Source organism: Strix aluco, chromosome 16 (genome assembly GCF_031877795.1).
Source record: "Strix aluco isolate bStrAlu1 chromosome 16, bStrAlu1.hap1, whole genome shotgun sequence".
Lineage (NCBI taxonomy): Eukaryota > Metazoa > Chordata > Aves > Strigiformes > Strigidae > Strix > Strix aluco.
The window spans coordinates 8443507-8587014 of record NC_133946.1 but is presented as its reverse complement, the minus strand read 5'-3'; the positions used below and the strand labels follow the sequence as shown (position 1 = coordinate 8587014).

The 143508-nt window shown below is 39.6% G+C and overlaps 5 protein-coding genes and 1 long non-coding RNA gene across 12 annotated transcripts in view; 2 read left to right on the top strand and 4 right to left on the bottom strand.

The window, feature by feature from the left end:
• The window catches only part of LOC141930696 (uncharacterized), an 11134-nt gene extending 3346 nt beyond the window's left edge, over positions 1-7788 (bottom strand). Inside the window, exon 1 of the long non-coding RNA XR_012625381.1 lies at positions 7660-7788. This is a non-coding gene — a long non-coding RNA (uncharacterized LOC141930696). The remainder of the gene's footprint in view (positions 1-7659) is intronic.
• A 22651-nt stretch (positions 7789-30439) lies between these two features.
• On the bottom strand, positions 30440-62731 carry TPCN2 (two pore segment channel 2). Of its 3 annotated transcripts, none has more exons than XM_074842265.1 (25): positions 62586-62731; positions 60334-60398; positions 59033-59109; positions 58241-58418; positions 57441-57557; positions 55532-55638; positions 54992-55064; positions 51894-51993; positions 51524-51589; positions 51086-51150; positions 48022-48119; positions 47623-47704; positions 46160-46246; positions 44954-45073; positions 44609-44668; positions 44398-44526; positions 43660-43709; positions 41073-41172; positions 40036-40107; positions 37287-37360; positions 36822-36912; positions 36617-36699; positions 35440-35521; positions 33827-33939; positions 30440-33115 (listed from the first exon to the last, which is right to left on the bottom strand). In XM_074842265.1, exons 1-25 carry the CDS (start codon positions 62689-62691, stop codon positions 33037-33039), a joined length of 2274 nt encoding a protein of 757 aa, XP_074698366.1. In that variant the 5' UTR covers positions 62692-62731; the 3' UTR covers positions 30440-33036. The 3 variants fall into 3 exon arrangements, 2 of the variants coding, with proteins under 2 accessions (XP_074698366.1, XP_074698367.1); XM_074842266.1 differs by having other exon boundaries at positions 33827-33912; XR_012625416.1 differs by lacking the exons at positions 30440-33115; positions 33827-33939 and having other exon boundaries at positions 35469-35521; positions 35736-36699.
• A 2779-nt stretch (positions 62732-65510) lies between these two features.
• On the bottom strand, positions 65511-84897 carry NADSYN1 (NAD synthetase 1). Of its 3 annotated transcripts, XM_074842223.1 has the most exons (21): positions 84789-84897; positions 84511-84571; positions 83924-84040; positions 82995-83048; positions 82543-82632; positions 81579-81630; positions 80774-80862; positions 79194-79311; positions 77411-77542; positions 76538-76612; positions 76239-76363; positions 75969-76017; positions 75208-75310; positions 74356-74524; positions 73857-73992; positions 72356-72462; positions 71419-71550; positions 70744-70813; positions 69797-69925; positions 68904-69080; positions 65511-66039 (listed from the first exon to the last, which is right to left on the bottom strand). In XM_074842223.1, the coding sequence occupies exons 1-21, from the start codon at positions 84871-84873 to the stop codon at positions 65986-65988; spliced, it is 2124 nt and encodes a 707-aa protein (XP_074698324.1). In that variant the 5' UTR covers positions 84874-84897; the 3' UTR covers positions 65511-65985. The 3 variants fall into 3 exon arrangements, 2 of the variants coding, with proteins under 2 accessions (XP_074698324.1, XP_074698325.1); XR_012625405.1 differs by lacking the exon at positions 65511-66039 and having other exon boundaries at positions 68921-69080; positions 70715-70813; XM_074842224.1 differs by lacking the exons at positions 65511-66039; positions 68904-69080 and having other exon boundaries at positions 69819-69921; positions 70715-70813.
• Positions 84898-87072: 2175 nt separating this feature from the next.
• On the top strand, positions 87073-95736 carry DHCR7 (7-dehydrocholesterol reductase). 3 transcript variants are annotated; one of them, XM_074842339.1, is made up of 10 exons: positions 87073-87174; positions 87824-87907; positions 88647-88741; positions 89289-89392; positions 90295-90517; positions 91188-91278; positions 91938-92151; positions 92606-92810; positions 93708-93839; positions 94430-95736. In XM_074842339.1, the coding sequence occupies exons 4-10, from the start codon at positions 89295-89297 to the stop codon at positions 94892-94894; spliced, it is 1428 nt and encodes a 475-aa protein (XP_074698440.1). In that variant the 5' UTR covers positions 87073-87174; positions 87824-87907; positions 88647-88741; positions 89289-89294; the 3' UTR covers positions 94895-95736. The 3 variants fall into 3 exon arrangements, with proteins under 3 accessions (XP_074698440.1, XP_074698438.1, XP_074698441.1); XM_074842337.1 differs by lacking the exon at positions 88647-88741; XM_074842340.1 differs by lacking the exons at positions 87824-87907; positions 88647-88741 and having other exon boundaries at positions 87084-87174.
• A 12239-nt stretch (positions 95737-107975) lies between these two features.
• Positions 107976-124766, top strand: ZDHHC13 (zDHHC palmitoyltransferase 13). Its single transcript, XM_074841594.1, has 17 exons — positions 107976-108156; positions 108723-108865; positions 109250-109372; positions 109842-109919; positions 111152-111296; positions 112493-112557; positions 113142-113304; positions 114332-114457; positions 114783-114916; positions 115721-115823; positions 117706-117828; positions 118894-118956; positions 119317-119410; positions 120819-120902; positions 122242-122399; positions 123740-123837; positions 124559-124766. Exons 1-17 carry the CDS (start codon positions 108136-108138, stop codon positions 124692-124694), a joined length of 1857 nt encoding a protein of 618 aa, XP_074697695.1. The 5' UTR covers positions 107976-108135; the 3' UTR covers positions 124695-124766.
• A 905-nt stretch (positions 124767-125671) lies between these two features.
• CSRP3 (cysteine and glycine rich protein 3) lies at positions 125672-140900 on the bottom strand. The gene is made up of 6 exons (XM_074841595.1): positions 140751-140900; positions 134354-134485; positions 129783-129951; positions 128297-128432; positions 127509-127602; positions 125672-126370 (listed from the first exon to the last, which is right to left on the bottom strand). Exons 2-6 carry the CDS (start codon positions 134463-134465, stop codon positions 126291-126293), a joined length of 591 nt encoding a protein of 196 aa, XP_074697696.1. The 5' UTR covers positions 134466-134485; positions 140751-140900; the 3' UTR covers positions 125672-126290.
• Positions 140901-143508: the final 2608 nt, after the last annotated feature.

The following is a 143508-nucleotide window of genomic DNA, read 5'->3' as shown; positions in this document are numbered from 1 at the left end:
TTTTGAGAAAGGCTTCGCCTTGTTCTATTCACTTTCGTTCAGACTATTAGGACCATCCTTTGTAATTCAAAGCCAAAATATTCCCTTCCACTGTATCAGGTTATGTGTAAGTCTCAGGTACCATGAATTTTCTAACAAAAAAAAATTAAAAAAATTTTTTACAAAATTAGGATGTTCAAGGATGACATCAAGTTCTTGAGGAACACTTCAAAATCAACTGCTTTTTGTGCAGAGGACACTGGATAGATTACCCATGCCACTGCCCCCAAGCATGGTGAAGCACCACTATTTTATAAAATAGAAGACAATCACATCACAAAATAACCATGTCCAATAGCTTACTATTTTACAGAAAAAAAAATTGGCCAAACGCTGCTGTTACACTCGTAGCTGATAGGGGTCAGGGAACACAACCAGGATTTCCTCCAAAGGATATAGCCATCAAAACTGCAGGCAAAGTAACCCCATCAAGGCTCACATGACAGATGAGACTTACAAGTAGAGAGGAAGTGTAAGTGGGTGACAGCACAGGAGGTCTCCTTTCATCCCTTGTGCCAAGACCGCCAAACTACAAAATTCAGCTGCCACACTGGTCCCACATTGAGACCCTGGAAACAGCTAGTGGGAAAAAGTCACTAAGGAACAACAGGTAAAACCCAGGAACATGAAGGAAGGAAGTGAGAACAGGAACACAAAAGTAAATCAGAACTAGAATGGCTTATCTTAAAGCTGTTTGCCTAGGGCCTATCGAGATGATGTTGTATCCTCTTCAATCTTATGTTCCACCAAACTGACTGATCATAACAGCACCTTCAACAGCGAAGCTTCCCCTGACAAATGGTACAATCAGCCTATTTGTGGGACGATCTATACTTTTAAAGATCATATTTCTCCTTCTGTCCTTGTAGACAGACTACAGAAAAAGAGCCAATATTCAAGTCCTGTTTATTATTGTTCAATTTTGCTGAAGAGCACACTGAGACAGAAGAGCACTTCTGTGGCAAATACCAGCAAAATGTGAGCTATTTTCCCAAATCAAGCCTAAAATGTTTTTATAGGTCTGTTTACACAGCAACAAAACACATGCCACCTGGAAGTGTGTGTGGGAGCTGTTTAGGAAGAGCACACCAACAGAGCACTGCCAGGATGGCCAGAAAGCAAATATGACTGTAGGCTGCTGCAAATACACGGGACACAGGCATATTCCTAAGGCTGTCAGACTCAAATCATGAGCTCAGTGAAGAAGCAGTGCCACATGTTACCTACAGATGACCAGATGTACACAAGTAATACGGTCTAACAGCAATGTTCCTCTGCACATCCAATTGACTGTTGTCATTGTTTACTTCATGCATCTCTTTACAGGCTCAAACTGACCACCGATGCCAAAAGTGTAAGAATCCCTATCTTTGACCAAGCAAATGCTATACTGATGAGGAACTGAGGCAGAGAAAGTCTGAACAGAAATGAACTCAGATTTTCCCAGCAGCATCTATTTTACAACTGCTTCATAAAACTAATAGCAACAACATATCCTTAAAGTTCCTGTTTTACCCTTAAAGGAATACATCTACATGTACACACACACCTGGAACAGCTGAAACAGAGACTTAAAGGTGGGTGAAGCTGACGCAGAAAGAGAAATGGGTTTTCCAGTGCCAGCGATGGACTCAGCTTCAGAGACAAGGCTAAAATTGTGGTCCTCACCCAATGTTCAGACAAAAACTTTCCACGTTCCTTATAAACTAACACTCACTATTCTGAATAATTTATTTTTTTAAAGTAATCCCCAGCAAGCTCTACTTAAAAGCTAGTTGAGTCTCTTTGCAAAATGTGCTGTTTAACTGAGCTTTAATTACCCTCTCTGTCATCTACAATCCCAGGCCCAAACAGAGCACACAGGGAAATAAAACCTACAATGTTTTGCCAGAGGAGACAGGAGGAACTTTCACACTGTATCATAAGCAGCAACAGGCACAGATAAAGTTGTGCTTTCAGCTCCACAAGTATAAATCCTCAGGAACTCCATGTTGACGGAAACCTCACCCTAAAAGCTCCGTGGACTCTCCTCAACTCAGCTGGGACACTAAGAAAGCAAACTTTGATCCTTTTTTCTAAAAACCTGCTTCACAATTCCACATCTTTGATGTAAACCTTTTAAAAGACTGAGATGGCATCAAGTCAGGGACAGGATGGAGGGAAATGTGTTTCCGTCCGTGGGGGAACCATTAGGAGGAAGGTTAATAGCCCTGGGCATGCGATCAAATTAAGGCTCGTGCCAGTTTCCCCAGGGTTTCCCTTGCCATCACCAGCTTCCCCAGGCTGGGCAGCTCACCCTCATCTTCTTACCAAAGACAGCTCTTAAACAGAAGCACAACAGCCTGCTGGGGAGAAACAGAAAGATAATCACATAATTAACTTATATGGATAGAGTATGAAATCGGCAGAGGGAGGGAGCCTTTGAGGATCTTCACCTTTGGAGAGATACAAACTTGACGTACATTTGGCTTAAAAGATGGGGAGGGAGCAGGAATTTGGACCTTCCCAACATGTGGATTGCAGCGCTGAGGCAGCACTGAGTCTAAACAAGGCTGGAGTTAGCATTCAGAGCACACAGCCCAGCAGAGTATGGGAAAGGGATAGAGCAGCCCAAAGAGCTGGCGCCACTAACTGACGAGCAGAGCGCAAGTGATAAAGATTTACTGCGAGAGAGGAGGAAACAGTCCGCTGGCCCGATTAGAGCTGTGAATACCGAGTTGTTCAGGGAGGATTTTGCAGCTGACTGATCACAGGCTGTCGGAGCAGGCCTCGGACAACAGCTGCAAGGCTTGCTGGGCTGCAGAAACAAAGGGCGCCTAGCACGGTGCAAAGAAAGAGTTGACAGGTTGTTGTTAGCAGTGGCAAATGTGTGAGGTATGTCACTGTGTGTGAGACGGGGTGGGTTGGGTTGGTGGGGAAGAAGGAGGGCAAGAAGCACAGGCAGCACTTAGAAAAGGAGGGGGGCTCATGGGGGAGGGACCAGGGACACAGGCTTGGTCAAAGCATTTTCCTAAAATCAGGCCGGTGTTTGTAAGGAGGACAATCACAAGGTCTGTTTACTGCTGCCAAGATGAATTAGCCCATCGTCTCGTTTATAGGACGAATCCGGTGGCACAGACTATAAGGTGCATGGCATTAAAGGGACTAATTAGACGATTCCGGCAAATCTGAATTAAGACCCTTTCTTTCTTTGAGAGCTGGGAAGCATTTCTCAGGACTCTAGTCAGATGGTTTAGGTTTTGTCGGACTTTTCCTTTCCGTTCTGAGAAGGGCTATCTTGTGCAATTCCCTAACTCACAAGGGTCTGCTCTAAATTCTGCTCTGAGCTTCAAGAACAGTTGTTAGGAAGCTGCTGGCATTTACATCATATCTAAAAAGGTCCAAACCAAAATCCTGGATTCTGCAGGAATTCAGCTCCCAGTTCAGGGACAAACTTTGCAGCTGGTCCCTCCTGTTAGAGCAGGCTAAACCAGAAGCCCACATGTGAACCTATCTGAGCTAAGAGCCTACAGCTGAATTCTCACTCACACATACAAAACAATCTAGGTTTTTCAAAAGCTCATTTCTAATCTGATACCCACCCCCCCCTCCAAATACAGCGTCTGTAGCCAAATGCTTTTCCCAAGCAACTCTGCTTTCTGGAGCCATGGTTCACTAAGCTTGAGAGTGCTGGGTAGGAATGTATCAATGAAACTCCAGAGATGATCAAAGACAGTAGCTGGAGAACAGGAGAACTCACTTTCAGCTCCCCGTTTGGCAAGTTTAGGATTCAGTTCTTGAAATCTGGCAACATTTTACTCCGACTGTGACAAAAACAAAGTGTTACAAACACCTCCAAAGCAATGGTGCATGCTGTTTGCACACAACCACTATATTACAGTGGTCACTATTAAAATGTTTTACAAGCGGTTAAGGTTACCATGGTATTCACAGTATACTAAGAGAAGGGAATACCATGAAAATCACAAAAACATTCAGCACTGCAAGCTGCAAATATCAGATGTTTCATAGTAATTAGTGACACTTTGTAGAGTACAGGCTTCTGGCTTTTTTACATCTATATCTATTACTAACCAATGAATAGGAGACACTAAGAAATTGCAGTGGCCTTTATAGTAGCTGATCAATTATACAAACAAACCCTATTTTGATTTTTCTCTTCTAAATGGTCCCTGGGACCCAGTTATTCTAGTCCCAATGGGCAGCACTTGATACACTGTAAAGGGAATTCAGAACAAGAGGCATTTCAAGGCTTCTAACACAGCTCCATTCTCCCAAAATATAAAAAAAAATACCAGCGTGCAGAATACTCCATCTAGGGGCAGAAATGTAACCCAAAATTTCCTTAGCCTGTGCTTTGACATGTGTTAACCTCATTCTACCAGGACTGAGTGCATGAGAAATAATCAGACATTTCACAAAGCTTCCAAATAGTTCTTCCTAGTATGAGTCCATAGATTTTTACTTTTTATTATTTTAAATACAGAGCTTCCAGCTTGAGTTTCCGCTTAACAGTGATGAAGAACACAGGCACTACTTTTATATGTCTACTAGCAACTGGATTATACTTTAAACTACAAATATTATCTTAGGAACAATTTATAATCCATCATATCCATATGCTCAAAGTTTTCAGCTGAATAAGGTGGCCACTGAGCTCAACTGCAAAGACTAATGAAATGCCTGAAGGACTATTTAGGTAACTATATTTTTGGATATAATTAGGCTTCTCCTGAAGTCAAAGCAAGGTCTGAATTTGACTTTAGGGGGAACAAAAATGGCTTGTGGCAGAGGCATACTTCTGAATAAGAAATTCTCTCTGTAGCTGGATAGTTTGATATCATTTACGCTTAATATTAGTAATAGGATTTGTTCATAAAATGTATTTGAGAGCAACATATACAGTAGACAGAAGCAACAAATTCAGAGGCTCAGAAAAAAACTGAGAAGATAAAATAATGCCCATTAACAGTTTTTTGTCTTTAGGGAAAAAAATAATTACAGCAAGTATATCAAGCCTTTCCCTCTAATTATATGTTTTCTTTATACAAATAGCTTTCAGCTGACAACTTCACACTAATTTTCCTTAGTAAGCAATGGGTTACAGCTTGTCCATAACGTTACAGCTTTCCACAGCACTGTGTCTCGCTCTTTGTCTCTCTGGTACAGAGAGGCTGTCTCTGAGGCTGGTGTAACACTTTCAAAAGTAATCAGATTACTTCCTACATTTGCTCTCCTTAAACACCTACATTTGATCACCTCCATTCTTCCTGTTCAGTCTCTCAGCTGCAAACTTCATACTTCATAAACGCAAAGGTTAGAATTTTCTAGACACCGCTTTAATTTTTCAAATAGCAATCCAATTACTGAGCAAATTGGCACATGTGCCTAGTTACATAGTGACTTGGCACTGCCTCCACTCATTGCTGGCAGTGATGAATGTGTTCCCCCTTAGCCCTCCTCGTCTATCTGCTCCAGCCTCCGAGCCAACACCAGTGACCACATAAGGAGAGTGCCTGGCAGCTGCAAACCCGAGGTGCCAAGAGGCAGATTGTATTCTGTAGCAGCAGGATCTGGGGCTGTGACTGGCTTCCTGGCTAGTCTTTTGTAAGACCTTTTCCATGGCCTCTAGGTTGGCTCTAATGAAGCCTGTAGAAATGCCTGCAGGGAGCTGGTATAGAAGTGAGTTAAGTCAAAGGTTTAATTTAGTTTCTAAAGTGAAGTGAATGTATATTGGCCTTCTTTTTCCACCCTGCAATTATACTCCTGCCACATTTATGAGAAAATACAGTATTCAGTCAACAATAGGAGTGCATTCCTGGGTATGTCTGCACCGCACATTGGGGCAAAGATCCTCAAGCCAGCCTCAATTAACTTAGCTGCAGAACCAGAAGCAATATAGCTGTGTTTGCTCGGTGTGACACCCGAGCTAATTAACCATGTATGGCAGTAACAGAGCTTTACTGTTTCTGGCACTGAAGCTAGTATCCCTGTGTGGTAATCTACTACAGACATGCCAGCTCACTTGGAGGTAACCTGAGGGCTCCCTAGTCTGATGTTGCCTTGCACTGCAGAGATACATTTAGGAATACTCCAGGAACTGGTAGGAATTTGTTGATCTCTTTACATCATGTGAGAGTGGTGAGGCTACAGATGTGGTTACAGTAAATCTGGACTATTCCTCTTCCATCCCATTCACATTCTTTCATTACTCACAACATGACGGTTACAGAGCATCTTTAAGTAATGTGTTAAGCATCTTGAGCAACATCTGTCACATGTGCTGCTTTCTAAATTTCTCACTTCCTCCTCCAGGGGCAAAGAGATGGACAAAGATATTGTAAAGTATTTCTCAAACTTGCAATTTTTGTCTTTTTTTTTTTTTTTTTTTTTGTGGAAATTTGTGTCTTAGCCCATAAGTGGATTTCTTTGGACTATTTAGAAAGCCATTTTCAATTATTTCAATGCAGCAGATAAGAACTTTCTCACAACAGGATATTTTTTCCCCACCTGGATATTTTATGATCTCCAAGAAACTAACTTTCTTAAAATAAATAAGTACAGGTACCAGAGATCAAAGATGCACTATGAACCCTGTAATACAAACAGGCTTTGGTGAAGGTAAAAACGCAAACACAACTTGCCAGCTATTCCTCTTTTGGAATCCCACCTCAGGCATACCAAGAAGCTACTGGAGAGAATCAGAGTTATTTTTCCAGCAACTTTCTGATGCAGATGGTAGTCTGGAAAATATCCGAGTGGACTCTGAACTGCACACACTAGAATATTCCACTAAGTTTCCTTGCTTGGACTTTACTTGTGAGTATGGTTGTTTGTTACTGATGGAATTTTTCCTCTCCCTTTTCATTTAATTTTATTTTTTCTAAACCAGGTATGTTGACAGAGGTACCTAATGAGATCTTAAGAACGTTATCAGCTGAACTGCCTTTAGTGATGCTCATCTTGGCTGAAATCTGTAGGTAGATAGGAAGCCCAAGATCTTCTACTGACTTTCTAGATAACAAAGCGCAGTTGTAACTCCAAGAACTATCCTAAGGACCTGAGAACTTTATCTTCAACTCTAATCACCCCAGCTCTCAAGACTGACTTTTCACAAGGCAGCAAACACAATGATAAATTTTAACACATGTCACTCTCAGGCTATCCATCAGTACAAACACATACAACTGTGATGCAGCAATGTGGATTTTAAGTGTGATACCCGAGCGTGCCATTTCTCACCATGCTTTCTGCCTTTGCTGCAATTTTGCATGGGTTACTCGGAATCATTTTCAACAAACACTAAATTCTGCACAGACTGTACCGCTAATATATTTTATACAGTGATTTAAAACAATGGAGGCCTTTATGGACAATCTCATATCTAATAAACCTAATAATCTACTCCGTAAGAATGGGTCTTGTCCATCAGAGCCTAATGAACTGCTCTAGTGACTGCAGTGGCTTACAGACAGACACCTTCAGAAAAGCAAGCAACACATTTTGATTAGACTATGTTCAAGAAATCTCTAGGAATCCTTGGACTGATTCTAAGGCACCAGGAAAGGTAAAGTACATGCAGTATTGGTAGGCTTCATAACATTATCCAGGGGTTTGTACCTCTGTATTTCAGTGAAGTTCAAATGAAGAGTAAAAACCTCAGAGCTCTAGATGATGTGCAGCCCTACTGTTGTCTTCAATACCTTCTACAGGAGCAGGAAACCGAGGTAGAAACTGGGCTCGTACTCCTGGCTGCAGGCCTGTAGGACATAAGAAACAGTTAGTTACCCAGAAGGGCACATAAACATGTGCTTCACACTAGGCATGTGAATGCCCCAAATGCATAAAAGCTCACATGCCAAAGTTAGCAACACTGCTGTAGCCAAGCTGTGCTGAGAGTTAAGCATGCACTTAAGAGCTTTGCTGGATGGCAGCCATTTACAGATGTACAATCAGTACAGAGACATGTAGGCAGAGACTTCCTTTAATGGGTCCTCTGAATTCTCTTTTTGAAGATACATAATTGGTTATTTTGATTAACATATTTATAAACCCAAATACTCCTCTTCTGATTACAGCTCAGACGCTAGCACATATATCATTTTGCCTGGAGTCCCTTGTTTACCACACTTCTTAAAGATTCAAGGCCAGACAAACAATTCAAAATCAAATGCAAAAAGCAACTGGAAACTGATAATACAGAACTCTCCCGGTCCCTGTTCTCCTCTTGCTTTATCCTTGATTGTTTGCTTTGAAGATGCTGATAGGTGCTTGTCTGCATTTAATGATAACTATTAACAGCAGCTTGATGAATAAGAGAAGAGAAAGTGGAAGAAAAACAACAGAAAAGGCATTAAAGGCACTAAATTGTTCTTTCTGGGATGGGCATTAGACATATGCTCACTACTCCAGTCACAGGGTAATCAAAGCTGTCCTGTGCCACTGCCAAAAACTGTAACAGGTGCCAAAAGATTACAGCATTGGTTAAATCCACTCCTCAGGCACCAGCTCAGGGACTGACCCAAATCCCAGAAGCCAATGAACATCCTTCCCTAGACATCAATTGTTTTCAAATAGTTCCCCTCTTATTTCCAGTGTGATGCTGGGGGGGCATAAATAAATTCAACTGCCAGGACGCAATCCTCCGATTTCGCCACTGCAGGGCTGGACAGATGCCAAAGCCACGCACAGCCTCTCAAACACATTTGTAAGGTAATTAATATTTTATATTCACAACAATAGGAGATCTTCATTCACGAGGAACTATTAAGACAGTTTCTGGTTCCATTCTCCCCAGCACATTACAATGACAACTCCATGCCAGCAGCAGCCACATGGTCTAAAGGTGCCAAGCTGGCAAGGATACTCTCTCTCAGCATTTGGCATCTAACCCCTTGGCAAACCCCTCAGCAGTTGTGCTTGGCTGCTTTCGGATCCGTCATGTGGTTAGGCTGCTGATAGCATAGGAGGGTGCTGCGTCCTCTGGGCACCATTTCACTTTAACACCTGTCTGATTCAGAGGAATGCGCGCACATGGAGAGCAAGATTCCCGCACAAATCCTCCCAGAGACCCAGAGCACATGCTCCATTTGTTACTGAAAAGGGTCGTTTCCTCAGCCCCACAAGTGCTTCCCCCCCCTCCTTCTCTTCCCCTTCACATATCTGTATACAGCCCTTAGAGGGTCCTACATCCTGCCATGCGTTCCACATGTGTTGGAGGTTTGCTCTGTGAACCAGGAATACAAAACATAGCTTTTTTGTATATAATGAAATCTCATATTTTACTGTGCTCATATAAAGCCATTTCTTTGTGAATAAGACCTTTTTATTTGTGACATTTTAACGATCTACAAATGTTTAGTATAGATGAAAGGAAATGATTATTTCCAGGTCACCTTGCAGTAATACTTTTTGATAGGCACCATAATTCCAATTAAATTGAGTAATAAGGGAGGGAGAAAACCCTTCAAACATTTAAAGTGCCACTGAAGCAGAAATATTTTAAGAGGAAAACATAAAAACAAGCATACATCATTTACTACAAGCCACAAAATACCAGAAAGGGGCATAGATAAGAAAATCCAAAGCCCTATTTCCACTGGGGACTACTCAAAAAAATGTGACTCTGATGACATGCAGACTGTAAGAATATAACCCTGTGCTCCACAAACACCGTGCATCTTTGTTGGGAATGCAGTGACTTTTCATGTCAGAGGACTGGGTCTGACTTGGGCCACAAATTTAGTGAAATAGTCCCAAATCTGGTCGCTCAGACGTACTTGTCAAAATCACAACTGCCGTCCCACACTCGGCAGTGGGGTGCAGGGGTGCTGCGGCAGAGGTGCGGTAGGTGTGTAGGGAGCACACTGAGACTTGGCATAGCACCTCTCCAAATCTGTGCCTGTCCCAAGCCTGACAATCCACCTCACGTTTGCATGAACAACAGCCTGCACTGATTCATCCGGTACATTCTGACACTTTTGAGCGCGGTTATCTTTGGATCAGATACTCTCTAAAGCCTGTGAAATAAATGCAAGTCTTCAGCTGCTAAGCTCACGGTCACAAAATAACTGCTATCGCTCACTCTAGCGGGAAGGCTCAGTGTACCCATTTCACCCCAACTGGAATGTACAAATAAAAGCCAGGACTCCCATGTTCTACTTCAAGACATACCATTTGCCTGTCACGTTACTGCGATTTTTGTTTTGCATCAAGCTTATGGCCCACAGGCACCAGCCAAGGCCCCTCTGTGCCAGGCAAAGTACTAGCACAGAACATAAACCCTGCTCACCGCACGTAATTTTGTACCTGTCAGTATTCCTATGTTTAGTCATCTGAAGGTGTTTCTTTTTTAAATAAAGGTTTTTTTAAAAAAGCAAACAAAAATAAACAAATGACTACTGTTTTGAGATCCTCATACTAAACCAAGCTTAAACATGACATTGCAATCAGAAGATCACTGGGGCTACCCATGCACAAAATAATTTTCAAGTTACTTGATAGAAGACAGGATAAAGCCTTTACAGAATTACTCTTCTCATGCCCTACGCTAGCATCAGTTAAGCAACTTATTTTGAGGGAGCTGGCTTTGGTTTTGTTGGGGCTTTTTTTATTCTTGAACAGTTCTTCACTCTTCATTAGAAACAAAATGTTCTCTCCCCGCTCCTCTGAAACACATGCTTTCTTCAGAACACTAGGGCGACATACAGGATGGACACTGGGACCATGACAAATTTAAGATCCAGCATCTTGGAGGCTTTCCTGGCTACAAGCCAAATCTTTCTGGAATGGAAAAAGCTTTTTAATAAGGCATTTTCAGTAACAAATTCAGTATTTAACCCTTGGGAGGTAAGGAAATATCCCAAGTTAAAATTGTTATTCAGTTACATTTAAAAAAGTTATTTTAGATAATTTTTAGGAGTTTCTGTAATTACATTATTTTCCATTTCTTTTTCTCTGTGACCTGGGCAATTGATTTCATTGTGATTAAAGCACCTGGCCTTTGGAGCAAGGGAGATGAAAAATAAGTACCAAACAAACATATAAAACTCTCTAGCAACATTCCTGGAATAGTTTTTCTGTAAAGTACATGGCATGTTCAGAACACATGATTTTGTAGTACAGAGATTTTATTGGCTTCACTGCTCAGTGTGGTCATCTCAGATTCATGCCAAATAAACCTACCGCACCGTACTGTCATTTCTTTTCTGTCTCTGTTTACACATCTTCTCTTCTAAAAAGCAAGTTCCCAATTCCTGCACAAATTCACAAGCTGAATGCATATTCTATTACCTTCCCTTGAAGACGATAACCTAAGAACAGGGCACTGTATGTTACTCATGGCAGCTGAGGTGGGAAGAAGTACAGGGTTTCAGAGAAGCCAAAAAACAACAGCCAGGGAGGAGGATTTGCCTCTGACAGGTTCCTTGTCCCTCCTTTCTGCAGCAACCTGGTGTTCGGTATCAGGAGCAGACTTGTTCTCGCAGGGGTCTCAGCTGGACCGAGCCCTGGAATGAAGGCACCATACAGCATGGCTTATGTACGAGCTATGTGGAAGACCAAGGAAAGGAAAAAAAAATTTAATGTCAAAGTCAGAAAAGCCTCCAGTTTCAATTCCATATGCGTAAACCTTCTGCATGAATAGACCTTGCCAGATGTTTCCTTATCATAATACCTTCCCTTATTAACATGACTAAATAAATACAACTTACCCAAATCAAATCCCGACCATTTCCCCATTTTAAACTTAATGAATTTTCTCAGGTTTATGCACTTTTTCAGCATGCAATCTAAAGTCGAGAGCTTCTTCATGAGAATGTGCCTGACTGGGAAATTTATTTTTTTTAAAACAGTTATTGTGCCATGACACAAGGGTAGAACACTGTTTTAAAGGGCTGTTGACTCCAGACAATTTATATGCTAATTTCAGAAATGATTCCTCCCTCATTAAATAAGGAGCTAAGGAATGTTCCAAAGGTCTAGACAGACCACACCATTAACAGATTGGGTAAATCAACGCTAATACTGCCCACAGCGTATTACACCGTGTGAACTTTCTTCACTGCACACACTTTACTAACTTAAGTTCCACGTGGTTCCTCAGCTGACTGGCCAAAATATAAACTACACCAGCTCCCTAAAGCCTCCCTGTGCCCATCTTGACCTTGGACTTGCCTTTAATATTAAACTTGAGGAAAAAAGTGAATGGTCACACTTTTTTATTCAGGGTACATTTATAAATGGTTATAAAGGGTTAACAAATGATTAATAGATTATGAAAAATGTTGAAAAAATATGGAGAACTATGAACAATAAGGATAGCTGTTACACACCTAACACTAAATGATCAGCTGTTTAGGAAAGTACAATGCAGACCGATACATTCCAGCCCAAACTCCATCAGTGTAAAGGCTAAGTCTGGCAAACAATTCAAATATCTTCAAACTTGTTTGAGCACTGACAAATCCTCCAGTATTTATTATCAGTGTTCTGAGGCTATTACTGTTTTAAAGGACAAGTCAAATCTGGCTCCAAATTTAGACTTTGTACAAACAAGCTGTTATAAAGCCTTAGAATAACATAAAGATTTCCATTTTTTATTTTACTTCCAATAAAAATGATCTTTAAACAAATTCTCATATGGCATATGTAATCCTAACAATGCAGAACTGAAAAACTCAAAATGAAACAAGCATCACTAAGTCAAAAGAGAAGGATCATAAAATACTAAGATCAATTGAATTTTTAAAATTCCTTCTGGTTTTATATCTTAGCTTACTAGCTGCACTGCCAAAACAAGGCATTGATGCAAAGCATGATGCTGAGTCTAAGTGCTTAGCTGTCACAGAAAAACAAAGCAAAAAAAGTATCTCACTAGTGATGAAATTTTGGTTTTAGAAATTAACTCAAACCAGCATCTAGAGCATTTACAGCATGTTGTGCATTACTATGATGTGGCAAGTTCTTGCAATCTCACTTACTGGTAAACTCTAAGGTACTAAATATTATGAGGTACCTTCACATGACAAAAATGTAATTTCCTTTCAACTGAAGAGCTTCCGAGAGAATTTTTCTCTCTTTTTTCTTTTTTTTTTTTTTGTTTCTTCTTAACTGTCTGAGGATTATACCAAATGCAAGTAACTCACAGTCTTGTAATACCTTTCTTAACAGATAGTGTAACGTTTGGGGGACACAGAGTTGATTAAGCCAAAAGAGCACCGGGCATGCACCTCCTCTCATTGAACTCAATAGCTGAGCTTCCACTGAGTCCCAAGGAATTGGATTTGGTATTTTGTTTATAGTGTGGGAGCCAGCAAACGCTTCCCCCCTCATCACCACCCACCCCCCCCCCCCACTAATCAGTGCACTACAACTTAGTTATATCATAGGAGCTATCTCTCAGCAAACTACAATCAGTTACGAAATGCAGCCGTCCATAAACCAGTACAAGCAGGACCCCAAGACCTGAAACAGCTAATGTATCACACACAGCCAAGAACATGCTTTGCTATACATCAGACACCTCAGTCAAATGACTCCTGATAATGATCAATGATGGTAAATTGGCAGCTGGGCTACTGGAAAAATTCCAAACTTCACCTTCCAGCTACGGGAATGAGGAGAATATATGTGAATGTGAACTTTGGCAGGGAAAGGTACGTTGTTTCACTGCTGTGGGAAAAATGTTTAATGGTCAAATATTTCCTTAAAATAAGATTACAATGAAACATTAGAGATAGCATTATTAATGATAATCAACTTCCCTGGTTAAATGAAAAAAATAACTCCAAACTCATCTCCAATCTGCAGGAAGAAAATCTAGTGTTTCGTGCCCTTGTTTTTTTCTGAGCACTTCAGCAGCGATGCTTGCTGCAAAGAGAATAGGCCCTTGTGTGCTTTGGTTTTTGAAACTCAAGAAAGTTCCCAACTTACCTGTTCTTTTTCCCCATCAATGATCGAGGAGGAGATTAGTCAAAATTTTGAGGTTAGACTATAACACTTTTGAGATACTGAAAACAAGAACCCTTACACCCCAAATTTATTTCTGAATGGTGAATCTTGTCCAGGAAATAACATGCCTGTGAAGAGAGACACGGAATGTATACAGCTTTAAAAAGGATCTGGGGATCTCAGAAACCAAAATTATTGCTGAACTCCATAACATACAGAAAAACTGAGCTGGCCTTTGTGTCAAAACCATTGTCATAAAATATTCCATTGCCTTACACGAGGTCGGGACTTCCCCTCCAACCACAAGATATTCCAGCACTGACCATGCTATCATCGGGGCAGTAGCTCACCTTGCGCCCACAACACAGGAAACACTAAGTGTGTGCTATGGGAAGCCAGGTTCAAAAAAAAGTATGTTTCTTGGATATTCTGCCTTTCATGCTTTTCCAAGACAAAAATAAAAACCTAGTACGATGATGAGAATGTTGCTAAGTATTCATACAGATATGCTTCCTGAGAAACCACTAGTAAAGCACACGTGGACAGGTGTCTGCATGCATACATACATGTAAATCTATCTGTAAAAACCCCTCATGCTTCTCAACAGAAAGAAAAGTGGTTGCCAGTTAGAGATCACTCAGAGGCTCTGACTCAGCATTGCCCACCCAGTTTAGAGACTCCTTTCTCCCCTTCTCTCTCAATTTTTTTTACCTCAGCTTCATTCCATCATTCTTTACCTCCTGCGCAGGTCCACCCAGCTCCTTTCCTTCACCAATCCACTTAGTTTCCCCCACAAGATGACTCATCTCAAAAAGAAAAAAAAAACACTGAAATTAATATTATTTTATCATTACTTCTCTGTATGTTCCTTTCCTCATGCTGCCTTTTTAAGCCAGTTTCTTTAGGACAGGGATTATTTACTGCTCTGTGTACTAATACAACACAGCCCCAATCTTAACCAGCCTCTAGTTACTACCATAAGCAGCTGAGAATAAAAAGAAACTGCGCTTGCCCTAGGTAAATGCTCTCCAGAGTAATATCAATCCTACTGATCCATCTTTGCAAAAGAAACCCCAGGAAGCACAGAACATGCCAAACATTATAGAACCTAAATCACTAATTCTTTTGAAAAACATTTACTTCAATAAGTATTATACTATGAAATGTATTCACACTTTTATTCTAGGCATCTCGGAAATGTTAAATCATGGTGGCAAATTTGGTTTTGTTCAAATCTGGCTCATTTATCTTTTCAAGGTACTTGGGAGTAATTCATAACCGTTCACAGTCACTCCTTTCTCTTCATTGAGCTGCCTAAATACAATTCGGAAAATATTCAATTTCTAAAAATTGTCCTATGAGAGACCATATTTGAATATAGAAGAATTTCAAAAGACTTGGGAAGACACCCTGGAAACCATTTAAAAAACTGCTTCTGAACATGTTCAGCATCTAAATATTTTTACTGATAATTTTATAGCAACGATTTACTTAATTTTCTTAGTGGCAAATCACTTGGAAAATATGAAAAGCTAGGCTATAGGTATGCTGCCAGTCTGCTTTTAGGGTCAAAAAAACCCACAGTGACATTCTCTGCTATTTTCATAATACATCACATGTCTGACCAAAGGCCACTGAAACCAGTGGAAATCTTTCAGACTCTTCAGTGGACTTCAAATCAAGAAATAATTCCCTCTTCTGCAGAACAGCTCAAAAGCAATTTAACTGCAAATTCTGCAGAGTATTAGATGAATTTCAACCACCTTTAAGAAAGCAGGAACTCAGAATCCCAGCCTTCTAGTCAGGGTTATTGCAAGGACTAACCCATTCTGAGATGCCAGAAGGATCTGTTTTCTTTCCCATGAAGCTCAAGTTTCCACCTTTGGCTACGTTCTCAGAATACAAAGTCCTGTTTTTAACCCAACTAAGGAGGGCATGCAACAAGGAGAGTGGAAGAACTTGCCTGAGCGTGCACTGAGCAGCCAGTCAAGGCTGCTGTAGAGAGACATCAGTTTCAGATCAAGATGGACCATTACAGCCACCTTATCTAATCATCTCCCTCACACAGATGAGAAACTATCAGGCAGATCTAAAAAGCTTAAAGCTGCACATTCCAGAAAGGCATCCACTTGGCAGCTCTGAAGTAAAAGAATAATGCTTCAAAATGCCATACTGCTTGAAAAGGGACATCTGAAGTTTTTGCTGTGAACATTACTCAGATATGGAGAGGCTGTACCTCCTAGCTTAGTATGGTATGCAGCATACCTCATGCATTCAGAAAGCACAGAGTGTTTTAGATCTATGGTCAAAACCTGGCAGGAACAGTTCTTTCAGGAGGGGAGTTTGAGTAGTTTATCCGTGAATTTAAGATAAATTAAGTAGGTGATAAATCCTTCAGCCTTCTGCTGGTGAATTGAGGGAGAAGAAAGAGACAAAACGATGGAAACATTATTTTATGAATAATACATAATCATTCATTTCCTTTTATATAAAACCACATGAAATTCCAAAGGTCTGTGGTACACTGGAAAAGAGGCGTAAACCCCTGGTTTGTAACTGGGTCACCAATTCACCACTGAATGAGAGTAATGAGTCAGGACTTAAACAAGAACATTCAAATGCTGAAGAAGCAGCAGCACAGATGCTTCTTTGGGCATCTGTGATCAGAATTTATCTGAAATGTCCTAGACCATATTAAAGAAGAATTCATGGTATTTATGCAACCACATGGACTACTGACATGTGGAGATAACTGTACCACTACCTGTCAACATTATAGCTCTGACCCAGCGTAGATTAAGCAAATTACAGTTTTTACATTTCAATTTTCCCAGGAAATCACTTCCACCATGAGGACAGTACAGTTACTAGAACACCAAGGCACCTCAAACTGCCAGATACCACTAGCGCTCATCTGGTCATACATACACTGCTTTCCTCTCTACAGAGTTGTCACCTCAGAGTAACTGCATTTCACCTCAACGTGCCCCAAAAATACACGAATGCTTTGATGACTTCGATTGCCCTTCTTCAAAATCAAAGTACCTTCTTTCCTCTTTGTTTGCTCAGCAATTTGTGTAGAGTCTTTCCTAGTTATGCAATCTGAAGCTTTCTAGCTAAAACAAACTTTCACTACAATAGGCAAGTCACTGAGCCTAAAGATCACCATTCCAAACATGTGAGGTTTGGATGCACTTTTGTTGAATCCAAGGCAGATCCAAGGGAACCTTCAGGAATTCCTCCTAGCATTACTAGCAGATCTGACCTTTGGGTGCAGTCACTGAGTCTATAGGGACTCAACACACCAGTCAGTGCTTATCTTGCAGAACCTCATGCTATTTTGTTAACATGATGTTTTTATGTCTCCTGGAGATTTGCCCTAAGATAGCATCCTTTGCAACAGCCTGCAGAGGTACTCGTGCAATTATCAGCCTGTGAACTACCCTTTTCCACCCACTGGAAACAATCAAATATCTTTGACACAGGGAAGCTTCACTGGAAGGAAACGGTGGTTATCCTCTTAAAGTAACCCCTAGAGAAGACAAGAATGTCATTGCAAACTTGTGGGAAAAAAAGAAAGTTTTTGCCATTGTCAGCATGTAAAATAGTCACAGGACAATAGGCAGTGTGTTTTTTCTGCAATCAGGTTGACAAATCTCTGAATGTGAAGAAAATGAAAGCCAGAGGCAATTTGTTCCAAAAAACTATTAATTAAGTAAGGGTTACAAAGTTGGGATTTGGAGAACTGACTCCTCAAAGAGACAGAAGGAGCACACATAGTCTTGAAAAGGACATGAAACATTAGTACTAGAACAGCTATAATGGACTTCTAATGAATAGCCTTATAAGTTTTTCCAGTATCAGTCTCTTTCCTCAACCAGTGTCTTTGTCCAAGAGAAAATAAGAAAATTCCACTACATGTACTACAAACAAAAAATTGACAGCGCTCCCATTAGTCACCTTCATTTTTTACCACCAATTCCCCTAATCACCACAGGCTGACATAATCCCAAAGTGGCTTCAAATAAATTCTCTACAGTTGAAAAACTGTACAGTGTTGTTTCTACCATCATGTTCTCAGCAATGACTGCATTCCTAGTATGCTCTTTAGTGCCAGAGAGGTATGGTAAGAGTTTGTACACTTGACCTTCAGTACCATAATTCGTGTCTTTTCCAGTCTACACCTTAACATTCTGCAAAAGTTCTGCAAAAGCTAACACGAAGCATGGAAGCAAATAATGAAACACTGCATGAGGGGACATTTTCCCCCTGTACAGGCAAATACAAATAAGCACAGAGCTGCGTGGATGCAACAATTAACAAGGGAATTACTTAAGCTAATAAAAGAGAACATGGCAGGGGTAAACTGAATTCACTGCAGTTAAACCACTGCAGATACAACAAACAAGATCATCTAATGTAATAACCTCGTGACATCTGGTCCAAATACAAGGAATGAAGTCTTACTGCCATCACACCATCATTGCCATCTTTCCCCATTCTCTGTTTTGTGCAGAGCAGCTCCCTTGGCTGTAACATCTACTCCTAACTGCTCCCTAAGTGACATGGCAGCTTATGTTTCTCACAGGGAGAATGTCATGTCATTACTGACAGGGAGGTGCTCATTTTGACCTACCATATCAGTGCTGATGCTTCCAAGACTGCCCCAACTCTCTGTGTTACCCTGACAGTTGAGATCACCTGAAACATCTGCACTTGCTCTGATGCCCTGCCCTCTTGGCTTCCCAGACGCAGAGGCACAAACACACAGAGGTGGGGTTCCATCACAAAGGATCAAGTCTGGGTGCACTTGGTGAAGACTGAAATTGTGGAATTTGTTTCCTGCTTCAGGTTTTCCAGAGTTCACCTCCATGCCAGGTCTTCTTGCTTGGAATGGGTGAATAAAACTAAAGAAAACAACAACCAGACCTTCCCATAATGGAACAGATTTCCTTTCACAGATAGCTTCTTGCCTAAGCTTTTCAAGGCAGGGGCATCTGATGTCTTGGTCAACCAATGTGTTAACTTCTAATAGCTATCTCCAGCAGAAATACGTACAACCAAAACAGTAATATAATTGTAGAGACACCTTTCTTCAAAGAGTTCCCAACAGTCCTCAAAACAGGGTGTAAAAATAGGCTTTATTAAGCTCTGCAGGAGCCAAAGGCCCTTATTCCTTGAAGTGGCCATATACCACCAGTGAACAAGGGTTTAAGGCTCCTAGGGAGCTGGGATCCAGGAGATGCTGCCTCTTACTGGCACAAGAGAATAACTTTTGGAGATGGAAGAGCAAGCACTGAATTCTGAGCTCAGTGAGAGCTTGGAAACAGAGCAGCTCTTCTTCAGAGGCTATACCTTGTTTCTATGGGTAGTGGGCCTTGGCTTCAGCAGGGACTCCCAAATCCAGCCGAGTCCTGAACCAAACAGAAATCAGCGTAGCTGAGAAAAACTCAGCATTACCATGGCAAGATCTTGAGTCCAGCCTGTACAGATTTGGTAGCTCACATTCAGCTCAGTGCTCAGTAGGAGCTGTGAACCAGAAGTCACTCCATATTGCAAGGGTACGCAACTGTCAAGCCAGCCTGTCCATGACACCTGTAGGAAGTCCATGGGGGCCTCTTAGACTTCCTTCAGGTACCCTAAGTATGGATATTAGCCCCCAAACTGCTTATATGCTTATCTTCAAAATAAAATACAGCTCCGTAGCATAGCATTGCACACATTGTAGTTCAACCTGTACTTCTTGGAGGATTGCTTCCAGCATGAATTGTTAGTGGGACCTTCCAAACACAGCAGAAATTAAAATCTGATGGTGGAATACATCTCTACAGTTGCACATTTTTAATTTTCTTATTCCCAGGCAAAGTAGCAAAAGAAAGATGTTAAAGTTCTTTCCATCACCAAGTTCCCATTTTTACAGTGATACTGCCCATAAAGTATTAGATTGATAGTATTTCCACAGTGGTGACAGCAGAATGGGCAGTTAGAAGGTAAGATATTTACTTACAATAGCAGCACCTCACAAACAACTTAGCAAAAGCTAGCAAACAAAGTTGTAAGTTCATAAGGTGTATGATGAAAAGGAAACATGCATGTTTGTATGTGTGCATGCTACAGTCTGTGTCCTCCTTAAGGCCATAACACATTCCTTTGGATGAACTACATCAGGAGGTGTACAGCATCAGCCCTCTCCAGGGCTGACATTAAAGGAAAACACAAAACTAATAAAAACAAATACTTCATCTCTTCACTGATATGAACACATCCAAAACACACTTAGCTTCTAGTTCCAAAAAGAGGACAGTATCTTCAAAGTCCTTCAAGCACCATCCACATTACACAAAAAGACTTAATATTTACATTGTAGAATAACTACAGAGAGGTTAACTCCTTCCTAAAAGGAGAGTAAATACTAACTGTCCTGCTTCTCATACTTCCGTCACAAAGAGTCAGACACAACTAATAAAAATTAGCAGTTTTGGTGAAAGTGGATATTGCTGGCCACATTCACAGACCCACCAGATTCCATCCAGCAGAAGAGTAATTTAGAAGTATTACATGGCTTTATTCACACTGGCACCAAGCTATATATCAGGAACAAGCTTGAACTGTCAGGGATATGGGATCTAATTTGGTAGTTGCAGTAATCACATTAAAGCTCCTCACTATCACAGAGCTAAAACCTGCAGACATCACACAGAGACACGTTTTTTATGTATACATGTACATACATGTTTATACACAAACATATATATTTTTACACATATATATACACACACACATACAAACACACTTTGTGAGAGATATCTCCTGTCTCATACACAGAGCACATTCTCACCATAGATACCATTCTGAGATCTCACTTTGCTACCTGTATCAAAGTTACGCAGAACTACAGTTCTTTCTGCCTTTATTTTGTTGGTACCATGGTAAGTGGTAAATCCTCTGCTGCCACCCAATGACTTTTCCTGGTATTGCCCATTTCCTCAGACCTTTCCTCCCACTCCATAACTAACCAGGTTTAAAAAAAAAAAAAAAAAAAAAAAAAAAAAAGTTAAATTAAAGGCAGCACTTGGAGCTGAAGCACTTTGCATACCTGTGGTGCCTTGGCCTCTGTGGAACACAGGACATCGCCGCCTCGCTTCACCTGTATGCAAATGGCCTCAGTTCTTTTTATCATTCTGCCAACAGAAGCAAACCTTTATCTGAATTCCCAGTCACAAAACCATCATTGTGCTCTGGCAGTTAATTTTTACTGGTTTACAATGTACTTTCCTTTACACAAGAGATAATGCCAGCTAACCACAGCAAACCTTTCACACAGCTGTTATGCTTTATAGTTGATCAAAGCATTGATTTCGCAGTATTATGTCAATGCCAGACACGCCGATTCCCCTCACTGTTTTCACTCAGGGACTGTTCAGTTCCTTTCTTTGGTCTCTTTACAAAGCACAACTTGTTTTAGTCCTAACTACTACATCTAATTGAGGTTTAAGTGAAAAAGGGAAATGCCGTTACTTGTATCTTGAGATTCACTCCACCTATAATTATGTCTTCAAACATTTAAACACTTCAGCTTTCCTTGCAGTAAAAATATACATTTGTAGAATGATGATTTAAGGAAATACAAGAAACTAGCCAGTAAGTTTTTGTCAATATGTATTTGCAGACAAGAACAAGCTGCTTCGTTCTGAAGAATTTGACCAGACTGCTAAGGCAGCAACATGTGCATCTGCTTAGATTAGTATAACTGAACATTTGCAAGACCAGTTTATACAACGAATTACTTTAAAATGTGGTTTATGTTTTTGGTTATCAGCTGGAGATGGTATAAAAGACCCTGACTGCTCAATGGATGAATGCTCAGTTGAGAGCTTATTGTCACAGAGGAACCACAGTTATAGGTTTAAAGGGAGCCCAGCAGTGCTTGACTTATTTTCACGTATTTCATTATTATTCTTGTTTTGGAACATAAGATGTAGCAGGATGTCCCTGCCACCAGAACATACAGATCCTAGAATATACACTAAAAACCTAAAGAAAGGAAGAATTAACTTCTTTCCCAGGAACTGTCTACAAGAAAATTTGATCATTGTGTTAAAATTTAGAGGCCATTTTTGAAACGTTTTGTCCACTGCTGCTCTCTGGGATTCTCAAAGATCAGAGATTGTTTTGCAGCTCATTAGCAGTTAATGTTATTTAACTATATTTCGTTCAGATGGGACAATGAAACTGAATTTGGCAGTTTGTAAGAAGTTTCACTGTCTTACTCTTACATTTCATACTCCAAGCACAATGCAGAAGTGTTCCAGATACAAATATTTTGGTACAAACAGATGTGTATTCCTGATAATTCACTGCCTCAAAACATACCTTCTTACATTTTGCCATAAAAAAAAAAAACAAAACCCGATTGTATTCCAACCCCTTGATTCAGGCCCCAGCACTTAACTATGCTGAGAATGTTCCATTAACTGCATCCAGAAGTGCTGATCATACAGCCCAACCTGCATGGTCAGTCTAAAATGGGGTCTTGAACTCCCCCTGCTGGCTGAAATCACAACTAGAGAATTAAAAAAATCCTGTCATGTCCCCCCAAAAATGTAAAAAACTTTAAAAAATAAAATAAAAACAATCTTTATATTTTCTTTCAGGAATTTTTAATTGCCCTGGGTTTTTTAACATCTTCTTTCTCCCTGTTTCTCCATTTTCTGTAACAGTTAGGGTTGCAATTCAGCTTACAAATACACACCAAGTACAAACTCACAAAGGTAAGGCTTAGATGCTCTATACCTCTGTGCCCTCCAAATTCTATAATCTCACACCTCCTTTCACACCCTCCCAAAAAGCACTCTCTGACCCACAGCTGGCCTCTCCTCTCCACCTCACTAGAGGTGATGGACACCTTCAGTGCTGCTGCTTCCAGGAAAAAGTGTCCTGGGCTCCTGCCTCCTTTTCCCTGGGCAAGGAAAGAGGCAAGCCTGCCCCTCTGAGTGGCTGCCCTTGCCCCAAGGCTTTCCAGCATCCCAATGCATCCAGCGTCCTGCTACCCAAAGCCTACCAACCTCTGCAGGTTGGTGTGACAAAATGAGATTACAGCACCTGAACAGAAAATTCCTCATCTCCCCCTGGTTTACTGCTCCCATAAAGCACCGGTCTGTGATTGGGAATCTCTGCAAAAGAGTCATGCACAAACAATTTGCTTCTTAACCAGTGTCAACATATCAGAAAGAGCACAGTCACACAAGACAACTAACCAACGTAATGAGGGGACCTTTACAGGAAATGGTGGGAGAACTGCTGGAAAGAAACCCACCCTCATAGCACCAAATTAAGACATCTTTGCCCAGGACCAAGACTAACATTTTATGTCAAATTTAGTGAGAAGAATGGTCTACTAGAGGTAACCAAGTGGCAAATATAGGATTTGGGTTCAGTCCCCACTACTGAGAGAGATTCTTGTGCCCAAGGTCACTTTGCCTCAGTTCCTTCTCTGGAAAATGTTCTTTCCTTGTCTTCTTCCCTTCGTCTATTTTGGTTGCAAGATCTCTGCCCCAAGGAGCAGACAGACTCAGTGTCCCCCCAGTGCCTTCCATGATACATGATACATCACATAACTCAGCTTTTTAAAACTTATTCCAAAAGTATTTTTAGAACACTGTCTGACCCACCACGATTTTCCACAGTATTCATTTCTAAATCACAATTAGCCAGCTAAGATGATAGTACAGCTAGAAAGATGGCAGTGCTGTGACCATAACCCTGTAAAATGACTTGAAGCATACATGACAAAGCAGCTTGTGTGAGTTGGAGGGCTCCAGTCCCATTATCCCCACTGGTAAGCCCACCTCTGCAGTAAGGTACTTCCCAATTCAAATGGCAACATTTTAGACATATCATACTTGAGCCTGAACACCATCACAAGGAACTAGACAGACAATCAGATCTAATGATACAGTAGTCATCAAAGCAGGAGAAAGTATTTACCTCAATCATATAATGTAACAGTGGAGTCATCATCAAAGGCCATGGAAAAGCAGTGCCAAGGAAGGTCATGGGGCACCATAACATCCCTCGAGAGTCTCAAGGGCACAAGCCAGGGTAAATTTGCTGGGGGAGAAAGTAACTGTAGCAATGAAATAGCAGAGCTAGATCCTTGTAGATATTCTATCAAGAGTTTGTTCTGTAAAATGCTATGGTACAATGTTCTGTAAAACATTGGTTCTGTTTTCTGGTACGTCTGTTAGCGCACTAACACGCTGGTGGCCACAGAAAACATAGCTGTAACGTAATACAGTTGTCACAAATCTTGTGAAATTCCTTCTTACACAGTGAAACTGCCCTCCTCACAGTGGGATTCTTACATACATTGATGGGTCACAACCCTTTTTATCTGAACCACCATCTTATCTATATAGGATTTAATTCAACCCTTCCTCATTTAGTAAATGAGTTGTGGTCCTCCCCAAACGCCTGCTCATGAGTGTCTGGTGAAAAGCCAGGCAACACCTCTCTCTCTGCAAATCAGAAATCTCACGCGTGGAACTCTGGAGCAGAGCTGAATATAAGATGCTCCAGATCTAAATTTCACAGTTGTCACCTATATAATGTAGGTGAGTTTTAGAGAATTTAAGCCTGAACCTCAGCCTTCAGCCCACATTCACTTTCCAACATCTGCACAGTTAAGAAGTACAGGAGCCTGCTTTACAGATCTCCAGAGGACTGTATCAGGGTCACTCAGGAGACAAGAAGAGAATCAAGGACTTTGGAAAATGTCAGAGGCAAAAGCTTAATAGTTACTGTGGAGGGTCTCAATCAAGCAGATGTTTCAAACGTGTGCCTAATTTTAAAGCGCTGAGTTTGATGGCAGTAGATATTACAGTGGGCACCAACCCAAGACAGAGTTAAGGAGGAAAGGCTAGTGAACAAAACAGGAGGAAAAGCAGAGCATGAAACTCATTTTTTCATGTGCTCTATTAGTCTATGTAATCTACCCTAGAGGGGCCCCAGCAAGCAAGTTAGCTTCAGACCTCAATTACAACATGTGGGCAACTTTATTGCCCAACAAAAAATACATTAGACATTTATGATCTTGTTTTATTAAATTCTCCTACTTATGACAATCACTATTGGGTGTGTATGTGTGCAAGGTTAATATAAAAATCTATACTGTATTTGTATATTAACAAGACTAAAATCTCACCTGCGTGGCAGGTGTTGCTGTGGCCACACTCTTGGGTTATGGATTAACCAACTCCTATCAAAGACTGGGGTCTATCAAACAAATCTAAAGCAAGAAAGGCAGGTGCTTTTCCTGCTGATCTAGCTAAAGGCTCCGATTGAATTACGTCGGGAAAGAATAGCTTTGCTTTCTTCATGAAATCTGATTAGAGAAAGAGAGAGGTAACACCTTGCATAACACGGTAAAGCTTAAAGGACAATCTGCTCTTCTTATGGCCCCTTCTGCTGGCTACTTTGATCTAAGTTTTATTGTCTGAGTATAACACCTTCACCTTTGATTTTACAGAGAACATCTTTAGAGTAGTTTTTCTATACCAAGTAATTGTTCAAGTCTTTTCAGAAAACCCACCAATTATCCAGGATGCTGGAAACTAAACACTTGTAGTTTTGGTGAAATACAAGATTATTCTGACTGGTATTAAACAGGTAAGGGAAGACACGTTAAAGACTTAAGTTTTACTTTCTAAGATCATTAGTTAATAAAAAAGAGCACTGGCAACAGCTCAGCACATTATGTGTGGAACCAATTCATTCTTAAGCACAAGAAGGAGACCTAACATAATAAAATAACACAGGCTAGACTGGCTTTCCTGCTCACCTTGGTAGGATGCTCATTGTACAAGGTCATTGTTATACTACCACTACCTAGTTCAATGCTATAGTGTTACAGTTTTGTATCACACACAAAATGGTAATTCTTTTCTGGAAGCTAACAGAAACCAGTCTGATTTTAGCCAGAATCTTACACAATAACCCTAACTTTAAGCATAAAAATCAAAATCCCTTCTGGTCTTACCTGATGTAAGGCTGTGTAACATAATCCTTACAATTTGACTCAGTAATTTCTGCATCCAGTCCAGCAACCTGTGGTCATATTGGAGATTGTATTTCACATTACACAGACACACACACCTGCTATATGATAGAACCTTAAAAGATAGTCTTAAAAATGCACTTCCTTTTCTATTTTGACATGAATTTCCATTCTCTCAAATGCTGATGATCGTTGGTCAGCAAGATCATGCAGAGCAATAGGCCTCTTGGACAGTTTTCTAAATTCAATATGATGTTGCAAGTCCTCACCAAGTTGGACCGTTTACTCACCACAAAAAAAAAAATACATGCAGTAGAAAGGAAGATGAGGCTAAAGAAACACTCAGGCATTCTTGAAATGAGTTTCAGGTCTGACAGAAACAAAAGCTGGAGCTATCAAATAGCTGCTGTTTAAGATGGTCATCCTGTATTTTTGTACAGCTACAGTAGCACCTTAATTACTGGAGTCTACTTATGTTTACTCAACTTCCAGCACATGTGCCAGCCTCAAATCATTATAAATCAGATGGCAAATCAGTAATAGTCCTTCCTCCTCTTTTCATAAGGTGGGAAATAAGTAGAGTTAGAACCTTAGTGGTTCCAGGATTTTTTTCTGCAATTCTGAAACAAAGTAAACAAAAAAGTTACATACAAAAATAGGCAGTAGTGAAATTATAAACCAGTCGATGTTGAAACATCAATATCATCTTATAAACATACAACTGAAGTTGCAAAAAAAGAAAGCAGTATTGTCTGTTAGCAAAAGCAGTGAGCAGGGACTGCAAGTTTTATTCTTAACTCTCCCACAGATTTCAAGCTTGGCTGTGGGCAGATCACCAAATATCTCAGCTGATCATCTACAAAATAAGGATAGTAATATTTTCCTATCCCAGCAGGATGTTTTCAGGAAAGTACTTGGGAGGCACTCAAATAATGCAATGATGGGGGCCATGAAAGTATCTGTACAGAACAAAGACAACACCTGCTCAACTAGCTTAATGGAAAAAAGATGGCTGAGACTGTTGTAAGGAATTTCTAGCATTAAAGAAAAGGACAAGCTGCAATTGTCTTCAACTTACAGTTTGAAGTTTAAAAAAAAAAAAAACAGCATCAGTAAACCATTTTTTATACAATTACTGTGGAAAAATTCTAAGTATAGGACTAGATATGAGAATCAATGAAAATAAACTCCATAAAAGGCTGGAATTGTAAGTCAGAGAAAACATTTAAGTTTTCCCTTATAGTAGGTAACATGGGTAATTCATGACAAAACATCATTTTGCTACCTTTGGCAAACAAGTTCATACATGACGAGGGTAACTGTATACCACAATTTTCCTCCAGAATTGCAACAATTTTAATTAATGAAGACACTTTTACAAAACACACATACTAATTATGCCTTGTGACTCCATTTTATACACAGTCTTGAAGTTCTCATACTCTTTATTTGCTGTACACATCACTGTGTACTTACTATCTGAAGAATGCCATCATAGCCTTGAGGATTTTTCCTGAACATTTTCTCTCACTTTATGCTGGGGAAATAACAACTCTTCAAATATAGAAAAAGATTTAAGTACAGCATTCATAGCACCTGTCCCCTGGTAATAACTTTCAAATTCATCCACCAAACCAAGTTTGATAAAAGGGCTAAAGTGTCAAAGGTATAAGTGTCACACATTTTGGGACAACTGGTAAAAAGTAGAGCAGAGCGCCCAAATTAAGTGTTCTCACCAAGGCAAAGCTCAAGTTATCTGATCTGCTCAGCTTGCCAGTGAGCAAACACAAACTGGGAGAAAGGCTGCACATTCCTCCTCCTCCTGCCCAAAAAGGTAAGGGATGGAGAAATGAGAGTAAAGGGAGCCCAGCAGAGAAAACTGTGTGGGGAACTATGGGGAGATAGTGCAGGGACCAGGGAGTGGTTGTGGAGTATTAGCAACAGAGCACATGCAACTAAATTTCATCTTCTTGTTTATAATGGGAAGCTGAAGGAGCATATTTTTTTGCTATCTTTACTTGTAAAATACTTCCATGCTGTAAACATTTGTAAGCCATTAGGTAGAACCAACAGCACATGCTGTAACAACAAAAGTAAGACTTGTTAGAGCCGTAGGAATTCTTTCCAGTGAAACCACAGAGAGGTAGGCGGGACAGGATCTCAGGGACCAGCTGAGGCATCACCAAGCAGGGGCAGGTTCACAAACATCCAGACAAAGCTGTAGCAGGTGACTGTCAAACCCTTCCTAAAAGGGCACTCAAGTGAAGGGGGGTCTGTGACCTCCCAGAGTACATTGCTCAGATTTAGGAAGCATCCCTCGTATCTAGCAACTTTTTGCCAAAACCTAAGCTACAACTTGTGTAATCTCTGTGTGCTGATTGTAGGACATGAACAATTCAACTCTCAGCCATTTCAGTACTTGAATAGTGGTTAAAAAAATACTTGTCTGTCTCTTGTTTGCCTCAACAAATTATTTCCTTCAAAGTTCTTCCCAACTCACACCTTCCAAATTTCTTAAAACCTCTATTACTGTCCTGTAACAAATGCCTCCCCCCTCCTATTTATTTTAAAATGCAGGGCCCAATACAGGAATAGGGGGGCCTAAAGGAAAGTACTAATACAAATTACAGCAAAGCAATTTTCTTTTGATCTCTTTCAGATGCTGTTAGCTCATTCAATTTGTAGTACACTATAAGCCCTATATTTGTTTTCTAACACTCTTTACTCCCTGCTATGTACTTCTACATTTTGTGCTATTCAACTGTAACAGTCCATATTTATCCCTTAAATTTTACTTCAATAATTTCAGCAATTTTCTCTAGTTTATCAATGTCATTTTGAAACAGTGTCCTATGTAGTGAAGTGCTTAGAGTTGGAATAGAAATCAAATCTTATCCCTCCACCCCCAAATTATTTCTACCCAGAGTTCACATAACAAATGGCTCTGAATGTTTATGAATACTGCAGATTAAGTCAAAACCATTTGATTCGTGGAAAACTCCCATCAGTTGAATGGGCTTTTAATTACACAAAAATCTAGTGAAAGAAAAAAAAAAAAATCAAGAATACATCAACCTACATAAAAAAAACCAGGCAATTTTATTTTGTTTTCAATAAAAGCCCAAGACAGATGGAGTGCTGAAATGATTTCATCTGACTAAAGCACAATGTTAAACAAAAGCTGAAGCCATGGTAACACTACGTACTCCTCATAATATACTGGCAGGTGAAAAGATAAACCATCTAACAAGATAAGAGATGCCCTTACCTCACATTTCAGACATAACTAATCTATATCCTGCATCACTTTCCTATAGGCCCCATTTTTTCTTATAGCTTTGTATATCCCTGTATTTTTGTGCACATTAAAAAGTGTTGGAGGATGAAAAATGTGTCAAGAGATGTACAATATCAGCACAGCAGAGAGACCAAGAAAGCTCATCATTTATTCATATAAACCCTTGACACCCAAGACAGGATTCTTCCTTTGTTTGTAATTTCTACAGTTATGAGGTTATTCTACCTGCCCTATTTGCACCTCTGACCAATATAAGCTTTTTAAGTTTCTTCACAGTTAAATGTGCATGTGAGGTTTATCACTGTATTTCTATATTTCTATTGAAAGAATCAAGAGCACGTCAGTTGCCTCCATCCTCTCCCTCCATTCCTAAATCTTGAGGCAATATAAATTCATAGAAAATCAGGAAGGAAAAAAACCCCAACATCTGAGGAATCTCAAATTAGCCAACAGTCTGGCAATTAAGGCCCTCCAGAACTTTGAAAAATTTGAGCGTGATTTAAGGTGGCAAGATGATCTTCTATTTGCTTTGGCTTTCACATGCTTCACCCTAAGCATTCACAACAGCCATTGTCAGAGACAGCCACAAACTAAAGCCTTTAGCTTGATCCAGAACTGATTTTGTTCCATTATTAAAAAAACCCCAAACTTCTAAACCAGAAGCTGTTTCAAAAGAATGCCATGGACTCTGCTAAATTATGTGCAAAATCTGTCCCAGTTGAAATGCTTGGAGAATGCTTATTGCACTGATCTTTTTGGGAAAAAGGAGATGAAGGAATACCTAGTTTGTAGATGCAAAGATTGAAACGGAAATAGAAATCAAGCTGCTCAACACCTCAAGACTCAGTTCCAATGAAGTTTCACCTCAAAAATTAAGCATATCAAGTACCTACAGCTGACATTATGAGCTTCTAGAACTGGAGAATAACAGAGCGGCATACTTCAGGTCCTGCATTTTGAAACCAGGCAGTTGTGTCCCACTTGCATGTAACGTCTCCCATGGGCCCAGCCTTCAACTAGTAAAGATAATGGGAGCATAGATGCTGAGCACAACAGAAATCAGTAGCAGGAGGAAGGGCAAAAACAAACCACAAGAATCATTTCAACACCCCAATTATTTTCATGTTTTAAGAAGGAGAAGGAACTTTTTTTTAATAACGCAAACCTCAAATTTTACCCAGTTACATACATTCACTTTCATGATTTATACAATTATTGCATAAGACTTGTTGTCATTTACATCTTCCAGTACAAGTGACATTAGGTACCACAATTTTGTATTAAATGCTAGTTACACTTTCAGTCAATGACACAAATATGAAAAAAGAACCAGACTAAGACTATTCCCCTTCAGAAAGCCTTATTCACCTTTGCCCAGATGCAAAGATTGCATAATGGAGGCATTTGTGATGTTTATGATAATCCCACACATTTGTGTTGCTTTGGTAGATTGTAGTGGAATTTAATGGAAAAACACAAAAAACCCAGACAACCTTAAGAGACAAAATGGTAGACTGTAGTGGAATTTATTGGAAAAACACAAAAAACCCAGACAACCTTAAGAGACAAAAAAAAAAAAATTGAACTTGCAGGCTGATAAGAACCGGCACATCCTTTTTGGCAAGACAAAGCTACTTCAAGTATTCAGAAAAGTGGAAAACAAAAATAATTCTTTTTTCAGTAAAAATGTAAAATAGACTGTGTAGTCTCTGTTAATAAGTGCCACTAGATCAGTGGCAGTGATATCATCACGCTAGAAGGAGAAGAAGCCATCCTGACACAGCCATACTGAAAAAAATAAACTCAAATCTAGAAAGACTGTGTGCTGATGCCTTTATCTACTTGCCATGATGTGTGTTCTAAGTGTATGACTGAAAATAAGCATGGTAATGCCACTGAAACCAGTGCAAGTGAGTTACTGCGTGGATTATCCTGGAACAGAGACAAGAGACTGAACACAGACAAAAGCATGGCTTAAGAGGCAAGATAACAAAACTAAAGATTGCAGGAGTAGCTCAGTTAAGATTTGTTCTACACATATGCAACCTGCAGCACATATTTTGTTTCACAGCACAAGGAAAATATAAGCAGAAGATAAAGAAACAGACAATCACCATGCAACTTCTAAACAGTGAGACAAGGCAGAAATATGCTTTTGAGCTCAAATGCATCATCACCCCAGGTATTTTCCTCTCCCTTATGCGGGAAAGAAAGAAAAGACAAATGATGAAAAAAAGAGGAGGAAAAGTATACAGGATGACTGCTTAGCACTTTTGAAAAATGTTTTGGTATCTAAAAAAAGGATAAAATAACTTATCAATAGTAGCAGTGTTTTATGGCCAATTACCTTCCCCAAGCTTTTGTCAATATAGAGATGACCACAATAATGCCTATTTTGGTGACAAGTGTCTCAAGGACAAGGCAGAGCCCCAAAGGGCAGTTTCATTTTTACATATAAAATTAGTAGTTGGGATCGATTCTATTCTTTATAGTGATTTACCAGTTATGTGACACATTCAAACAAAACCACCTTTTTTAGAGGAATACTAAGGGATAATGAAAAGCACGTGGACATGGCTTACTGTTAATTCTCCTCTTCAGATTTGTGGACAAAGTTATTTACCCAAAAGTATTATGCAGGTGAAAGTGGTATACAGCATGTGGTCAGTAAGCCACAAAGGAATGTGATCTTGCAATACTGGTCGAGCACTTGCAATTCCCACAGACTTGAATGAAAATTTGAACTGTTAAGCACTTTGATTATCCTGTTCAACCTTTTTTTCCTCCCCCCCTCTCCTTTAAGTGGGAAAGTTGCAGTGATCCTGGTGCTACATTCCAGCCAAAGTTCATTCTCCTCAGCTTTTTCACAGAATACGATACAGTGTAGAAGAGTACTCGGAAGAAAGTAAAAGGAAGAGGTTCACTAAAAACCAACATGAGAATATTTACACTAAAGGAGAGATCAGTTTTACCACACTGAAAACCACGAGTGCAATTGCTCCATTCAAAGTTATAACTGCTCTCAAAGTTACCAGCATGATGCAACCAGCACGAACCCGAGGTCAAAATCCAAGAAACCAAGAGAGGGTGTGCGAAGTCGGGAGTCCCTGTTACTACGTTTAAATTGACTGTGTTCTGCTGTGATTAACTCCTGAACATTTGGTCAGATGTGCTGGTGTCACATTTCAATAAAAATAGTGTTTCAACTCTCACTACAAAAAGATTAAGGATTTTGTTCTGGTCCTGCCTAATCCATTCATGAATTACAGGGCACAGCCCTTGCCACGCTCGCCTACCAGAAAAGGAGGCCCCATTTTCTTGTGCTGAAAAAAGTAGCAGGCTTAGTGGTGACAAAGTTCATGTTTTAAAGTGCACTGTCTTTTTAAATTCACTTTCCCTTCTTAAAAAAAAGAAAATAAAACATTCTGATATCTTTTATAAAAATAACAGCTGCAATATTCCTCTAAAATTGCAACTTAAAATCAAGTCAAATTAGCAAGATTCAAATCTTTTTCAAAAAAAGATATGAACCAAAAATAAAAAACCTCTTTCTGCAGAGAATTGTCAAGCAAAATCTCACATACTGTCCTACAAGCCTCTGTCCCAACAGCACCTGACAGAAAATCCATTCAGTTTCTTCCAGCTGACAACCTCAAGAAAACAGAGGTCTAAATAAATCAGTCCTTCCCACCAGTCACCTACATAACTGCAGGTGTGGATGCTGGTGCAGTTTTTCCATCAACTCTTCTTCTGTAGGTTCTTCCAAAACATCTCTACAAAGAAAAAGCATGAATTGTTAGAGGCAGTAAAAGGAAGTTCTCAGCATTTGTTTTTGCAATGCACATACTGAGATGTAACGTGTGCTTGTTTCAAGAATGAAATGGAATTAAAGTTACAATAAGTTGATGCTCCCTAAAGATGCATCTACTTGCAAGTGATCCATCCTTTACAGATGCGTCATGGAAACCAGCAGCTGTTTTCCCATAAGAAGCAGGGAAGCAATTTCCTGCACACAGTACAATACAACTGAAGGTCAGTAGATTTGTTTTCCTGAAAAAACTCCCAAATGAGAACATGTTCCCAATGCTACTATTGAATATCCAATGTGCACCAGAAGTTCCACTTGTGCATGATCATCAAATATCAACTCACCACCCACAATTTCATAATAAGCCAAGAATGTGCATCACTTTGCTCATCTTCCCTTTTCTTCTCCCTCTCGGCACAGTTCCCCCCTCCACCCCCAACACCTCTTCTCCCACCATGCTGTGGGCAGAAAGCATATAAAGGTTAGGCTACCAAGTCAGCTTAAGGCAGGCCTAACTAGAGCACTTACTGAATTTTTTCAAACAGATGAAACAATTTCCTTCAGAGGGAGGAAATAGAAGACAAGCCTTTCACCCTCTCTCAGCCACCACACTTCCTTCATCTGTTTTACATGAACATAAAAAACTAGCCTGATTATCAAGCCCACTTCAACTCACCTGAACATTAGTTCAACTGTCTGCTGGTATTCAATATCTAAAAAGGCCTCTCGATGGCAGCGACGGTCCCACTTGTGAATGAAGTTCTGAAATGTAAGAGGAACAGGAGAAAACTAAAGGCTATTTCAGGTGACATCAGAAAACAGGTTATATCAGGTCAATATGTTTGTAGGTAAGGTGCAGGATGGGGGGGGGGGGGGGAGGTTTGCTTTTAACAGTGTCAGAGCAGTGATTTATTTAGGCATCAGCATATTTATTGGCTGCAGGTCACTACTTTATTCAAGCCTATTGTTTAGGAATGAAATAACCTTCTCACCACACACAAAGAACAGTAGAGCAGAAGACAGCCCTGCTGCCTTCCACTCCTAGCAAGGGCTGCCTCCCCAAGATAACCGTGTGAACTACCCACAAGAGTTCAACTGCTTTGAATTTTTTCCTCTTTAAAAACCCAACAATATATAAACATACTCCTAGACCAGGCATCACAACTTGAACTCAGCTTCTGGTTTTGTCATGTTCCCTTATCCATTTTTAATTACTCTGACACAATCGATACCTAAGGAGTAGACAGACAGCTCAGGCCAAAAAAGGGAGAAAAATAGTGACATCCCGCTCTCCTGCTACAGAATGCTGCATCTTGACTCTTACAGTAAACTTTGGCCACAGCCCTGCGGAAGTTAGCAGGTAGAAGGTTTCATAGGATTAGCCTCCAGCTAGAAGAGAAAGTCTTTTCTGAAATGCTCATGGGTTCAGCATGAGACTCATTCCTAAGTTTCTGCCTAAAAGTTTGCCATTCTGCCTAAAGTAGTAAATGTCAGCTCTAAATGCAGTCAACAACAAGAGCATCTCCAAAAGAAACTTTCATAAGTTTCAATATGGGGTGAAGTGCCCTCTACAGATACTCAATGTCTTCCACTACTTACAAGAGAAGTCTACAATGATTAACCTGGAATAGACAGCTACGATTAACATTCCTTTCACCATCAAAAATTCAAAAGGTATTTGGATTTGCAGAGAAGCATGCATACACGAGAAACCAGCAGAACTACATGTTCTTCACGGCATTGCTTAGGTACCTACATTTCCACAGCTTCTTTAAAAAACTCTAGAAGATGATCTCTTCAAAGGAAGTTACAGTTCTACTCTTCTAGTGTGGTACTGAATAACGGTAATAATTCAAATTGGGGTGGAAAGAACACAGGACAACCAAATAAAATAAAAATATAAACTTTAAAGTGTTAAATTCATTTGCTGACAAATCAAAAGGCAAAAAGCCTGCAGCTTGAATAACTAATGCTGAGTTAAATGCTAACTTACAAGAGACAAGCAATTTTGTAATAAAATATTTTTCATCTTTATGGACTGGCTATAATGACAAATGTACACACCCAGTGAAGGGCAACCAGATTTGTGACAAAGTTGTAAATAAAATATACAATTGTCTAGGAAAAAGAAAATGCTTCCTCAACATCTCAGGGGAAGGGAAGCAAGGAGGAAGATTAAGCACACACACAAAACCAACATGCTTTTCCCAAAACGTTGTGTTTTTTCATTTCCCCACACAAAATAGAACCTGTCTTCAGGATCTAATGCCAAATAAACACACTCCTTACCTCTAGAAGTAAAGCTACGAAGAGATTAACCCAGATGACAGAGGAGATCAACCACCAGGCTACAAAATAGATCTTTGCCCACCTGCAGGTCAGATGAACAGACAATAAGTAGAAGTAGGCAGTAAATAACTTCAGCCTGAAAGTGACCAAAAAGAGCCATGAAATCACATTTTTCCTTGAAATAGAATACTACTACATTATTACTGTAAAAAGAGGTCTAGAACAAAAAATTAAAATTAAAAAAAATCTTAGCCTTTCATTAAGTTAGCCAGACTCATTCCTCCCACTTAACATACCTAATGGAACCCTGAGGGGACAGAAAAGCAGCCTCGTAGAACTTCTACTGGGTCACAGCAAAAATCCATCTAGGCCAGTACCCTCTGAGAGCGGTCAAAAAGCAGAAGCACAGGAAAGAGTGCAAAACCATGGCAAAACACCCCGAAGTGCTCTCCTAGTCTCCAACCACTTGCAGTTCAGAGACTTCCTGAGCTAGAGGTAGGTTCCATTCATTGCAGATCCCAAGCGATTTCTCTTTCACAGTCTTCACCAGGCCACATTAAACATTTATCACAAAATAAGCCTGTAGAAGAGCATTCCACAACTTAACTACACACTGGGCTAACCAGCCAAGGATCACTGGAACAGCTCAACCCAGAGGCTATCCAGGTCATTCAAGCATTCCCATAAAGTAATTAAATACAAATAAAAGATATGTCCAAGGTTTTAAGTCTACAAAAAATTGTTCACACACAGGAAAAATACAGAAGTAGCCCAAAATTAATTACAGAAATTCACTAATATCTCATTTCTGTGAGATTGGGTCTATAGCAAGAGGCACCCACCCAACACATGTTGCAAGCCTGTTTATAATCCACTGAAGTCATTCACTCTTTTTTGGAACAAGATGACTACCAAGCCAGTTTGCCATCCCTTCTAAACATGATAAATGGATTTCATGGCATCCACCAAGCACTAGACCAACCATCAAGTTACACAAGTTAAAGAACAGCCATGAAGTATCAAGTTTATTTCTTATATACCTGAATTGACCCAAAGGAAGGGCAAGTGGCACCCTTCTTAGCAGATAGCAGAAACTGTGCTATGTGTATAATTCTTGTTCACTTACCTTGTACCCATGTTTATATGGGACTTTTTCAGTATTATTACTGCTACTTACGGACTTGAGTATCTTGAAAACGCTTCCAAAAAGACTTGCCAGTTGTTCACCACCATCACATCCCAGAGGGTCACCACTGCTGCCTGAATAACATGAGTAAACCAGAAGCTGAGTGGCTATATCACACAGTTAAGCTTCAGAAAATGAGGGGAAGAGGCAAGCAGAGAGGGAAAGAGGGATGGATTCCATCAATGGCCAGACTCACAGCAAAGTCATCAAAGTTGTTCGGCCAATATTCCAGCTGTTCGTAGGTCCCACACTGCAGAGTGCTGTTACCATACGTTGTATTGACAGCACTGTAAGAGAGTTACAGGCTAACGTGAGCACATCTTTCTATGTACTGTACCTTAAAAACAAGATTGTTCCGAGTGCCTTGTAGAAAGTTAAGTATCTCATATGGACAGAAAACAAGAGAAATAATTTTAAAAGTATTTAAGCTACAGCAGGGTGAAACTCCAAGCTACAGATAACCATTCCCGCATTTTCAATACAGCAAGTGGAAGAAGTAACAGATGAAAAAAGTCTGTGTGATTTAACATTAAAAGAAGGATGACTCCAAGAATAAGAAAGGAAAAAACCCCACAACCAACCACAAACAACTCAGAGGTACTGAGTTGCAGATGCTTTTGAAAAACAGATTCTTTATGAGCAGTGATGTTTAGAACATTACCTGATATTTCCCATGGGAACAACAGCACCTTTAAATAGCATTATGCCAGTTATAGCAAATGCATAGAAAACCACCTGAAAGGAATATAAGCAGTATTAGTTTTGAATATTTCTGCCACTGAATAAAAAAACACCACAATTAACATGGAATTCATATTAGTACCACAGTTAAAAGGAATTTGGTCAAGAACAATGCCTCGAGCTATTAAAGTGAAAATACTTCTCTATGTCTGTATTACTTAACTGTTTACTTTTAGTCTATTTGAACTTTCATTTGTTAAAATGCATTAAATCATTTTACTTTACGATCTAGTTTATTTTTTTGTGTCTCAGAATGCTGACATTTAACTATTAACACTACAGAATAGTGACTTAAAAAACAGAACCGATAAAACATCATTTATTTACAAGGAATAATCTAAGTATCTGGGGACCTTTCTGCTAGATTCACTGAAAATAAGCTTTCATTAAACTTAACTGAAGGACAAAACTAAGTCAATATTTTATATTACATCAGCAACTTCTTTAAAAATGTTGTATTAATCTAAAAATAAAGGTTTCAATAACACAGGATTTTGGAACTTCTGTCTTTTACTTGTAAAAGTGCAAATCTCTTTTTAAAGAGATACCTTTCACAGTCTTCAGCAGTTGCATACATGATTTTTGCAATTTTTATCCTGAAAAGATAGTTCTAGAAATAGCCTACAACTTCAATTCTCTGAGTAAAGAGCCATTCGTCCTGGGACAGCTTGAAATAAGCTGAGCCTTCAAATGAAAGTGTCCTTAGTCATATTTCTGTGCTTTGCTAAAAAACAGACACAAGAGGGAAATCTGGGAGGAGGAAAAGAGAAACTGCCCTGACCTATGAACCACAGCACTTCGAATACTACTGAAGCTGATATTCCACAGCCTGCCAGAAGATGGGGTACCTGGCTTGGCCATAATAAAGTTAATTTTATCCTCTGAAAAAGATACATTTAAAACACACATTGCCTGAGAAATTAGCTAATCTGTTACATTACTTTATCAGCGTGTGTTCCAAGCAAACATTAGGAAAGACATTTTGCATCAGCTAGTAATGGAGTCAGACTTCACTACAGTAGAAGCTCAGTGATAGCTTCCATGTAGCCTCAAGTAAAAGCAAATCAAATAAATGGAAGTGGCAAACACTGGGGCAGACTTGTCTCACAGCTGGTTCAAAACTACAGTTCACACCAGCATTAAGGACAATCAGCAGCAGACACTTAAACCACTTCATGAGCATTATGTCTTACATATACAGGTAGGAACACCAGATTGAAACACTAATTCATAATTCCCAAAAATAAAATCAAGCATATTACTACAGGCTCCTGCCATCTTAATAATGTGTTTAAGGAATGAAAAGAGCTTCCAGCAGAATGCTACAGCCCGGGTGCGGCCATGCCAGTAGCAACACAGCTTTGGGGTCCTAGTGTAAAGCACAAAACAGCTCACCCCAAAATTGCTGTCTCTGAGGGCTCTGACGTAGGGGCTCTGTCTGATCCAGCAGCAATGCCAATCACTGCCTCCCCCACCTATCCATGACACAACCCTACCAGCCTCCAACAGAGGTGACAAGCAAACGTCTGCTCCTTTAGCACGGCGGACTTACTTAACCAAGAACGAAAAAATTAGCAAAACTGCAGTCAGCCTTTAAATAGCTTAATACATTGAGTAATGAAAAGTTTTTCATTATACTAAACCCGTTCCTAGCATACGCAAGATTGGCATTTACACTCCTGAAATACTTTCATCTGCAAAGGCTAACTGCCCAATTCCTGCACTCCCAAAGTATTTTATTTGTGTTTCAAGAGTAGCTCCCGGTGGCCAGTGTGGCTTGTACAACACAACAAATTTGTTACCAACTTAGCTCTACCCAAACCAATATCTGTATTTCATATCACAACATGAACCTTTCCAGACTGCAACTTAAGGCCTCTCTCCTACAGATAAAAGCAGAGATTACTAATGACAAAAACAGATATTCTGCGTAAATTGCATGCTAAGTATATAGACTAGAACAACTTTTTAGACAATACCTAATACACAGCAAATCCTTGGCCTCTAACCATTCCCTCAAATTCACGTACCCTAAAGAAACCACAAACAACAAAAAACACTACCCAGGCACTTCTTTGCTTTACCAGGAAGACATCATTGCAAAGCTAGAAACTCCAGAGTTGGGAAATGGAGGATTTATGTAATGGACATCACGCATTGTGATCCATCCTTTAATCACATGTTTACAAAGTATACACTGCACACAGACACACCTAAAACAGGATGGCAGAGGCTCTTAAAAACCAAACAAACCAGCTCAAGACCTTCTCAACTGAAAACCATTTACAAGTTGTTTTGCTATTTAATTTAACATAAGCAAGCTAGGGTAAGGAAAACTAATCTGGTTTTCGCATCAGATGAATTTTTATTTGAAACTAGAGTATCCAGCCTAAGGCAAGCAGTCTGAGAAAGTTTCAAACACTCTTTTAAAGGCATTCCTTAAGGAAACTGGTAAATGAGTCACTGTCACTGTGTGCAGCCCATAACAAAACATTAGTTTCTTTTGGTTTTGCAAGACATGCCCTAAAGAAGCACTGGCTGATTAAAGGTGAAATGTTACTGTTCGTGGTGATTGTCAAAGAAAGAACCTTGTTTACTTGTTTGATGACATGCCCTTATTATACTGCTAACTACAAGAAAAGAAATTACAATCTTGCATCATGACTCACCACAAGGATTCCTGCAAAGGCTCTCAAGTTTTTTACCAGGTCCAGCAATGTAGTAACAACCAAAGCCATGAACTAAAACAAAGCAGAATCTTATATGCATGACATACATCACACTTCCAATCTGCATCAAATTATTTTACTAAAAGGACAAAGAAATACCAACCAGGAAAATAAGCTATACCTAAATTCATGACATCTTTCATACAGTGATATTTCCATGAGGTACTTAAAATGAACGAACAACGGTGTAGTTTTTTACATACACAGGCATTATGATAAGTTTTAAATACACACAGGTACTGTGACTTAAAGTACTATATGCTTAGTAAGACTAGAACAGGAAAAAGTCACAAGTCCCCCAAAGCTCCAGAGTGACAGCTTTGCATTTGATCCACATAGTTTCTAGTTTACACTTTCCACTGACATTATGACCTCTGATTACATCAGGTAGATATTTATGGTTTATTGAACTAAGATACAAGTCCTGCACCTGACACTAATTTGGGCTTAGCTTTCAAGCAAGTCTACATGCAGGATTATAACAAACAATCGAATAACTCCAAGTGATTTCAGATTCAAGTACAGGTATGCTGGTGAAAATACCCATACCCGAAAAGTGGAAAGAGGGATTCATCCCACATAACTGTTTGCATGACCAAAATGTCTGGCAGTGTCTAGTGAAAGCAAGTCTGTCACCTCCTGAGTACAAAGTCCTTCAAGGATATCATATCCACTCATTTAATTAAGACCGAAGCATTACACAAATTGCACCAGTGTTTCTGGATGCATTTGCCCACTTTAGAATACCAGCATCAGTTGCAATGACATCAATAGAACTTCCCTGTCACCTCGACAGAGAAAACCAGTTAAGGAGACAGTGAGTTTGTGAGGTGCTGTGCAATAGTCTGGACAGTTAGAGCTGAGCTATAATCCCTCTCAGGTGCAACAGGATTGCAATTTACACATTATTCTGAAATGCTTTAACAGAATTTACAATTTGACCAACAAAGAAATAAGAAGTGTGAAAGGATAAACACCTTCATATTAGGAATAATCCGCAGGAACCTGAACACAATTAACATGTTCACCAATCGCACCATATCCCACAGGGATAACAAGCCCATGAACTCAGGTCTCCTAGAAAAGATGAGAGAAAATAACAAATCAGAGAAACAGCCCATGACAGAAAGACAGTTAAATCTACTGGGCTGAAGGTAACTGTAAATTCTCCATAACTTTTGGCTAACATCCATGGCATATTAAAAAAACCTGGAGAGAAATAAAGAAGTTTTATTTCCTCATGTAAACACTCTTTATAACCTGTGACTGATAGAACATTGCAGCCAGTTTTGGAATCCCCAATACAGCAAAGGGACTGACTGCAGAAAGATGAGCAGAGGCCCAACAAGATGATCGGGGGCTGATGCACCTGCCCTACAAAGAGAAACTGCAAGAACTGGGCTTGTTCAGCTGGAAAGCACTGCTTCAGGAGGGTCTAGCAACAGCCTCCCAAGACTTTGGAAGTGGCCCTCAAGAGGACAGAGCAAGAGTTCAGTGGGCTTAGGAGGAGGGCAAGGGACAGTAGGTGTAAGCTCACACCAGATATAAGGAAGAACTGAAAAACTTGTCAGCCATGAGGACAGTAAGACAGAGGCACAGGTTATCCAGAGAGGTTGTGCAAGTCTCCGTCACTGGGAGTTTACAAGACCCAACTGAATAAAGCTTTGAGTAACTCAGTCCAGCCTTGCTTTGAGCAGGAGGCTGGACTACAGACCTCCCGAGGTCCCTTCCAGCCTGAATTATCCTATATAAAAATCTATAATCCGTAAAAGGAAGTAGATTAATTTGCTCAGAAGGCATCTCAGCTACAGTAAACTCTAATAACTGATGAAGAAAGTGAACTATTTACCCTGGGCTCTTAAATATGCATATAGTGCTCTTTGAAGTGCACGTTTATACTAAAATACCTGGGTAAGCGGCCTTCCTCCTGCTGGGGGGGGAGGCACCAGAGGGTCGTTTCAGAAAACAAACCAAAACAAAGATACTGCTATAGCAAGATACTTCAGGAACTTGCACAAAGACATGCATTAATCCTTCAGGGTATGCTTGGCTGAAGTTAGACTCCAAAAAAAGCACTAAGCTAACAGACTGTCTTGCCAACCTTCTTCCTTATATGCATATTCCACAGGGTATATGCACTTCAAATCTCAGCCTGAGTTTTAGCTGACTTGTACATCAGCATGCTGGATTCTTCTTCACCGGAAAGGTGGGCAGGTGGTGGGGGACAAAAGATGTTAATGAAAAAGGTCCTTGGTAACACAGACGCTAAATCATGATTTGCATCACCAATATATTCAACTCTAATAATAAAAGAAAATATTTAAGACAACACTACATAGAACGCATATTCTAGAATAATAGTCACATCTTAGTCCTGTCCTGAAGATGTTATATCTACACATGAAGCAATTACCAACAGCACACTCTGTAACCAGCATTAAGACTCAGAAGGACTCATCTGCATTATAATCTGTTTGCAGTGGCTGACACAGTGTTACTGGTGCTTCAGGATACTACTGTAGTGCAAACAATTGTCTACATTTTGGAATCAAAGGATGAAATCAAATTCAACTATAATCAGTTATAAGTTAGATCAATAGTTAATGCCATTAGATTATTAGCAATTAATATTCTTATGGCAACCATTGGTTTTGAGCGATAGGAGTGCAAGTAGTGTTTAAAAACAAACCCATTTCAAGCTGTAAGATCTACCAGGTGTCTTCACAGATACTAGTGTAAATTAAGATAACTTCCTGAACGGCAACATAACAAATATCCTGAAAAATTAGGGAGAGACAGCAATGCCTTAAGAGTAGAGCTTGTATAAAGAAACAAAGTATCAGAATCTGGTATGAATCACCCCTGAAAGTAAGATTTGGGAAATTTTCCAGAAGTCCTTTGCTTTCCTCTTTTGTTATGATAGCAGTTTTCAAATTTTAAGAGACGAAACAATGATTTTTATGTGTTTGATAACCAAAAAAGATCAGGATAGCTATCCAAGAACTATTTGAATTTAAGAAAAATCAAAATACAACTGCTTGCTGTTCCAGTATAGATAAATAGTTCAAGTCCATGGGAATTTTTCTAAAAAATTTTACAAAACAAAACAAAACTCAGACTTCAATCCACATACAGGGTACAAGAGGCTTTGCCAGCTGTTTGGGAATTCATATAATTGGGCTTATGGACAATCTGATACTGAAACATATTAGGTTAGTAGCTTGTTGTGTGTGTTGTACCCAAATCCCATCCCTGCACCTTTAGTAAGCGTAGGTCTTCTAAGATATTATTTTACATCAGATTACAAGTAATACAAATACATCCTTCTCAGAAGAGCTAAAAAGAACTCTAAAGTTTTATGAAAAAAACTAAACATTTTTTTCACTTATCCAGACTGCATGGCCTCTAGTGACTACAAGGGTGAGAAATTGTATGAGGTTTGGTAAATTGTGGACTGGGCTGACAATCATAGCGTGATGACATAAGCATGTATGAACTTGTGTGTATATTCCCCTGTCCCACCCCAGACACCGAGCAAAGTGCAACAGCTCACAGATTACATACCAACCACGATGAGGAAACCCATACACAGCAAAAGTTGCAATCTCCAAAACCTTTAGTTAGGGAAGAAAAAAAAAGTCAAAACCTTACTTTGTAATTCTGCGTTTCAAAAATTACAGAAGTTTCTTGACAGGAAACATTTTCCAGAGCTTTAAGCTGCTAATGTGACTCATTTTAAAATTCTGAAATTGTCATATTTGACTAGGTATTCCCCAAAGTAATCCAACGTACACACATCATCCAACAGGGACACGTATAAGGATATACAGTGAATTATATTAACTGTGAATTTGGCCTCATCTGCCATACGGGTTTCAGGCTTTTACCAAATAACGAATATAATAACCAATCATATAATATAATAACATATACTATTACACATCATATAACATAATAACAAATAATTTGCCACTTTTTTTAATTCAAAAAACAAAGTGATTTTTAGCTATGTAACAGAATTCCTTATGTAATTACTCCAAGAGCTGAATGTATCCAAATAACATTAAAAAGGCTGCTTATAAGAAAGCTTTTCCATCAATTTTAAAAAGACTGGCTCCAGAAAGGAGACCCTAAGAGAACCATGTGCCACCAAAATGTTCAGGCCATTCAAACCCACAACACTGGCTCATGCTGTTTAATTCAGCATTAGTGTTGAATAAAAAACAATTCCACTAGCTGAGGAACTTGCCGTTCCTAATCATCCTAGTCACCAAATCCAGGAATACAGAAGTTAAAGCTTACCAGCAAAATTACTGTCAGAAGGCCATCAAATCTATTGCTTGGGTATGACAGGTATCTTTTCAAGCCCATTGCTAAGATTTTCAGCAACATTTCCAGCAGATAGTATAGGATGAAGAAGCAGTTGATAGCCTTCACCGCCAAAAATAAAATTATTAGAATTATTGACATCTCAGGGAACAGTAATAACTGTAGAAATACTGCTGCATCTTACCCCCAGGAAGAAGTCATCTCTTTCAGATGGCTGCTTATCTGCATCCATCACCAAAACCACCTTAAACAACAAGAAATATTTTATGAATCCACTGCTTTACTGCTGCATAAGCCAGATTTTTAAGCAGAAGTATTTTATGCTTTGCACATAACTTTTCAAGCAGCTCAGAAAGTATTTTTTAACTGCAAGTATTCTCTCCTAAGACTTTGCAGGACTAAAGCATGCCAAACATGGACATCTGCTACAAAAAGTGATTATCAGAACAGAGACTAAAGAACAAAAACAGAACTGAAGTTTGTAGCACAGGAAAAAAAAAAAACAAACCAAACCATCCCTTTTACTTACACAGATAGAAACAATGTTTGCAAGGGCTACAACATTTCCCAAGTAGCCAAAGTAGGGATGGCCAAAGACAAACTGCATTTTCTGCATAAAATGGGATTGGTACTCTGGACTGGGAGGATGCTGAAAAGAACACAAAGGATTTGCTGAGACACAAAGCATAAGCATCTTAATAATAGTGGAGGAAACCCACACCCAATCTCAGATCTAAGAAACAGACATTTTCAAATCAAAACCTCAAGGCTACATGCTAATTTTGACATTTCAGGAGGAAGGTGTTTTCAAGCTCTGGCTATTATCAGCAAGAGATCATTTCTGATTAGCAAATGGGTTGATGATTATGGCACAACACAAGATAATGGCAAAAAAGGGAGATAACCCAACCTCTCTCCAATGCCCCAAGCAGGTAAACTAAACACCAAGCTACTAATTGTACACATTCCTTTCCCATTTCCCAACATTTAATCTCCCTGAAAAGATTCATAAGTCTTAGTTATATGCAAACATAGAAGAGATCATTTCCTAACCCTCGAAAAGTTTGATTTTTTTTTCCTTTCTTTCTTTCTTTCTCCCTCCAAGTGGAGAAGACTGCTTTCTGCCCATCTTCAGCTGAACACTTGAAGAATCCACATTTCATTCTTCCTTCAGGGACTGGAGGAAAGACTTTGCCTGAGAATATTAAATTGCTACCCTGCAAAGACTAATATATAGCAGAGATGCATTGCTTTAACACAGGACTGTCACAACAAAACAAAGCCCTCGCATTTCATCAAAAACAAAGACATCAAAATCAAAACCAAGTACAGAGCACTCATTTCTCCATAGCACTTTTCAGAAGGTCTATGCTGTAAGTCTAACTCCTATTCCTTGTTCCCTTGTAATGAACCTTCCTACTAAACAAAATACACACACAGATCCCTTATCTATCTCATCTGGCCAAGTTGCTTAAAAATGCTGACAGAATAAGCAAGCATGCATTTTGTATGTTGAATGCTACCTGTCAACCCCAAACTAACACTGTAAAAGCCCCCAAAGCAATGCTGTTTGTGACTATACGAGCAATCCACGAACAACTTAAAATCAACGACACCTTGCATTCAGCAAGTTGTGAAGTTGGTTTATATGCTTTATAACGGAATATTCTCACTTATTTTTGCACAAGACCACACTCAACTTATGACACTTTATAAGTGATTGTCAGATACATACTTGCTTAATGGCATCTTTGTCTAGTTCTTCAAAGAGCTTCTGAAACTGGGCAGCTGACAGCTGGTCACAGGAGCACATTTTGAGTGACTTCACATGAAAGAGAAACATTCAGATCAACACCTGCAACAAGTGCATCTTCAAAGAGTGCCAACACTCTCAGACCATCTTAAAAGTCTTGGAATAGAGATGTAACACAACCTCCACCAAGGTATTAGAGTGAGCTTCAATACTGCTTTGCTTTAACACAGAAGTGCCACAGGACTGTGGGATTTGTCTCGCCTTTTCTGTTTTCCCTCTGGGATCACATGCTGCTTAAGAAGGTGCATGCTCTTTTGACATACTTAAATTTTTAGTCTCATCTAGTATTGCCATTGTTATGTTATGATCCAAGGAATAAAGATACTATGTCAGTTACCACTGTTCTGTGGAAGTTACTACCTAAAAGGATTTTTTATTTCACAAATTGTAACATGATGAAGACACTTCCATAGCATGCTAAACACTAACTGTAGCACACACAGCAACAAAAGAAACAGAAAAAAACCACCAGCATCAAGAAAAATTAAAACTTGGATTTGTGTACCTAACTAACAATGCAATGGACAGCTCAGCATAATTACAGAGCAGGGTGTTTATTTTCAGGCAACTCTGTTTACACATTCACTATCCCAGACAACAACAATGGGAAGCAATACATCTAAACCTCTTCCTTCCACTTCCAACCTTCACACTGGAGCCAGCCAACTGCTGATGTCATAATCATCAGCTCTGAATTGCTACTTCCTTTTGGTGGCAGATCTTACAATATGGACTTTCAAATCCTGCTGCAATGTTGTTCTCAAAAAGCAACATTACTTTCAGACATTTTTTTCTGAACCCACACCAATATTATCCACATCTCCTATTAGAGTTAAATCATTTCTCTAATCTCTGAAAATCATGGCATGAACTGCAACATTAAGTCTTTTGTTAAGCAAAACCACCCTCCCTGTAGTCTGATACAAGTATTAATACCTAGAGGGAGCAGCACAGCTAAAATCCAATGAAAAAAAGACATTTTCAAATGGTAGAGGGAAGCTGCTATAGGCAGTAGCTCTAGGCAACAGAGAGAAATGCTTTACTTCCAGAGAGAAAGTAAAGCAAATTAAAGAATTAGCTCTGCAAATCAAGAGTTCACATTAGTGTACACTTCTCTAAAGGTGAATGCATTCCTCAATGCATCAACCAAAGTAGCAGCAATCTCAAGGTGAAATCATTGCCTAGAGACTGCTTTTGTTCTGAAGACCAAAATATGAACACGGAGCTGGGCCACTGTTCAGACTTAAAGAAAGTGGCATAAAGAAAGTTGAGCTGAAAGCTTCTACTCCTACATCAATGGCGTGATGAAGGAAATTTCAGTTTCCACAGCTGTCCCATCAGAGGGTTTGACAGCTACATAAAGACTAAGAAAATCCAGTTCTTACTCTCATGATGGCTTGCTTGCAGCGAGAATCCATTTCAGCTTTCCGCAGCACTTGCAGTAAGGCCCCAACACTGACATACGACCTATTTTTAAAAGAAAATAGGATGGGCACTGAAATAGATAACTGTCTTGATGGCAAAACCAGCTGTTACAAATATACTCCTGCCTCTCTTTTTGAAAAGCAGATAAAATTAGAAGTAGAAATAAAAAGGAAACAGACACCATAAGAGTCCCAAACAGTATGTTATAAGCATCCAGAGTTCAAGAAAAAATAAAATGAGGTGAGCAAAGAGCCATTTTTCAAGAAGGGATCCTCAGTAAACATACTAAACAAAACAACATGACCAAAAACCTGCTCTTTTCTTCAAGATAATCTACTGTTTGAGCATTCTTCACTTACTGTTGTGTATTAGCAGGAGTCTCTTTCAGGGAAGAAAGCACTTCAAATGCAGCCCGGATTCCCAGTCGCCTCCTGAAGAGGGAGGACTGAACCGATTTCTGGACAGTAAAAACACCACAGAGAAGACAGTTTACTTCCACTTGTTTCAGGGAAATCCAACTAGATGATACAAATAACACCTGTAAGTGATTTGTCCAGCCCTTAGACAGAACCTACTGCAAGCCTCAGAAAGGGCCATACCTGTTCAACTGAAATAATTTTTCAGGAAGGCAAGATACCATTTTTCTTTCTCCCACCACCAAAATCCCTGTCGTTAGCCACTAGACCTAGTTGTCCAGATACTGGGTCCAACCAGAGAGGCACTCCAGAGTCTGAAAGGAATACCGTGAAGAGTCGCAGGCTGAAATCAGTGAAACCTGTTCCTACCAGAAGCACTTGGATAGATGAGGGCTGCCCAGCTCCTCATGCAATACTATGTCCTATGGTCAAATAATACACCAATCCCCTGGCACACAGCCCAGATTTGTGATTAGAGATCAGAATAAGAGACTTCCCAAGGCCTCGCTCCCTTCCAGAACACCATGTACAAGAAGGAAGGAAGGAAGCAAGCAAACAAGTCTCTGCAGTTCAAGTAAACATCCAGGTCACAGTTTATTATTAATTCTGGATTGCAAAGGCACACGCCTGTTCTGGAGACAACGGCAACAGCAAAGTTTGAGTATTCACAGGAATTCGTACTATTGTGCAAAGAGTTAGACAGCTTGTCCAACTCCAGCTTCTTGCCAAAAAGAAGACAGCAAGAGACACAGCTTTTTCTTTTTTTTTTAGTAATCACTTTCAAACTTAGCTAGTTTATTGGGAGTCAGATTATGGCATGCTCTCACATGGGAAAGAGGAAAATTGAGAAAGAAGGGAAGAAACAGAGCAGGAGGAAAAGATTACAAAAATTCCTTTTTGCACGTATTGGGTTTAAACACCCCTCTCCCCCAAGAGGGTGGGGGCCACTCCTTCTGTGCAATATTGCCTAAGCCTTATTATCCAACACACTTGACTTTCTTTCCGGAGCTCTACTAGAGTAGCTATTATTTCACTTTTTCCCCAAGCCCTAAAGTCCACTTCTCTGAGAGGCTCCATGTAAGTAAGGAGAAGGAACTATAAGACTATGTATAAAGGGGGAACTAAGTAATGAAGGAACTTTAAGACTGTAAGTAAGGGGGAAATCACACCCCAAGTCAAATTCACAAAGTTTCCCCTGCCAGTAAACCTGAAGAACACTATAGCCATGAGAAAAGATCAGTTGGAACGTACACAATCGGAATTGCTCTTCATTCCAAGCTAGAGAGGCCATCACTGTACTGGTACAAAGGGAAAAGCGCTTAACCTACAGCCCAGAGGTTTAGCTGTCAGACTCAAGTGCTTTTGCATAGCACTGCCCTGACTGAGCTTTACCAAAGCCATTGCTGTGGAACTGTGAAGTTTTATAAAATATGCAAGAGAAAACTAAAAAACACAGTTAGAAGTGAAACTGTTGAAGAAGTGACTCAAGACTCAAAAGAAAAATTTCATCATGGAAGTTACAAAGTTCAAAGAAAAACCTCCAACAGTTTGAAGATGGCACCTCAGCAAGACCAAGACTTACCCTGTTCTGAGGAGCAAGAGACTGACAGCCCCGCTTTTGGCTGGTGACTGCCTGACCAAAGATTCAGTTGTGTGCCATCAGCGTGATGACCGTTAACACTTAGCCCAGCACTGTGTTATATCTACTCTGTGTGTTAACTGCTAAGTAGCTGTGGTGCACCTTGGATTTCCGTATTCACTGCTGGAGCTAAACCCAATTCTGGAGATCTCCAGCTGCAACCATGCAGCCTCTTCCTGACACCACCTCTCCAGTCAGGTACCTCTTTTTGGAATAGCAATAGGAAAGTCACAAATTTAACTTCTTGGGTGAAGCACATTTTATTAGAAGTAAGCGAGATGATCTTTCATTTAACTTGTCTCTGCTTTCTAAAATATCCTTGTCTCAGCTCACTTCAATTCCTCACAGATTGTTCAACTGCACTATCTCATATAGGAAACAAAAGCACTTACGTTGTTTCCTGATAAGGGAACCCAAACTACACTCCTACTTGGAGACTAAACAACTGACGTACATAATGCAACAAAGCACATCACACAGCTTGTTAATAAAGGAAAAAGAATTTTTAGTGATGAGTTTAACCATCATCACAGATTGCACACTCCTTGAACAACATGCAAAAGCACACTTACTTTGTCAGCTTTTGCTTCTCTAATATAGACACCTGAGTCGAAAGAGACCATCACACTACACATCAGATTCACATTCCACAAAATGGACAGAATCACATATGATTAGGCGTCTTCCAGAAGCACGTTCAAGTATTGCACGGATGACTGTCATTGCATGGAGAGTAAGCACAGCTTCCTTTTATTTGAGACTGAGTACTAACAAGAATAACTGCCATAGCTACTGGCAACTGCTTCTGGTACAAGTCAATCACAAGGCTCAAGTCCATCTTTTAGAGGCAGCACACTGCCCTAATCGTTCTAACATCACACCCACCCACCACAGTAAGCATAAAGTAAAAAATACCAAATGTGAAGCTGTTTTAGGCAGCGATTCTTTTTTATTGAAGGCTTCTAATGCTGTGATACTCAGAGAAATTAAGTGCTAGGATTTGCAACAATAGCTATTTAAATAGATTAGCAGGTTTTCTTCACAGAGGTCAATTATAAGTTACTTGTTCACTTGTCCTTGTTCAGTTTTATAATAGTTTGGTGGGTTTTTTCCCCCTATGATAGTAAAAGTTGCAGATCCACAGCATACAAGGAAGTATACAAGCAGGTAATTTTGTCATGGAAGTGTATCAAGCTACAACAGGATATAATAGGAAAAGTATCTACATCAAAGAACCTTAAGTATCTTAAAACTCTATCAACAGCCAGGACAGGCATACTGCTTTAATACACAGTTGAAACTTAATACACAGGGCTTCACAGTTTTAAGGTTATGGTAGAACACAGAAATAAGGAATGCTCTACTCACCAGAAGGTATCCTCGAAACTGGTTGTATATTATTGCTGTAAGCAGATTCATCAGAAACAAGTTGCCTATTGGAGAAAAAGAGGCAGTAAGAATTATTGAAATACATAGCTGTTTCTCAGAGAAGTTTCAATGTATATAGTAAATCAGATGTAAAAATCAAAAATAATTACTTTTCTTGTGTTTGATTTCCAAAATGTTTTTAATGTTTTAATATACTGTGATGTAACCATTCCCAAATGATATGTTACTGAAAAAAACCACACCATAAGTACCTGCCTTGAAAATTATCTTACGTGACACTACACAATAATTGCAAGAAACCCAAAAAAGGAGAAATTGATGATTAAACTTTCCTAGAAGAATAACGCACTGTAGCTGGTATCCAGAAGTGTCAAAGTTAAAGTGCGTTTAAATAACTGGACACAAGAGGTAACTTACCTAATACAGTGAAGAGTATGAAGAAGATTGAATAGGCTCGATTCTTAGAATACGCAGGAATCATCACTGTATTAGATTTAATAAAAAAGTAAGTAAGAATTTAATGCTTAAGATGAAAACTGGAGACCTTTATCAATTTTTGGCAATTGGTAAAAGCTCTTGTATAGCTCCACTTTAGAGTTGCATATATAATTACACCAAAGGAAAGGCAACAATCAAGTTACTAAAGCCATGAAAAATCTTTACATAACCTTCCTCTGGCTGTACTAAGAACCATCAGCTGAAAGAATGGTTATAGCAGTCTGAAGATGAACTTACTCTATTATTTTTTGAAAAGTGAGACAAGAGTTATTTCTGAAAGATTGCTCACCATCAGGATTATTTGCAGTAGTTAGCAGGACCAGCAGTGATGTCAGTGATTCTGGCAGATTCCGGAAATACCCTGCCCACTCCTTATCCTGCTGGCCATCCTAATCAAAGAGATGTTCATTGTTAGAGAAACAGTGAAGAATCACTAAGACTGTCTTACCAAGGAAAGCAAAAAAAATAAAATATAAATCAGTCAATAATCAATTACACACACACAATCAAATCTACCCCATGAAAAAAGCACGAGACAAGCATAAAAATGAGGACAATGTGTAAGAATACAGTGCAATCATTTCACTTATTAACAGCCGTTAAAAAAACACAAAGAAGAACAGCAAGCTAAGACAGACACAGAAGCTCAATATAGAAGTTACGCCTAGCTAGCACCTCAGACCCAGGAAGAACAATAGCGTCACAAACAAACAATATAGGAATCTAAAGCCAGCCTTGATTGATATAAAAACCATCACTTCTCAGCCTGCAAGAGATATTAGTGTACTGGAGGTAAAAGGACTACCAAAACATGATTTTAAAAAAATAAGAAAACTTTAAAAAAATAAATCACAGATTAAAATACCATCTTCAGTCTCAACTTGCATTATAAAAATTAGGGTAGGGTAGAAGCTGCTTTCTTTGCTATTCCAACTACAGCATGCTGTACCTCAGCACAGATGGAAACCTAATCACCCTGAACTTTAGGGCTACACTCCAGGACTTGTCCAAAAGCATAATACAATTTGAGAACAATATTAAAATAGCTCTTGTGTATACTGAAGAACAGAAATAAAACCACTTCCTTAGTAACGAAGAGCTGCCTCAATAGTGCCATGTTACAAAAGATCCTTGCCTATAGATTTTAAGCTCTTCTTAAACACCTACAGATCTACTAATACACTCACTGAGTGTGAAATGTGTCTCTCACTTCCCCTTTGACTTCCAAATAGAAAACTTAGCATCCTCTGAAGTAGTTATTTGCTCAGAAGTTACTGCCACTACTCAGAACAAGGGTTTTCCCCTTTCATACTCAGGACATTCAGTTTAATTACAGTAAGATCTACACAGAACACAGCTAGACAAGTTTTAGGTCTCTCTTCAATAAAGTACGTGAAGATGTACTTAAAGTACGAGTGCAAGCTTAGTCCTCATCTTATTTTAGAGGAAATAAATATTTACATAAATAAGAGTACACAACATTAAGCAATATGCTATAACCAGGATTAGTGCACATCACAGGAGTTGTTAGGAAGGTGGATGACAAGCAACTGTTCTGTTTTGAAAAGAATGAAGATTGAAAATGTCATGGATAGTATCAATGACAACATCACATAGAGCTTAAACATGCTGGGGGCAGGGGGGAAGACTAGTGCTACAGCACCCAAAAAATATTTGCAAATACTTTGGTGATTAAGGACATCAAAATTATTTTGTGGCTGAGTGGAAACATCAGATGATCTGCTAAAGCTCAGATGTTATCAGAATTTTCATCAAAAACACACTGGGAGGCTGATCTTGAATCATCTACATATTTATTTTTTTCAAGTTCAAGTAGAGACAGCTAAAAGAGATGCAGAGTGCAAACAATACAAACATGAATCACGCAGCACAGAACAAACAGCCCTTGAATCTGCTGCAAAGACTGGAAAAATGTACCTCTAGAGGACGTACACAAGATAATGCAAAAATCTAAAGGCACAAATTTAATTACTAAAAGTATTTTTAGAACTTGCTTTCAGGATTTTGCCTTGTTAGATACAGTTAGTTTTTATGGGTATTAGACTAGTAAATCAAAAAAAGAAAAAAAGACTACTCTAAGTTGCTATTTTTCACCTAAATGTATCTAAAATTGACTGGTTCAGGTATACAAGTTATATTCCCATCTGCTGGGAAAGCTCATACCTTAAATTAGATGTGACATACAGAGATAATACAAAGATCCAGCATGCAACTAAACAAAGGGAGAAAACAGAGCTCTGCTGCTAATTTCAGAAATTTGGTAACATGGGAATTCAAGGAATTTGCTGATCATAAGTAAGACTACAGGCAGGCTCAAATGCAAATTGCAGTAGGAATGAAGGTACAAAACTGAGACTAAGAGGAGGACTAAAATTACTGGAAGAAGTACGCAACATGTGTGCTCATAGGAATACATCTATGAAAAGCCTTAAGAAGCAAGAACAAAAAAAATAAAATCTGAGTATGATACATTAAGATACAGGAAGTTTAGGAGAGAGTGAACATACCAAGAACACTGGAACACAAAAGGGATTTTAACCACAAAATTTGAAATTTGCTTTTCAAAAGCAGGAAGAGAAAAAACAGAGGAAAAAACAAAGAGATCAGAAACCAAAATGTTGGAGTGATGCAGGCAAAACCAGGAAAAAACCTACCAAAGCATGGGCAAGTATACCAGTACTGGAAGGTAAGAAAACACAGAAGAAACTAAACTAGCAAAAAGGTAGATAAGGAAAAGAAAAATGAGTGATAATATAAACAAAAAAGCGACAAGATTAAGAGTTCTGGACACCAAACAGCATAGAAGGCTTTAACAAAAGCACAGAAAGTAACTCAAAAGATCAAATTGGAGAATTGTATAAGGAAGCCTCTTGTATAAATAGACTCAATTTCTTACCTGTGATAATGGCATCGATACCAGTAATAGGCAAGACCATAAACAAATAAAGATGTCAACCACATTTTAGTACAGAACCATCTAACTTCGCTCTGAGCAGTGGAGCAGGACTGTCACAGCTTTCAGCAAGAGTGAAAGATTTCAGTTGTGGAGTAGGAAGGAGTGTTATCACTTAAGAAGCAAAGCACAGTCTTGAAAAAATTCTTCTTCACTAAAGGATGAAGAGATTCTAACACTCATCTGAGGGTCCTTCTAATGCACACTTAGAGAAACAGCATGGATACTATGCACAAGCTGCATCTCTCTAAATGGACTTCAAACTCATCCCAATAAGTGTGACAAGGTAACATGACCTTTTCAGGGGAAACAAGTTTCACCAGTTTGATTATAAACTAGTCATGGTGCAGTTATGCAAGTAATGAAAAAACACCAAAACAGAGATCTACCAAAGCGTAAATATAATTGGTTACCTTTGTTCGAGCAAACAGCAGCATGGCAAACATGGTAAAAAGAGACAGATGAACAGCTAGTAGTAGAAGAACACTGTTGGAAATAAAACATCATATGTATTAATACCAACTTTATCTTATTCTTAATAGCCTTTGATAAAAATACAAAAGGATGCCATATAAAGAAAACCAGGGTTATTTTTAAGAAGCTATATGGAGACAACAGAAGATGATCCAAGTTTGATTCAGAATAAGGATCACATATGTTTCAGTTCTTTCCTTACAAAAGGGCTGGACATAACATACAAAATTAAAAAAAAACACTTAACCAGCATCAGTAACCTTACCTGTCACCTACAGAGTCATATCACATGCATTCTAGAGAAATTTTATGGACTAAAAGAAACAAAAAGTTAACACAATTCTCCATCCATTACTTCCTGATCTCACCAACCACTTAACTAGACCATCAGGAAGGAAGCTACTCAGATGTAGTTACCCTTCATATTCTGGCATGTGACATGTTTGCTGTGAAAGGATGTTTTCTACGCTCTTACCTACCTTGCCATTTCAGGCAACGTGCTGTTGATACTTTTCAGCGTTTTCTTCATCATAGAAGAATTCTGAAGGAGAAAGAAAGGACGAAGAATTCTTCTTATTCTCACATCCTGCAAAAAGCAAAACAATGGACCAGTCTTATGGGAACTCAGTATCTAATGGCACAAATATTTTTCATACAAGTTTGTCAAAAAACACTGATACACAGATCAACAAAGTCAAGACTGTAACATAAAAAGGCTGTGCTCAGAACTTAAATCTGTCCCATTGAAGTCACAAAGCATGCAAAACAGATTTTGTGGGTGCCTCATTAAAAGAATGAGAGATTGCTCTAAAAATGCACATTGATACTTCAATAGCCTCATCAGGCCACTAATTATAAGTTAACTTTACTACTGGGTACACATAACGAGCAGGCCAACAGATGGCATTGTCATATTTTCTGCCAAGGTCTATTTCAAGAGGGAATTCACAGCAAGCTACTTTTACTAAAAACAGATACATATTTTGAAAATAAGCGCTTGATTTCAATTTTCAGCCTTTTTCTTTTTATAATGAAAGGGCCTGCTAATTACTCAGCATTTTCTGCTCTGACAAGACTCAAATAGGTGATTGCCTTTATTTTCCTTAACATATACTAAAGCAACTAAGCTGTTTGACTGTTGCATTCAGGACACTTGCCAGCCTTCAAATTATTTTGGGACTTATCAGCTACTTTAAGTATTTCAGCATCCTGCATTTTAACATCAGTCTTCTCAGGGTCGCACATAACAGCAACAAAATAAAAATAAAAATAAATAAATCAATCACTTTCTTCCTTGCTATTCCCTTATTCATACATGCCAGGAGTTGAACTGCACCTTCTGCCACTGTTTTGTATGGGACGGTCCTGTTCAAACTACTTGTTCGCTATCACACCTAAAGATTGTACAACCACTTCTTTCCAAATTCCCCATATTGTAAGCACAATTTTCATCATAGATAATTAACTTTTCAGCTGCATTATATTTATTTCACTTGAATATGAAGAGGACATATGCATTTTTCTTATAGTTGTATGCTTATAAGCTTAAGTGACATGTTCTTTCAACATTTTAAGATCATCTCTGATACTACATCACCTCCTGATCAGCAGTGACCACTGAAGCATGAACAACTAAACAGCAGGTTACTAATAGCAGCAACTGCATCCAACCTAATCCTGACTAATACAGACAATAATTTGAAATAGATTTTAAAGTTTTCTGAAGGCAACAGATAATGGCTTTGACACAAGAACCAAAAATCAAGATTTCTGCCTCATTCACTTCCCAGCATTTTTACCTTATTAGTATTTTCTTAATGATGACTGTAAGTGAACAACAACTAAATTCATGCAAATTTATGACAAGCCAGAGAAAATCAATTAGGAGATTGCATTATCACAAAAAGGAGGACACTTTTAGAACCATTCCACAAAACTGACATTCCTCTCAGGACACGACTGTTTTGAAAACAATTCATCTTGGAAAGCAGTTGTTAAACTATACAACTACCTTTTACTTAGGCACCACTACATAGACTCTGCTGGTGAATCAAGTTAAGAACATGACAGAATTGGTGCTGTGCAACCAGAGTTTTCTCTGTATTCTGACTGTGGATAGACTATAGCAACAAAGCTTTATTTAATTTTACCAATTAACTCACATCTTTTATTAAGAATCAGACAGAATCCCTTGAGAAGCTACAGTACACCAAATATTTTCTATGTTTCAGTGTATTATTGAGCTATCAAAGACCAAAAATAAACTATCTTACCCTCTTCCCTTAATTCTCTAATATTAGCCCTGCTGACTATCCCTTTGCAGGTTCTTCTCCTCTGCCACTCTCTACAACCAAGTTGCTGACCGTTTCTGCAGAAAGCAGTTCTTACCTCTGTGCAGAAAAAACTCAGTGATACAATCCAATCGGTAAGGGAAACAATTAATGTCAGTATATAAGCCATTAGCCATTTATTTTTCCAAAATTCTTCCCATCCAATTAAGTAACTCTGGGGAGGAAAAAGAAAACCAAACAACTTATTTTAGTAATAAATTCCAATACCCTAGTAAATCAGCACCAATTGTTTTCCAAGTTTTTGTAGTTTTACATCAGTGCTCATAAAGAGCTCCCCGATACACTGATCAGAGAGTTTTCCTACAAGAACTAAATAAAGGCCAGTAAAAGTGAGAGGTGCACACAGGCCATGTGAGAGGAATCCTTTCAATGCAAGAAACATGTCCATTTAGTAAGCATAAAGAGAGATTTTCCAGAAACAAGTATCCAAAAAAAAGTTTGGTTTCTGACTATTTTTATTTTGTTTTGTTTAAATGAACTGTCATATATTTGATTATTCTATACCCCAGTTTCTACAGCCTAATACAAGCAGCTAAGCCAAAATGATTGTACTCTTAGCAAAATTTATTTCACTTATTCCACACAAACAGGAGTTTATATTTCTTAAGGGAAAAAAAAAATAAAGCTTTTAATTCAAAAAATATGCACTGTCTAATGTCTCCTGAAAGTAAGGCTTTAATGTAGCAAAGCAATCTCATCATGCAAATCCAAGATTTGAATAATAGTTCCAAGACATTTCCCAAGACATAAAATGGAGGAAAGCCACAGTGACTATACCTTCTGAGCTGCTCAACACACCTAGTATTTCACTGAATACCAAATGAATGTGATGCTCACCTTCACGGAGACATCAACCATGAACACAAGAAAGCAAAGTAGCTCAATGCTCTCCGTTAGGCCACATGGAGGATTCCAGGCAGGAAGGCGGTATCGTACATCTGACGTCATAGTAAGTGAAGAAGGCTTTTCAATGAAAGCCAAAGCCAGGATTATAGTAATGGTTAAACCCAAAATCCTGTTTGGACAGAGATGAAATTAAAAAAACCCAAAAAAACCAAAAAAACCAACCAACAAAAAACACACACCCCCCCAAAAGAAAAAAAACAACACCAAAACCACAAAACGAGTCAAAAGAATAACAAAATACTTCCAGTAAAGCAATTTTCTTAGAGGCAAACATATTCAACACAAATGGGTTAGACCTTTATGAGCACTTGATGAGCATGCTGTTGCCTCTAGTACAATAATGTAACTGCTGACCACCAAATAACCTTAGGTGGTGTTCTTTTGAAACTAACAGGAGCAAACTATCTTCCTACTATTTAACATGTTTAGAAATAGACGCTTGGAAAACTCTAACACATAGTACTGTAACTCATGCCAATAGTCCAATTTATGCAACAGTCCTATGGCTATTTCAAAGAGCCATCTACACAATCACACCTTCATTTATCTTGTTGCTTTTCACCTCTGTCATGTTCACATGTAGTCAACCCACTTGCTTCCTACAGTAAGTTCTTAGAAGGATAAAAGCACAATTATCTAATTATTTAACAAAAAAGCAAGATGAATAATTTTTATAAAGACTTACTCCTAAACAAAAAAGCAAAAAGAATACCAAGTTCTTACCATTGACAAGTTCTTGAATAGTACCATCGATAAAGCCACAGAGATTTGGAGTCCACACGGTGATTTATAGATCGATACTGGAGGCAGAAAGCAAAAAAGGATAATTCAAACATTACACTCATTCTGTGTCAAAGACAAAGAGCACATTACCAAAATAAACCAAATTCTAATCAACAAAGCTCTTGAGACAATTCCAGTTTCACAATAAGATAAAGAAATTATTGTACAAGTTATTAATTATTAAAGTATCAGTCACCAATGACCATAGCTGTAGTCTACATGTGTGCAATGGGAAAGACTTTAATGAAGCTTTCCTAATCTAAAGATCACACAGTTGCTCAGATAATCCAGCTGTGTGACAGTCATCTGAAGCAAGCAGTATCATCATTACACTGTAATAATTCAGTGCCTATTCTATGTACTCGCCAAAACACCCATTTAGTTCACCTTTCTAGCATTCACTCCATTCATGGATCTTTTGTCTTTCTCTTCCAAAAAGCCATAAGATGCAAACAAATTAATTCTGAATGTAAGAGACCTCCATCTACATCTTTAAACAAAACATGCCTTAAGTTCAAGGAAGTACTCGTGATTCTTCAGAACTGGCCTGCTTTTGCTTAAATCTCCTCTGCAGCTGCTCCTGGGCTGCCATTACTCTGTTTCCACTGAGAAGTATCCACTTCCAGACAGGAGTGCACACCTTGAATGTATCTGATCCCCAGAAATCTTCCAACCAAAACCTATCCGAATGCAGCAAGAGAGCTCAAGAACTGCCCTCCAGCATTCCCACTGCCTGCACTAATAACTGGGAGATAACAGGATCTAGGAATCTGCAGTAATGGCCAGTAAAGGAGAGACGAAGAGAATGAAGACTTCCAAAGCCACTAAGGTCAGCTGAAGCAAAAAGACTTCCAGCTTCTTGCTTGAATCTAGCCTTAAACTCTACCAGCTCTTAAACTATGCAAATCGTCAGATTTAGAGGCAAATTACAGGGTTTGCTCATACAGTTTCTCTTAGCAGTAAGGCCAGTCATTCTCAAAAAAAAAAAAAAGGAACACAAACCCAAAACCTAAAACCACCCCACAAACCAGCATCTCTTTTATGTCTTTTGACAATCTTGAAGAGAAGACTAGTTCATTGTGTGAAAAAACGTTTCTCCTATGCATATCATAGGCATTTGGAATTCTGATTTTGCTTTGTAAATCAAGACAGTGTTATATGGAGGTTGCCCGAACACATAAAAACTTGTGACAAATATCCAGAACAGGAAGCATAATAGTCAACAAACAAGTTATATTTACCTGTATTGCATCTTCAATAAATACTATAGCTTGGTTTATATAAAGGTCATTATCAGCTCCAGCACCTATGAAGTTGAGAAGAAATAAGAATCATGTGCTGTCTTTTGGATAAAGCCTACAGCTTGCTTATTAGTTTACAGAAGCTCCACAGCCGTGGTTCTTATGGCAAATGGCACCATACACACACAGCTCCTGACACGTTTGCTCTGTCAGCAACACTGTGCATTAAATAAGTAATAATCACCTCAAAACACATCGTGCAGCTTTCTGTATTTTTTAAAAAGGTTTTCTCTTATATTCATTTGAGTAGCTAGATTACAGTAGTAGTTAAATAGCTATGACAAGTCTGGATTATTTCTATACAGAGACAAGTCCTAAGTAACACACATCGTAATAGAGCTTCAATCAAACTATTCTTTGACTAAGTATATAGTCAAGTGAAGCTGGAAAAATCAGACACTAGTATTCTAGGCATTTTTACTTTTGTTTAATAAGGTACTGAGGTTTAGATTGATCTCGTTCTCTCCAAAACCAACAGAAATCTCCAGTCAGATGAGAACAAAATTATGTCCTTTTTTAACCTGCCCTGGTTCCAAACAGATTAGAGTTCAAGATATAGAAAGGGGTGAAAGTACATGAAGTGAAATAAAGTATCGCCAAATTAGTTACTATGCAACATTTAAAAATCCATTACTAAAGTCCATATGAAGATAGATACATAAAGAATAAAGGGCAATTGCTTGCGTTCACTTGAATTAGGGCCTTTGAGTAACTAACCTGGCAATTAAGCCAACAAGGGACGCAAAGGCAGGTAAGACCAAAATAAGGAAGGAAAAAAAAAGGGGGGAAGGAGGGGTAAGAGAGAAAGGTGAGGGGACTAGAGATATGAAAAATGCATGGTAGTGTAACCTTCCCACAGAGGGGAAGAGGCCCAGGAGACAGCAATCCCAGCACAGGATACAATGAGAGTCAGTCCCAGCGCTAGAACAACATTCTCCAGGCTCCCAGAAATGCCAAAAACACCATTGATCCAAGTCCCAGATGATTTTATGTTCCACATGATTCAGCAGCATCTATTTTCTAGAAAGACTGTAAACAGTTTTTAAATGTCACCATTTATCTGAGCATAAGCAACAACACACTTTTGTACTGATTCTGATATGAACCATGGTGCAAGAAAGACAGCATAAACAGGAGACAAGCTAGGCTCCTGATCTTATCTTTTTCAAGAAATCACACGCCAGTGAGACAAAAATAAAGTTGTTTAAAGGAACAGTATCAGTTAAAAGGACAGCAAGAACAGCAAAAGGTTGATGGTTTCGGAGCACACGCCAAGCCTAGAGTTGATCCCAACGTTTTTGAAAGGGCAGAGTCTAAGCAACTGTTCTTAATATAAAACTGAAACAGGGAAATTACCAAGAAATGTTTGCTTTAGCAATTTCAGTTAAAAAAAAACAAAAAAAAACAAAACCAAAAAAACCCCACAACAACAACAACAACAAAAAAAAAAAACACCAAAAAAACCCAAAACCCAAACCAAACCAAAACCAAACAACAACAACAACAACACAAAACAAGTACCAAACCATATATTCTCCATGCATGCTACCAAGGATATCCAATCTACTCTGCAACTCTTAGTCAGAGCAAGTGACACTTAGTCACAAGTGATGATTAAAGAATTGCTCGGTTTGTGCCTTCAGGATCTCTCTCGGACCCCACTGCCCTTTTGACACTGAACAAACAGGCAACAAAAAGAGAAGATTCCCTTAAATGATGTGATATCCTGATAATAAGAGAAGCTGAGGTCACCAGAGGAGACTTTCCGGGATGAACTGAAAAGTCAGACTTCTAACATTAACTGGGTCAGAGAAAAAACAAATCAAGTCTGAGGCTGAAGCAGCGCAAGGCTTACGCCTCGGGTCAGTGATAGCGGCTCGGTGTGTTCAACCAGTCTGGGCGGGCACAGCCGGTCCCGCGGAGCCGGTCCCCCGCGGAGCCGGTCCCTAGCAGAGCCGGTCCCCCGCGGAGCCGCCCAAACGCCGGCGGGGCTGCAGACCCCCGCCGAGCCCCGGCCCCTCGGCATGCCGGGGGCTCTCCTGCTCCGGTGCCCGGCCCGCTCCCGGGAGAGAACAAGCTCTGAGGGAAAGGCGAGAGCGCCACCACCCGCCGCAGCGCCTCAGGCACCGGCTTCCTCAGCGCCGCCCGCCAAGCCCGCGGCGCGCCGCCACCGCCCGCCCCACGGCGCTCACCGTCCTCAGCGGCGGAGCGGCCGCCGTCCCGCCAGACCCGCCGTCCCGTTCGCCAGCTCCGCGGGGGCAACAGCGGCTCCGCCTCAGGGCCGGCTCCCGCCTCCATCGGCACCGACCACCGCGCTCGCTCCGCGCCGCCGGGACGGGACGGGACGGGGCGGCCCCGCCCGCTGTACGTGACCGGCTGCCGGGGGAGGGCGGGAACGGGGCTGGGGCTCCTCCCGCCACTGCCGACCCGGCCCCCGGCCGCCGGCTGGGTCTGCCGCCGGGAACCGGCCCCGGGCAGCCTTCCCCCTCTGGCGGCAGGCAGGGCAGCGACTCCCGCCCCCTCAGGAACTAGTATTTTTAAACAGTCGGTGGGGATGAAAGACGTGACGGTAAATCTCTAGTAAAAATCGTTGGTTCTTCACCCGAACCTACGAGAGCAGATCCCAGGCGTCGTTGACGATTTTTAAAAAATATCCTTCATGAGAAGTTGCAGCTTTTTTACCTCACGGCAGCGGTAAATTCGGTGTCCGCGGCGGAGCAGACCTCTAACCCAGTCAGTGCCTGAGGGGGAGCTGCGGCCCAGCACTGCGGCGGGGCGGGGCTGGGGTTGAGGCTTTATTGAGAAAATAATAGCAAGGACAGAAATTATTGCTTCCTGCTTGTATTCACACAATTATTTACATCCCTAGTCGCAGAAGGGATTTGTACTTAGTCACCTAGTCATCCCAGAAGCACATCTGAACTTAGCTTATGCTGCTGTGACTGTTAAAAGATGCTTCACTTGTGCTGCTCTCCCCCTTTCCTCATGGTCCCTTTCATACACCCTGTCACTGTTCGATTTCCTAAAGCTGCAGTTTCAAAAGAGTAGATGTCAGGACAATTTGACAACCACACACTCTTTTCTGCCACATCCTGGGAGCTAGGGCAGCATAACAATAAACAGGAAAGCGTATCAATCCCTCATTTTGGTTTTCCAACCTGAGCACGAAACCTAAGTCTACCCTATCTCTAATTGCGAGGGGGTAGTTTTTGCCTTCAGCTGCACAACTGATGGGTCAAACCCCACAATTTTACACTGACTTTAAAATAAGTCTGGGGCAAGATCTAGCCTTTTGGGGAAGTTTAAGATTAAAAGGAAAACTCCATGACACTATCTTTACCATCACTAGTAAAAACTGAACGGCAGCAGCTATATGTTATTTCCCATTCTCAGTAGACAGCAAAGCACTGATAAAATTTCAGTTATTCCTGATAGCAGTTGAACTAGAGACATCAGATGATTCAGGTACAGTGAACATTTCGGGAGAGTAAAAGGAAAGTAGGGGTGGGCTGGTACAGTCTGTATTCAGCACCAGCAGGTATAATCTGTATTTAGCACTAACCAATAAGAAATAGAATGAGATTTGCACACATGCTGTAAGTGCCATTGCTAGGAAACACGAGTGTCCTTTCACTAAGTGTCTGAAATATTCAGGGTAACCACAGTAACATGGAGCACATGTGAATATTGTAATATTTTCGCTATTATTTTTTATTTGAACGAAAGCAAATGTTTCCTTCTTTCATCTTCTGTGATTGTTAGGAAAGAGAATAACTTCAGGAAGAAAAAAAAGAAATAAGAAGCCTTCAAATATACAATGGATTCCTGAGCTTCTGTTCAAAATTCATCTACCCCCTCTGGCTGGAAAAAGAAATGGAAGTGCCCAACTGACCATGAAGGAAGGAAAATCTCAGCTGGGGTTTTCCATCAGACAAACATAAACATTCTTAGTACCAGCAACATCCACTAAGGTAAGTCACTCACGTATTTAAACGAATGCCATATCATAAACCTACTAAGAACAATGGAGCATCTTTAACTCCAAGTGAATCAACTCTGTCTTTCCAGATTGTGGAAAACAAATGTGGAGAACATGCCCTTTAGCAGACATTTTCCATTAGCACAATGTACGACCATTTTAAACAAAAGTCTTGCTTGGTCTAAGCTCCCTGGCTGTCACAGTTATAGCACTGTTTGCCCAGAACCTCAGAAATGCGTTTCTCGTTTCCCCTATTCAAAGTGCACCTTTCAAATCAAATTTTAAAAAAAGCAACAGAAAAGTCCAAACATTAAATGAACAAGCAGAAAAGGGACTCAAGTGAAGGAACAAGCCTCTCCTTGTACCTTTTTTATTGTTCCACAGAAATGGAGACATTTAAAAGATCAATGAAGTCATTAAGTTAAAATAACTTTTTGCAAACAGTAGGCAGAAGGTGGGCGACACACTAATTGAGCTCAAAGGAAGCTGGCTTTATTCTTCATTCTGCAGTATTCACTCCATTTCCAGATGTTTTACACCCAGCAAGCTTGACTCCAAGAGTAAAGGGATTCTGTAGGCAAGTCCAACCACTCACTGATGGCATGGTCAGTGCTAACAGATCACAGCTCCTGAACAGGCAGCACCAGAGCATACAGGAATAACAACAGCGGCACAGATAACAATCTTGTGTCCTCTCTGTTCAAGATTCCATGCACCAGAAGACTTTTCTTTTTTCAGGTACACCAAATTACCCTTATGCATCAAAAATGCCAGAAGGGAAAAAACACCATGCCAGCTTTATTCAAAACCCTTAACATACAGCTGAGGATCTTGGAGAGCCATAATAATTGAACAATCCCTGAACATCCTGATGAAGTAGGTATTACTCCTCTCTGAGAAAATTAAGTACGAGATTTTAAAGTTAATTGTCACAAGTTACACAGCAAGTAGCTGTAAAACAATAAGCTGAACTCTAGTTTAGATCCTGCTAACAAAGAGATTACCCATCTGCTTCAAGTTAGACATGCTTCCAATACTTTGCTGAATTAGACCTTATGTGGCCATTCAAAACACTGGGCCAGCCTACACAGCCAATGCTGGATAAATAAAAAAATATGTGAAATAAGAACCGAGTCAATTAGCATTATAAAATTACAAGTTTATTGCAAAGTAAAACGAGTTCTTCCCCTCAACAGCACATGCCAGAACTGTTATTAAATTTTTATACTTTCAGCTGAATGTTACTCAAAAATCATATTCAAATTATAAGAACTAAATGCAGTATTTGGATGTGTATTCACTTTCACAAAAGACTGCCCTGCATTTATTTATGCTTGATGGGCTTATCCAAATATTTTCAATTAAAGGCAATTAACTCAAGTAGTTGAAGAAAATCCTTAATAAATGATTCCTTTAGCCAAACTACAGTTTAAGTATATTGGGAACACAACAGGGAGTCAATCAAAAAAAAAAAAAAAAAGACTTGATAACAAATACCATTTATAATGGTCATCTCAACAATTGTTTGGGTCAGCTCTGCTCATCATCACTACACTCCAGTTTTGAACTTTCCATTTAGCAAATTAATTACCACAGTTAAACAAGACAGCAGATCAATCCACGTCTTCAACTAGAGAAATTCCTTCCTTTTTTTCTAGCTTGGATACCTGCAAATTAAAAGGAAGCTGATTCAATAGTAAAAATAAATCTGCATTTAATGTCTCCTGTCTTTTCAGACTTCCATCACAGAACAGTGTAGAGCCCAGATTTACCAGGATATGCTCTAGGGGACAACTGAGCTGAACAGGGTGTTAGCTGCAGTCAAGAGAGAAGATCAAACTTTCTTCCCATCCACCCCCTTAACCTCTCCCCAGCTGCATGCTCCCATCAGTTTCCAGTTTTTTGTCAGTTTCGTGACTTCATTTGGCTGGCCGAGGAGCAAGACAAGCACCAAAGCCATCTCAGAAGGCAGGAGAGACAGGAAGGGAGGCAACACTGCCCCTTTGAGTGACAGCTGTCAGATCAGATCAGGCCATAACCTGGAATTCTGCCCTTAACAGAGAGCCTAGAATAATTAAAACACAGGAAATGCTTTTCATGCACACATCCACAATTTTATAAAACTGACTTTACTGTTCTTAAAACTTAAGAAAAGGAATTGCCTTATATTAAGCTAAGCTGCTGTTAGGACTAACAATATAAATAGTTTCAGAAAGGATTCTACAAACTCGTGGAGGATAGACCAAGAGCACAAACTACACGTGACGTTCTACACGTTATCTCTAACTCCGGGAAATTCAGTTCTATGTTCCCCAAATCTATGGGGATATATAGGGAGGGTCCTATTATAAATCCCTTGTTGCTATGTTCTTCCTTCAACATCTGCTACTGGTCATGAAAGAGAGGCATAAAGATACTCAGGTTGATAAATCCTTTGGTTTGACCAAATGCAGCTAATCTTGTGGTATGACCAGTAAGCACTGGAAAAAGCAGTAGACAGACTGGAGATACCTAATCCTTGGGAGTAGGGGTGCCAGCTTTCTTCTGAGCTGTCACAGTTCCTTCAAATTATGCCAGCTATTAAAATCCCAATGAACATTCTGGCACCTAGAGAAATTGTTAAAGTGCATGCTCTGACCACACACCCTTCACCTCAGACGTAACTGAAAGGCAGAAGCTACAGACAGTGCTACTGGAGTTCCTCGGGTTGCTCTAAACCACTAGCAATTTCATCAGCCAAGTGGAACCTTCAGCAAGGCAGAGCTGAATGACTTTTAGACTCAAAGGGCAGATCTGGCAATTCCCAGTAAACACTATGGTATCAGCTTCCTCTTACCCCTGTTCTTTCTGCAGCAAATACAGAGGGAATTTTGCCCTTAAAAGAGCAGATAACTAAATTGGCTTGATTACACTACAAACGCCCAGAGTGGAAAAGTACCTTCCACAAGTCCCACAGATCTCTCTATGATTAGCACTTCAAATTGTTTCCCTTCATGAGTGAGCTCAAGCTGTAACATGACCCTCCTACAGGAAAACCTGCCATTAACTAAGTAAAGGTGGTTTTTATGTCATTTAGAGTTTATGCCTTATTTTCACAGTCCTGTTACTACGCCAGAAAAAACTTAATCTGCACTTAAGTCCCAGGAACATAATTATCAGTGAGACATTGTCCTAGAGAATGATTGTCTTCAGAATTACAGTTGTGCTGAATATACACAGTAAATGGAAAACTCTTACAGTATTCCCTTTCTTCAGTAGGGCAGATATGACTCACGTTATTGCAAGTCATTATTTTCCAGTCTTGCAAAAAGCTATCTGTAACAATGTGTTACCAGTTCAGGTTACTGTTGTCCAGATAACAGATTCTTCCCCAAATTTGACTCCTAGTTTTCAGGAATAAGTTGCAATGGCTTGCATAGCACAACATACAAATCTAGTCAAAGAGTGTAACGACATCCTGGATCATTAGAAGATCTTAATCACATTTACTGTAAGCATAAAATAATTACATTTTGGTCCAGACCCTACAAAAATATTTTACCCAACTTCCACTGAGGCCAAAAGAACTTTTGTCCTGGACGTCAGTGGGAAAAAGTCCAAAACGATGGAAGAAAACCCACCATACAGAGCTACAAAAAAACACCGCACGTGGTAGCTTTTATCCTAGGTTTCAAGGTAATAAAACACTATTACAGCATGTCTGGCATTTCACAGACGAGGGAATTACTATTTTATTACATATATAAACATATTCTTAAAAGCAACTGAGGTGTAAAATCCCTGGCAGAAAAAACTCCAAGGTGCTAAAATTCTTCAGCCCAGTGCTTTTGCCATAAAAAAAAAAAAAGCACTAAAACAACATCGAAGGTGTGAATAAAAACCACAAAAAGCTAAGCATGGTTCCGATAGTTTCTTGAGTCCCTCCACACCTCACAGTGCTCAAACTGAGCACTGTACCATTACTGTTGCTGTACTGGAGCAAACACATATTTGTGAGTCAACTGACTTGAAGGTTCAGAAAAGGAATTGTTGTAGAAGCAGGTGGGAGAAGCATTCACAATGAATTGCTGCCTCTTACTGGCTTTTCCCACGCAGAGGTAGGTCAAGTCTTAATCCTGCAATTAAACAGATCCCTTCAGACAGCTCCTGAACTGAAACCGAAACACATAAGCTTGTTCCCCACATTAGTGGAAGACTTCATGAGTATGGGTACACCTATTAGTACCGGTACTGACCTCAGTACATATATTCTCTTATTTTTTTTTTTTTTTCTCCTTCTTTTTGCTTTCTTAGCAATATGACAAGCTGTACTTAAAAAAAAAATAAAAAAAACACCACAACAAACCAGCCTACACTGAAACCAGAGAATTCTTAGACTCACAGTTAAATGAAAATAACAGTCACAGTTATTTCTGTCTTAAACTATTACCCTAAATGCTAGCTGTCTTTTGCTGGAGATTCACTGGAACTGGGCTCGTCCCACTGCAAGGGCTTTAAATACAAAACCATACAAGAAGTAGAGGGCATTTACCTGTTCATCTATACACCTAAATTGCCAGGACCATGTGGTGTTATAAAGGAAAGGCCTCAGATCAAACCGGTTGTCATCTGGACTGTAGTTTTCAGCATGGTAGGAAGGAGTGAGGGTGGTCATTTTATGCCTGTTAATGGAATACATCCTGAAGAAATGCTTAACCTTTGATGCCACCTGGTGTACAAAGAATATAGCTTTTAATCAGATGAAAATTCTTAGTATTTAAAAAATTAGCTGAGAATGCGTTCTAGCTTTACACATCCATTTTCTTCCATTAACATTTACATAATCTACCACCACTAGTATGAATCACTGTGGATCACCCTACCTGTAAGAGGCATTTAAGAGCATTTTCAGACACCACCTTAGTCTCTGCACCTATTATTTACCAATAAGGAAGTGCCTTGCAAGAAATCTAACAGTAAGCACTCGCCTGTGCAACACAGGCGATAATCTGAACTTTTCCTTTATGCACAAAAAAAGGAAGAACTGTGTAGCAGCAAAGCAGGCACCTCTTCAGTGTATATATTTTTTCAAAGCAAGAGCCATTTTCTGTCTCAGAATACATAACCATAGGCTTCAAGAGCAGTTAGCCATGTATATTTCAGAGAATAATTTTCCCCTGAAGGTATAGTTCTGAAGCAATTGTTTTCAAATTACCCAATTACTGTTCTAACAATGTGCAACAGAGACAACAAGCTCCATTAATTAAAGAGATGCGTACCAGTTTTTCCAGCATATTCTGCTACAGCTGTAGAATAATCACTAAAAACAGAACAATTAAACTATCCCTTTCAGTTAAAAGGAACTCTACTCAAGCTTTCTCCAAACATACTCTATTTTGGCAAAGACATTACATTATTTGATTTTTTTTTTTTTTGGTATATTACCTCTCTTGGAGTACAAATTTCTTTCCACATATTAATCAGTTTACAGAACATACTATATGGTCCAGCTTTTGCAATTTTTCTTAATTTTCCATAGATTGAGAGCTCTGCATATGTCATCCCCATATCTGCCTGAAATCACATAGATAGAAAGTCACCAAAAATCTTAACTACGCAAATGACAATTAGTAGTTTTATGCAGCAATTACAATAACCCAGTTTAATCAAAGCAACATCAAAATGAAATTGTCAATGATCAAAAAGACAAAGACATAGTAATATTATGAGCAGAAGAGAAAAAAAATTGGAAACTCTGAAAGTGAAGATTTAAAATTCTTCCATGAATGTATTTGATTTGACTAGTGAAAACATTTCCTTCCCGAGAAAGATTTGTTCATTTTTGCTTCTCAGTAGCTTAAACAGAGTGTATATCAGTAAGGTAAGCACAAATGGAGAAAACCACTAATTCTAGTTCAGCAACCTTTTCCTTTATGATAAGGGGTTTTACCATATCCTACAGTTAAATATCCAGCAGCCCTTAGAGGGAGTTGTTTGGCTCACCAGTCCTCTCTTAACCAAGTGGATAGCAAAGAAAAGGGCAGGGGGACAAGAGGAAGGGCTTTGCCACCACTCATGTTAATAGCAGTAAGGCCCTGACTGACTCTCTTTTAAGAAAATTTAAAATGAAGTTATTTCAGAACACCCATCCTTCTAAGTGCCCAAAATATAAAATCATTCAAAAATAAAGTTAATTTGCTGTTTTGGAAACTGTTGTCAACATAGATAAGGCTGGTGTGGGATACTAGTGCCTTGTCAACAGCTTTAAGACTGTTTACAAAATGCTTGTCAATAAGCATGGATACATACACGAGCAAACAATAGTTATTGGACAAAATAAACAGATTTTGGGATAAGGCTTACCAGAGCATTTTAAAGTCACTGCCCATTACCTCATCAGTTTGAGCCACTTGTCCATCCACCAGGGGCTCCAACTCCGCAGTGGGTGGAGCTGACATGATACTGTAACAAAAAGGTAAAAAGAAAAACTTGAATTCTATCCAGTTGCATGAGTACTAGTTCAAAAACAGTCTGGTTTGTTAAGAATCAAATTCTTTATTCAAAAATTTTTCAGGACATAAGCTGCGAAAGAACTAGGTATCTCTAAATAAGTGGTACTTGCAAGCTGTTCCAGGTTTAAAAAGCAATGCTTTATACCAAAACCATAAAGCATCAGGTTCAAACAGTTCCTTCAGTGGAATTAACACCACAAATGTTTGCATACAGGAACTCCCAAGACTGGCAGCCTTTTCAGCACCCAGCAATTTACATTGTGTAAGCGTACACAGGCATTCCCCAGCATTGGAGACCTTTAAGATTCAGCTGGACAGGGTGCTGAGCCTGTCTAGAACGTGCTTTTACCAAGAAAAGTTGGACCAGATCATCCTTGAAGTCCCTTCTAACCTTGTATTCTATTATTCCATGATTTAAAAACAGACGGATGGGCAGATAACTTTTCTTTATTATCATTTGCAAGATGACTGCAGCTTAGCTCTGTTAGTAGAGAAAAACCAAACCATGAAGACCATACAAATACAGTCACCAAGTATCACTGCTTCACTACCCACCTTCTGAGGGCCGTGAGCTGAAAATTTTCAATGCAATATTGGATGAAGTTCTTCAAATCAGTCTTGCTGATTCCACCAATGGGGTTGATATCAGCACTTGAGCAATCATACTTTGTCAAGTAACCTCGGAGACTGAGCAAGAGAGAAAATTTTATACAGTAAAAAAAAAAAAGTAAAGTTAGTGTAAGATATAATAGTTCATACTATCATAGATTATATACATATATAGTAGAGTATATACGTAGTAAAAAGACAGGGAGAAACAGACTGCATATTGTTAATGGGCAAACATGTTCAGCTGCAACAGGGCTACACCCAAGCCATGAAACTGCCAGGAGGAGGAAGATGATACTTTAAACAATCATCAAACACTGCAAAACTGCCCATGCTAAGGTAATATATTTGATGCAAAACAATTGAAATATTGTCCTAATCAATTTAAAAAATAAACCCCAAAACACCCATAGGATCAGTACACACTGCTCTCACAGCTTTAGAGGTTCAACCCCACAATCTTACAGGGATTGCTTTAATCTTCAAATATTCAGCTCCAATTAACAGTACTCCAGATTTTTTAAGTCTATTTTTCAACTCAAAGTTCACAACTTAATTCCTAATACAATAATTGAAAAATACAACAAATAACAGATTGGAAAATTAACCTGGTAACCGCACAGGCAAATTCTGCGAAAACAGCTAAGGAAGGAACAGCATTTTATTGGAAAACTATGGCAATACTTTGGCTACACTTCTGAAAAATACACAATTTTCCATTCAGGATGATTCAACAATTTTCATTAATTTCACTGCTATCAGTGTACTCTGAGCTTGTTACCTCTTCTGAGTAATAATCTATACTGGGATTTGGTAGAGTTGCAAGGAAACACAGCGACCTGTTCCCAGTTCGCCCTGTTTTAGATTTCTAACTTTCACCAACCTTTCATCCACATTGGCTGATCCTAGCACCAGAAGTCCCCCTGGCACCCCACGAGTCCACAGTGTCAGCTGAGCAAACAGATAGGCAACGACCATTCTTATTCTAGCCTGCAAAGCAAAATGAAAAATAAAGCAAATTTACAAAGCAGAACAATTTCTCCCCAATCACTTTTATTAATCAATTCCCTAAACAAACCCATAAAGAATGAAATGCAAGAGGGGTAAGTGTTACTGCAAGAAGGATGGTCTTGGGGAGAAGATGCCATAGGAACCGTCGGAAAGTCGGGTTCGGTATCCGCTACTGCCACAGACTTACAATACTGAGCAAGTTTATTCAACTCTGAATTGCCAGTGGGGAGTAGTTGCCATTTTCTACCTTCTACAAGCACTAATAAGGATCTGTGAGGGATGAAGTATGCAGATAAACCATCCCTTTTATGGAGTATTAGACTAAATGTATTTATTCACATAAAACTTGTAAAAAGTTCTCTTTGCTTTTGTCCCTATTCTGAAACTCAACTTTTTCTAAGGAAGGTAATAATACCAAACAGACCTGAGATTCAACCTCCAGCTCTAGCCACAGTTGTGTGTGATGTTAAGCAAATTGCCACACTTCTCTGTGACTAACTCCTATGCCACTGCCAAAAAGCTGATAAAGGATTCAATGTTTGGTTCCAGAGGAGACAGCTGGATTTCACCAGTAACAGCAGGGGAAGAAAGATCAAATCCTTAGCTAACAAAAGGTTAGCTTTTAAGAATAGGCCAAAAAGAAAGCTATCAAGACAACAAGAGGTGCAACTGGAACCAGGGACTAGAAGACAGCTATGTTTTCTGTGATTCTACAGGACATGTGTACCAGCACTACCCAGGCACAGCACCAATCTGTTCTGACACCATGAAAATGCATAACTGAAAATGTGTATTTGAGCAGCATTTTATCAGCCTATTGAAGATTAATACCTTCTGATGTAAAAAAAATTTCTACCTTCTACAACTGAGGCCATCTAGGAACTGGAATGGTAAGATTGATATCTCACACAGAGCCTTTTAAAGGCTGCTAACATCCACCAGAGAAAAGTCTAGTATACATCGGCAATATTTTTGAGTCTTGATCTGCCACAATCCTACTGGACTCAGACTTGTCTATTAAAATACTTCACAGCTCATTCTCCTGACCTGACAACTTTCTGTTGGGATGCTTTTCTAAACAGCATCTAGACCAGTGCTATTGATGGCATACAGGCATGTACTATTTCTTCCTGACCATCCTATAAAAGTCACAAGCAATAATTATCTTGGTCTTCTCCTGAGTTTATGTGGGATTGTAGATTTCTGCTGCAGACAAGCATTTACTGGAAGCCCATGAATCTTCACAGACACACCACATGTTCAGGTTCTCACAGCAATGACAATGAAGGGCCCCCTTGTTACTTTACCATTTCATACTCTTTTCAAAAAACAAACAAACGGGTCTGACCTGATTCAGCCTACATGAAACACACCTGCACATTCTGGAGTGCCAGGTTTTCTCTGCTGCTCCCTCCGTAGACAGAAAAACGGGGAGTTCGACCTGTCACCATGCTGAAAATTCCCACAATAGCTTTCACAGCCGCATCTATGTTCAGACTGATGTGATAGCTGAGAAGATTTCAAGCAGAAGTGACTCAAGTGGCATAATCTGACTGTATAAAATAGCAATAAAAAAAGCAAAAAACCCACCCATCAAATGTTGTTTTAGGGCTGCTACCATCTCAGATCTGGTATGAAGAAACTTAGGAAAGAATAACACTTTCCAGGTCTGTTTCCACGTTTCCGTGTCTTTCACCAAATGCTTCTAAGCTTGCCTCACATTTACACACTTAAATAATAAGGTCTGTAATATTCCTACTTAACACACCTACTATTTCTCTCCTATTTTCCCCATTTTAGAGTTTGAAAGTTTTATATGAAAGTCTTTGTCAGAACATGATTTTTTTTTTCCCAGCACTTCTCAATGTGTACCTGCCTATTTGCTCAGCCAGAAGTTTAGCCCTGTCGCAAGTATCCTGAGAGGAGTTCTCACTAGCCATATAGCAAGTGGTGAAGATACGCCTGCAAAATTCTCGAGGATCCTCAGGGACGTAGGTCTCATCACTCACAATCTTGCGCGCATCAGCCAGCACATCTGCATCTGAGGACAAAGCAAAAGAAATAGAGCAAGAGTGGAAATTGTTGTGCTCCTGCTAGCCAGGATATGCAACTATCTTGTGTTTCTTGTATTCTAATTAAGCTTTATGCTGCCCCTCACAAATAAAATGAATCCATCATCTAACTCCCCAAACATATTTTCACATATCAAATAAAAGAATTACTGATTTTTGCTCCTAATTTTGAACACGGAAGTATCAAATCCTTTTGTTATATGCATTAAAGGAACTTCCTAGAAAATATGATCCAATATGTGCAAGGGCTTAGCTAAATGCATGTGGTCTGCTTAAAGCCAGTTTAAGAGCTTGAACCATGCCTAACCATGTTTTGTAGGGCTGAATTTAATAGGAGAAAATTCTCATGACAAACTGAAATCCCAAAACTACTACATCAGCCAACATTTTGAACGATACTCTAGACAGAAACTAGTCCGAGTTCCACATCCAATTCTTAAATCCGAAATGAAAACTGTTACGCCAATTCAAAGAACCTGAAATCTGGACGCACATTTTTGCTGGAACTTCTGAAAAGATACAAAGGATTCCATCAGAACAACTGGGCAAGACTCTACCATTAATAACCTGTTGCAGCTACTGCACCCAGCTAATATTAACTGGTCCGTAACCAGTAGTAAGCACGGCTAGCCAGACACACACGTCTACTTACTTCCATTCTTGACTGCCAGGCAAACCTGGTGACACATAGAGTATACTATGCAAGCTGTAGCAGAGCTGTCAATTCCACCACTAAGAGGTAGAAGAAATCCTGCCTTGAAATAGAGCAAGAAAGACGTTTCAAATACCAAAATTAGAAAAATATATATTGTATCATTCAGACACATACTCTTCTAAAAGAATTACACATGCATTGTTCAAGTCTGCTTATATTCTGCTGGGGAAAAACAGACCAGACCTAGCAAACCCTCTTAAACTCTCATCAACTGGATAATCAAACCAGTAGCCAGTGTAAACCCTTTGGCTAGAAAAATTTCCAGTATTTCTTTATCCTCTAGTAAGACAGAGGAGCCAATAAAAAGGATTCAATTTTTCATATATATTTCACTATTAAACTGAATTACTAGTTCATGTCACTCGTCTTACTTTAAACATCTCTATTATGCCATTAAAATATTGTCCTCACCGAAAAAAGTGTTTCAAAGAAAAAGAAATCCCTTTCATTAAGTAAGCTTGACTGTTGCTTTCAAAGAAAGCATGATTCCTAAAGAAAAGATCTGAAGGGCATACTGAAGTCACACTTCGCATACAGGTTTTAAGTCTGAATGAGCTACCAGTGAAAAACTCAAGCCTTACACCTTGGACTAATATCACTTTGCATTAACAGCAGCACAGGATAGCAATGTGTACTGTCCCTATGGCACAGAAGAAAATGTGTACGCCAAAGCAAAGAACAAAACCATTTTTTCTTACCTGATTGCTGCGTCTTAAATAGTCCCAAAGCCAACATGCAGGACCCAGGCTGAAATTACAGAATATGCTTATTCCAAGAGGGTTATAGAATAAGATCTAAGCAGGTCAACATATTTACTGTGGTCTTCCAATGAGATACTTTCTTTACTTAAATATAAATAAGATCTTATGTTTATCTCTTTTGGGGGGGGGGGGGGGGGTGTTTGAGTTTTTGGGGTATTTTTTTGAAATGAAAATAATTTTCAAGCAACAGATTCTGTATGTGCTTACCTGATCTCCTCCTCAGGACTATGATGTCTCCACTGGATTGGCATACAAGTAGGTACAGCTACATCATCAGAACACGACAGAGCAAAATTCACTTTTACCCTGGGATAAGGATTCACTTTACTTGCCTAAGCAACAATACAGAAGAATTGAGAAGACATCAATCTTAATGTAGCATATACCTATAAAACACCAGATCTATAGAATACTGTGAAAATGAAGACATGCAAATACTTTTTCAATTCAGTAACTATACAAACTTGGCAGCATTTACAAACACAACCTCCATAAAGAATTCTTACCGCTAAGTTACGAGATGAAATCTCTGCTCTGTAACTTCGAACATCCTCCAAGTCCAGAGTGGCAACCAGCACCTCCTGTAGAAAGGCTTTCAACATTACATTGATTCTACACAAACAGATAAATAATGTTTGTCAGGCCTGGACTACCAAAAATGTCAGGGAAGATGAATGCATGAAACTTTTTCAATACAGATTTTTATGCTCACTTCACAAGTCATTCCTTGTGAAGGAATTCAGTGACTCAGTCGAATTACTTGCATCACAAAATGAGCACTACTGACTCGCTTCGCTGATTACAGTAGGGCACTCATAAACCACAACAAATTTATAGCCCTTGTCAGATGGCTGAACAATAGGTTCACCATCAGTTGCAGCAAAGGACAAGAGGAAAAGGCAAGAAGCGTACCAGGGAAAGAGATGAATTTGGCACATAATGTGAGGAAACCTACAGCTTTGATTACAAATCTACTGAGAAGGGGCTTTTTGAAGTACAGCTCGACCTATCAGACCTTTTGTCTACTAAACTGGGTCATAATTAGAACACTGCAATCTCTGCCCTTTTTTTCTTAAAGAAGGCAATGTGAGTTAACAGGGTCTCTCCTAAACACGGTGACTGCACACACAAACGTTTTCATGAAGTTCCTCCACTGTGACAGCTCTTCCGCACTCGCTAAAGCAGGAGAGCTACTGTAGATCAGGCCTGGGCAATCTGTCTGGGAAAAACCTTGGATCTAGTTGGATTGCATAGTAAAAATACATCTTTTTTAGTCTAGAGATATGGACCTAGTATCTGGAATGTCTGGAAAGTGTTGAGCATAAAGGTAGCTGTACTAATTTCAGCTGTAACTAGCAGTTATAGCATGAATACCTTACCACATCATCGAGTGAAAACTGGGATCCTTGTGCAACTGTTTCTCCATTCATCGAAATCATGGCACAGCCATCATAATACAGACGATCACCATCACAGCCTTTCTGGTTAGCTAAAATATATATTCCACCATTCTGGGAGGAAAACAAACATGCAGACAAAAAATGCTTTTCAGAATATGGCATCTGACAGCATGTTAAAAGACAAAATGTTATTTCTCTGTTCCTGTCCTTGTTATAATCTTCCTCTGTGTTTACACTGTGAATGATTTACAGCTGGGACTCTCTCTCGTCATTTGAAAAAGTACTTTGAGTGTGATATACACAACAGGAACAAGTAATTAGCTAAGCAAAATGTAGGAAGTGAGGTCTATCCCTTTCACACTGTTAGAAGACAGGAGTCTTCTGTTCTTAGCAACAGTCATTCCCTTAGCCCAAACAGGGAGGGTTGCACTTCTAAATTGAAGTTTTAAATTCAAATTAAGACTGAGAAAAGCAAGAAGATGATGACAGAAGCTGTGTTTGGATATGTAAGGACAGAGCAGATACTGTTGAATATAACCAAAGCATGTTAAATTACAATGACAAAGTTGTACAAATTAAACATTTCTCAGTGTACTGTACATTCCTTACTTTGTTTTTGTCCCCATCACTGTTAGACGGGATTACAGTCTAATAACTAAGTGTCTTCTTTTCTTTAAAACAGAACTTTCAAAGTAGAAAAACATAATGTATTTTAAAGTAAGAAGATGATGGGGGCGGGGGGGGAATGAAGTTTAAACACTGATTTCTATTTCCCCTTCCTGGTATAATTACTGATATTTCTCCAACACAATGTTGCTATGTGAACAAGAATTGGGAAAGAAACTGTCATTTTAAGGAAAAGAAAGAAACTTTTGGATGGTTTTCTATGTGCCAGGAAAATAAACCCCCTCTGTTGACCGAATTACAAGCTGCCAAGTCAGCATAAAGCATAGCAAGGGAGACTGTTTAGGCACATATAACTACAGGGAGCAACCACAGCCGCTGGCTGTTTGCCCTTTATGCAGAATGTGCATTCAACAACACCCTTTCAAGCTGGTTATTCTCTGTATGCAGTGGATTCAACATTTCTTACTTCCAGTTACTGAAAGTCCGTTATTCTGGATAACTATTTTCTATCCGTTATATGAGTGCAATATTTTTTTTCTTCATCGATTAATGGAATTAAGATCGAGGTTATCAAATACATTTTTGGAGCATGAGTTTCTAGAGCTGTGAGTTATCAAACTATTTTAAGGTATTCTGACCCCCCTTCCTTGCAGATGTGTGTGAAAGACAGATGGTATAGTTGGCATGCCAGTGCTGAACTACATCCTCCCATGTAAAGTTCCTTCTGGGAGTTCCCCCACACACAAGTAGGTCTGTATCTCCCCCATTCCCATGCAAATATCAAATGGTCTCTCTTCTAGTCTACTACTCCACAGACCAGGCAGAGCTGACCTGCAATCAAACTGCCTCTGGCATCTGGGGGTCACAGAGCTGGAAACAAGTTACAGTGCTTCACACGAGAGCATGATATATAGCAGAGCGCCCCAAAGAAGTAAAGTGCCCCAGCCAGAGAGCTCTTCCCCTACAGCTGATTCAATCGGGGAAGGTAATTACAGGTAAGAAAACAAGAAATTAACACCAAGGACTGTCAAGGCCCCCACACTCCTGCTATGTCCTGTCACAGGAGAGGAGACCCTTCTGAAAAAAATCATGAGGTACATAGCCAAAAAATTAATTTTTTTTTTAAAGCATATACCTTTGCTGTGGCAGAATTCACCAAATCCACCCGGCTGTGAGCCTTCCGCAGCACATGGTGACTCCCTGAAGAGTTAGTGAAAATTTCCACACCATCAAGTCCCATTTCAATATGAGGGCTGTCAAAGCAAAAGGCAGAAAAAAATTCAGCTGGCAATATTATGCTATGAGTACTGCAGGTATCATTTAAAACCACTTGCAAATGAAAACATCCATGTCATTCTCAGTTTTCTGCATGTCTTAGCTCAAACATGGATAGAACTCTCAAAAATGTCTGTCTCCTTGCACTGCCTGACTTCTGTCAAAGACCAGTAGTGGCTGCAGAGGGCAGAAGGGCTTTTGCTCATTCTGTTATAAATGAAATGCCTTCTACTTTATTCTGTAGAAGCCTGGGTCTCAAAGAAAGAGAGAACAAGATAATTCTGGTCTGAAAGGACAACATGCAGATACTCTTGCAAGTTGTTGCATTTTCCTCCTCTCTTAGTAAATCCAAAAGCACAAGCAAACAGAACCATGAGAAGGAGAGGGCTCTTGCTGCTTTTTTCTCCTGTCAAAAGAAATACTAAAAAAAAAAAAAAATTAAAAAAAAAAAATCACATCTTTGTCTGCAACATACCACACCTGCAGCTACAAGGAAATGAATGTCTGTAACTGGGAGATTTGGGAAAACATTGGGAACATTTTGTTTATTTTCTGTTAACCACAACAGCTTTCATGCAACCATATCTTCACCCCCACCACACAGCAGATTTTGTGAATGGGATCTTCTTTGTTGTTGGGAAGAACTTTAAATTGTAACAGGAACTAAAATAACAGGAAATATTACTTAAGGGCACTAGGCTTTGCTTTCCCTTACTGAACTTTTGTTGTTCCTTCTGCACTGTCTTTATGCATTGTCTGATGCTGGTTAAAAAATAAAGCAGAAGGATTAAGCTAAGAGCTAAATAGAAAAAATAAATGATACATCTCGAAGTGACGTTGCCTAGAAGCCTATGCTCTAGCTTGTCAAGTATCAGAGAGCTAAATTTGTCTGTTAAGTGGAATGCTTTGGAGGAGTTGCTCAAAGCCAAAGATAAAAAGAATAAAAAGACATACTAGTACCCCCAAATTTTTCAGACTAGGCACAGTAAGTGGGAATAGTACAAGACTGTAATTGCTAGACAAATTTGATAGAAAATAACTGTCACTGACCCTAGATCAAGTTACAGGGATGGATCCAGAGAGGACATTTCAACCTCAGGTTGAACTAAAAGCCGAACAGTATCTGGAATGGCAGCACTATAGCTCTCTGTCATTTATTTCCTCAGGTCACCTTTTTGATTCCACTTCTTTCCTGTATTTCTCTCCTACCTTCTGTATCAAATGAACTTAGCTTAAGTACCTAAAACTTCTGTTGCCACTCTGCATCTAACCTAGTGAAATTTTTCCCATGATGTATTTATTGCTCCTAATGATATTTTACCTTATTGGCACTTTCTGAAAGATATACTACCTGGAAGAATAATAAGCAATTTTTTTCAAACATTTCAGGCAGATCCAGGCTATGCTTTAGTTCACTTTTCATTTCTTCTTCTCCTTTACCTGTTTGGTGCCCAGAGTTCTTCACATATTTCTGCCCCTAGGCAGGTATCTTTGGTTGCTAGCACTGCATCCCCAAAAGGAACAGTTTCCTGAGAAAAAACAAGAACATCTTTACACACATGTAACAGAATTATCTACTGTATTCAAAAAGTTAACTACAAATCTAAAACAAAATATAAAATTGAATACTCCTGTGAAATGAGTGACAAGAGTATCTATCACATTACATCTTTATTTTATACCAAGTTGAAGTAAAAAAAAGACCTCTAAACTGCAAATCTCTGGGTTGTACTGAAATTTCAGTAGCATTCAAATCTAGTGCATTGCTTCAGGACAGGACAACTGCTTATGAAATAAACAATCTACAAAACAGCAACTGTCTTTTGCTAGGAATCATGCTCAGGCTTTAGTGAGAAATAGCCTAAGTTTTAGACCCTTCTGAATTGAGACTGTTGAATTTTTTATTTTGTACCTCAAAACACATACTCAATTCTAGTCTCAATCACAGATAAACTCAGTACCAGAAGTGTGCAAAATAAGACAATCTTCAAAGTCCTGTATATATAAATGAGGCAAATTTAAAATGTAGTGGTTTTGCTGCCAAATACTAACATAAACAAGGTTAAATTACACTCTTATTTAATGTATCTGAGAACTATATACTGAAACTTATGAATTTGTAACATGACTGACAGCAGAATTTGGTATACTACAGTTTTATGACACGAATTCTATTAATTTAAATTGCTGAATTTGGAAGATGTTAAAGTTAAAAAGAAAAGAAAAAAATCCTTTACAAACTTACCTGTCCAGTCACTTCCTGAATTATCCTGGGTAGAAAATATTCCTCCACATGCCTAAAGCAGGTTTATAGGTTGTGAATACATCATTATGTAAATTGCAGCATAAAAACTGATTCTAAGCTCCACATTCTGACACCTTCTAACATTGATTAAAGAAATTGCACTTCAGTTGTACAGGGTTGTGTATGTTAAAAAAAAAAAAAAAAAAAAAAGAGGACCTTCATACTTTCTGTGAAATTTATCAGAATTGTTAAGATTATAAACTAGCAACATCCCACTTTGCTTCAGTAATGCATGGTAAACAATGCTCCATCCTAGCTGTAAACTAGGCATAACAAAGAACACACCATGGAAGTCAAATACCAAATAAAAGTTTCTCTTTTTGCAGTGGTACTACATGAGTAATGCAGAACTCATCTGGAATTGAGTGGGGTTAGGACGACAGGTGCTCAGGGCTCTCTCAGAAGTACTTCACTGAGATCATCATCAAGTCGGAACGTTCTCCAAGTACACGATGAGTGCACAGCATCAGAGATGAGCATCAAGCGTATTGTGCAGCAGGTTTGTAGCTTTCCTCCTCTGCAGTTGTTAAAATTCTGACAGAGCTCATCCATTTCACATTGTTTTCTAGTTTAATATTGAGCAGGATGCAGCAATCAAACAGATCAACACAGGCTCTTCCAATCCTGAACTGCATGTAGTTAGAAAGCAGGCACAAGGAAAATGACACTACTACACTGGTTGCAGGATTATTCAGCCACACTTTTCCTTCCAGCTCAGCAGCTCAGCGTTCACTTGGCCTTAATAAGCTTTTTAACTACGCTTCAATTATGCAGCTTAGCTGGCTGTCCTGCTGCTCACCCTGGGGCAGCACTGATGGATTGCTATAGAGATTTCAATCCTTCCACCATGGCTGCAAACAGTGAACTGTGTTTTTAAGCACAATTTTAAGGGTAGCCAGCCTACCTTGCTTTGTTCCATGGGGTAAACCATCTTAGTTCCCTGTAGTTTCCTGCATTTGCCAACGATATTTTTGGTCTGATGAGAAGAATTTTTCTTAAAACATAAAACAAAACAGAAAGGGTGAGTTAAATCCTGATGTACAGCCAAACAAGGCTAAGTAAGAACACCGATTAATACCAACCTTTTTTTTTTCTATTAAGATGTACCTTAAACAACTACTACATATGATAATTCTTAAAGTTTCCATTTGCAGACTTAAGGGGTTTTTTTCTGGAGCCTTTTAGAAAGCAGTGGAAATTTAGTTTCTACAAATTCAGAAAGGAAAAAGAGATCATGGAAAACATTAGCTTGATAGGAAGACAACTCCATCGCTCCATCTTTCTTGAAGGCCAAACAGGTCTCTGAAAGGACACACTAATGTATTGTCTCAAAAAAATACATAAAGAACTACTTACTTATTTAAAAAGATCACTCGACAATTGTAACGAACGTTTCTGTGCAGAACAGGCCTGAGAAAGTAAGAAGCAATGTTACCAGTGGCTAAGCTCACTGAATGAAATTTTAAAAAGCTATAGAATCTACTTTACTGCACAAAAATATTTTTAAGACAACACTTCTACACTGTATCACTAAAGGGAATTAAACAAAACATCTAGTTTTAGCTTCCAAGTTCTTAATTCAAATAGCTGTTTGCAAAAATCAGAGTTACTGACCATTCTGTCAGTCTCAGAGGTATCGACTACCGCCAGATCACGGCATGCCTGAGAAACACAAGCAGACCAGAAAAATGAGCCCTGGTTGAGCTCATTTATTTAATCACACCTGACTCCCTACGACACTACCAGGTTAGCTGAAAATAAGGCTAGCTTTATGCACTTATATCAATACTAAAACAAGCAGGTATACATATGTTAATCTTACAGTTATCATTTATCACTGTTTACTGTCAGCATGAGACTTACAATGGTTTCAGTGATTTTGACATACATACATGTTGTTTAAATATGTCTGCCAGTCAAACCAAGTTACATTAGCCCTGATATTCCTGAAAGAGACTAAATTTACAAAGCCTTTTGCCTTACATGTAATACAAGGTCTTACCCAAAAGCTTACTACAGCAATAGGGCCCAATCGTTAAGGTTCTGAATAAATCACTGTAATTATCCCATTTCTCTCCTGAAGGGCTCAACCACCAGAAATCTCTGAAAGGATTATCTTTCAGAAAGTGTTTTGCATGTCACAGTCCTAGTGACGGTAATTAAAGTAGTGCAGTTCCTCAGATGTGTTGAAAAGTTTGGGGCAGAGCCTTCACTCTGCAGACACACAGCAGAGGCAGCATTCCTAAAGACCCACCCCTTTATCATACATACACAAAAAAACTTACATTCCCACATCACAGATAATATCTCGAGTAGCTGGAGACTCCAAAAGCTTTGCCAGAACTTGAAACGAATGCAGGAGTGTGTCAGACTCATAATAGTGATCCGAGCATCCGTAACCACTGTGCATAAAAACATAAGAAATGAAAAATTCAGCCAACATCAGCACCAGGCCAAGGGACCAGAACTACTTCAGACGAGGAACACCTCACCCACACAGGTAACTTATACAGAACACGCAGAAGCGGCACTGTCAGTATCCTCCCTGCTGACAGCATTTAAAGCTCCGTGGCATTGCTGGGATATTCCTTTCAAAGGCAGCAGCCTGGGCCTAGGTGGAATTCAAAGCGCTGCAGCTTCGGAGAAGGAAGACTCGGTGAAATAGGTCAAAAATTCTCGGTCACGTTTCTGAGACAACAGAACCGGTCTTGTGCTTGCAGCGGTTTTTCTTTGCATTCACAGCCGCATGCTTTAAGTGATGTTTTGGGCAGTACGACACGGCTACTACACAGGTACTACACGGCTGATTTTCTTGCCGACTGCTCTCCAGTAATTAACCGGGGACGGCCCAGACCCACCAAAGAGCTCTTACCAGATTTCCAGCTCAGGACCCAGCCGGTACCGGGCTCCTCTGCCCTTGGCGATGTCAATACCTGCAAGAGGGTTAGATTGAACACTCAGGCCCGGCCTGCCCAGACGGGAACCGGGCTGCATGAAGCAGGCGGGGCTGCCCCGAGGAGAAACGCGCGGAGGGAGGAAGGGACAGACGGACGGACGGACGCTGCCCGATGGCCGGCGGCAGCCGCCGAGCTCCGCAAGGCCGGGGCCGGACGCCCGCAGAGCAGCCGGTAGCGCGTCCGCCCCACTCACTTCTAAAAATCCTCTCCAGGTTGCCCTCGAAATCCAGAGCCCACTGGTTGAGGGCGCAGGTGGCCACCGTGACAGCCCGGCCCATGGCAGCCCCGCTGCCTCCCCCGCCGCTTCCGGGGGCGGCGGCCCGTTCCGCCTCGGCCGGCAGCAGCTCCCGCCCCGTGGGCCGAGCAAGCAGCGGATCCCCGGAGAGCCGCTGCCCAGCCTCCAGCTCCTTCGCCGGTTTCTGCCCTTTTGAATCCCTGTTATCCGAAAAGCGGGCGTGTGCCCGGCGTGCCATGACCCGACCTTAACACGTTGAGGAGAGATGTTGTATTTATTCAGGCCTGGGCGCTCAGTGGACTTTTCCACAAATCAAGCACACCGACAGCACGTTTTCATGCTCCTTTTATACACAAAAATCAGAGGTTAGTACTTTTCCATGCACACCTATCAGATACCCATTCGTTAGTGATTAACATACAATTATAATATGGCTTACATAATGCTTCTACTACTCCGCATGCTCAGGGGAAGGGTCTTAACCTGGGCAGGGGTCTTTTTGACCTGTGGGTGTGATTTTTAGTATTATAATAAAGGTTTCAGGACACTCCAAAGTTAGTTTCATTGCCAAGTAATCCAGACTTTTATGGTCCAGGATGTTCTGCATCCTCAACACAATCCCAATCTCTTCCGTGGTCCAGGATGTTCTGCTTATTGTCTAAGTTTTGGAGATCAAAGCTTGTATTTAATAAACTTCTTATCAATAATCAAAGTTACCTCGACCACAATTCAAAGTCTTGTTCGACCAGGTTTCAAAACCTCGTAATCGTCCCAATATATGCGGTAACTGTGGCTACTAGCACAATTATTAACCATGGCTACTAGTAAATTTGAAGTGTATTATATCATCCCCAGAGGCCAGAGTAACGGCAATGTAGTCTTAGCCCTTAAGTAAACGGTACTGAGTAAGTAAAGGGCCACTTCTACTTAACTCAGAAAAGAAACAGTATAAATTATATGTGTTTGATCAATAGCCCTGCAGCTCTTAAGAGGGGTCCCTCAAAACAAGCTCAGGATGTGAGTACCGAAGACAACAGGAGCAGGATCCAAAGCTTTGCGCATCATTCACGTTTCACCACCACACGGCAGCTTTCAGGGCGCAACCCCCAGAGCAGCAGGTTCAGAGTCCGGTCTCCTGACTCGTGTCCCCCACATATCTGGCTGCCATCAGCCTCCTCACACACGGATCATGAAGTTTATTCTGTACTAAACTCTCTCCTTGTGATGTCCCCCAAATCAGGTTTCTTCTACCCACTGTGCAAAGAGCCGAAAACCACAGACTCAAGATATTTGTTTAATCCGTATCTGTGCAGAGATGGGTGCTGGGTGGTAACTCCACAAAGCTAGCACCCCTTGGTTAATGCACAGTTAATTTATACATCCTGAGCACCAGTTATCAGTAGTTTTTTTACTGATAAGTTTGGCCACCCTCATTCTCATTGATCCCTGTGTGGCCTTGTCTCGATTCAAGTCACAGTATCCCCCCTTTTAACTGCGCACGTTCAGTGAGGAAGGGGCTTTTCTTTGTATTTTCTTCGTCCTTGAGCAAGAGTTTTTACTACATTAATGAGGAAAGTTCACTCATAGTTCAAGTAGTCCTGTCCTTGGTTTTATCAGCAGCTTTTGTTCCTGCGCCCTTACCTTGGTATTTCCCTGCTTGCTGGTCTTATGGCATCACCCCTCGCACTTATTTTGGGATTTCATTGGTTTAATCAGTGTTGCTTCTTCAGGGTCACAATGTCAACTTTACCAGTCCCTTTATCAGTTCCTGGCGTTCTTTCACAACCCTCCTTTGGTCGTTTTATCAGTGAAGATCTAACACTTGGACACCAGTTCCTTTGCTTTCAAAACCTTTGATCTTTGTAGTGATCCTTCTTGCGTGGTGCCCGATTCGAGCCTTCCGAGGCCACCACTGCCCGCACCGCGCCTGCTTTATCGGCTGTTCTCTGGGCAAAGCCTCCGTGCCTGTGCAGGCTGAAGACGACCTGCCTTCACGGTGCCCACCGTTACCCCGCCGAAGCCTGACGAGACGACCGTGGCGGGCGCAGGGACCCCGCGCCCGCTGCCCGCCGCTGCCCCGCCCACCCCGTCTCCTCAGCCCATGGGTTGAGCGCGCTCCGCCAATGCGGCGGCGCCGAGCGGCGCGGGGCGCGGCGGGGATTGGTCGAGACTGCGGGGCGGGGCGGGGCGCGGCGGTGATTGGTCGGGACGGCGGGGCGGGGCGGAGAGGCGTCGCCCTGAGGCGAGCGGGAGTGCCGCCGGTAGCGGGTGCGGAGCTTCGCGCCGGTAGCGGTAGGAGCGCGGCTGCGGCGGGGGGACGGGCGGCACCGGGCAGCTTCCCCTGGTGAGTTGTCCCCGCGCCGCCTGCGGGCAGAGTCCACCGGAGCGGGGAGCCCGCCGGTGCGCGGGGGGCTGCGGCTGGGGGGGGCGTGCCTCGTGGAGAGCCATGTTGGGCCCTGGCGAGGGGCGGGGTGGCGCCGGGGCCAAGGCGGGTGGAAGGGAGCTCGGTCAGTGCCCCCGGACTCCGGAGGTGGGTTTTGATTTGCGGCCCCTCCCGTTCCCGCTAGCGCTCCCCGAGGTACCCGTGTCTGACGTGAGGGGCCCGCCCGGCGGGAAGGCGCTGCCCCCGTGGGTCTGCGGAGCCCTCCTGGGCAGCCTCTGGCGCGGTTCATCTCCGCGGCAAAACACGGGGCTCTGCGGAGCAGGGCGTGTTACCTAGGGATTTTCCCTTAAAATAGGTATTCGTGAACAGGAGTCTGCCTGATTTTTGTGGGACAAAATCTAAAAGTGTTTTTTTGCCACACTGATCGCGATTCTCTTCAGTAAGTCCAGAGAATGCTGATGAAGAGCACCAAACACATGAATTATTACTGCTTGAAAGGACGTGATGTGAACTTCACTCTGAACTGTACATTAGATATGTGGGTTAGGCACCAAATGGGGAGAGCTTCCGAGTGAATTGTGTGGTTGACATGATTATTGCTTTAACACAGTGTGAGCAGCAACACAGTACTTCATCATTAAGCCCTGAAGTTTGGACGCAGAGGAAGAGTGCATCTCCTGAGTTCTCTGCCCAGGTGATATTTGAATGCTGAGGTTTGCTTCAGGCTCTTGTTAAGAAGCAGACAAAGGGTTTAGGAAAGCAATATTCGGGGTGTGTTTAGTGGGGTAACAGAAAGCTTGCGTTTATAGAAATAATCGTTAATAGGAATATGATTTCAGCAGGAGTCCTGATCCAGAAGTGTTAACGTGTGTTAAGTGACATGGGAATAGTTCTGAACATGAGAGGCTGTTACTGCCAGCAGACAGGGTGTGTCTGTTTAGGGAATAGTCCTAAGCAGGCACTTGTTTAAATTGCTCTGTAGAAGGGCAAAACTTGGTGGCAATTGTTGGCGTTTAAATAGGGGGGAAGCACGGATCCCATGGACAATGTATTAAATGCCAGCCCTTCTCATCTAGCCTGTTTCTAGTTCCAGTAGTTAGATAGCGATCTTGCTTCTGTGCTGTTTGGTAGGATTAATGGTAAGTGGTGTGTGTGGGTGGATCTTGCACAAAACCCCAGGTGCTGCCAGCTACAGACAGGTTTTTGATGAGTGCTCTGCAGGCTGAGCTCTACAAAGTAGCTGGGCTGTTTGGCTACATAAGAGCCTAAAACTAACCTAAACACCATGACAATCCTCAACCTAGGATTTCTCTTTTGGGTCTCTTAGAAAAGAGGCCTGCTTTCTCAGTAGGACTGACAAAACAGGTGGAATTCTTAGAAATACTCAGAATTTAACTGAGCAACTTGTTCTAAGTTGTCCTTGCTCTCCGCAGGGGCAGGTGAGGTTGGGCTAAATGACATCAGAGGTTTCACGTGACCTAAATATTTCCAGTTCTGATGGTTCCTGAATAAGAGCCTTTCTGTTGTGGTAAAATTCTTACTGGTATTGTTCCGTGTAAGAATTAGTACTACTATTGTAAAGCAAAACTAATGCAAATAACTGGAGTGGGCTCCCACACTCTAACTGTGTTTTCTTTGATGTAGCTAACATATATGGAGCAAGGGGTCAGTACCAATAATGTTACAACAGTAACAATTTCTCTAATTAAGAAAGGCAGTTAGTTACAGAACTTTATTTTCAGAGATTTATAAGAACATGGCAAAACAGGTTTTTTCGTTTGCGTCTTACATGTAAGTAAGAAACCATATATTATACAATATATCTTAAATTTCCAGTTAGCAAGAAGTTTAATGGGTTACTTTGACATGAGTGTTTTGATTATGTTTTGCTGAATATAAGATCATATGTAATTGGGAAGGATTTTTTCCTTCCTACCCTCTTCCCCCAAATTCCTTGTAATCAGAAGGCTATATAATAGTTTTTAATAATTTTCATTTGTGTTTTTATTCTGTAGAGCCATAAGAATTACTGAGAACCAGATGGAGTAATACCATGAATATTTTCTTTCATGCAGGACATCATGGCAGCTCATCAGGAGAAAAAACCTTCTGAAGAAAGAAAACATAAAAACACCCAAAATCATACTCGAACATCTCAAGTCCAGTGGGGAAGAGCATGGTGAGAGAAGCTTATGGGCCCTAATTAGTCCTTGTATTTCAAATTGGTTCATGCTTACTCTTACAGATGCTACATTCCTTTTAAACTTCACTTTATTAATAACAGATTGTTGCATTGCCCATCTCCTGAAAGCTCCAGGATAATGAGCTGTAGTAACAGATGCCAAAGAAGAGTTCTTCAAGATTTTTAAGATAGAGAGCTTGCCAGATGGCTCGGTTTAAAATACAGTTCTCCTTGCAGAAAAGGAAAGCAAATCATAAAAATCAGTAAAATTTGTAGTTCCTTCAAAGGCTGAACAAAATATTTCCTGACATTTGGAGGACAGGCTTCCATCTGTGGTATTGCCAGCTGACATCTCCTGCCCAAAGCAAGATTTATGACTCATATCTCTGTTCTCAAAGAGTTGTGCAAGTATTAGTAGAGTATTTTATTGCAGCTGGAAACAGCCATGGGTGTTGATACAGTTTGCCACTATAGACAGTGTGTGGTAGAGCGAGTTCAGCTAATGGCTGTCCAAGGTCTGTCTGTCTGTCTCTTCGGTGTTTCCAAGCTTTGCGTAATATTCTTGTGATTCTGTTACCACTTCCGGCGAATACTCTACCAGTTATACCCATGATTGCCATCAAAAATATGAAGGCTGTAATAATAATCTGCTTTTTGGAGGGGAGATAATACCTATTCTGTAGCTCTGGTCAACTAGCAGAGTTTTATAACCATTTGTAGTAAAGTATGTAACATGCTAAGTTTTTTAGTTATTTGACCCAAAGAAATGTATGTGCCCTGGAAATATTTTCTGTTTTCATCCAGTTAATATAGAAAGTCCACTGCAAAAATTGCCTGCCTTAATCAAACCACTGTTCTAACTGAAAGCTGGAAAAAAAAAGTTCTTTTTTGGATTACAGGGAGGTAGACTGGTTTTCCTTGGCAAGCATCCTTTTCCTGCTCATGTTTGCACCACTTATTGTATACTACTTCATAATGTCCTGCGACCAGTACCAATGCTCTCTGATTGATCCAGTCATCGACTTGCTCACGGAGAAAAAACATCTGTCTGACATCTGGAACAAGACTCCTACACTGACCTATAGGGCTGCTGGCATCTATACCCTTTGGGTCGCTTTCCAGGTATATTATTGAGTTATGATCTAGGTGTAGTGGCTGGTTTTTTAAACAGCTGTTTGATTAATCCTTTTACACGAAGGACAATGGAATGTCTGGCATTTGCTCTTTGGTGTTTCTCACTTTCCGTGGCTTTTTTGAATCCCAAAGAAGCTTATAAACTTGAAAAATATATGTGTAAGGAATATACGCAAATATTCCTTGTGTGACATATTCCTTGGTGTTTTTAAGAAAAAACAACTATATAACAACAATATCAGTTTGTTTTAAATTAATACACCATAAATATATCATAAACTAACACTGCAGAAGGGCTGATATTTTCTATAGACAGACAGGAAAAGAACATTGATATATGAAATATAATTCACATTTGTAAAATATCTTCAGACTTACCAAACGAGTCCAATTTTTTTCCAAATTTGAAAACAACTTACATATGACACAGATTAACTTCAAATAAAATTATAAGGATCTGGATCTAGTTACCAACTGTCCTGCCTCCCCACCAAAAAAGGGTGACAACATGTGAAGAACATCTTTAGAATTGTTTAATAGCTTGGACATATTACTAGTCTAAAATCCCAAGAGGTAAATCTTGCCCTGTTTGCTTATGCGATACTTAACGGAAACTGCCATGTGTTGCATTTGGTATAATACATACTTTCTCTTCTAGGTGTTTTTGTATGTGTTCATTCCTGACTTCTGCCATAAATTTATTCCTGGATATGTAGGAGGTGTACAAGAAGGTGCTGTCACCCCTGTTGGTAAGTTCTTCCTTAGAATATATGCACACCATACAGTCTTTCAAATGATAGTATTTCTGTACTTACGATCTTTAATAACCCATATGTATCTGGAGGAAACATGGACATAAATGCTTTCACCTTCCTCATAGGTTTACTTCAAACAGAAATGAAGCAATCTATGTCATCTTTTAGAATAAATGATAGAATTTCTCTCTCTTAGTGTTACTAAAGATATGGCAGGCACCATGCCAGCAATGGAAAATACAGATTGATCATTTTGGCACTTAAAATCAGCAGTGGACTATTGATAGTGTTTGTCAGTGCAGTTGCACCTGCTGAAGCTAAGTTAACCCAGAAGACTTGAACAAAATGCATGATGTGAACTAAGTGTTGCAAAGGGTAACTTTTACCTTAGTTTTAGGAGAGACTCCAAATTCACTGTTTTGTGAAGCAAGAGTGAAGAGGAAAACTCAGCCTAACAAAGCCTGATGGTTATGGCAGAGTCTAATGAAACTTTCAGAAAAGTGCCACAGGATACTTAATTGGGAGGGTGAGGAGAGTAAGGTCATTTCATGAGCACTTGATTGAGCCTCTGTGTACTGTATGCATATCCATAGTAATAAAAAGCTGCACTAATGGATATGACAGTAACATTCAATTTTTTCTTCATATTTTAGGTGTAGTGAATAAGTATGAAATCAATGGACTTCAGGCTTGGATCATTACCCATGTGCTATGGTTTGCAAATGCCTATTACTTCCACTGGTTCTCACCCACCATCATTTTTGACAACTGGATTCCTCTCCTGTGGTGTGCCAATATCCTGGGATATGCAGTTTCCACATTTGCAATGATTAAAAGCTACTTTTTCCCTACCAATGCCAAAGACTGGTATGTGAGTTTTCATAATGAGAGAATACTAGGTAATCAGATATATAAATTGAATGCTGCACAGAATAATAATGACAGAATGTATTTTACTGGCACAGAGGGATAGGCTGGCGTATGACTGGTTCTTTGCTTCATTAGCACCATCCTCTTTCATGCTGCATGTCGTGTGACTGGCAGCCCCAGTGTCACAGAAGCTGTGACACTGTTTGTCACACATAGGATGGATGTAAGGTTATGTTAGACTGTTCAGAAGTGTTACCAAGAATAAAGTAGGGTACCTTTGAAGCTAAAATGTATCTCTACTTGCGTAGTGCTTTGTTGGATCAATTTTTGTTATCTTGCACAACATATACTTTTATCATTTTTATTATCAAGTGAATCTGAAATGTGTAGTCAGAATAGTAATGACCTCTGTGTATAACTGCATACACTTCTCATTTTTTATACTTTCTAGCAAATTCACTGGCAACTTCTTTTATGACTACATGATGGGGATTGAATTTAACCCTCGAATAGGAAAGTGGTTTGATTTCAAGCTGTTCTTCAATGGGCGCCCTGGTATTGTAGCCTGGACTCTCATTAACCTTTCCTATGCTGCTAAACAACAGGAGCTGTATGGTGAAGTAACCAACTCCATGATCCTCGTCAATGTCCTTCAGGTAAATGCAGAGGAGAAAAATAAGAAATCAATTTGGAAATAAACTACTATTGAAGCAGAAAAAAACTGCTTGCATTGAAATTGAACTTGAACAGTTTTTCCTGGCCGGAACAGTGGTGATGGACTGGGACTTGGTTCTTTGGACACTTGTATTCATTCAGAGTGCTGCTGTAAATACTCTGCTCTGTTCATTTGGTGTGCCACCAGTGGTCATGTCTGCACCAGCAGATTTCAGTGTAAATTTAAAATAAGAGATACTTTTCTGAGCCTATGTTCTGGAAACAGGCATAGCCTGCTCTGAATCCAAATTGAACAATGACAAATTCTGTGGCTTTAGTTGGAGCAAGATTGGGCTGGTGTTTTTTCTGAGGGCAGCACCGCACCTAACTTTTTTTTTTTAAACTTTATGTGTGTGAGACATGCAGAACTATAGATGTCTCTGCATCTAAAAATAGCCAGTCAGGTGCTGTGCTTTCTACTGAGGAGACCCCAAAGTAATAAGTATAGATAATAGTTTGGATTTATTCATTAATATGTGTACATGGGGGCCCACTCGATAGAAGCTCTATTCCACCTCTCTGTAAGCACACGACTCGTTCAGCAGAAGAGAGGTAGGGGTTGTCAAATGCCAGTACACTTCCTAAGTGTATGTCCTTGCAGCAGCACACTTGCCTTACTTACCTTGGGTGATATTGCTTTACATTACTTATCATTGCTTTACATGCAGTATGTTTGTGTGATGTTCCTCTTAATGCCCTATTTTTGAGGTGTTAAAATAAAACCAGAAGTCAGTTTTGAGATCTTATCGCAAGACAGCACAGAAAGATTAGGCTGATGCTGTTAATCAAGATAACTGGTGACAGTGCTTTGTTATTAATGTGAAACTGTTCTGTTTCAGGGTATTTATGTTTTGGACTTTTTCTGGAATGAAGCCTGGTATTTGAAAACCATTGATATCTGCCATGATCATTTTGGATGGTATTTAGGCTGGGGAGACTGTGTGTGGTTGCCTTACCTCTATACTTTGCAGGTAAAAATGTAGTACGATACATGTTTGGGCTAAAAGGAAATAAGCTTTCCAGAAACATTCTCCACAGCGGTTGGATTTGTATCTTAAATTGTTTCTAGACAGTTTGAATACTGAGTAACCATTACAACATCCTTTGTAACAATTCACTTGCAGAAAAGCTTACTGTCCATCCGTGGAATTGACATATTTTCCTCTCCTCCCATTCTTTTGTGCCCTTTTCTGTCACTGTCTGTTGTGTATTTTTATTTTTTTCTGAATCCTTGCAGTCCCTTTTTGTACTCTTGCATGTAGAGGATATTTTTGGTGGGTGGTTTGTTCAGGTTTCTTTTCTTCTGTCCTGGTTGGTCTGCATCCTTGCAACTTCTCTCTTCTTCTTGTTCCACCTAACAAATAGAATTTTGGACAGAGGGGAGGGAAAAAAGAAAAAAAGGTAGGATGCAGAGTTTTCTGAAAATCTTCCACAGTTTTACTGGTAGGGTGGATTTTTCTATTCTTTCTTCTACTCTGTTCTGGGTCACTGTAGGTCAAGGAATAAGTCTGGCATCCTGAGCGTACATTTCAAGTAAATTGTCTCTTTTTCTGCTCCCCAGGGTTTGTATTTGGTTTACCACCCTGTCCAGCTGTGTGCAGCTAATGCCATAGGGATCTTGATACTGGGCATGATCGGCTATTACATCTTCAGAATGACCAACCACCAGAAGGACCTGTTCCGTCGGACAAATGGCAACTGCAAGATATGGGGGAAGAAACCGGAGTATATCGAGTGCTCCTACATGTCCGTGGATGGGACCAAGTACTACAGCAAACTGCTGACCTCGGGGTTCTGGGGGTGGGCACGCCATTTTAACTACACAGGAGATTTGATGGGCTCCCTGGCCTATTGCCTGGCTTGTGGGTTTGAACACATCTTGCCTTACTTCTACATTTTTTATATGACTATTCTGCTAACCCACCGCTGCATTAGGGATGAACACCGTTGTTTCAGCAAATACGGGAAGGACTGGAAGCGCTACACTGCTGCAGTGCCTTACCGGCTCCTACCAGGAATATTTTAAGGCTAACACTGAATCCAGGGAAAAGTAAAAAGAAACTTTCTTTGGAGGTGAAGTGAGTTGATCCACATCGTTAAACTAACAAAAACACTTTGTGAAGGACACTCATACTGTTCTGAAGGAGAAAAGGTGGCTGGATGATATTCTTGCTGTACTGAAGGAACATGCAGGCAGACTGTATTTGAAGTAAATGAAATGAGGCACTGAAATGGCCTGTTTTCTTAGAAGTCTCTTACCTGAACTTTTTTTTTTTTTTTTCCTCTCTCAGAATTAACTTGGTTTTGAAGAAAAGTTACATGTATTGAGACTCCTGAAATCTCCGAAAGATGGGAGGAGGCCTTACCCTTCAGAGTAGCAGGGTTCTGGAACCAGTTTTCGGTGACTTACGGGAGGAGGGAAACAGTTGTCTCATCTGTTTATGAAACAAATTGTATGGCATGGTTGCTTGTGACAGTCATAACCCAGTCAGTAACTCCTGAAAGGAGGTTTTATTATTTGTTGCTTTCCAAGGGGTCAACTGGGGAAATACTGAACTGGTGATCCTCACCTTAAACTGGTGTGTGGGAAGATTTTTGTAATCTAATACAAACACCTGTGAAAGCTAATATAAATTGGTGTAATTCAGAAGTTACATTACTTGACAACACTTGAGAATATGGTGCATGACCAACTGGATGTTATTTTGATACTGAAACCAAACTTGCTTTGTGAAGATACTGAGCATACGTTGATTTCTTTAGTGTGGATAGAAAACTTTGTCATTTGTAAAAATCTTATTTGTAAAAGTTTAAGAAATAAATGCTTGGTTCCAAGACAAGTAAAAAATACTGCCAATTTTCTCTTAAGCTATTTCTTCTCTTGTTACATAGTTACCTTTCAAACAGTTACTGGGTTCAAAGGGAGCTCTTCAAAGAGTGTAATTCCAAGAGCTGGTTCAAGAATCCATAAAGGAGAAACAAATAAACAGAAAGAGGGATCATAGTATTAACCATGCATCTTGTAACAAGCTAAAAGGCTCAATATTTTTTTATTTTTACACATAAATATACAATTAGTTTTTGCAGTAAGTGGATAACTGTGTAAATCAGTTTCTTGTAGGAGCTGCCAAATGCACTGATCTTCATGGCAGATTTGAATGAGATGTGTTGGTGAGTATGTGTTTGGGTTTTTTTGCCATGTTCCCTGAATGGATGGTTTTGGCAGGAGAAAAAGGTTCTCACCAAACCTAGAAAACAAACGTATCTTGTAATTTGGCTTTGTTTCAGAGCTGGATGTATGAGTATGTATAGAGATGCCTTCTTAGAGAAAGTTCTTCTAAACCTAGTTTTAGCACCAGCAGACCTCATAAGTATTTTATCACCATTTTGCAGGTAACAATTTCAGTACATTGCAGTGTTGTTAACAACAGTGTTTTCATGGGGCTGGGAGTAGCCATATCTGACCATTGCCACTCCCAAACCACAAAGCATTCCCATGGAATTAAAAGTTCTCTGGTAACATGTCTAGTAACCAAATGGCTGGTTACAAACTTTATAATGTCTTCATATTGCCAGATAGTGCTTAAAATCCATATATTTAAGCACACTGAATTGATGATGCAATTGGCAGTACTAAACTTCATAGAAGTATTCATAGTTTCAGTTATATTGAAGGTCACAGTTCAATCTTTCTGTCTGTGTGACAGTTCCGCACTGGGCTTTATCATGGAGGTAGGTGTCCTAAGGCTTGTGTGTTGCTTTAAAGCAACACAGTTGTTAGGGTTTTGGATAATTAATATAGTGGAGGAAGAGTTTGTATAAATCCTGGATGTCAAAGGTCATTGTAGCTCACCTTCCTACAGCTCCTGACTTCATGTGAACTTCCAGTTTGAAGGGGGCGACACCATTTCCTTGTCCTTTGGAAATAAAAAGCAGAATCCCTTCTGTGTAGCACCCGGTACAAAATGCTGTAGCTATGCGTCTGGAAACAGCTTCGTAGGAAGTGGGCTGTCTCAATTAATGATGCTTTTGAACATGTTTGTATCTGTAAACTTGTTTAGATGCAGCAGCCAATTCAAAACGGTGCGGTGGGAGGAGGAATGATGGCCATGATAACAGCACGCTCGCTGGGAACAGACGCATTGCTGAGGTGGAACATTGGGACTTTGCGCTCCTGTGAGTGAAGACTTTCAATACAAATACTGAAAGGCAGGGAGGGGGGAATCACTGCCTTTACTGGAAATATAAAGCCCAATATCTTAACAGTTCACTAAGGAGCAATGCTTATAAAACAGTCAATTTGAGAGAACTCGGTGCAGAGGTGTGAGCTTTCAGGACTGTTGGACCCCCTCAGCTGCTGGCGTGGCATTGCTTTAGGCTGTCCCTGACTTTGCTGGAGAAATTGGACAGTTTCTTTTCTCAGCTTCCCTAAGACCCCACGCTTGCATCCTTTTCAGTAGCCTTGGAAATGGCACTGACAGCTTCCTGTTAATGCCAAGGTTATTGAACTACCGCAAGGTAATCTGGACTCTAAATCATGGTAGCCTTGCACGGCACAGTATGCTCCCTTCTTTTCACTGATAAATCCTGGATGATTAGTGGAAGAAATTGCCCATTCAAGACCAATAAAAATATCAGCACTTAAAAAATAAAATTGGGGAAATTTGAAGTGAAAGGGCAGTATTGTGAGTAATGACAGCATTATGCATTCAAATGCTTCTTCTAGACAATTTCTGTTCCATCTAATATTGCTCAAAAGATTTTCTGTGCTGTCTGACATTGGAGCATGGAAGCACTTTTATCTTGTTTCTGTGACGCAGACTGCTACTCCTGCTGCAAATGCTTTACCCTGCAGCTAGCCTAGCTGCCGTGAGTGAGAACTCTTCATCGGCCAGTTTGTTAAACTCATGGTAGGAGGCAATTAGTCACAAGGTTTTTTCAGGCAAGAGGCCATCACTGGGGTAAACTCACATCCTATTTGTTGCAAGGATGACAGATTCTGCCTCTTAAGGCTTGCCTGCTGTCCTTACAGATCTTCCTTGTTCCATCGGTGTGGCGCACAGACTGAGCATGTACTGTATGTATACAGGGATCTGCATCTGGCTGGAAAAGTCCTAATTCCATTCGGGTTTGTATTTCTCAAAAATAAATGATATTTGAAGAAGCATGAGAAACATTTTTATCTATTCTGTAAGCTTCATCCTAACGTAAGTAGTGTGGCAGCAGTACTCTAAGCAGTGTCCAGCTTGAAATACCTGATATTTCATATTTATTGATACTATACTATCACCTATCAAATTTTGAGAGCATATCCTCTCCCAGGATGCTGGGAATTTAAAATATAGAATTGCCAATATCTGTAAAATGGTACTTATTTAACCTGGGTTATAACTAATGGGAAATACAGCAAAAGCTTCTGATCATTACTTGGGGCAGTAACAAAGTAGTCTGGTTGGATTATTGTGGGAAGAAAAGTAACAAATGCCTACTTGAGCAGGGCCCAACAGGGTGAGCAAATTCCAGATTGCCATAGATCCTGCAGATGGAGTGGATCTCCCAATAGCTATAGGGAGGGAAGATGCTTTCCACATTTAAACCCCTTGTCACTAGGTGGCATCGCGATACGATAGCATTTCTAGATCGGGGCTCCGCCTTTCGACATGAGGACGGTTAATCTCTTCTAACTCTTGATGCAAAGCTACAGTTCAGTTTATCAGTTCAGTTTATTCCCATCCAGCCCACAAGAATGCTGACACAACGCAGTGGTGGACTGTAGCATACATAATGCATTGAGGCTGTAAACATCTACATAAATATGTAAACTTCCTTTTCAAAATCTGTATCTCTGAGCAACTGCGTGGCTAGTCCGAAGTGCTGTGCTTAGAATATAATGAAATGTGATTGCTCAGTTCCGGTTTTAGTCAGACAAGATGAATGACAACAGAAGTACATACCGTTGCCTCATGGTGGCAGCCACAAAATACTTGCTGCTCTAAATTATCAGTCTTAAATTCTGATCATGTGTTAACCTTAACCTAGAGCCGCACTGCATTATTTCCTTATTTTAAATAATCCACTATCTTCATTGAAAGCTAAAAGTGATGTGCAGTTGAAAATAAAACTGCAATAGCATATTTTTCTGCTTCAATTCATACAGGGGAAAAAAAAGCCTAAATGTGTGTGTCAAATCAAAATGGAAAAAAAAAAGCTCTGTTCTTATTTTTAGATTACAAATATGGATCTACTTTATGGCAACTGGACAGGTAATGAAACTATTTTTTTAAAAATTATGCTATTCCAACCCTTTTTTAATCTTCTTCCTTAATTATGTAACAAATTTGCAATTCAAGGTAATTTTAAATATATATTTCATCACCTTAACATAGTATAAATCAAAAGCTAGAAAACTCTAATGTATATGTTGCAACAGCCACATCTCTGTGAAATATTGTAGAAGGATCAGAGAATGATTACAAGAATAAACCACAGGAAAGCTCTTCTGAGTAGGGAAGTGAAAGCTGGAAAGAGATTAGTTCAGAAGGGGGAAATATAAAAGGAAAAAAAATCCACCATGCTTTTGCAAAAATCAAAACTAATGAAATATCTTTTGTATGATTAAAGTGTGGAGCTTGTAGCTACTGCAAATTAAGAATTTTATTTTCAAATTCCAAATATTTGTCTGGACAATCCATATAAATATGGTTTATAATCCAGGTTATGAACTAATAACAAAAAAGTTGCAAGAGTTACTAAGCTTAGTCAAGTTAAAGGTTCTGACAAAGAGTTTAAACAAATTTTTTTGTCAGTTCAAGAGAGTTATGAAAGAGTTGATTAATTCAGTTGGCTACTACAGAAGTCAATTTATGAAGCCTTTTTTGTTTAAGCAGGATATTAAACTATGTAGACACAATTTAATTCAGTTTGGTAATTCCTAGATTAAAAACCAAAACCAAAACCACAACATTGTGCAAAACTTAAGTCAAGCTACAGTTGTAGATTTTATTCATGGAAAATTGAACAGTCATTTTAATCTCTGCCTAGCTTTTTAATGCCTTACAGATATGTATCTCTTGAAACATGAAAGGCTTAAGTTAGCAGCTGAACAGAATTTGTCAATTGTGACTATAAAAATGTTTAGTACCCTTTTTTACGGGGAGTCAGGAGTGCTTGAGGAAATGTTTAAGGTAAGCTTAAGTTAAGTTAGTGGCTAGGGAGAAGAGAATGGTTCTATTTTTTCCACTTCTGTTACAGTAGAGCAAGAAAACTGCTTTCAGGAAAACCAGCGGAGAGTTTTCCTCACACCTAGCACTCTTAAACTTGCCTTTTGCATTATCAGCCATCAGCTATAAATGCAAAGAGATTGACTACATGAAATGAATTCATGCTGCTGTGATTACAGTGAATGTAAAACTCTAGGATATAGTTTTGACATTGACATGAACTAAAAATTATGACTGCTGAATTTAATCTTATGCTATATGGTAACATTATTAATACAAATTTCTCTAGTATGAAAATGGCTTCAATTCTTTTACTATTAAAATACTGAAAGAATCGAATCAAAATAACTTCTTCCCTGACTCATCTTAAGCTTTGTACATAAATTAGCTAATTTTTCTGTTAATAATCTCCCTTTGGAAGGTGATGTTTTAAGGACTGTAAGTCCAAAATATTTACAGCCTGGTTATGAGAATGAACTTGTAGAATAAGTACATTTATTGAGCTTTAGTCTGTCCTTCTTTGACCTACAGGCAAATTTAGTATGCCAGGAAGCAGAACAGAAACATCTCAAGAGGACAATGAAACTTTTGCAGGCTGTGTAAGTACTGGAATAGAAAATAACTAATTCATGTGACATTGTTATGATTTTCTTGGTGTGATACACTTCACACTGCAGTAGTACTTGCCCCAGTTCAGTAGTGTCTGTAACATGCATCCATGTCCATCGCTGGTCATTGAAAAAGAAAGCTTACTATCAATTTCAGTGTACTTAGAATCAGGCCCTTAAAGAGGTGACCCAGGTGTACATATTAAGCAGTTCATTAATTCATGTCAGAATTTATTACTTTATTGTGTGTATAAAATTAACCACTCTCTTGAGAGAGAAACCTCTCTGCAGACAGAAAAAAATGTACTGGTGGAGGGGAATACGTTTAACTGTTGGTTATCTACAGCGGGTGGTTCTACAAGGCTGAGGAAGAATGGGATATCATTGCCAGAATTTCAGTTGTGCTGAAAAATGCATACATCAAGTAAATGGCTATCATAAACTCTCAAAATATCTTGAAATGGGCCCATTCTTTTTTCTTAAGGTGGTAATAAATAACTATCTCAGTGTCTGCTAGGTATGTTTTATCATAATGTTTGGCTTTCCAGCTGGCATGTTGTAGTTACTATTGAGGATCACTTAGCGATGGGTTTTCTCCATAACGCTGCAGGTCACATATCCAAGAGCCCTTCCCCCTGTAGGTGAAACACAAGCAAGGCTTTGATGCTGTCAGAGTGTACCAGGCAGTCCTGAGCCCACTCAGGGCTCATGGGAGCCAGCTGTGGTGGCTAAGAAGTGGTTTGCAGCTGTGCTGTAATTAGGTGGAGACAGAAAGAAAATGGATGCTCTAGAATTGAGGACAGTTATCAGATGTTAATATGTTGGTTGCTTCTGATATATTTAATTTCCTAGTGTTTTCTTTGTAAAATTATGTTATTGGAGTGATGCCGCCTCTTGTGATTTCCTGAAGTGTAGTTTTCTAAGCATTTCTATGTATGCATTACTCTGAAGGTTTGGAGGTTTCAGTGTGTAAAAGTCCAGCTGTTAAAAAAGACACGTCAGGGGTAGGAAGACACCAAAACGGAGGTGGCAAACTTGTGTAACTCTTACACTGTTGTCGCTGAAATGTTCTAGTAAAAATCTCCACTCCTGTCAGTGAAGAGGGATGTTCTTTCTTTGCCCTTTTTCTTCCGGCCAAAACAAGTGTCAGCTTTTGACTGTATAACACATGCTTGCTGCTACCACCTCTGGAAGAGAAGAAAGCAACAAAATGAGTATGTGGAATGCACCTAAAAACAAGACAGCTCATGGTAATTCAGTGAAATCAAGCATGAGGATGTGATAAATAAATGTTGATGATGTTCATATTCATAAAATTGCAGCCAAAATGCACAGTTTAATACAAATAACCAGGAGCAGTACATCGATGTTCTGCGATTTCTAGTTAAAACTGCCTTCCAGGTTGTATCCTACGTGCCACAAAGATGGTGCTTGGCTTGCTGTTTATTGCACTGATTTCGCTTATGTTTTAAGATAAGGCCAGTAAATACTTTTTTTTTCTCCCAGAGCTGCTTCTGGTTAGCGTAGCTTTCTTCTTGCAGTTGTTTAGCTGTGTCAGTGCTTCCAGCAGAGCTGGGTAGCCTGAATCTGGCATTTCAAAACATGCATGTATTTCTATCCCCTAAAGTTAAACTGATGTGACAGAATAAATTCTGTCCTCAGTTATACTCTGCAGTTCCTTCTTTTGGATTAGCAAAGTTTCTATGACCAACAACAATGAACTATGTGTCTTCTATTGTTTATATCATCTGTTGTGTAACTTCAGTGGAATTTCATGAGGCTGAAATGACTGATTGCTCCTACACTGGTTTTATGCTTTTTGTAGCTAGTGAACTAAATGAAGTGGTTCACTGTGGTGATATGATAAAGTCCTACAATTTGAACATAAGCCACAGCTATAGGAAATGCAGACTATGCACACACTCTAAAAGTTTCTTTTATCTTTTTTTAAGATCCAGTATAGTCAACTACAAGGAAGTACAGCTGCTCTGAAGTAAATATTTTGCATTCTCAGGTAACTGTTCTGTCCTCATACCAGCAGTTTTGTGTTTGAAAATTAAAAAAAAAAAAAAAAAAACAAACACCAAATACAGAATCACAGAATCATCTAAGTTGGAAAGGACCTTGAAGATCATCTAGTCCAACTGTTAACCTAGCACTGACAGTTCCAAACTACACCATATCCCTAAGGATAAATACCTAAAGGGCCATGTTTCTAATGCAACTTCCAGTCTTGAGAATCTAAAAATGAAGAGGCAGAAAGAAGTGTACTCCAGCATCTGTTCCAGTTGTACCACGTGGCATTGTGTGGACATCAGCCTGATGGTTCCGGGATGATCTGAATCTCTGTGGGTGACACTCTCTTTGTTACCTGTGCAGAGCATAGGAAAGAAATTCCTTTGTCCCACTGAGTTCTCTTGCTTTCTAGCTGAAAACACTCATCAGATCAGAGTTTTCCTAACCATAAAAATATCAGGTCTCCTAAATAAACTCAGTTAAAACTCAGACAGCACTATGATATGTGCTTAGCTTTGTTTATGAAACACCAGGAAAGCTGTAAGCACAAGCCAGTAGTCAACACATCTAGTTTTCTTGAGTAGTTTTACTATTTGTGTGTCTCTTCCTCACGTGTTGAGAGCCACTGTGTCCTGCTTTTTTAATTGCCTTATAGACAACAGCTTAATCAAAACTAGTATTTTTGTTTGGTGCTCTTGTTTCTGTTAGATGAAGAGAGAGTTACATACTAAACATTTTGAAAACAAAATAACAGTATTTCAACTTCATGTATAAGTATCTCCAAACTGTACTTTTCTTGGGGGTATGGTGTTCTGTTTTTTGTCTAAGTTTAGAAATCCCCCCCTGAAAAGAAACCTGGCTCGGAATCCTATGCACAGGCGATCTGTAAATTCCCACAGAGCTGGTAGATCTGTCTGAAGAGTGGCAATGCAGAACCCCTGGCCAATATTCATGGACTTCTTTTTCCTCTGGGAACTTGCAAACTGGAGTACATCAGTTCTCTCATACCCCCGTGCCTCTGTACCACCTCTGGCTGCGAGTGGCTATGCGCAAATAATGTAGAAAATGAATTTGAATCATTCTGAGGACAGATACAATCCATTTTATTCAAATTTCACAGACAGAGTTAATGGCTTTATTTTAGGGGTGTAAATGGAGGTAAATTACAATGACCCTTCTGTTGATAGGACTGTGGTGTTATTCCTGTGGCTCCATAAAAACTCCATGTACAGCAGAACTGGAGAAAGATTTGGACGTTTTTTGGGTTTTTTGGTTTTTTGTTTAGTTTTTTTTTTTTTTTCTTATGAGAGATACAATAAGGAATTGGCTTCTAGAAGTAAACTGAACGTTATCTGTGCCCTCTAATTTTTTCTTCAGAAAAGGTATGCTCATGTGCAAAACCTTATTACTTATAGTGCTTCATAAAACATCAAAAGCAGTAAGGGATAATGTAAAATGCATAATGTGATGTTTTGTCACAATAAAAAAGCATTGTACTATTTAAATTGCAATTTTCATATTATTTGATCAGATTTAATGGCTTTTTTTTCTACTTGCTTCTCTGTCATTTATCCAGTGAAGTGAATACAAAATACTATTTGAAAGCTGCTAAACACCTAAGTATCTCTTCACTGTTATCTAATCAAAATTACACTCATCACAAGCATAGTCAGTTGGAAAAGGCTGTTTGGGAGGGAGAATGATTATTTTTTTTTTTTTTTTTTTTTTTAGGACTTTTGAAAACAATACACTTAATCTAAGTCTTTTAGTCTCTTAAGGATAGAAAGAGTAGAAGTTGTTCTTAATCATGCAAACACTTAAGTACTTCCAGCAAATTTACTCACTGAGTATAAATGAGATGTGTTAAGAGTGCAGCATTAGTAGCACAGCAAAGTGCAGAACTGTTCAGTTCTGCCTCAATTTATTGTCCACAAATAGTTCAGCAAAGCCTTTGTCTAAGTTTGTCACTGTATGCTGTGAAATAATGGTGGCTGATTATTAAAAAAAATGTAAATATAAAAATAAAAAACATATATCTTCCAAAACCCACAAATACAGTAAAGATAGTATGCAGTTCCAAAATGGAAATTTGCCTGTCTGTTCGTGAGGACCAAATCTTGCCTTCTGCTAGGAGCTTTGCTCTAGATTTCACCAATATCAAATATAGCTTCTTTTGTAAAAAAGTTGTAGATGGAGTAGAAGGAACACCTTCATTTTTCTCACTTCTGGAAAGGGTTTTGGGTTTTTTTTAATATAAAAAAAGATGCTAGAGGTGAGATCCACGGGTAACAAAGATTGAAGGAGACCAAGCTGAAAATTGCCTGCATACAACTGTAATTACTGCCACCAACTGTCATACAATATCATATCATCAAGTGACTTAAGGTTTATGAATAGTCTCAGATAATGCAGAAAATCTCTATCAAACTGACTTCTGTGGTAACAAATCCTAACTTCTCACAAGCCGAACCCTCAAACTGGAAAACATTAACTCTTTTTCTTCTTCGGTTTTATTTTTGCATTTCTGCATTTTTTGGGATCATTACATACCCAAGCAGCAAAATGCCTATCAAATCTTTTTTGTGGTATTTTAAACTTAGCACAAGAATGTTTCTTCTTACACTTCCCCAATGTGATTTCTGTATTCAAATCATATAAAACATCTTGTGATACTGAACTAAATTAAAGCTCTCAATATTTCATCGAGAGCTGCTTTAATATCTATTTATGTAGCAGTTCTGCATATGGAAGGAAAATCTGTATTAACCTGTCAATTGGAATTTGATTTTGCTTTCATTCTGCAACATCTTGATTGCTAGCCAAATTTGCAAAGTATCAGTAACCACATTTGTTCCTCCACAATAATGTTGGGAAAGCAAGTTGTGGTTTATTTGGAATAAAGCAGTTTTTCCTAATGTACTGTGAGCAGCCTTCACTAGCCACGTTTAGAATTACTTTTTTCTGGACTCTTTCCAAATATTCTTGTGAAGGAACACTTTTATATTTGTTTGCATCAGGTTTCTGTTATTCACCCACTTTTGGGTAACCATGGAGGACGGCAGATGCCCACAGTTTTTTGCAACTGCTTCCTTAAGTTACTAGCTTTAACTGAAAAATTCATAACATTTACAGTTTCACCTGATTTAAACAACAACAAGTAACAGTTGTTATTTCTTTGGTGATTTGAACATGTTCCATGGCAGATAGTTTTTTAAATCCTTTTTTTTTTAACACCCTAAAATTAACAAGAATTTAGAAATAAAAAGACTTAAAAACCATCTAGCCAACTTTTCTCTGATAGAGGAAAAAACCAGTTATTTTTGTTCCTTCAGTCAACTTGGGGGCCTAAACTATGCAATTTGGGATATTCCAGCCCTAAATGTGCAGCAGGAATAGGATGTGCTCAACTTGCACCTTTGCAGGGTCGTGGGGGACTTAGGGCAGTGCAGGCGTGGGTGCACAACCCACAAGAGCGAGCGCAGCGTGGGCCAGAGAAATAACCTTGCAGTATTTGATGAAAAAAGCTAGATGAGGAATAGCTTACCGTATTGATGTAGCATGCTCACAAACATTGGGATTCCTGCAACATGGTTTCCTGAGTCTTCTTTCAGCAGTTATTGTGGATTGCAATGTAGCTGTCTGGAAGGAAACAGACAACAAATGAGGATGAGAGGGGGACTGGAACTGAAAAAAATAGAAAAACAGGAAGGACAAAACCTGAGAGACAGGAAGATCAGACAGTAAAAAGAGCAGGAAAAGCAAATAAAAAGCCAAGTGTATAAGAGGAGTGCTCTAAGCTGTGTTTACCTACCTCATAAACAGCTTACTAACATATTTAAAATGATTGAAAATCTCAGCTGAAATTTATATAAAGCACAAGGCGCTATCAGTAGTCATAAAAAAACAAAGCAGCTTTCATGACTGTAAAGCATTTTGATGGCCACTCTATCTGTAAGGCACCAGCCTGCTCCACTTTCCAGTATTCTGGTGACTTTTGTGAATCCCTGTTACTGTTTTCACCCTGAGCTCTGTCAAGACTAAGGGCTGCAGGATGGTGAAGAGTGTCTTTTTATTTCTTGCAACCAACTAAATAGAAAAAAAGTTTGAATTTTTTTGCTGAGATTTTCCATCATCTCATATGGACTTGTATGCCTCAGAGAAACTTTAGTAGCCAGCAAACTTACTAACAGGGTATGAACTATCCCTCCTCCGAAGCAGCAACACTGAGCTGAAAGTACAGGTGATGTGCCAGGCCAGGCCTCCTCTCCCCAGCTCAGAAATCGCTGGGCACAGCCCCCAGCCTGGGCAGATCTCCAGTGGTTGACACTGCACTGAGCAGGAGACTTTCCATGGATGGAGGAGGGAGAGGAGGAAGGAAGGAGCAAGGGCATCTTCCAGCTGATGCCAGCCCACAGCATCAACCGACAAGCATTTTCTGCTCTCTCAGGATAGCTGGTAACAGCTTATTTTGGCCGTTTGCTGTGTACTGGGTTTTGGGTTTTTTTTTGACTGAAATGGTAGATACTGCTCTAAGGATAAAAGAGAGTCTTGCTATGATTATACAAAAGAGAAAATACTTTTTCCCCCCTTAAAAACAGTCGCAGGAAAACTACAAATACACATCAAATGAATGTTTTTCAGGTTGCAACATCACACCCTTGAGAATTAGAGGACGGATTTACGATTGCCTTGATAGCGTTCATTCTGCCCCCACTGTAGATGCTTTATGATGCAGCCTGCTCACTGCTCCTCTCCCACCCTGCTTTTAACCAGTGCACTGGCAGTGGTTAATAATAAATAATGAATGTTAATAATAAATGAGGCATTGCTTTTTTTTCTTCTGACGTGCTTGGCATAAGGATAATTCCTTGCTAGCATTTCATACTGTAATTAGTTTGCTTGCGTTATCAGGTGTCACAATATTTACAAGCTTTCAAGGCCGGGCAACTCCTTCGCATGTCAGCCTTTGAACCGGGCGCTGCTCCCCGGGGCCGTACGCGGCGCCGGGGGGGGGGGGCGGGTTGTAACCGCGGCCCGTACTTCGCAGGCAGGGCCCAGGGCTCGCTCCGCTTTCAGCGGAGCCCGTTTGCCGCTGCCCGAGGCACAGCCCCGCGGTTCCACCCGCAGACGCGCGTGGGGGAACACGCACCCGATGAGTTTCCCCGTGGCGCTGCCCACGGAGAGAGGAAGGGGCCGCTGGAGTCGGGGCTGAGGACACGCGGCCGCCCTTGAAGCGCTTGTGCAAGGCGACGAGGCTGTGGGGGCGGGCGGGGCGGCTCTCCCCGGCCTCCCGCAGGGCAGCGGCCCGGCCCCGCCCGCCCCGCCCGGTAGCGCGGGGGCCCGGGCCCGCCCCCGCGGCGTTGCGGCTCCCGCCGGCGGTAACCAGGAAGAAGCGGGAGCAGGAAGAGGCGGCGGGCGGCAGGATGGCCGGCGGCGGCCCGGCGGTGAGGGGAGGCCCGGCGCTGGAGGGGCCGGCGGCGGGAGGCGGCCTGGGGCTGAGGCGGGAGGGGCGCCGGGCTGGTCGGTGCCCCTCGCCGGGGCCAGGCCCGGGCCCTGGGGCCGGAGCGCGGCTGAGAGCGGGGCCGGCGGCTGCCTTGGTCGCGGCACGAGCCCCGTGTCCCGCCCGCGGCCCTCGCCCCGTGCCGCGGCTCCGGTGGGCGGGCGGGCGCGGCTGCCGCCGGTGCTGTGGTGCCCTGGCCTTTCCGAACCTGCTCGGGGCCGTGGGCTGTCGGTTGTGGTGTAAGCATTGGGTAAGGGCGGTGTGTGGGGAGGCAGCTCCGCGAGGTGCTTAACGCCCTCGGAGAGGGGCCCGACGGACCTTCACCACTTCCCTCCTGACCTCCCTCGCCCCTCTGCTGAGTAGAAAGACGAGTCTCCCCTCAGGTGCTTCAAATTGACTTTCTCCTTTGTATTGATGCAACTTAACAAGTACAGCCTGGGCGCCTCGTAAGGAGAGAGGTGTGGCCTACGGTGTATAAATAACATTTATTGATGTTTTGTTAACCAACAGTGTAAAAACCACTGCCATGGGCCGCATCGCCCTCATGGGCTCAACTGCCACGGCGCTGAGGGGGAGAAAGATCTGCCCGTGCTGCTGGGAGCATATCCCATTGTTGAAGACCCCAGCACCTGTGATATCGTCAAGGCTACACAGTAAGTATATGTTTTGTGTGTGCAAATGTTGAAATAGATGGGAGTGTTCTCAAATGTGAGCCAGGTTAGATATTTTTACAAAGGAAAATTTTACAATTCTGTTTTCTCCCTGTGGTGAAAGAGGAAAAATCACTTGAAGGTATTATTGTAAGTATTTTGGTTATATATCTCTCAACCAGGTTTGTTAGGTAGAAAATTACTCGTTAGGGCTTGGTCCAACTCTTTTTACAAGACATCCACTGAATGCAATGTGGAATTTGCTTAGGTAGGAACCACTGGGTGATGCTTATTGAGGTTTACTTTTTCTTTAGTATGGGGCTGTCTCTAAACTGGTGGATACTTAACAAATGATTGATAGGTAAATTGAGATTTTTCTCATTTAAGGTATGGAATAGTAGAGAGATGCAAAGAACTGGTAGAAGCAGGATATGATGTTCGACAACCAGACAAAGAAAATGTGACTCTTCTTCACTGGGCGGCGATAAACAACAGACAGGAGCTGGTTAAGTAAGCTCGAGAGTCCTTGTGAAAGTAACACAAGTATTCTGCCACTGTTACTTATAATCACTTTGTTGCTATTATACGTCAAGGAGCGTGCTGCTTGAGAAGAAAAGCATAAAATTCAAATTTTAACCCAATTATCTTTGTGAAAATGTCACTGAAATGTGAAGTTACTGTGACTTCTTTATACGTGAAATCATGTAGTACGTGAAATCATCAGATTTTCCTGGGTTTGGTTTGTTTTACAAAGATTAAAGCTGATTTTATAAACGCTTTGCTAATAACTATATTTTTTGTTAAACATTTTCTCAAAAGAGCATCCTTTTCTGCAAAAATACTCTTGTCCATTCACTTCTCTAGTGATTTTTTTTTTTTTATTGTGAGCTATTTATTACTAGAACTATGTTATCCTTAGTATAATGCTTTAATATTTTATTATGTTTATGCTTAATTTTATTGTGTTGCTGTTACACAGGTATTATATTTCCAAAGGTGCAATAGTGGATCAGCTAGGTGGAGATTTGAATTCAACTCCCCTTCACTGGGCCATTAGGTATGTTGCTTGCAACTACTAATTGTAAATCTGTTAGCGTTAACAGGTGTAGTAGTATTTTGTGTAGCACAGCAGTGGTTATCTTAAAGTTCTGTGGCATGTTTATTTTATTGAGGTATAAAGAATTTCACAGCATGCCTGTAATAATGCTGAAATTTGCTCTCTGATTCCTGGCAACTTTACAGGTCACAAAGTCGTGATATGTGTGGATCTGTGTTTTAGTGACTTGGACTCATGTTTTGAAGTTTCCCTAGGGATGAAATGGTTCTGTTGTGACTTGTCCTCATGAGTTCTGCCTTAGTGGGCAAAGAAGACTTGGCTGTTTTAGGGCAGTGAAGTTAGCTGTTGATGCTTATTAGAGCACAGTTTAAGGCTGAAAAAATTGTGGTCACAGTTCTCCTCAGACTTCAGCCTGTCTAGCTAATACGCTTTCAGTTGTTTTAGCTTCTGCACTAGATTCCCTTGGTGTGCTCTCGTAAGACTCAGCGCTGCCAGTCCTGGACTTTGAAGTGCAAGCAAGTAGCAGTAGAAGCATTGTAAAACATCTTATTGTTTGGGGGCATGTAGAGAGGTCTTTGGCCTTCATCTCCCAGTGGCATCAACTTTTCCTCTTATGCTTCTTATAGCGGCCACCACAAACATGCACTGTCTCTTCCTGGGCAATGGAAGCTCTTGGTGCTTGTGTATGTTTAATGCCTCTTTGGATCTGCTCTTTCTACATCTACATCTGCTCTAGGCTACAGCTGTTTGACCTGATACAGTTTAAAGTCGTACAACTTTGGCTTCTAGGGCAGGACTTGAGTAAAATGATCAAAAGAACAAAGCACTGCTCCTCTGGAAAAAAAACATAACCTTAAATAATTATTCTGGGATAACTTCTCTGAGTGTAAATTCTCACATTGAAGATCAGTGCTTTCTTCTGGGCAATCTTAGACTTCTGCTAAACAAAATTAGATGCTGCATCAGAGAAAGACTGCTCACAGGCAAAATTACTGTAGAATAACCACTGTATTCTAAATTAACAGTTTGTCTTAGACTGACTTATTAAGGTATGTATTTAATATTCTGATATAAACTTAAATTTTAAAAAGTGATTTCCTAAATAAAACCACAGGAATCTGAAAGGAAATTTTTTTAGGGGGGTATCTAGGAGAAATTATTAAGGCAATGCTTTAATGAAAATTTCCAGCTTTTTTGTCATTTGTATAGTTTCATTTCATGTATCGCTGCAGACAAGGACACCTACCTATGGTCGTGTTATTGTTGAAATGCGGAGCGGATCCCAGTCTTATTGATGGGGAAGGATTCAGTAGCATTCACTTAGCAGTGCTGTTTCAACACATGCCCATTGTAGCTTACCTCATATCAAAAGGCCAGGTATGTTGTTGATGTCCCAGTTACTGTTTTCTACTGATGAATAGCTGCCTGCATGTATAATACGTTTCAGAACTGACTGTTTTGTTTTCTAGATGATAAGCAGGTATTTGACAATTATTTCCTTGTGCCATAAGTTCAGAGAATTTTTAGATTATTTAAAATATATATATATAAAAAATACTCTCCCCTGTTTTTGTCATCCCCACACATACACATTCACATACAATTAGAGTGTTTAAGGACAGTTGTTAAGGCTATGCAGATTTGTGGTGCTGTATAAGTAACAACGGGCTTTTAAAGCCAATAACAAAAAGCAGTATATGAAGTGTATATACATCATGAAGTATTTACTATTTGATTATGAAATGTCTATTTTTTCCATAATCTTTTGTTGTATCTGCTCTAGGTGATGTCTGCTTAGCTTAGATCTGAAGTAAGTAGAATTAATAAGTGTAAAAATTTGCCAATAAAAATGAGAAAAGAGTTTTTACATGATCTGGACTGTTTCTTTGAAACACTGTGTATTCAGATGTAAAGATTTTGTGAGTTTATTTTCTTTCTCAGAGGTCTCTTTAATAGAGTAACCGGCCTCTGGAATGTAGGTATAGGTGGTGGGTATCACAAACTTTAAGTTTTTAACCTACATATATTCTACTAAAAGATCCAAGTGATTAAACATTTCTTTTAAGCAAATTTGCTCTAGTGTAATGACGGATGAAGGTGGAGAAGAAAGAAACCTTCATCTTGAAGAAGGAAGAAGATTGGGTAACATGAGTTGGATGTTTAAATATTACATATTGAGATACATGATCTTTTTTGTTGTTTTAATAAACCAGTTTTATGTCCTTGGACGTTCTGTTTACACAAGGTAGAGGATTAGCATTGCTTTCCAACGTACGTTTTATTTATAGTATTTTTGCACAAAAGAGGACAAGAAATATGGTTAACGTGGTTCCCTTAAAAATATCCTCAGTGGAGACTCAGCATATTGTGAAAGGAATGACCTGCAAGACTCAGATGGGGGGAAAAGAATGTTTAAATGAGTGTTGGCTTCTTGGCTGGTATAACTTGGTTTGTTTCCATTTTCCTTCCATTAGTGAAACTAAGCCTTCTGTATTGCTCCGAATCTGACCATCTAACTCTGTTTCCCGAAATCACTGGTACTCACTTGCTTGTTGTCTTTTTCTTATACTTAGAACATAGACACAACAGACTTCAATGGACAGACACCTTTAATGTTGTCAGCACAAAAAGCAATTGGGTAAGTAGTGAATAACTTTAAAAGATTTTATTTTATTGTACCCAAGAAGCAGTCAGTTAAAGTTTTTCTTATAAAAACTTTCTGTTAAACTGACATTCCTTCCCTTTTAGTTGTACTAAAATACGCGATATTTCAGAGATCAGCAGTTATGAAGTAGCGAATTGGATATAGCAAAGAAAGTCAATAGAATTTCATAAAGAAGTCAAGGTTTGCACCTGAACTAGCTGCAGCATTATTATGCTTTCCCAGAAATAAAAAGAAATGGAGGTGTACACAGTAAAATGCATTTAGAATAAAATGTGGAGATGGAGGCTTATACACAGTGTTGTAGAAAGATATAATCTGTGCCTATACCTCAAATTTGTTAAAATGGGAAGATAACATAGTCTGGAGAAAAACCTTCAGGGCAGGACCTGAATTATAAACTTGGATCTGTCGTTGATGAGCTTGTTCTGAGACAGGGTATTGTGTATCTGTTGTTATTTCACAGATGGAAACAGTGGTTTTTATAAGGTGTTCAAAAGTTTCATATCCAATATAGATTATCCTCTGTTCGTTAACTTTTGTACTTTATTTTCATCTAGACCAGAACCCACGAGGTTTCTCTTAAAGTTTAACCCCTCTCTCAATGCTGTAGACAATGTTCAAAAGAATACTGCACTGCATTGGGCAATAACATCAGGAAATACTAGTGCAGTGGATCTGTTGCTGGAAGCTGGTGCTAGCCTGGACATAAAAAACGTCAAGGTACAATTTCTTTTATGATATTTCCTTCCATGTGGCATGAATGTGTATCATGAATGTAAAGAAAAATCTGAGTCTTCTTTACTTTGGACATCCCTTGCAATGGGGGGCTCACTAAGAGCGGGTGTTCTTAGTCTTTCCCAAGAGGAGTTAGCACCTTTCTTGTGGTGTGGCCCAAAGTATGAATGCAGAGATTCTTTGCAACGTCCATTTAATGAAGAGCCAAGCCTTTCGGTCACTGAACATAATTGTGTCCTTTGCAGATTCTCCATGCCCCACCCACTACCCTCCCTTTGTTTTGTTTTTTTTTTTTTTTTTTTTTTTTTTTTAAGTTGGCTGTTTTCTATTTCAAAACACTTGTAATGAGAAGTAACAGCTTTGGCCAGATTGTTAGAAATAGCCATGTGTTGGTGTCCAGTGAGACTTAGAGCCTTTAAAAAGATGCGTGTGTTGTCCTGTGAAAGCCAGTGTTTGACAATGCCTGTTGATATGTTCAGAAGGGCTAGTCACATAGGAAAGTCTTCATCCTAATATTTGTAAAAACTGGTAGTGAGAAGTATAACTGTTGAAACTATCAATTCCTGTGATGATGTAGATACGTTTGTACAGTGCCGTTATTCAGGGTTTGCATATTAAGCAGCTTTTCCATCTGTGCTTTTTTTGTTTGTATATGTGATTTAGGGGATTGCTGTTTGGTTTTAAAAAGTTAACATAAACAAGAAACCTTCGCTTTCAGTAAGCATGTAATATTCTAGCAGACAGCTTAGTGTTTCAGGTTACTGGAGACAGCCCAAGAGTTAACTCAGATGGATGCAATATGGTTGCAACTATCAGTTTTTAGAACTACAAAGCACTGGATTAAGCATGTTAAAACTCTGAATTTAGCTTACCCTTGCCTTAATAAAAAAAAAAAAGTGGGAGAAGGAAGTAGCTGCCAAGTTATTGTTTTAGTTTTTTTTTTTGCTTCTGTTAAAAATGAAAGCACTTACATGTCAAGTGCATAAAGAAATAAACATTTCTGTTGTTAAAGGGAGAGACACCGCTTGACGTTGCTTATCAAAGTCTGAATCGCTTCGTGGTTTATATGGTGAAAGAGGAAGAAAGAATGAGAAGCAGAAGAAATAACAGGTTACTGAAAATAGTAGAGAAATATGAGGTAATATCCACAGTAATAACTAATGGAAATCTACAGCATTCTGTGTTTAGAATAATATGCAGTTGAACTCTTTTCTAAGAAGAGGATCCTTTAAGGTTTCTGAAATGGGGTGCCCAAAAATAAAATTCTTTAAAAGCATGTAGCAGTGGTTTGGGTGGGGGTTTTATGTCGTGTTCCCCCCTCCTTTCCCTTCAGCATATTGATGTGTCACTTCATCTTATCTATCTTGAGTCTTTCAACATTTGTTTCCACATTATCAGAGTACTTTTGAAGTAAGTCCTGCTTGAAAAATTTGTCATATTTTAACAATAATCCATTTTAACAGCTCTTCCTGCTGTTGGCATCTTCCTTGACGTTGATGTGGGCCATAGGATACATAATGAACTTAAGTTCTGATTCTTGGCTTTTGAAAGGAGTTCTGCTTCTCTTCCTGCTATTTGGGATGGCTCTGTTTGTCAGGTTTGTAGCTTTTTCTCTATGTATGTATATTTATTTGTTATAGACCCCATATTAAGATAATGCAGTATTCTCTTCAGAGTTTAGTTTGATTTAGCATAAAAAATACCTCCTGAGAAATGGTTGCAGAGTGTGTCAAGAATTTAAATGTATGTATTTCTTAGAATGACCATAGAATTTGAATGTCTTTAGGTGTGCAAAATAATAGTTTCTCATCACTGGAAGATTTGAAAAAACACTAAAGTGTTTAAGCAATCTGTTAGCTAATTTTAATGATAAGGAGAGTGTTACTGAAGGTCTGCACCTGGTAGACACTGAGATATCTATGCGCAATGCTCAGAAACATGCTCTATCTCAACTTTTTCTTCATTATTTGTGACAAAGAATGAGTTTTAATGAAACATTTCCCCCCCCTTTTGCTCCCCAGACCTCCCAGTGTTATCCTAAGCTCTTCTGCAGGTTTTCTGCTTTCTTCAACAGTTACTGCAACAGTCAGTGTTCCTTGAAATGGCAATGCTATCAGTGTGCAAATAGACAGAGATGGCACTTTTCACCCAGTGCCATAGCACTTCTGTTGTATAATATTAGGCTGGAAAAGAGCACTCTTCAGTTTCATTTTTGCATTGTCAACCCCATATGCATCTGGCTAAAGAATGCTTTTGAGTGACAATCCTTGATTGCTTTGAGAGAGACTTGAAGTATGTTCTCTGTGTGTGAAGTTTTTAAAATAAAAAACAGATAATTTATACTCCATGGAGTTACATTATAAATACATTTTTTTAAAAATACTTTTTAATATTCTTTCAGGCAATGTGTGGGGCTCAAGAATTTAAGGTATTTTCCCACAGCATTTCTGCTAAGTTCAGTTTTTTGGATGTCCGTGACATGGTTTTTCTGGTTCCTGCCCGATATCCTTTGTACTCAAGAAATGCAACAGAACTCTTTATAATTGCTAATAAATCCCAGCCTGGTCCTGTAAATAGTAATGAGCAGTCCCAGATAATTCCACATGACTGTTAACATCTGGTAAGATTGGTTTACTTCCATTGGGCTGGGGTGAAATAACTTTGAGTTAAATTTCAAGTTATATACAGAATAAAAATGTGTACCTTCTTTTACCTTTAGCGGGTATTTGTGTACAGTTCTGAACTACTTAAGTTACTGGAATATCAAAATGAAAATGTCTTTGCTGTAAACCTAATTATCTCTATTAGCATCTCCATGTGACTCTTTAATCTTCCTCATTGAGACTCGCAAACAGTAATACATTTTGGCATGTAGTATAACTAGACAACACATGCATTAATAATAATTTTCAAAGCATCTCTTCATTCTAAAATGTCAAGAATTTGACAGTAAGTGATATTTGTGCTTCTGCTTTTAAAAACAACACCCTCCCCCGCCAAAAAACAAGGAATAAATTTCTTCATGTCCCACTGAATTAGATCTTCCAGTCTCCCATCTTTATTCATAGGTTATGCTGCATCCTTTGTGTACAGTGGATTAAAGTCTACCTTAGATTTACTTTCTTTGAAGAGGCTTTGCACTGAGTACAAAAACGTTTTAGTAGTTTACTCTATTTTCAGTGCCCTGCTCTTCTGTTACACAGGGGGCATCTGTTTATTGATTAAGCTTTGTGAAAAGGCCTTAGGGAGATACTTAGAACTGTAAATAATTTTGTACTAAACCAGCTATAATATATTGCTACACAAATTCAATTAATTTTTAATTCATCCTTTAAGTGGCATTTTCTTTGTGCTGTTTCAAATTAAGATGTCCTTAATAGAATTATCAGGATTAATTTTGATGAACTGATCAAGTATATTCCCGCTAGGGATACACGCATATGCTTGTCTAAATGAAAATCATGTTATTCAGTGGTGGGTTGTGAAGTTTTAAGATTTTCTTGGTGTCATCTAAATTAAAAGAAAAAAAAAAAACTCAACGATAGGGGTTTGAGTCAGACACTTTGTTGAAGATAGCGTAGCAATATTCTTGAAGGTCTAACCATAGCTTGGTGAGATGGGGAAATAGTTTTCCACTTCACTGTCTAACCATTTTCCTCATGAATATCTTTTCCTTCTGGAGGTGGCCGCAGATCTGAGTGTCATAGAAACGTTCAGTATTTTAGTTTCCTGTATTTATGTCTGAATGAAAATCTAGCCGTTCTAATTAAGGATTACTCTCAGATCCAAAAAAGAGTAGAAATGCAAATAGTCCAGCAGTATCCACAGGAAATCATTTTGACTTACGTTAATGTGCCCTACAATTGCCTTGTAACAAACCCAGCTGTAAGACTGGTCATAGACAGTGCCAATATTTACTAATTTATTGTCTTGATTTTAATTAGAGCTATTTTGCAGTGTTTTTAGTTGATAAGACAAAACAACCTTGAGGTTGCAGTACTTGATTTTTAAGCATTATTCATACTGCAGTTCTATAGTGGCTTGGTGGTCACTGGCGATGGGATCCCAGATTGGGCTCTCTGCTCCTTGGTGGCATCATGGACTGTTCTTTAAAAGCTCAAGCTCTCAAGTTTGATGCTTGAATTTAATTGATATGAAACCTGTCCCATCCCACATTCCTGTTGCTGTATGGAGATAGTTAATCTTGATGTGGTTTTCCCCTGCCTTCACCTGACTTACAGGTATTTTTAGTCCATAGTAAAAGTTATGTTCCTAATGACTGTATATCCTCCCTCATGTATAATAATAATTTGTCTGCCAGAGAACTTGCAGCAAACAACTGTATGTAGTGGTACAAAAATATATTCCTTAACCTGAACATTACATGTAGCCAATAGAATTCTTGAAATCACCGTCGTGTTTTGCATGATGGGTCTTGTTTATTATTTCTATGAAACTTGGAGATCTGATCCTGGATATGTTAAGACTTCAGAAAAAGAAAGAAAAGAGGTAGGTGATTTCATAAAAACGAATGGAAGGGATAACCTGGTGTAACACATAAGCTTATGGTTGATTTGTTCGTCACCATGTGCAGCTTTGTTAAACTTGAAAGCAGTTCTTCTAAGAGTTTGTAGCTCTGTCATTGAACAGCATAGATCATAGAGAATTTCTCCTCCTACTGCTTGTTTCCTTAACTTCATAATCCTGCCGTGATTTGCTTCCCTCCATCTCACTGAAATGTGAGCTTTGGCCAAACATCATACAGACTCCCTGAAGTTATCTGTGATATAAATGCACATAGAACTTCACTTAATAAATATAAATTTTTTATGGTTTCCACTCCAGTTGTCTAAGGTTAGAAAGAGATACTCACAATGCTTTCCTACAATTCTCCATGCTCGTAAGGCATACCAAAGGCTAGAAATTACTTAAATTATGTCAGATACATTGAAGATGTGTATAATGGTTTGATTTTTGTGCTTAAGCATCGTGTAAATGACATGCCATTTCCTAGCTCTATTGTAGAATGGCAAAAAGACTCATCGCCAACTGATCAGTAAAGAATTTAGTGTTTGGTTTCTCCAACCTGTGGATTAAGGGAAGCGTTTTGTTTGTGATCTCACTGCTCTCCATGAGGGTGTATTTCTTCAGATGGCCAGGGAGAATAAACTGCAATTTTACCTTGTTACCACAGAACTAGTAAATGCTGTCTTACCTAGTACTCATAAAGGAACAGTAAATATGGTGGCTCTCCTCATCTCTCTGAAGTGTGACTATATGAGAGGTACCTTGTATCTTAACACAATCTCATTTTTTGGAAGAATATTTCATTCACATTACTTATTAATTTTGGCAACACAGAGATACTTTTCTGGATAATCCTGCATGAGTGAAGTTGCATTAGTCTTTGCTGTTTTGTGTTTCTCATGAACCTTTTTAAGTAGCAAGTATTTAGTCCTATTGGTGCTTGGCACTCAAAATGCTAGTGAACTGCAGAAGGCCTAGTGTAAAAATGTTCATAGATCCCCCTGAAAATGTGATCCAAATGTAAGTGCAGACTACTTTGTCTTTCAGAACATTGTAGCTCTTGCAGAAGCAGGTTGCTTGGACTTCAGGACGTTTTGCACATCGTGTCTTGTAAGTGAGGCTTTGGTATTTGTTTTCTTTTTGAATCTGGCTTTTACTCGATACTGCTATAAAAAACTTCCTCATTGCTTGTCATGCATGGTTTGTTCTATTTTACTTAAATTTCTTCTTTTACAGCAACAAAAGAGATGCTTTGAGATCCTTGGACTCTAATCTGAATAAAATAATAATTATTTCCATCTCTTGTTTTGTAAAATTAAGATGTACAGTTCTCATCTATGTTCTGTGTCGTGAGGTCTCTTATACAGTAGTTGTACAAAATATGAAAGTGCCCATGAGGTGATGCTCTAAATTTTGAGCGAAATAGATGCTTTTGCCATGACTGTATTCTTTTCCTTCATCTTCAACTAGGTAAGGAAGCCTTTGAGATCTATGCATTGCCTTGCTTGTGAGTCATGTGTAGCCAGATGCGATCAGCATTCTCTGTGGATTGGACAGTGCATAGGTGAGTGTTCATCAAATCTGAAAATACCACATATTTTAAAAGCTGCAGAAATAACCTTTATCTCCTTAGAGAGAGAGCACACCTGGTATAAGAATACACAGTTGATGCTGAAGGGGTTACTGATAGGTGCCAGAGGGCCCAGTTAGACAGAGACACCAATTAGATGGCAGAGAAGAAGGCAACTAAAATGATAAAAGGGTGGTCACCCTAAGAGTAGAGACTGAAAAGTCTAGGACTTTTGAGAGGAGAAGGAACAGGGAATATGACTGAGACTTTACAAAAACCCCAAACAAACATCAATGAAGACAATGGCTAAAGTGAACACAGAACTGTTATTCACCAGGCACATCATACTAGAACTGGGGGAGGCTCAGTGAGAATAGCGATTGGATTTAAAATTGGTGAAGAAAACATGTCTTTACATGACACGTACTCAAATTTTGGAACTTGCTGCTGTAAGGGTTTGCAGATAAAGGCAGTATCAGAAGGTTCAGAAAGGGATTAGACAAACTTTTGGACAGTGTGTCCAAAAGTAGATACTGAAAGAACTCGTCAGGTATGCACACGGACATTGTTATGCAGTAACTGTGGATGAGGAGAGTGAACTCTAAAGTGGCCAAGCTCATGTGTCCTCCTGAGCTGATGTTGCCTGTTGTCACTGTTAGAGACAGTGAAGTGGAGCAACTGGACCACTGAGATAACCCCACAGGGCGTTTTTTATGTTCTTGTGTTCTTTGAGAAACTCCCTTGTTCTTCCTTTCTGTCTCATTACTGGTGATGCTCAAGTTAGAAAGGTTAGAGCTTTACATCCGTAGCAATGTATTTTTGGCAAATTCTTTTGCCAGTAGCTTTTTTGTAATGTTAAATACTTGGAAATGCTTTTATAGTGTTTGCTATTTACACGGTGGTGAGACATCCTTCTGATATATTGTTTCAAAGCTTTGAGCAATACTGATTGTAATTTAAAGAAAAATAATTGTATATCTTCCTGTAACAGTTTCTCTGACAGAAGTCTGGGGTGTTTATGCATATGTGTGCAATTCTGAAGCACACAAAGGTCAAACAAATTGAATAGCTTAGATTTTTCAGTCATATGAGACAGTTGTACTGTGCATGGTGAGAGTTCTAGTTGCATAATTAGTCCTCATATAGCTGAAACAGCTGAATGCATGCTCTGAAGAGGAGACAAATCCTGGCTGACACTATCAGAATTAATTCTATTATACCAATTGGGGTGGCTTACAGGAGAAAGTTGAGAAGGATATCAGTCTTGCCAAACTCTCTTGAGGATAGCAGAGGTAATAATAAGTGGTTTTGATTCTTTTTATTCCTGTTGACTTTAGGGGAAATGCAAATACTGCTGGATTTTAAAATGTCATTTTTTTTTTTTTCCTTGACTCGAATACAGGCGTTGGGAACCATCGTTACTACCTATTGTTCCTGTCTTTCCTAACGATGACCGGTGTCTGGCTGCTTCACGGAACTCTTCTGTGTATGTATCCATTAATTTATTTTAATTTAGCTTTCAAGGATGCACGTGTATGGTTGTTATTTTTCAGCATTTCATTTTTAGCAAGTGTAATTATACCTGCACAAATGATACTGTATTTCAGCAGTGATGTTATCTTGTAATTCTGTCTTTACATGAAAATATATCATCTCTGAGTCTTTGGTCAAATATCTGATTATGTTTGTGTTGAGTAGAAACTAAGATACAGCTCTAGTGGGATGTCCATTGAGAAGTACAGTAGTCGTGTGGAGGAAGGTCAGGTTTCAGGTTCTAGTCTGGATACCCTTTACTGCAGTAGAAATAAAGTTTGTTAATACATTATTGCAAAGGCTTTATTGATTTTATTATTTAGAAATATCTATATTGAACACTTGCAAAAGTTTACTTTTGTTTTTAATGTAGTGATGACTTTGAAAACAGCAGAACTGTGTATCTCATTAATAAATCCAAGCTGTTACTTTGGAAAATTAAGAAATTTCTTGGAGGAGAGCCCTTATAATATAGTTTCTGAGAATGAATTAACATAGCACTAATCTTTTAACTAAAAAGTAGAGAGAGTTCATTTTATTTTATATCACTTCACATTATATTGAAATGAGTCAAAGTGAGCGAGCTGTGGCAGTGGAGGACACAGGACCCTTGTGAACATGAGTTGCTTTCCTGTGTTTCAGTAGTAGTCTTACATATACAAAAAGCATATTATTTTTTTTGGTTTTTGTGTGTGAAGGAACATGGGAGGAAAACCTCTTTATTGTTCCACTGACATAGAGGCAAAAAAAAGTTGCTCTGCATTTAGTTGTTTGGGGTTTTTTTATAGGTTAGACACATGTGGTAGGCTTTAAGTATCTCTTAATAAATCTACAGAAGTTGGACATTCCAGTTTATGTCTATGTAATAGTGGTAAAATACTGCGTTCTTGGCATTGTCACCGTAATGTGGTCTTTTGTTGATGGTGATGTTTAAGAGAAATGATATATTCTGTCCTAAAATTACAAATAAGCATGAAGCAAAATTTTGGAAGTCTTGACAATGAGAGATGATGGCTTATTTCAGCATCACTATTTAACTATAAAAAAGTGCCTAGCCCAGTGCCTTGAATGTTCCTGTTGTGGATTATGAACATATGATGTGAAGATTATGCAGCCAGAATAGCAAGCAGTCACATGTCGATGTGGGTGCTTGTAAGTGGGAACATGATATATCAAACATGGTATTTTTAGAGCATATTGCTACGTAATATTCATACTATGCATATAATCTTTGTTCGTTTCTTAAGCGGCCTAAATTAAAAACGTGATTAACTGATTATGTATCTTGTCAGATTGGTCAAATCATTGCATCACAAGTTATCATCAAGATGGAGCATGGACGTACTTCACACAGATAATACATTGTTCTCCCTGGGTTTTCTACATCTTCACAGTAGCCTGTTTTCATACTGTATGGGCTTCATTGTGGCTGATGGTTCAGCTTTATCAGGTATTATTTTGCTTCAGTTTATGCTCCTCTCCTTAAGAGTTATCGTATTAAAACTTTTTCCTAGATGATTTGCTGTAATAAGAACTTTGTGCCTGCTTTCCTCGACTAATTAATATTCATATCTAGGTGCTTTTCTTAAATCTCAGGGCAGCCCTTGAAGTTTCATGGGTACTTGTGCACTCAACATTCCAGTGTTAAAAGTAGGATCACAGTCTGCAAATCATTCCTATAACTGAGTTCTGGGTTTACTACTCATTGAAAATACTAGACCTATAAAAAGGTATATTTAAAGGCAATAAACTTATTTGACTAATAGAACTGGTATTACTGCCCCCAAAACAGCACAAAAGCTTAATAGCACAATTAGTCCCAAACCAAAATTTCTGTGGTAGAGCTCAGTAGTGGGTCACTAGATGGTATGAAATCCCATTGCTACAATAAAAATATATGACCCGGATTTTATCCTGATGAGGACTGTCAAATTTCTTGTTTATGTTTTTCTCGGAGAGAGCTTGGCTGTGCAAACAAGCTTGAGAAGAACTGTCTTAAAACATCTAGGAAACAGCTTGTTTAGCAGGTTTTAGGAAAGATGTGTTGTGGGAATATGTGTGAAGCATACTGAGCTAAAGATTTGTTTTACATTTTATTTAAAAAAAAAAACAAACCCACAATTATGTGTACTGCTAGATTTCTGTAATGTCCAAGGCACTGAGATACCGTGCTGGGGGGGAAAAAAAAGGATCTAGGTAGGATGTTTACAATTAATTACTGTATTTCATACACAGTCATTTGTAAATGTCCTGCTTTATGATATTTAGCATGTCATTCAGCAAAGGACCCTTGCAGCCATTTATAAGGGCCTATAAGATTTATGTTGATTATAAAAACCCAAGGAGATGGACAAAGGACTAAGTAAGCAAAAATGCAGGAAAAAACCCTTAAATTTCATTGTGAAACTTGGTGAAAGAAGACATGGAATCAAGAAAACAGCGAAGTTATTGTTGAGTCTCTGACATCTCCTTTATCTTTTTTGCTAAGCTGTTTTGTCTTTTTCGGGGGATAGATCTTATACTTCTACAGACATCTCTAAAAGTACAGTCTTTATGGTCATCCTGATTAAGCCTGCCTCTTCAGTGGAAGCATTAATGTTACAGCTTGCTGGGTTCTGGTTTAGTCCAAGTAACACTTAAAAACATACTTTTCAGTCAATAATTGTGGCAGTAGTTACTTATTAGATATGGCCAACCTCTTCCCCTCCCTCCCTTCTCAATAGTGTCTTTTAGAATTTTAATTTGTGATCGTCATGTTTTAACCATTACTTACATTTTCCTTTTGGTAAGATTGCATTCTTGGGATTGACCTCGCATGAAAGAATGAACCTCCTGATACAGAGAAAATCTTCTAAGCATCCTGTTTCGCTCAGGAGAACTCCATACAAGTGAGTATTAATGAATAGCATGTTTTAAGCCTGTATCTTTTCAGTGTGGATTCGCTTCGCTACTTCATTAATGCAAAAAAACAGTGGTCTATGGATGTGCTACTCGTGCATGTTATGAGTTGTGCTAAAACGAGGAAATGGACCTCATTTTCTTTGCTGAGAACTCTTGCCCTAGGAAACAAACAGCCAGCATGAGAGCTAGTGGTGTTCTTTCTGCATGGCTGTGCACATAGGAAAAAGATGTGCCAAAATCAGTCCATAGCATTAATCAGTAGACCCAATTTTGGGTGTGAGGGGGTGTTGTCCAATGTTTTCATCAATCTCTGAGCCCATTCTGTAGGTTCAGAAAGAGAACTAAGGTATGAACTGCTCCCTTTCTGACTTCTCTTGCAGCATTTAGCTCAGTAGAGAAATTAGTACCACAGTTTCCCTGTTACAGTAGAAGTCCATGTTTCCTCATGTGTGTTAACAGATGAGATCGTACTAACTCTTAAATATTTGAGTTGAACTTAATCTGCTCTCAGTCTTTAATGTAGTACAGGTTGTAAAAGTTCAACAAAGGAATAATGCTCGATAGACAACTATCCTTAGGTTTCTTCTCCCAGAGCTGTCTTCATTGACAGCCTTATATCTTAAGTACTGTCTCACAGTGAACGTGTATTTTTGATGCTTGCAGTCTTCTTTAGTTAGGTTTGTTAATGGATATTTCTCTCCTTTTCAGTCTTGGATGCTTCCAGAATCTTGCGGACTTTTTTCAGTGCAGTTGCTTTGGTATGTTCAAACCCAATGTAGTTGACTGGACCAAGCAATACAACCTTTTTCCCATGGCAAAGGAGAAAAATGTTCATTCTGTTTGAAGTTTTGCTTAATTTTGAGAACAGTTGAGCTGAAAGCTAAATAAAACTGGATATTTTGTTATTTTTTACAAATTCTTATGAAGTTGCTTGGTTTTATTATTGTTTCAAATATTAAACCTATCTTGCATAAGCTACAGCAGGTTTGTATATGGAACAATCACTATATGTCTGTGTATATATAGTTTGAGCTGAAATGAATTGAAATTTTATGTGATGACACTAAGAATATATTTTTCAACGGTAAGTTTTTAGGGCAGAGGTTCAAAACTGTGCTGGTACCCTTTATTTTGCAGATAATAAAAGAAAATTACATTTGAAAAATAAGGGGTATGTTCATTATTAAAATTTAATATTACAATTACCCTGTAATTTTATTGTTTATGTTGTGAAAAGCTCTGTTTAGTCTTTGTGTTTGGAGGGTTTACATGTAATAAAATAGAGCTTTCATGCTTGTAAGTGTGTTTTTACACACTGAAATAGATTCATGCTGAATGACATGCTTAAGTGACCAGTGAGGTACTTAAGAACAGGTAAGCACAAAACCATAAGAAACAGCCTGACTCTCTGCCTTATATTTTCATGTATATATGCCCTGTTAGTGTATGAAAATGGGTAAGATGATGATGGAAGATAGCAATGTATGCAAACAGAGGGAATTATTCCCAGCTCCATGCATAGATCTTCAATAGCTAGATGTCAGCTGTGTTCCCAAGAAAAGGCTATAACATCAGTCAGGAGTGGCCAGCTGGGCAGTGTGGTTTTGAATGGAAGTCGAAGTAGGGAATAATGAAAACCAGCATGGAAACAGACCAGAAAATTAAAGTTAAATACCATATAGAACTGACAACATAAGAGTAAGGTAGTGTAATGAAACATGATTCTTGTAGTTAAGAAATGGAGCATTTCATTGATCTTGGTGAAATGCGTTTATGTGAGACATTGTAGAACATAAAGGCACAAGCAATTTCAAGTAGAAGTAATGTGAAGCAGTTTCAGTACTTTATTGTAGCTTGAAAACATACGATAACAAAACTTGCAACACTGTATTCTAATAAAATGCTGTTTTTCTTCAGACATATCTCCCTTTGAAAGAAAGAATTTGAAATCCTTTTTAATTGTCTCAAAGCAAATAATATCTACTTTGCCCTAACAAAAAATGTTAACATGTTCAAAACGCCACTAGGAGATTGGTAGAAATATAGATGGCATAACATTCTGAACAAAGGAAAATACAGCTTAAATTGGAACACTCTGACCCCTTATGCTCCATGGGGTATCTCTATCTTAATGGGACAGTATGCTGACTTTTTAAAATTCCATTCTAAAGTGTAGTAAGTACTAGTTCAAGAAGCAATAATGTTCCATGACTTTTTTAATCTTTATTTACTGTAAAACATGAATCTTAGTTTATCACTGTATCTTTTTAAGCTATTCAAAGAATTTCTTATGATAAAAGCTCACAAGTTTTTCCTGCAACGTGGAAAATATTAAACAAATGCCCTATATTCTTAGCAGTATGTGATGTTTAATGTTTTACTTGGCAGCTATTGGTTGGTGGCATCAACAGCAGTTTGAGTCAGTTGCATCCATTTCTTCTCATTCGCACTCTTTCTTTTCCACTTGAGTGAGGCCACCAAAGCCAATTCCTTTGGGACCGAAATTTTTTGCATAGCAAACTGCAGAAAAAGGAGGTAAATAGTATTCTGAATGTTTTCATATAAATGACTTCTGGTTTTAGTACTACTACCAAATTTAAGTTAATAAAAGAAAGGAAATCTGAAGTAGTGTTTTTCCCAGAAGTGTCAACAGATTCTAATAGTGAAACTGAAATCACATGTTTGAATTAAAAAGTCACATCTGATCTTCTCCAAAAAAAAAAAAAAAGAAACTGTATATACTTAAGATCTAAGTGACATTTGCAATAAAGCTACTTTCTTGTCCAAAAATATGCAGTAAAATTTGGTCTGTGTGAGTAATACAGGCTGAGTAATAAGTCAGAGATTTTCAAACGACGTTAAAAGAACTAGAGTGTTGTCCAGGAACTACTGGTGGTAGTTTAAACCACTCCATTTTAACTCTGTGTTACTAAGTGTGTGCATAGTTATTTATCACAGCTCTGCTAAGGAAATAGTAATGGTCAGCATATTTCTCCAAATGTGCTAATTTGATCACTTGCAGTTGTCAGACTGTACCCGAAGTCACAGAACTTAAGAATTCTTCTTGATTCTGTATAATAGCCTAGAATATAAAAACTGCATATGTTTTCCCCTTAAGCTATTACTAAGAGTCAAGTGAAGTCTGTGAACTTCCTTGATCTGAGAAGAACATCTGTATGTATAATTTATCATTAATGTGGTATCTTCTGTGCTACCGATATCATGGAAGTATCTTTTAACTTTTACAGGCAGGAATTCAAATTAGGACTGTGACCTTAAATGGATGACCTTTGAAGGTCTGTATCTTTGTGGATTTTTTTTTTTTTTTTTTTCAGTGAGTGAGATTGTGCAGATACAAGAGTCTGCCCAGCAGATACGGCCAGTGTTCCTGTTAGGAGGTCTGAGAACAGATCTAAGAGGAGGTTGTATTTACAGAAAAGTTACTACTTTAAAATTTAAATGTTAATAGTAGAAGATGCAACTGCAGTGTTACCATAGCTCTTTTCTTTACTTTGAGAAAGTTGTTAAAAAAAGATAAAATGAAATTTCATTAAGTTCTTAAGCATGCAACAGGGTAAGTCATGATGGCAATACTAGGTCTAAAAAGGCTAAATCTAGATTGACTCAATAACCCAGTTCAGCCCGTGACAATTCTTACCTTTACAGTAGAGTTCTCCGTCTTTGTCTGTAACATTCGTAGATTCTAAACTCTTTCCACAAATAGCACAGCGGAAGCAAGTCTTATGCCAGGGCTGAGGAAATTAAGACAATTCATTGTACGTTACAGAAAGTGCACAGCTAGCAGATACAAGAAACAAAGAACTACCGCTTTTTATGGTGTGAAAAGGTTAAAATTGTTTTATTGGCCTTAGGGCTTCCAATTTTAGTCATTCTAGGTTAGTCTTTTGTCAGTTACTTTATTATCCCATATCAAGATCTTACCTAGTGACTTTGTTACTAATTAAGGTCTAGTAGAAAGCAGGGAGCTATAGATACTATTCTTGTTTTGGCCACTTCGATGTGCAGAGATAATATTCTAGTGAGAGTTCCTAGAGCAGAGATCTAGTATGTCCTGTGAGACAGGCTTTTGTTTTTCTAATCACAGGATCTCTAATATATCTGCAATTGCCACTGCAAATCAATATTTAAATTATAAATATCCCCAGAGATGGTAGTAGCATAAAGTGGTAGAAGAGCCAGCCTGTAAGGTAGCCAGGAGTTGTTCTTCAGACATCAACAAGATGCAAGAAGTTGAAGGTGGCTTACGAAAAGCACATGGTTTTAAACCTGAAAGTACGTCGGGCTCTCTAGCAGTTTGTTAATTCATCCTCATGTTTTCTTCATCGAGACTATGAGTAAAAATTTAAAAGATCAGGGACCTATTAGCTATAGTTTATCATCATTATAAAAGCGTGGGGTTTTTCTAGTGCCCTAATAACTACTTACTTTTCCTCCTCCCATGATCTTCTCTGCAGCGTACACTGATTTGCCACAACGAGGACATTTATCCACATCTACCATCATTTTGGCAAACTTTGAAGGATTAGTTGGTGTAGAGGGGCGAGCAGACTTTGGTGACCCCCTAAAACAGAAGTTTTCAGTGTTTTAAAATACTGCTTAAAATATTACCTTCATTCTAGAAATACGCTTTCATGATTTTTTGCTAAGGGATAGAAAGTACTCAGTTACTGGTCTTAGACATGCAAAAGGAGGGAAAAAAAGAAAATGTAAGTATTCTATTGAATTCTGTGTTGTGTGATTGAAAAGCTGATACTGTAACTGCTGATGTTACCTGTTTTGGGGTGAGTACTTGGAGCTGCCAGCAGCCACGTGCAGAAAATACTATATTTAATGAAAAGTGGACGTAAAAAAGAATCTTGTTTTATTGAGAGGCAAGAGGGAAAACACAAGCGAACGACTTCTCTATTCTTTGTAACTGGCTATGTGCTGGTACTGAGTGACTGAAAAATAAAAATTAGATCCTGCATGCGGTTGTTTCAATAGTCCTGTAACATTTGGACTGGGAGCTGGGGTTCTTACCTGGCCTGGGGTCAAAAGCACATCAGAACAGTAGCTTTGCTTTGTATTTCTGGTCTTTGTGCTTTCTGTCTTTGTGCTAGCTTAAAGCCTTTCACAGAATGACTTTTGAATTATTGGATAGTTGGACTGCAACAGGTCATTAAATCTACAGGACGTGACAGTTTGATGCAGAACTCTGCCTGTAATGGATTCGTATCTTACAAGGAGCTACGCTTAAATATGTTATTTAAGCTTTTATTTCCTGCACAGCATATAGGTTAATTGGTTTCCTTAAAACCTTGTTGATTTGGAAATGTGCAGCTTTGAGAATCATAGAAAAATACTATAAAAATGTACTGTCAGAGATAATTCTGTGCTTTTGGAAGATGGTATTCCATTAGAATTCCTTTGTTCAAACATATTCTTGGTGTGTTTGTACGTGTTATTTGAGCCACGGGGAGGATTTAGAAATGTTATTTCCGCCATTGAGAGGAGAGTTAACAGTATGTGGTAGTGTGATTATTTCTCTAACAGTAAAACTTAACTGTATTTTAGCCTCTGAGAGAGAAAAAAATTAATTCTAATGTTCTATGGTGAATATGATTTCACCACTGTGCTACTAATGGCAAATTACAATTGCAGTGAATATTTACGTCTGTGGTGACATATAAAGGCTGCTGCTGCAGAATAATTGCCCATTGAAGGAGGAGTTAATTTATAAAGAAGGCTTAAAGAGACTGAACATCATTAAAAACTGGTAAATTACAGTGTCTACTGAAGGAGAGGTTATAGGAAAGTCTGCTCTGCTACTTATGCTAAATGTTGTTATGGAAACAGAATAAAATATCTAAAATAGCCTGCTAAGTAACATGTAGTACCAGAAAAAAGGTGCTGTCAGTGGGATTTAACTCACTGGTGCAGATTCAAGCCCAGATGGTCACCAGTATCGGTACTGAGACATCCTGCCCCTTGTCCGAAGCCAACACCTTTGGGACCATATTTTCTCCCGTAACAGGTTTTGCAGTAGATTTCAGATTCATGAGCTGCTACTGTGGTACTGTCCAGAGCTTTTCTGCAAGCCACTGAAAATAGGAAAAAAAGAGGCATGTATAAACATTTGCATTTTCAAATTTGAATTATGTGGTTCAGAATAATTACAATTAGTGTTTATTTTTGTTTATCTTTAAAAATAAAGAAAAAGGAGGGTGTTAGCCTGTAGTCAGTATAAAACTTCAGTGGGCTGTTGCTAAAATAGTTGTGCATGCACACAACATGCTCTTTTGCCACTCTAAAGTTATACTCTAACCCTAGGAAACTTAGAAGCTTGTCAAGAAAATTGGTCTAGATCTGTGAAGCTTAAAATGGATTGGAGATCGTCATCCTAAACTCCCAAATCTTTAAAAAAAAAAAAAGTATGCAGGGCTGTTGACTCTACTGTGCATCTGCACCTTTTAAAATAGTCACTCTGAGCCTGTGGTGGCTTTTTCATCTCAGCCCGTGCTATTTTAATGTGGCTTATTTCTAAACGAGGATATAACATGCATACCATGTCCAGAGTCAAGCAGGATATGTTGGGGTTTTTTTTATTTGTTTGAGCTGTAGTGCAAGGCAAAGCAATGATCCCAAATAACTGGTAGTCTGAGCTCTGTTAGACTTCCTCTAGGATGGCTGGAGTATGATTATAGCTGTTCCAAAACCAGAGACCTCTTCCTAGTCATGTTCATTATAGTGAAATACTGCTTGGCTTAGCTCGCTAGGAAAGGTCTGGGAGACTTGGACAGAAGGTGCCATGGGAATGCCCAACATTCCTAATGGAATACAAGTTATATCCTCTACGGCACTACTTGAAACCAAGCTTCAGCTTGGAAGGACCAGAAGTTATGAGTGCGAACAGCTGCTTCTTTGTGGATCTCAGTAAGAGAGTGACCATGTTCTGAAACACAACCTACACCTAGAGCTACCCAGTGTTGCTGCGGCCGGTCTCGCGCGTGGTTGTTCTCATCGAGGGGCCGTGGAAGCTACAACAGTCACTCCCTAGTGCTTTGCTTGTCTGAAACTTGGTCAGTGTTTAGAGCCTGAATTCTGTTACCAGTCCAGTGGATCTCCTCGCTGCTTATGCGTATAGAAACTGGACAATACTAAATAGGAAAAAAAATAGTAGCTACACTCCTCGTGTGCTTGGCGACTGTGTATGCTGCGCTGTTTTAGGGAATTTGGTGTGAGGCAGCCCCCACCCCACTGAGAGGGGATGAAACTTCCAGTTTAGAGTGCCTATAGAAAATCAGGGGTATGTACTATGCTTAAAAATTAGAATTCCAACATTTCTTACAAATTGCTCACTGTGTCAACAGTGGTTGATAGAGGGAAAAAAAAAAAAATAGGCATAAGCTTTCTTTCCAACTTCCCTTGAACAAGCGCATGCCTCACAGACACCATTCCAGTCGTGCATGGGCTGCTGATAGCTTGGAAAATGAGGTTACTTAGCTCATGTAAACAACATAAACCCATGAAATATAGAAGTATCAAAAGTGGTTGGAAGTTCAAGCTCTAGAAGAGCTAGCAGAGCGTTCAGTTAGTCCCTTTTCCCCTATGTTTTAACTGTCCTGCTGTGAGTCTAAAATTCATCCACATCAGGGAATTGAAGTTGATACTGGAATGATTGCAGGTTTAATTCTGTCACTACTGTGTAGAGGGGGAAAAAAAAATTGCAAGGACCTTTATAGTTAATAGAAATAAAATGAGGGACTTCTGTAAATGTGTGAACCTGATCGCATCGTGCTTCAGTCTCTTCTGCTTTGCCATGATAATTATATTTGCTAAGGGAGTTAAGGGATGATGGAAACTCTAGCAGTAGATGAAGTGTTTCTATTTCTGGCACTTTAGGGATAGAGTATCAATTCACCACAACAGATGGAGCAAAAGCCCTTGAAGTGCTATTGTTGAAATAACTTTGAGACCTGTCATCTGCCAACAGATACTGTTGGCGAGCCGGCACTAAGAAGTTTCAGGTTGATGGCGTGAGATCCTGCCAAATGTCCGTCACAGCTGCGGTTTGAGTAAAAGCTGACAGGGAAACAAGGTAGGTAAACAGCAATCTGCGCGGGAAGGAGGGTTTGTGGGAAAGTTTCTTCCTCATAATGTTTGTAGGGAAAATCTGTGGAGTGAAGAGACTGATTTATAGATTAGCTTGTCTGATTCTTACTGTGTTAACAGGTTGTTTGAATTGTCCATAGTTTTGCCCAAATTGAACTTTTTGGTTGAAAAAATACTGGTGTGTTCTGTGTGTCTGATCAAAAATAGTGTAAAATATAAAACATATTTTAAATATATTTGATATAAAGCTCCACTAAATAGGTTAACTGTTTCCGTACCTGAGATTAGGTCAGGGAGGATTGTTTTTCTTCTGTTGAGAAATAAAATCCTATAATTGGTTCATTGAAAAGCCCATGAACATGATACATGATACTGAGTTGTCCAGAGCTGCTGATTAGTGTGTGTGAATCATGGGAAAAGTAAAGCCAATTAACATACCTCTCATATGCCAGCTGGGCTTAGATGCATCTTTAGTTTTTGACCTTAAACATACTCTGCTGGGAATACTTTTTTTAGTATCTAACCCTATTAATAATTTCCTTCAGACTTACAACTATAAGAGGCAAATAAAAAAACCCCAAAACCTAACCCCAACAAAAATCCCAACCCCAACCAATCAAAACCAAACACCCCCACCCCCCAACAAACCAAACAAACAGCTGGCAGAGCTAATGGATATATGTTTTTTTTATCATAAATCATTTAAAAAAAATTAGTTATGCTAAGAATGAAGCTTAATCTTGTTTCCTTACAAGGTAAGGGAGATATATTGTCAACTATGCCCTATTAGGACAGCTCTTTATTTTTATTAGACACTGGAGAGTCTACTAATTTGTTGCCTTCTGCTATATCATTTTCTAGTGTTTGATAAAGCACAAGCATGAGGTAATTTTTCTTATAATTATCACATTCATGTCCCTCTATAGTTTCTCTGATATCGAATATTAACTGTTACAGGCAGCACATGGAAGAAGTAAGAAGTCTTCAGTTTTCTCAAAACTGACATTTTTACCATTCTGTAAGAATTGACTGAAGGTTTTTTATTACTTGAAAACTTTTTGAGGGAATTCTTTCTGACTCTTTTAGGCATCACTCGGAGGACAGCAAAGACAACTCAGGTGTGTCCCTTGGACTGACTCTGCATAGGGCCATACTGTGTCACCTAAGCATGTAATACCAATCTCATGCCTTAGAGTGAGAATTCTCTATCCATCCAGGAAAGGAGGGTGAAAAATTGTATTCAATGGCTTCTAAGCTGTCATGCTGGAATTCATACTGAAAAGGTACTAAATCTCAAGTGTTGTCTGCAAAATAAACTATTTAGCTATCTTTAGTTCTTATCAAACTGTTTAATCTCTCCATAAAGGGCAAACAGAGCTGAACTCTGATACTGTCTCTCTAATTTTTCAAGGGCTAATTCATGTGTAGAGAAAGTAATATTCCTAGAATCTATCTGCTGAACACAAGAGGTGCGTGGAGTAAAAGAGTAAGTGAAATGGGACTATATGAAATATGGGGAAAGAGGAGACTGAGGTATTTGTAGGCTGTTGGTGGGAGATTTTTGGTGACACCGGGGTAATGTCTTCCAGCTTTCCTGTGTGAAATTAATTGTTAGGATTAACCATAAAAGTAATCATCTCCTATAATATCCTAATGAGGCATACTTCTTCCTTATGAGCGCTGTTTGTTTAGTTCTTCTACACTTTTTACCTTGAAACAAACCTGTAATATGCTATGTTGTGGGACAGAGGGTAGGGTTTCTTGGACATCCACCTAGATACTGTGATTCTGCAGCACTCCAGTGTCCCTAACAAAAATCATCCAATGCATCATGTTTGGAAAAAGAAAAGTCAGGAGCCTGAGAGACAGATTGCTTGGGGTAAGGGACTAGAAAACTGGGCTTGATTATTAAGAGCTGCTATGGAGTGGCACAGTGGCATTTCAGAAAACCGGCTGCTGCTTTGAAAACAGATGCAGTCATTTTCCACCCTTCCGTTACTAAAAGGATGGGAAACGGGTTTCATTTTCAGGTTTCTAGAGAGTGCCGGACCAGAATCCATCTCACTGTGCTTTAGGTACTTTGTGTAGGATGATTAACATGTGACTGTCCTCTACTTTGAATTTTCCCCAGAAGTAAGAAGTGTAAAGTTTACAAAACTTTCCCTGTGTGAACTTCACTCTGATGCTGGGTGCTTCTGACGTCCTGTTCGTTGTGTAGGGTGTTTAAAACCTGCTGTAGGTGTCCCGTGAGCAAACGTGTTGAATTGGGGAAACTATGAAGCTGCTTTATTGCACGCGAAGTAATACAAAAGTAAATTTACTAGCTTTAATGGAAGATTCATACAGAGCTATGGGAATACTGTGAAGTGAAAACAGTGTAGCCCAACTTACTGCAGAGGAAGCACGTTTTGTGAAAACTCCTCCCGTTGCACTGAATTTCCTCGGCATGGTACACCGTCTTCTCACAGGCACCGCACTTGGCTCCACCTCCCCAGTTCGGCATCCTTGTAGCTGAAGGGTAACCTAGAAAATCAAAATACATAAATAAATACAACAGCAAAACTGAATTATTTTCAACAGAACAGTTGGATTTATTTTTTTCTAATTATTATCTTTCCCCCCCTCTCCGGTCAACTGCAGTTTCATACCTGCAATATGCTACATGGCTGTGCAGTAGCAGGAATGTCTCTTACCTGTGGGTAAGGGTGCTGGCCTGGTGCTTCAGGGGGCAGGGGCAGTCTGAATCCTCTGTCCTGTGTGACTATCTTTTGTAAATAATGATACTCCTTAGGTTGGTGTATTGTGACGGTAATTATGTGAAATGATTGTGAGGTGTTTCAGTGAAAAGGTGCCAGGATCACTCAAACCTCTTCTGGAAAAGTGGATCTAGGATTTATTTCCAACAAATAGTAATTTTCTTTCAATCCTGCCCTCCCATGTATCCCAATGTAGCCTTTTTCCCCTCAGTTTTTGCTTTATGTGTGTTGATCTGGTTTTGTGAGGCAATTTTTAATAGAGGCTAACAAACACTCTGAAGCTTTACTGGAGTTTAAGCGAAAGTGTGGACAGTATTTGGCGTTAAACTTCCTACAGAACAATATTCTACCTAGACTCTCTGGTAAGAGACAGTGTATAGTACTTTTTATACCTCTTCAAATCAAGTGCTGGTTCATCCAGTGCCACATGAGCTTCCTCAGTGACAAGTATAAAGGCAATTTTCTGTGTCAGTATGATATCATTTTATACAGTTTGTACCTGGATAATTCCACCTTGAAGTTTAACCAATGTACAATGTTATTTCAGGGGACACTTTAATAGAAACAAGTTGTCTTTGCTTTTCTGAATTCCTCATAAAACAGCTGCAAGATCACTGTGCTGTACAGCTATTATAAAGTAATAATAGACAGGTTCCTAAGGTGCTTAAGGTGTGGGTTTTTTTGTCAGTTGTTTTTAAAATCTAAACATTAGAGAGAGGAAAAAAAAAAAAAAGGGTTGTGGTTATTGTTCCAGTTCTTGCTGTTCCAGTTACTGTTGAAGTCATTTGCCCAAGGTCACACAGGAGCGCAGTGTCGGAGCCAGGAGCCCAGCTCAGGTCGCCTGACGGCCAGCTCAGTAAGTGCCCTTCCTGATGATTGTGCTATCATGCATCTGAAACAACCCCAGCCGACAGTTTGCCCTTCTGTTTTCTTGTTTGAGTCATCGTTTCTGGAAAGACTGGGACGTCATCTTGTCACCTGCACATCGCATTATCGGTTGTTCCAAGCTCCTGGCGCAGGCCTTTCTTCTCCTTCTTGGAAAGCCAGTCACCTTCTTATTATAGTTCTTTCGAAGCCTGCTTGTGCTATTTGTGTTTGATTAAATTCACCATGAGATATCCTTAACTTAAAAAAAGGATTTTGAATGCTGAACCAGGCCTGCTACCTGAGAATTTTCTTCTGAGGTCGAGTGAGAGAGCGAGGGGAATCTATCGCATCAGTGATGTCACATAGCTGGTATTTTCAACAGCTTGCATTTTAGACTAACATCTTAGTACGTCTGTACATTGGACACTAATGTCCCATGTTTATCATCATCTCAGTGACTTCAGTACCGTATCTTCTGAATTTCAAAATAAAATGACCAATTTCTACATGCCAGCTCTGCAAGCTGAACCTGAAGGACATTCTTTCTGTCAACTAACACTAAAAATCATGCACTGGTGTAAAAGACACATCTGCCCAGCAAAAGGAAGGTGGCATAGGAGCATGGGCACACACTGAAGCAATAGCACTGAAGATACAACAACATGGGCACGTTTTACAATCAGTGTTTGATAACAACGCAGATACCAGCATATCCAACCACCTCTGCTTTGGTACTGAGGTTATTAGTATAGCCTTAAACCCTGAGTAATTACATATTCGTTGTTGTGACTGTCACCTGGAGTAGACAGCATACCCATCATCCTCGTGCAAGATCCAATCTCTCCTTCTTCTTGCAAGGTTGATTTACACTCAGCTGAACAACCTCCCCAGCTCAGTCAGCCTAATCCTCTGCTGTCACACAGCAACCGTGTCGTTCATCTCTTTCAGACCCTATCAGTTGTCTTGGGAGGCTGTTCACGAGCTGAACTGCTCTGACAGTTAGAAAACAGTAGTGATACAGAAAAGAAAAGAAAACTCAGCTTGCCTCTAACTCTTTATCTGTAATGTAATGAGTAAGAAGCAAAAATCTGATGTAGCTGAAATAAGAAACAAAAATAACTGCACGCGAAGAACAGACTATGAATTTGGTCCCTTCTTACTCAGTGAAGGCTTTACTGAGCAGCACTGGTAAAGTATCTTTTCCATTTCTTTTAAATGGGATATAAAGGAACAGGGAGAAATCTTTCACATCGGTAAAATCTTATTGTCTCATTCCACTATTCTGTATTTTTTTCTATTTTTAAAGAACTTTTCTACTGGTGTCACTTTTTCCTCTTACAAAAATAGTTCAAGTAATGCTTCAAACATTTTTAAGAGGAGGAGGAGTGACAGGAGATAAAAATCAGGTTTGTGACACTTTCTTGAAAACTAAAATGCGATTTTGGTGTTCACAATGTTCCCCTTCAAATCTAGTTTCCAATTGAATCACTTCCCAGCTGGAGCAGCACGCACAGTGGCCTGGGAGCAGAGCGGTTTGCACCTCCACTCTCTGTAAACTCCTTCTGCTGTTTCAGCTCCCCTCAGAGGCACACCCAGCATCTCAGTCTGTGGCAACAGCATACTTGTTGGAAAGTAGCTCTAATTACATCATTAGCTGAAGGGAAAAAAAAAAATCTCTGAAAAAGTCTGACAACGTGTGATAGTGAACCTTGTGCTGTTATGGGCTGTGGTTGGAGCTCTTCAAAGAGCCATTGCTCCTGTGACTAATTATAGCAACATGACTGGGCGTGTATACACATTTTCCATGTTTTTTTGGCATCACCTGATGCAAAGCTCTAGGAGAAAGAAGTCACAGTAAAAACGTTCCCATAAGGATACTGGTGTAAGAACATCAGCGTGTGCCCCAATGTCTGCGCTGGCTGGCTCGAGAGCGAGTTGAGGTACCTGGGCAAGTCCGTGCTCTTTGTGTCCTTGCTTTGGTCATCTCTCCAACACTGAACCGCAGTGGCCACCCCTGTGGATGCTGCTTGTGCAGCAGTATTACCAGGAGCAAGTAAATCCAACAGGGTACACAGCATTCCTAGTTTTCTACTCATCCAAATTATAATGGTGGATAAAGCTCCATCCTCATAATGTACAAATAGAACTCAATCTCCTATGTGTCATAAGAAAAGAATATACCCAAAGTCTTAATGCCACTTAATTTCATTGAGTGTCAGTATCTAAACCCCCTTGAAATTCCCTGATCTTTGTTGCCTTAATCTGGTTAACTTGCAGTGACTGCTAAATGGAACTTGTTATATTTTGGTGATCTAGTGGGAAGTAGAATGGACCTATTCTAAATGTATTAAACATGTGACAGAAACTTTTGAGTGTTGTAGTATTGCGACATGTTGGCAGGCACTCACGGCACTGTTAAACTGGAGGAGTGTTCTTGGACTTGTTCTAATAGTATTCAGCAGCTTGTATTGTTCAGCTTCAAAATGTAGCTACTGTCTGGAGTAGAATTTATACACGTTAGCTGTGCAGCCAAGGATACACGCTTCTTGTTAGAGCTTGTAACACTACTAGGTAGGCTAGCCTCAGAGCAAGGAAGCCTTTGAAGTGTTTCTGTGCTCTGCAAGGCATGAAAAAGTGTGAGCCGTCTTCTGTTGGGCTGTTAGTCATACTGTACAAATCTGGATGTCACATAACTGTCACAGCGTGTGTCTCACTAATCAGAGTGCTATTGATAAGAGTATAATCCAAAAATATGTTTAGATCCTTTGATCTAAATGGTAAGTGGAAGCAGTACTGGCCCGATGAAGTTGTGTGGAGGAGTAAAAGGCAGCACTAGTGCTAGACAGCGTGGTGCAGGTGAAAAAGATGTTGAAAGTAATTCTGGTGTTTCCTTGCTAAATGTGAACTTTTCCCTTCTAAATTCTTATGCATTTGATAGTCTAGAGCTCATGTTGTATCTGAACGGACTGCAGAAGTTACGTATTGTGTGGCTGGGAGGGTTATCTCAGGGTGCCACCTGTGCTCGGGGATGGCTTTGGAGGGCATAAACAGAACGGGAAGCATTGGCCTTGGTGACAACTGGTAGAAATGGTGGTAGAAGTGCTGAATCAGGACCAATGGATAGGAAGTGCCTTGAATCCCTCTATTTTAGTCCCAGCTAGCTGTTCAGTCCAGATTCAGTTAAAAGTCTAAGAATCCTGATTCCTTACCTAATAAATAAACAGTAATAATATGAAATTAAATCACTCTCTCCATTGAAACGCAAGTATCAAGGCTACTTTTGAAACTCTTTTCCCAGCTGAAGTCAGCAGGAAATGCCAAGGCAGCCAGGAGGTCACTCGGTATCTAATCACAGCTCTGCTGCTGACCTGTCCTGTGACCACCAGTGACTCATTCGACTGTCCCCAGCACCATGGGGATAAGGAGATACAGCTTCTTTCATAAAAGTAGCAATAAAATGCTGCTATAGTTTTCCTCTTTCTCTGCAACTAACGCTCACTGTTAGGTTTTATCTTGATGTGTCTGCAGTGTAAAGTGCAATTCCTGTCGCTGCGTCTCAAAAAGCCTGAAGGTGTTTTTGTCAAAATCCGATCCGTGGCTGAAACATTCTCTCTCAGCAGAAGAGATTCACAACACAGAAAATGTTTGTTTGAAGATTGAGGTAATTTGATGAAGAAGCACTATTGTTATCTATTTATAATCATATTTCTTATATTCCAATGCATTCAATGGACTATGGATACAGGTAAATTTTAAGTTCATGAGTTAGTGTCATACATTTAGTCTTCACCACAATCTCATAATGACTAGCATTTTTCCTTTATTTCTGCAGTAAACCAAGACATAGAGATCAAGGGATGAGAAGTTCTACACTACACAAGAAAGGAAATACTGGTTTTGTTTTTTTTTCATTGACACACAAGCCCTTTTGAAACAAAAGATCTTAAGTGACTTGATATCAAGCATGTGATTTGCAAAGCTGATAGACAGCCAACGCTGAGTTTTTCTGAGTCCTTTGCTTTCATCTCTGTCCTTCTAAGGTACCTATTATTTCCTAGCATACTAATGCCACATTTCCTTTATAACTTCCTTGATGCACACTTCCGCAGAAATTTAAGATTGCGCCTCCAAAAACCATGATACCCTGAGACTAGAACAAGGTACTTAGTTCTGACTTAAAAAACGACCCCCTCCCCACACATGCTTGCACATACAAGCTCAGAGTTAAGTTTGATTCATGTGCCTGTAGGAAACTGCATCCTGCTGTACAAACGACCCGTTCCTTTTTCCAGACCTAATCCTGGGCTATCAACTTTCACTTGTCCTTCCACAAGATCCTTCTCGAAATCCTTATCCGTGCACGAAGTCTTTTATGTGCCAAGCAGAACTGTTCCAGACTGTGAAATGGTGCCATGGTGACTGAGATCAGACACAGAATTATTTTATCTACATACAAGGCTTTATTCTTTGACATAATTTTACTCTTACGTAGAAAACTTTTCAAAGTATTTTTTTTTCTTAACTATTGAGGCTTTTCAGGAGACTTGACCAGTCATGCTGCCTTGTAATGCTTGAGTGATGGACATGTGAATTCTTTCATCTTGCATTCTTACCTAGCCATTTTCTGTCGACTCTGCATAGAAGTTTTCTTCTCATTTGACATAAAATCAATTGATCACTGACACTAAATATTTTGAGGATTTCTTATGGGTTTTTCAGTTTTACTTCTAGAATACTATTATCTGAGAAACTATGAAAGCACACAAACTTGTATTCTTTAAAAAGTTTATGTACAAAGATAAACTATTTATGGAAAACATAGTTCTGTAGCTTTCTGACAAAATTTTTTAAAAGCTTCTGAAACTTCAGTTCTGCATATAGTCAAAAGATGTGTATCATTAACGAGGATCCCCACAGCCCTGTTCTTGTACTCAACAGGCTCAAAAACCCAGAAGAATCTCTCTTATCAGCTGGCTACTCTAAACCTAAAATACTGCTCTCAGCTCTCCAGGACTTGCGTTTCTGTGCTATATCTACGCATTTTTGTTTGTCAAGCAACAAGCTGTTTCTACCACCTGTTAGGAGGGAAAAAAACCAACTAAACAACAAAAATCCCCAAGCCTTATATCAGACAGTCTTGGCAGAACCTGATTCACTCTACTTACCAGAGTCGCTTGATGTTTCTCTGTATTTTCTTAAGGCTCGAAGGGTTTGAACGCGAGGGATTCCTGCACTCTTTAAATGCAGTGGCCACCACTGTCGGCCCTATAAGCTGGGAGGGGAGGGGAAAGAGAGAGAGTTTCAGGGATCTGAGCAATGCCATTGCTATCACCAAGCTGAAAATAACCTCTGACAAAAGCCTGGAATTTTGTTCCCTTATGTCCACTTGTGAGTAGGTGGACAACAATGCAGCCCCTCAGATTACACCTAGAGGCCATTCCTAAATGCAGTCTAATAGATCAGAAATAAAGATTAAAGTTTTATACTTGCTACTGCATGGCTTAAATGCCAATCATAAAAATATTGGTTTCTGAAATGAGGATTTATTCATAAATGGTGACATTGCCAAAAGTAATTTACCAACATAATTATTTAAAAAGAAGTCAAAATCTGTTTGTAAGAATTGCTGGAACTCAACAGTTTTAAACCACATAGAATTTTATTCAGCAATTCATGATTTGATAGATACATCTGGTTTGTCTTAAGGTGCAGAGAATTAGGCTTTCTAGTAAAAATTAAAAGATTAAAGTGGTGTTAGGCATTAAGATGGCTAATTAATATGTATAATGTTTAGCATACCTAATCATTGCAGTTATATTTGCCCTGCCTCACTGAGCCCCTTGGAACTGGATGATGCTGCAGACATATTAAAGAAGTGGAGATAAAAGTATGAAGCACTTAAAATAAAACCCTGTAAAAAGTGAACATGAAGTGCTTTAAAGATTTTAGAAGCTAATTCTCGTTTTCTAAAGGGATGTCAGAATTTAGAAACTTTGTTCAGTATCATGGACTTTGCTGTGTGTGAAAGGGCTGAGCCCTCACAGCTGAGAGGTTACACACCAGATGTCTGAAGCTGAGAGTCTCAACTCTGGCACTTTCATGGGAGCCTAAAGAAATTGGATGCCAAATCCGTGTCAGACTTCAGGATTTTAGGGGTCTGTTTGCTGAGGCTACTTTGAAAACTCTTAGGAGCCTATAGATGAATGTTGAGTCCAGGAAAAAATTTATAATGCAGAGACAGGTCACAGAATCATAGAATGGTTTGGGTTGGAAGAGACCTTAAAGATCATCTAGTTCCAGCCCCCCTGCCCTGGGCAGGGACACCTTCCACTAGCCCAGGTTGCCCAAAGTCCTGTCCAACCTGGCCTTGAACCCTTCCAGGGAGGGGGCAGCCACAGCTTCTCTGGGCAACCTGTGCCAGGGCCTCACTACCCTCACAGGGAAGAATTTCTTCCTTACATCTCATCTAAATCTACCTTCTTTGAGTTTAAAACTGTTCCCCTCATCCTATCCCTACACCCCCTGATCAAGAGTCCCTCCCCCCTTTCCTGTAGCCCCTTTAAGTCCTGGAAGGCTGCTCTAAGGTCTCCCCAGAGCCTTCTCTTCTCCAGGCTGAACACCCCCAACTCTCTCAGCCTGTCCTCATAAGGGTCCTTGCTGTGAAGTTGGAGAACTATGTTTTCCTGAGCCAGAGAGCTGGACTCCGTCTCTTCTTAGTCCTCCCCGGATAGTTAACAGAACTCTTCTGCCTGTATCAAATAAGGCTAAAAGCAGAGGTGACAGTGCAGTGTATGTGGTATGAATATTTCTTGTAAGATGGCAGCGAGGAGGGATTGGGATGGGACTGAGCTCACTGTTGGGGTACAGAGAAAGTGCTGAGAAACTTGTAACAACTTTGCACATTTAGTGATTTATAAGTTAGAACTTTTGACATTTGAGGGAACTGCATCTTCACTGATCGTCACTCGCATCATGTAGGTTGTGTACTTGGATTTGCACCATAATGAACTGCAGGGAAATCTGTGGAAAAGATTTTGCCCCAAAATGTCAGTAAGTATTTTCCTTTTGAGTTTGTCAGAGAATTGAAGGGGGAAAAGGCTGGGAACAACCTTTAGTTTCCTGGCATTAGCTGTTGCTTCATTTCTGTACTTCTGTGCTGCCCCAGATACTGGGTGCCCCTATAAGGAATCAAGTCTTGTTGAGAGGCTCTTTACAGCTCAAAGGAGCAGTCAGATCCATACGGGTTAGTTGGCATTTCATACAGTCCCTGGTCCACTGTGGCTATCAGGACCTGAGACTGGAAGACCAGACTTGAAATATGCAACTGGAGTGTACCAAGCATGAATTTTTATATTCCTGGTGGAGTGGGAATGTGGCATTTTCTATAAATCAAAAGTAGGGATTAAAAAACACTGCTTGGAGAACTGGAACACACTGTGTCGAAAGCGAAGCGAGCCCAAGGATCAGAGTGACCTTCCTAAAGCTTGGCAGCAGAGCACGTCGGGTACTCGGGTCACGCTTAAGGGCGGGTGAGGCAGGTGGGAAGGGCAGTGAGCTCAGCTAGTCAGAGCAAAATGCAGAACTTCTGGGGAATAGGATCCTTTGGGCAGAGGCGCAGTAGCTTGTCAGCTGGAAAAATGAACAAGAACAAAGTGCTAGGTGTCATACAGCCTACGTGAAAGAGGAAGCAACTGTCTTTTGACAGGAGCCAAGGGACACCAGGCAGCAAATCAGAATATACGTGCAGGTTTTCAGAATAGAGCATGGTTTATGAGAAGACCGTTTCTCCAAGCCTAATTACTGTAGTTTCTTATTCTGTCAACTGCAATGTCCAGAAATGAAAGGTTTGTAGTTTGTTTCCTTTGAGTAATGCAAGTTTCTGTAAGTCTTTGCCTTTATACTTCTAGAATTAAATTACTACTT

Excerpts from the sequence above, each read along its gene's own strand:
- CSRP3 (XM_074841595.1), bottom strand. The coding sequence starts at position 134,465 with ATGCCGAACTGGGGAGGTGGAGCCAAGTGCGGTGCCTGTGAGAAGACG. Across the intron at positions 128,433-129,782 it reads CTGGGCTTGAATCTGCACCA|GGGGTCACCAAAGTCTGCTC; the intron begins GTGAGTTAAATC and ends CTTCTGTTTTAG. Across the intron at positions 127,603-128,296 it reads AGATCATGGGAGGAGGAAAA|CCCTGGCATAAGACTTGCTT; the intron begins GTAAGTAGTTAT and ends TAATTTCCTCAG.
- NADSYN1 (XM_074842223.1), bottom strand. The coding sequence starts at position 84,873 with ATGGGCCGGGCTGTCACGGTGGCCACCTGCGCCCTCAACCAGTGGGCT. Across the intron at positions 79,312-80,773 it reads GAACTCTGGGCACCAAACAG|CCCTCATATTGAAATGGGAC; the intron begins GTAAAGGAGAAG and ends TTGCTTTGACAG. Across the intron at positions 76,018-76,238 it reads AGTCCTGAGGAGGAGATCAG|CCTGGGTCCTGCATGTTGGC; the intron begins GTAAGCACATAC and ends CTGTAATTTCAG.
- ZDHHC13 (XM_074841594.1), top strand. The coding sequence starts at position 108,136 with ATGGCCGGCGGCGGCCCGGCG. Across the intron at positions 109,373-109,841 it reads AACAGACAGGAGCTGGTTAA|GTATTATATTTCCAAAGGTG; the intron begins GTAAGCTCGAGA and ends GCTGTTACACAG. Across the intron at positions 118,957-119,316 it reads CGTTTTGCACATCGTGTCTT|GTAAGGAAGCCTTTGAGATC; the intron begins GTAAGTGAGGCT and ends ATCTTCAACTAG.
- DHCR7 (XM_074842337.1), top strand. The coding sequence starts at position 89,295 with ATGGCAGCTCATCAGGAGAAAAAACCTTCTGAAGAAAGAAAACATAAA. Across the intron at positions 90,518-91,187 it reads CCCTTTGGGTCGCTTTCCAG|GTGTTTTTGTATGTGTTCAT; the intron begins GTATATTATTGA and ends TTTCTCTTCTAG. Across the intron at positions 91,279-91,937 it reads AGGTGCTGTCACCCCTGTTG|GTGTAGTGAATAAGTATGAA; the intron begins GTAAGTTCTTCC and ends TTCATATTTTAG.
- TPCN2 (XM_074842265.1), bottom strand. The coding sequence starts at position 62,691 with ATGGAGGCGGGAGCCGGCCCTGAGGCGGAGCCGCTGTTGCCCCCGCGG. Across the intron at positions 43,710-44,397 it reads TTCTGACAGTAATTTTGCTG|GTTTTGGAGATTGCAACTTT; the intron begins GTAAGCTTTAAC and ends CCCTAACTAAAG. Across the intron at positions 40,108-41,072 it reads GGATTATTCCTAATATGAAG|TTCATGGCTTTGGTTGTTAC; the intron begins GTGTTTATCCTT and ends GCTTTGTTTTAG.